This window comes from Moschus berezovskii, chromosome 9, assembly GCF_049115385.1.
Source record: "Moschus berezovskii isolate FMDL1 chromosome 9, NW_MosBer_1.0, whole genome shotgun sequence".
Classification (NCBI taxonomy): Eukaryota; Metazoa; Chordata; class Mammalia; order Artiodactyla; family Moschidae; genus Moschus; species Moschus berezovskii.
In genome coordinates, this window is record NC_142468.1 from 63,249,959 (window position 1) to 63,394,137 (window position 144,179).

The following is a 144,179-nucleotide window of genomic DNA, read 5'->3' on the forward strand; positions in this document are numbered from 1 at the left end:
ATTAGAAATATTGTTTTCCACAAAAATTAGTTTCCTTAAAAATATTATAACAGGAAATTTTCCTGATGTACTTATCTTTGCCTTGAGTGCCCACATAATATATTGGCAGAGATATATAGCTGAATAAATGTCTGAAATTCACTTTCCACTGACAGCTAGTATTGAGGGTTGGCACAATGTGGGGTGTTTAATGCTCTTTTCCCTCTTTTTTAGTTCCATATATGTATAGTTTAATATTGTCTTCAGCTATAATTTTCAAAAGACTTAACATATCTCTCATACAAATGGATTCATATTATAATTTATTTAACTAATTAATGAGAAATAATGTTAGGTAGGCCATTTAAAAAATAAATTAACTTTTAGTATATGATTTCTCCATTAGATACAAAGCTGGTTAAAGTCCAACAAGGCCACAATATAACACCATTAGGATTAGCTGTTTCACCTGATAGAAATTAATTGCTTCTTTACTGCAAAAAACTTCATAAGTTGGCATGTAGCATTACTAAGTGTAAAACTGTAAATCAGTAGTAACAATGTCATATCTTGTTAAGTCATTCTACAAGATAGTCCCTGAGTTGCCTCAATATAAAGCATTCCTTTTCTGTCTTATTTAGGTTTCAGGTTTCTTTTTCTCTCTCTCTCTTTTTAAAACTTTGGTATCACTTTGTGATCATAAATAATCTCCAAAGATTATGCTTGTTCCCCAGAGGTTGATGGATTTAGATTTGGGCTGATTATTTACACAGGTGTTACAATACTGTTTATTAACAACACAAGGTTTCTTGAGTTTTCTCTGTAAATCTAGAGCCATTCACACTGAGCACATACAATGCCAGAAAGTGAACTTCTGCCTGAGAATATGGATGCCAAATCTCAGAATGGGTTTGGAAAGGGCTTTGTTGTTTGCTCTTCTATACCAAAGCTAGAAACCAATTGCAAAAAACTTTCACTATCAGATTTTATGTGCAGTACTCATACATTTAGATAAATATCCCTTTTCTTGAGGTTCCCCACGTATGCTAATATTCCTTGCCAGGAAATAATTTCTTTTACCATGTGTGAAAGTGGGACTCAGCAAACCAGGTGTCAAGTCAGAGCTATTTGAGCCAATATGGTGATATTTCTACAGGCCACATGACACACATTTCACAAAATCCTTGGTGGGCATGGGCTGAAAGCACCAACTTTACACACGAGGTCAGCCCTTGTATCTTAATAGTGGGCTTGCCTTGCCTGACTAAGCGAGACTCGTTTTCAAATGCAATGTTTCAATATGGCCTTGGCTACACGATCAGTTTGTCCAACTACATACTGGAAGACAGGTTTTTATTGAATGGATGCCAATTACTACACTACCTTAAACTATAAGGAGGCTCCAAAAAGGTGTTTGTTTTGAATTCTGGATAAGAGCAAGAGGAGGGAGGAAGTCAGTGATATCCTGAGTCTATAAAAAATATTTCACTTCAGCTTAAAAAACATTAAATTGTGTTTAATGCTACAGTGCTAGAGATAGTGACTTCATAGACCCATAAAATTAATTTTTTAAAAATATTATCAACAGCTTTCCACACAAATAACCAGAGTTAAATTCCACTCATCAGTTGTTGCTTTGGGTAATCAATTCTCATCCTGCTGGATTGTAGGTCGTGGACCTTTTTTTCCATACTATAACAGAACCTGGGTATAGTGACTCCTCAACTATTATGGTCTGAAAGTTGCCTGAGTGATGTCAGCTTAGAAACCAGCACATAGCAGTCCTATTCTTTGAAGTATCAAGTAGTTTAAAGTATTTGACACAGTTCTTTCCATGAAGCACTGGGATGATCCTTTTACAGTTTCATACACAAATTCCAGATGTTGCCTGTAGCAGAGCCTTCAGGCAACCATCAGAGGGAAGCAAAAACATATTTGATAATGATACTAAATGACTAGTCAATTCATTATCGTCACCAATAATATCAGAAGAGTACTGTTGTTTATTGGGGTACAGTGCAAGGCATAAGAATTCAACCAGTATTTCTCATGAAAGGAAGAACAATGGAAAACACAGTTGTCTACAAATCTCCCAGGTATGTATGTAGATTATATAATCTCTGAAGTATTTCTCTCAATAATATTTTAGCTCTACAATCTTAAGCATCCTTTCTGACTTAGTTCTCATGCAGGTCTTACAACTGTATTGAGATAATTTTAAAAAGTACGGAACATAAACATTTCTACTGTCTCTCTTTATAAAGTGAAAGAACAGATTTATGTGAATTTCGAGGTGCTTTCTGAGAAACAAAAAAGATAATTTCAGGTGTAAACATGTTTCTTATAATTTATAATTTTTTGAAATATATAAAGGGCCTGATCTTGAAACAGTAAAATCAAAAGATTTATCATAAGACATTTGGCCACTAGATTAATATAGAAACATGGGTGCCTGGGCAGCACAATTTTAAGGAAATTTAGCTCTTTCATATGTGAGTCAATTTTGTTCTATTTTTAATAATGAAGGGCATGATAAAGTCATTTCAAAGAAAATAAATCAGTTTGGTGGGCCATGGAATCTCTGTTATCTGAGCAGACTGCACAGAAGGTAAAAGATGATCATTTATCATTTAACAGTGAGGAAGCCATATTCCAGTTTGGCATTAATACTTGGCAGTTAATGCTTCATATCATTTTTAAAATAAACACCTCAAACTAAGCCAAATTTGGCAAAAATATTTACACAACCCTTTGTGCCTTTACAGATCCAGAATTTACAGATATTATAAATCAAGACAAGTAGAATTGCCCTTTCTGCATTCATTGCAAACACTGTTATACTCATTCAGGTTCTGCTTTTCTCTATTGTCTTTCAAATTATGAAATAAGTAGATACTTTAAGACTACTCTTTTATAAGTTAACCAAAAAAACCCCCACAAACTTCATTATTTTATCTACACATTTATGCTTCTCAGTAACCATTTTCCCCAGGATAATCTCTGTTCATATCAATTATACCATTTAACCAAAAGAAGTAACATCAATTTAAAATAAAATGCCTGGTGATAGTTCATTAAGAAAAATCTGACATTCAAGCATGTTACCAGATGATCAATACCCATGAAGACATATAACACAATTTTCTGTTATATGTATTTTTGATATCTTTTTAAGATGGAAAAATGAGCATTTTATCAATATGATCCAAAGGTATAGTCTCTTGACACATATAAAAATAAAAAATCACATGTGTTGTTTAAAACCATGGTCAGTAATCAATGTGTTAGCATTCATTAGTATGAGAAAAATAAACTATCCAAATAATATTAATTTATTAACTTTAATATTTAATCAATTTTAGGTTATTTACGATCTTAGACATAATGTTTGAACTGATGCACAACAAATTACCCCATAAAAGTATTTTTTAAATGTTTATAAGAATTGTTATTCAAATTTATTGAACAGATTCACATTTTTTAATTCTTTGATATTACATTAATGAGTAATGTTAGCTCATTTGATAAGTAAACCTATACAAGACATTTAGAAAACTCAGATTAAAGACCATACTTCATGATGACAAACTTAAATCTTATGAAAATAAGATGCATTCTTGTACAATACTTAATAATGATAAAACAGAGAAAATGCATAATGCTGTTTGTTTTGTTACACCAAAATTATTAAACCATTTCAATTTTCTCCAAAGATACATCTTAATTATATTAATCTGATTCATTCAATGTTTCTGAGAAAACAGTTTCAGTAAGAAGGACTTTGTTTCAAGTCAAACATTTCATAATATTAAAAATCCTGTTTCCTTAATTGATGCAAATTTTGGAAATACTCTTTATATATTAGTATGAATAGTACTCATTTAATTTAAAAGATGTAATAAATGCTGGGCTGGATGAAGCACAAGCTAGAATCAAGATTACTGGGAGAAATATCAATAACCTCAGATACGAATATGACACCACCCTTATGGCAAAAAGTGAAGAAGAACTAAAGAGCCTCTTGATGAAAGTGAAAGAGGAGAGTGAAAAAGTTGGCTTAAAGCTCAACATTCAGAAAATTAAGATCATGGCATCCAATTCAATCACTTCATGGCAAGTAGATGGGGAAACAGTGGCTGACTTTATTTTTTGGGGCTCCAAAATCATTGCAGATGGTGACTGCAGCCATGACATTAAGACGCTTACTCCTTGGAAGGAAAGTTATGACCAATCTGTGTGTGTGTGTTAGTCGCTCAGTCGTGTCCAACTCTTTGCGACCCCACGCACTATAGCCCACCAGGGCTTCTCTGTCCATGGAATTCTCCAGGCAACAATACTGGAGTGGATTGCCATTCTCTTCTCCAGAGGAACTTCCCATGACCAACCTAGACAGCATATTAAAAAGCAGAGACATTACTTTGCTAACAAAGGTCCGTCTAGTCAAGGCTATGGTTTTTCCAGTGGTCATGTATGGATGTGAGAGTTGGACTGTAAATAAAGCTGAGTGCTGAAAAATTGATGCTTTTGAACTGTGGTGTTGGAGAAGACTCTTGAAAGTCCCTTGGACTGCAAGGAGATCCAACCAGTCCATCCTAAAGGAGATCAGTCCTGGGTGTTTATTGGAAGGACTTATGTTGAAGTTGAAACTCTAATACTTTGGCTACCTGATGCGAAGAGCTGACTCATTTGAAAAGACCCTGATGCTGGGAAAGATTGAGGGCAGGAGGAGAAGGGGACGACAGAGGATGAGATGGTTGGATGGCATCAGCGACTCAAGGGATATATGTTTGGTTAAGCTCTGGGAGTTGGTGATGGACAGGGAGGCCTGGCATGCTGCGGTCCATGGGGTTGCAAAGAGTTGGATACGACTGAGTGACTGAACTGAACTGAACTGAATAAACTTATTTATTAATATACTCCAGATATAGCAAAATATTTCACACTTGTCCAAAAAAGGTAAAGACTTTCCTCAGTGACAGACCTGAGACATGGAAAAAGCTTATGGCTTTAAAATTGCAACTTCAGCCACAGATAAAAAATATCTTGTCATGACCTTAAAGAATTGCTCTCCTGACTTCCTTCACTCTTTATGACAGACTTTGGCAGGGTAGGAACAGAGATGCAGATGTAATTGATACGGTGTAGGGGAATGAACTGTGAAATTGGTATTGACATATATACACTACCAAGTATAAAACTGATAGCAAATGGGAACTTTCTGTATAGCACAGGGAGCTCAGCTTGGTGCTCTATGATGAGCTAGAAGGGTGGGGTTGAGGGGTAGGAGGTTGCCCACAAGAGAAGGGATATGTGTAAACATACATCTGATTCACTTCACTGTACAGCAGAAACAAATACAACATTGTAAAGCAACTATGTGTGCATGCTAAGTTGCTTCAGTTGTGTCTGACTCTTTGTACCCCTATGGACTGTAGCCTGCCAGGCCCCTCTGTCCATAAGACTCTCCAGGCAAGAATACTGGAGTGGGTTGCCGTGTCCTCCTCCAGTGGATCTTCCTGACCCAGGGATCAAACCTACATCTCTTATGTCTCCTACATCGACAGGTAGGCTCTTTACTGCTAATGTCACCTAGGAATCCCTATACCCTAATTTAAAAATAAATAAATAAAATGATACAATTTAAAGAAAAAAAAGAAAGAAGGAAAAGACCTACTCTCCTTGCCAGTGGGCACAAAATTCTTAATTCTTTGAACTCATAAATAGACAAAAAAAATACATAAAGAAAAATAAATACAGACTTACATGTCATCTTTCATTGATAAAATATTGCTCTCCAATATCTGACAGAGTCACTGATGGTCAACCACAATACTAAGCTTCCACCCATAGTTCCCACAGTGGAAAATAACTTTCTGAACTGCAAGGATCAGAAACAAACAGAAACCCAAACCCCCATAATATTAATTAAAAAACAAACAAACAAATTTAGAGATGCCCAGAGATAGCAAAATTACCATAAGCCAAAAAAAAAAAAAAAGAAAAAGCTCAAGCTTAAAAGGCCTTTAAGTGCATACACTTCTCCAGCAAGACAGTTTACTTGCCCCCAACAGGTGGGGCCACTTATATATTTCAATGGATGACCTACAGACGTGCTAAACTCTAATTTTCACAAAACTCAATAACAAGACTTCTATGTAAATATAAAATGAGAGTGTTTTATATATTTTAACATGTTAATGATGGAACCAGAGATATTAAAACTGGAGAGTCATATATAGATAGGTTGTTGGAAAGTAAGCTAAGAAATAGAGATAGTAGAAGTACAGATACACACTTTAATAAAGAAATGTTGGATAAAATAGCTGGATTAAATGTAACTGTTATGGCAAATAGAACCAAAAAGTGTAACTTTTGTTATTATTTGTTCTACTGGATAGAATTTATGTGCATCTCTACCTGACAGACTTCTACTTGTTGAGCTGTAATTTCACTAAGTCTTCAATCTTTAATGAGCTGATAAACCAATACTTAGGTCATGAGTACAGCTAAAGAATACATCTTTAACATAATATTTTAATGCTAAATTCTAATTTCTAAACTGTATGTTATTAGTATTCTATCAAGGCATAACAAATTACTTAGTGACTGAAAACAACATTTTTTTATTATCTAAAAATTTCCATGGGTCAAGTGCCTAGGAAAAGTTAGTATAATCCTCTGTTCAGGATCTCCTACAGCTGTAGTCAAGGCATCAGCAGGCCATATTCTAATCTGATGGTTTCATTCTTATCTGATTGAACTCATTTCCATGCTCTTTCGGATTGTTGGCAGAATACATTTCCTCATGGCTGTATATATAAAGGCCTCCAATTCTTACAGGTTATTTACTGGAAGTCAGATCCTAGAAGTCATCCATAATTCCATGCCATGTGGCTTTCTCCATATGTAGTTCATAAAATGGCTCTTTGTGTCCTCAAAAGGAATTCTCTAACTCTTAAGGTATTTTATATAATGTAATATAACCATGGTCATGACATCCCATCACCTTTGATACTTAATAAAATCTAATCAAAGGAGTGGTATCACATCACCTTTCCCTTTTTGGTTAAGAAATAATTTAAGGATTCTGCTCACATTCAAGGGAAGGAAATTTTAAAAGAGTGTTATTCACTGATGTGTCACTTTAGAGTGTGCCACACAAATGCATAGTTCTTTTGAAATCACATAACTCTGATAATTTTTAAGGAACTTTTATGACTCGATGCTATCACACAAAGATTAGAAGACACAGAAAGAATCACTGACACTATATAGACAGGAAAGTAATATGGCTATTAACCATCCTCATCAGCATGGCAGGAAAGTAGATTTAATTCTCTATTATTATGTTTCGGTTATCAATTTAGTCATCTATCCAAATGATACTATTGAGTACTTAATATATGCCAATTATATGTCAAGTGCTAAAATACAAACATGAATGCAACTAAAATCACTGACCTCAAAAACTCACAGTCTGCTAAAATATTCAAATATGGAAGGAAGCAATTATAATGCAGTATAGTGAATCACTGGAAAAGACTCTGATGCTGGGAGGGATTGCGGGCAGGAGGAGAAGGGGACAACAGAGAATGAGATGGCTGGATGGCATCACCGACTCGATGGACATGAGTTTGAGTGAACTCCGGGAATTGGTGATGGACAGGGAGGCCTGGCGTGCTGTGATTCATGGGGTCGCAGAGAGTCGGACACGACTGAGTGACTGAACTGAACTGAACTGATAGTGAATCTTATGGATTCACTTATAGTGAATCTTAATGGAGATGTTTATGTGCTGGCACAAAGGAGTGGAGTAGTGAGCCTTCCTGGTATTAGGAAAAGCCTCATTTGGGGCTGGGTTCTTAAGGATAAATCAACATTCCCAGGAAGGTAGGGAGAAAGTTGCATTGCAGTGATGAATCTTCAAGTTTAGCAGAGAGACTAGTACACCAAAAGCATGGGACCAAGTCATACACTGATATCCTCAAGGAACAGATTGACATAAGGAATTTTGAGGAGGTATATTACTTAGAAAGTGGCCCAACATGCAGAAGCAAGATGCTGGAATGAGAGAGATGATATTAGAATGCAGCAATTAAATACTTTCTGTGAGAAATAGAAGTTTAGTTCTGTTAGGACCTTCTTAGAAAAGAATTGATGGCTCCCAGTGACTCCAGTGATTGAGAGTTCTTCAGAAATGTTTAGTCCCCCTCACTCAGTAGGTCACTTGTATCTGGGTTAAAGATGGTACCCATGGACTAGAAAAAGTCCTAAACATAAAGAAAAGCCTCTTATGGCTGACATATTGATAGTTCATCTGTAGTGACAAACGAATTCTCACAAAACTGTCTATGGCATCTATGCTGCTACTGCTGCTGCTAAGTCGCTTCAGTCGTGTCCGACTCTGTGCAACCCCATCAACGGCAGTCAACCAGGCTCTGCCGTCCCTGGGATTCTCCAGGCAAGAACACTGGAGTGGGTTGCCATTTCTTTCTCCAATGTGTGAAAGTGAAAACTGAAAGTGAAGTCGCTCAGTCGTGTCTGACTAGTAGTGACCCCATGGACTGCAGCCCACCAGGCTCCTCTGTCCATGCAATTTTCTAGTCAAGAGTACTGGAGTGGTTTGCCATTGCCTTTTCCGAGCAAGTGAATAGGATTTACTAAATAGGAGGAAAGTACAAGACTCTCAGCATAGACACTGAGAGGGGGTATCTATAGGTGAAATTAATAGTGGGCACCGAAGATCTCTGCTACTGAGATTAAGCTAGTAAGTTGCATTCAAAAATCTAGTAGAAATGAATTAATGAGTATGGGGTGGAAATAGTGTAGGAAGAGTTCTGAATGACTGTCTAGTAAGATATGAAGGGACAGATAACTTGGCCCCCAAATAAGATGGAACTAAGAGTTGGGGGAAAAAATGGTAAAGACCTAATAGAAGCAGAAGAGATCAGGAAGAGATGGATATTATATGCAGATGAACTGTAAAAGGTCTTAATGACCTGGATAACCACAGTGGTGTAGTCACTCACCTAGAGCCGGACACCTGGAGTGTGAAGTCAAGTGGGCCTTAAGAAGCACTTAAGCTTTTCTCCAATAAAGCTAGTGGAGGTGATGCAATTCCAGCAGAGCTATTTAAAATCCTAAAAGATGATGCTATTAAAGTGCTATACTCAATATGCCAGCAAATTTGGAAAACCCAGAAATGGCCACAGGACTGGAAAATGTCAATCTTCTTCCCAATTACCAAGAAGGGAAGTAGTAAAGAATCTTCAAACTACCTAACAGTTGCATTCACTTCCCATGCTAGTAAGGTTATGCTCAAAATTCTTCAAGATAGGCTTCATGAGTACTTGAATCAAGAACTTCCAGATACACAAGCTGGGTATAGAAAAGGCAGAGAAACCAGAGATCAAATTGCCAACATTCACTGGATCATAGAGAAAGCAAAGAATTCCAGAAAACCATCTACTTACATTAAATTGACTACACTAAAGCTTTTGACTCTTTATGAGTCAAGAGAGATGGAATACCAGACCATCTTACCTGTCTCCTGAGAAACCTGTATGTGGGTTAGGAAACATCAATGAGAACCTTATATGGAACAACTGACTGGTTCAAAATTGAGAAAGAAGTACAAGAAGGATATTTATTGTCACCTTGTTTTTTTAACTTATATGCAGAGCACACCATGCGAAAAGCTGGGCTGAATGAATTAAACATGGGAATCAAGATTGCTGGGAGAAATATCAGCAACCTCAGATATGCAGATGATACTACTCTAATGGCAGAAAGCAAAGAGGAACTAAAGAGCCTCTTGATGAAGGTGAAAGAGGAGAGAGAAAAAGCCGACTTAAAAGTCAATATTAAAAAATCTAAGATTATGGTATCAGGTCCCATCACTTCATGGCAAATAGAAGGGGAAAAGGTGGAAGCAATGACAGATTTCCTCTTCTCAGGCTCTAAAATCACTATGGATTGTGACTGCAGTCATGAAATTAGAAGATGACTGCTTCTTGGAAGGAAAGCTATAACAAATTTAGACAGTGTATTAAAAAGAAAAGACATCACTTTGCCGACAAAGGTCTATATAGCCAAGGCAATGATCTTTCCAGTAGTCACGTATGGATGTGAGAGTAGGACAATAAAGAAGGCAGAGCACTGAAGAAGCGATGCTTTCAAACTGTGGTACTGGCGAAAACTCTTGAGAATCCCTTGGACAGCAAGGAGATCAAGCCAGTCAATCCTAAAGGAAATCAGTGCTGAATACTCATTGGAAGGACTGGTTGATGCTGAAGCACCAATACTTTGGTCATCTGATGCTAATAGCCAACTCATTGGAAAAGACCCTGATGCTGGGAAAGATCGAAGGTAGAAGGAGAAGATGGCAACAGAAAATGAGATGGTTATATGGCATCACCAATTCAATGGACGTGATCTTGGGCAAACTCCAAGATATGGTGGTGGACTGGGAGGCCTGGTGTGCTGCAGTCCACAATATTGCAAAGAGTTGGACATGATTGGTGACTGAACAACAACAAAAAGAGTTGGAAATTCTACTAAGTAACTTACCAATACTGTATATTGATTATTTTTTTCCAGTATGCCTCAATGTTTGTTTCTTTATTGGTTCTAAATGTATATATAGTGTACATATAATACTAAGCATATACTATTTAAAACACCCAGTAAAATATCATTTCTAACTGTTTGGTAACATTTTTCTTTGGTAAATGTCTTAATTTAACTTCAGAAAGAAATTATTTTTCATTCTTTCAGATTATTCCCTTCGAATAGGTCTCACAATTAGGATTTTTGGCTGAAAGTTATTGATAGTTTAAGAGTGCTAACATTTTCTCTTACATTTTTCTCAAAAAAATAAAACAAGCTATAGTTAAATCAAGAATAGATGAAGACAGTGAGGACCATATTGATGATAGTAACAGTGATTGTACAGATAATCAAGTTGTACCTCTACTTCTAAGATTACCAACACCTCATGAATCTCACCTCCTAGTTTTCACACTTTTGCATAATTTCCTCCCCTTGGATCTAGGATGGTTCTATGACTCATTTGTATCAGAGAACGTGATCCATATCATGCTGTATATCCTGAATAGCTGGTTTAAAATATTATAGCTTACTCTGGCCTCAAGCTTCTTATTCCAAGGGAAACCAGCCTCCACCTGAGAAGTCCATGTACCTGAGACTGTCACATTGCAAAAAGATCAAGCTGCCAAGTGGAAAAGTCAAGTGTAGTGAGAGATGCCTGGTTACTACAGGCTATTCTTGATTCTGTGTATGAAGTATAACATGTGTAAATCTAGGGGAAATCATATTAGATGTCCCTACCAGGCTGACATTCAGATAATTCCAGCCCAGCTGCCGACTAATTGGAAGGACATGAAGGACTCTATGTGGGAACTGCCCCCAGTGAGCTCAGTCAACACACAGAACCATGAGAAATAAAAATGAGTCATTGCTTTGAGCCATCAAGTTTTGTGGTGTTTTGGCAATTGATAATAAAAAAATAATAATAGTGAAACAATGAAAACCAAAATGTATTGAGGATTTACTATGTTTTTTTCCAGTGGTCATGTATGGATGTGAGAGTTGGATGTGAAGGAAGCTGAGTGCTGAAGAATTGATGCTTTTGAACTGTGGTGCTGGAGAAGACTCTTGAAAGTCCCTTGGACTGCAAGGAGATCCAACCAGTCCATTCTAAAGATCAATCCTGGGTGTTCATTGGAAGGACTGATGCTAAAGCTGAAACTCCAATACTTTGGCCACCTCATGCAACGAGTTGACTCACTGGAAAAGACTCTGATACTGGGAGGGATTGGGGACAGGAGGAGAAGGGGATGACAGAGAATGAGATGGCTGGATGGCATCACCGACTTGATGAACATGAGTTTGAGTGAACTCCGGGAGTTAGTGATGGACAGGGAGGCCTGGTGTGCTGTGATTCATGGGATCGCAAAGAGTCGGACATGACTGAGCGACTGAACTGAACTGAGGCATGACACAAGTAAATTATTACAAACATTAATTTACTTAATTCTTTAGTAATCCTAGTACATGTACATCATAATTTTATCTTTAATAAGTAAGGAAATGTAGGTTCAGAAAATTTTTATAACTTGCTAAAGGTCACACAGAAAATGAGACGCAAGAATGGGCCTTTAACTCACTTCAATCTGAAATTAACTGCTTTTAATCATCTCAGTTAAAATGTCTTAGTAATGTTTCTTATCAGCATTTACATTTGCAAAGTTTTATTGGTAGAAAATGAATCTGCATTTTGATTTTAGGTATTATATCTTTACCTTTTAAGTGATGCATTTTTTGGTCTAGAAAAACAAAATGGATCTGTGAACTAATAGTAATATCAATAAAGCAATAATACTAAGTACTTACATAAGCCACTTTTCTAAATGCTTTTTGATAACTTAATTCTCCCAGTACTCCTATGATAGGAACCGTTACCAGCCACATTTACAGGTAGACATTTGAGACATAGAAAGAGTCAGTATCTTGCTCAACTCTAAGTGGCAGAATCAGGCTCTGAACATATGCAGCCTGCCTCTAAAGTGTAGTGAAAGTGTTAGTCGCTCAGTGGTGTCTGACTCTTCGCAACCGCATGGACTGTAGGCTCCTCTGTCCATGGAATTCTCCAGGCAAGAGTACTGGAGTGCCTAGAGCAGTCTACATATTAATATTTAAGTGAGCAGTGCATACTGTGCCATGTAAATATACTATACTTTTAATATTTTAAACAAAATTATTGCTCTCTCAAAACTGATTAAAACCATTACAAAGTACTAAGTCTTAATTTTTGAGAAATCAGTAAGTCACAATAGCCACGATATGGAAGCAGTCTAAAAGTCTGATACTCATTACTACATGAGAACATAAAGAAAATGTGATCCTGCCTCATGCAACAATATGGATGAAACTTGAGGACATTATGCTAAGTGAAATATGCCAGTCACCGAAGAACAGATACTATATATGAGATATAAAACATTTAGACTCATAGAGATAGAGAGTAAAATGGTGATTGCCAAGGACTGGGGGAAAAGGAAATGAGGAAAGTTTTAGTGATGCAAGATGAATAAATTCTAGGGATCTACTGCACAACCCCGAGTTTATAATTTACAATACCATGTTCTGCATCTAAAGTTTGTTAAGAAGGCAGACCTGCTGTTAAGTATTCTTACCACACACAAAAAAAAAAAAAATGAAAGAATACATTTCATGTGTTACTGGAGACTATATGCTTGGTGGTTAAAATTAATAACCACATAATTTAGATGATGCATACAAATGATGTCATGGTTACAAAGCATATCAATGTCAGTTAACTTTTAATCACTATCTTCAGTAGTCTTGAAGAGAAGGCTATTTTTATTTTGTTATTGCCCTTTGCTGTTAGTTGAATCTAGAGAGTAAATGAGATCCTGATAAATTTGGAGGATATGTAATATGTACCTAAGGAACTACAAAAATGAAGTCCTATCAGCCTAACTTAATTTCTAATTAGTACATGATTAATATTATATAGTGCTTCATTGATAATCTGCTGTGCAGGCAGCAAAGGCTCCATGTTTAGTGAATGCAGATTGGAGATGAGGAGTGAACCAAGAGACTGAGTGATCCTGAACAGCATTATTGTTTGGCTCTCCTGTGTCCTTGGTGTCAGAAAGAATAGTACTATTTCTCCAAGACTGTTATTGATAAAGCTTAACATAGTAAATGGAATAGCAGACACAATGTCAGGCTGAAGGATGATACTGAATCCCATTTAGAAGATTTCATGTATAAAGACATCTGCCTGCCTAAATACTGCTTTTTCTGGAGGTCTCTGTTTTTTTTTTTTTTTTTCCTATTTTACACCTAGGTTTGCCAACTGTATTCTTATTGTGTGTGATTACACCAGTTTATTTGAACTGCAAAGTACCTTTCTAAAAAAAGAGTAATTTTACTTGTACAATTTAGCTCCAAAAGGCTATTGTTTACTAGGCTTTCCCTAACAAAGCACCACAGATAAAGTGGAAAAACACAAGTTCCCTTTGGCTTATAGATGGCTATCTTCTCCCTGTGTCTTTGTATGGTGTTCCCCCTATGTCTTAATCTCCCCTTTTCTCCCATTGCAATGACTTTATTGAACATTAATTATTTCTTTAAATATCCATCTCCAAATACTTTGATTTCAACATATAAAATAGCGGGGGCAGGGTTCAAAATTCAGCCCATAAGCCCACCCTCAACTGTAGCTCAATTCTATTCTCTATAGATGCTTCCCTGGTGGCTCAGATGGTAAAGCGTCTGCCTACAATGCGGGAGACCCGGGTTCAATCCCTGGGTCAGGAAGATCTCCTGGAGAAGGAAATGGCAACCTACTCCAGTATTCTTGCCTGGAAAATCCCATGGACGGGAGAGCCTGGTAGGCTACAGTCCATGGGGTTGCAAAGAATCGGACACGACTGAGCGACTTTCTTTCTTTAACATTCATGTATCCTATAAATTAAAGAACCCACTACTTAGGAAGCTGATCCTGTGGCAAATCCTTCTTTTCTCTTAAATCAGTGAATACAGAGATGTCAAAAACGGGCAGAGAGGAAAAATTAAGTGAACACATCAAATAAGAAGTAAAAATAAGAAGCCAAACTGAAAATTTTGGCTTTAAAATAATGCTATAAAGGATTTGATTTATAAAGTGACAATGGTCTTTCCTATTCTAGGAAGATGTTATTAGGTTACTTATGGTTTCTTTGGGAGGTAAAAATCTGGGTCTTTTAAAATCATTTTATTCCCCCCTCCTAATCAAATAAATTGTAAAGCTTCCTAATTTGCTTTTTGAGCACAGTTCTGAATGGAGATTCATTTAATAGCAAAGGCTTCTGTCACAGCAACTTCTAATGGAAGCAACAGGGATGCAATGAAGAATTTAGGAACAGAACACTAAAACTTTCTTTTGTAACATTTAAGTACTTTTCTTGAAATATTGGAGCAATTATTTTGGTTTACCCACGTAAAGCCTTTGGTGTCCTGCCTCTCCTTGCTGCAATCATTTTGCTGCCAAAACGAAATTTTTGAACTTCCATGAAACATTGAACATCAGAAACTGAAAGGCAACAGCATGAGTACAAAGCATTTTTGAACATCAAATTGGAATAATCAAGAATTTGTGAAGGATGTATTTACTGATTTTTAGAGGAAATGAGTTGCCTCGACATTTTTGTCACTCTTTGATTTTTTTTTTTTTATCTTTTGATTTGTCACTCTATCTTTGATTTTTTAAGGCTTCTCTTATGTTTACCCTTATTATTCTTAGGTGGAGTCTAATGTGTTTGATTCTTTTTCATATTTGTTTTCTGCTGTGGTTTTAAGTGAATAGATTAACTAAATTCTTGGACTCATGAATGACAATTGATTATCTTCTAATGAATTCTTATACTTCACATATTTTTGCACTTACAAAAATAATTGGGGGCAAGTGAACAAACTATCTTACTTTAAATTTTAGTTAGAGATATGACCCAATAAGTATTGCAAGATTTTCTGAGAATTTCATGAGAAATTCTCATGAAATTTTATAAAACTTATAATGGCAGAAGACAGACATTAAGGCCCAAAATTGCATCTTAGCCTGAGGATGACCTTTATGAATCCTAGTAATGAAAAAAGATATTTCTGAAAATACGATGCCTTGGGTGACAAATAAAATTTTCTTTTCTACAGGATACAAGAAAACTTATTTTCACTGTTTATGATGTAAGAATCCAAAATATATACAGTGTAATATTGCATGCATTGGTGCCATACTGAAGAAAGAATTTCTGCTTTGAGAAACATAGTGTTGCCCAAAATGTAGAAATGAATTAACAGAAAATAACATTTAAAGTTCATTTCAACAATACAGCTATTATTATGTCTAACTTTGAATTTTTATATATAAAAATACTGCTGACAAGTGCTCAGTCATATTCAACTCTTTGCAACCCCATGAACTGTAGCCCACCAGGCTTCTCTGTCCATGGGATTTTTCCAGGCAAGAATACTGAATTGGGTTGCCATTTCCTTCTCCAGGTAATCTTCCCAACCCAGGGACTGAACCCACATCTCTGGCATCTGCTGCATTGGCAGGTAGATTCTTTACTGCTAGTCCACCCAGGAAGCCCCAAATGTTATTTAAAAAGGCAAATAATATCTCCTTAAAATTCATTTCTGTGATTTGTTAAATGAAGGTAAAATATATTATTGATACACGGACTTGAACCATCAAAAAGTGCATTGATCATGCTAAAATCCTTGTATGAATTTGTAATACTCTAGTTAAAAAAACTCATTATAGAGAAATATTTAAGCCCATATTTTAAAATATTGCATTTAAAACTCCAGATACAATTTTATTGCCGTATTATTTATAAAATTTATTTTACTATATTTTTTTTACAGAATCATAACCTCAAAGTTTTAATATATCTGGATATTCATTGCTCACCCACTGTATTTTTCATAGCTATTGCTCAACTTAGAATGAGAAACATTACCCTTAGGGTAGATTCTTTTACCTTTGGACAAAAATAAAAATTCTTTAAGCTAGAATCAGCTTATCAGTATTAATAGCCATTGCTTTTAGATCTTCCCCATATAAATGCATTAGGTGTTAAAAAATCTCTTAAAATGTCATATAACTTTGTTAATTTTTTCATTCCATCACATTTACTGCACATATGAACCAAACTCTAAGCTTAGATTTTAAAGTCAAAGTAGGCACTTAACTTCATCTCTAGAAATTTTAAATTATTATAGCCAATTAATAGTTAACTCTACATATTTTCCTTCTCAGTTTCTCATTAACTATCTTGGTCAACTCTTTTTGAGTGAGGAAATAGCAGCCCACTCCAGTATTCCTGCCTGGAAAATTCCATGGACAGAGTAGCTTCACGGGCTGCAGTCCATGGAGTTGCAAATAGGTGGACAAAACTGAGCACACATGCATGCACAATAAACAGTTATAATCCTGTCCCCAGTTAGCTTATTAATGCTTAGTTACATTTCCCTCTCTAGTTTCATCGGATCTTTTTTCTTGTTTCCTTCTTTCCTTCCTCCCTCCCTCCCTTCCTTCCTTTCTTCTTCAGTCCTACTTTTTTTTCCCTACCTTCTTCTGCCTAGTGATTACTGTTCATCAGTATGAATTAATTCATTTTGTCATTTCATTTTCTTCATGGCTTGTGCAATGGTGCTGATTTTCCAATTATTTTCAATCAAGATGTGGCTGTTCTTTTATTTTTTAAAAATCCTCTGAACTTACCCAGTTAAAAACATTTTGTACATTAAAAATATAGAAAAACTCTACTATGAGGGGATATAAGGGAGATCAACCCTGAATATTCACCCCAAGGACTGATGCTGAAGCTGAAGCTCTAGTATTTTGCTCAAGAGATGACTGTTGAACAAATGACTCATTGAAAAAGCCCCTGAAACTGAGAAAGATTGAGGGCAGAAGGAGAAGAGGGCATCCGAGGATGAGATGGCTGGATGGTATCACCGATTCAATGAAAATAAACTTGGGCAAACTCCAGAAGATGGTGAGGGATAGGGGCGGAGGGCCTGACATACTGCACTGTCCACGGGGTTGCAAAGAGTCGGACATGATGGGGCAACTGAACAATAATAGTCCCATTTGTATCAACATAATTACATTTTCATCCTTCAAATTAAGGGATATGAATGAATTAAACTCCATTCCTGCATATTTACAATAATATATAAGAAATTAATCTGATGACAATAGTAACCTTGTAATTTGAGCTCCATTTTCAATTGATTGTTTATGGTGGTCAAGAAAACCCATTATAAAAAGAATTGGATGTTTAAAAAGCAATGAACATTATGTATATTCAAATAATTGACTGATGAAATGTAATTCTCTTTTTTTGCTTAATACATTTGGCATTTTCTTAGTAAGTTTGTGCAAAACCACATTTCTGACTGCAATTGTCAGTGAAAGTTCGAAACTTCAGTATTGACTAAAGAGAGAATTGAGGGAAAAAATATATGGAAATAGAAAAGTGCCCATGCCCTTGAACTGTGGCAATGGACTGAGGAAGAGTCAAAATGTGCTAATATTGGAATATGCTAATCCTTTGAATACCACTTAGATAGGATTTTCCATTGCGGCTGATCAGCACAATGGCTTCAGAAGACCATCCTGATGAGACTGCTATTTGACTGTATGCTCCAAATTGCATCCTACATAAAATTCTTTCTGTATTCTTAGGTTCAGATCAATTTGATTTGATAATGTACTGCACATAACTTTGTACATTTCTGCTAATCCTGCTGCAGAAAGTAGGGGAAACTGGAATATCTCAATAAGTAACTGGCCTTTTCAGTGGGAAAAAAAAATAAGAATTTGCAGTTTAAGATGTCTTAAATTTTAGAAAAAATAAGTCTATATTAAAATAAATGAACAATTTACAGTGTGTAAAATAAATTACTTTGGAGAATAGCAAAATTTGTTTGCTCTTTTTTTCTTAGAGGACACAGAGGAATGAATAAGTGTCATCCTCAAGGGAAGGCACTCAGTTGAGGTCTCCTGTGAAGTAAAACTTTTCCTTTGGGATTTGGGAAAGATAAGTAAAGAAACAATAACTTGACATTTGGGGAAATTGTTTATCAGTCTGGCATAAAGGGAGCTTTACCTTTCACTTAGTAAATAGCTGTATTTTGACGTTTGATAGAAGAGAGAAAAATTACTAGTCTTGCAGGGTTGTGAACTTGCTTCTGAGTGTCCCTGCTCTGTCCAACGATATACCCTCCTCTGGAGTCACTAGCCCAAGCGAAGTCAAACACAATAAAAAGCATAACGTTTGATCTTACAAGGAGACTTGATATATTTGATATACTTTCTCCCCTCTCTGTTACACCTCATACTTCTATGACTCTAAATGTATTTTTAATGCATTACATATAAACTAGCATCCTAATATAGAGTGCCTGACATCTTCCTCTTTACTAAGGACAAAAATATCATTTTCATTGCATAATCTTCAGGGAATAAAATCTCAAAGGAATATATTTGGCTGGTAGAAAAATGTAAAGTTCAGTAGCATTGCTCCTTAGACAGTAAGTGACCAATCATTTTTTATTATATCATTTTGGAATTACTAATACATAAACATGTGTCTGATTCCAAAATTAAGTACATGGCAAACTTTCCTCTGATTAGCAGTAAAGTCACTGATCTTTAAATATGTGTATAGTAATACCAAAACTCCTTGGAAAATCATGCTATTTCTGGTCTTTGAGAAATAATGGGATAATTTTATTAGGATTTTTAGAATAGGAATATTCTAGCGTGGTACTCCTTGAAGTAAAAATATCTCACTCCTTCTGTACCTTGCTCTTTCCCCTGCAAGGCCCACATTTGACTGATTATTTGGCATTCTACTAAGAAGTCTGACTACCACTTAATTGTTAACACTTAAGAATCAAAGTAGCTTTGTGAAACATCTGTTTTTGTGTTTTGTTAACAGTCATTGTGGAACTCAAGATTTCAATAGAGAATGCTTCACTCTCACATTAGAGACAGGCTTTAATGATTGCTGTCTTAGAGATTTTCTTTAAGAATGTTTTGCATAATTTTGTGATAGTTAGATAGCTGCCTTTACAGAGTCTATTTTCAAGTTATTGTTCTATTGTTTTCAACTAGCTTTCCCTCAGCTAATCTGTGTTAACAGTTGGATTTTTTTAATTTATTTATTTTTTATTGAAAGATAATTGCTTTACAGAATTTGGCTGTTTTCTGTCAAACCTCAACATGAATCAACCATACGTATACATATATTCCCTCCCTTTTGAACCTCCTTCCCATCTCCTCCCCTTCCCATCCCTCTGGGTAGCAGTTGGATTTGATAGGCCCTTTCCGTCAACCTCAGCTTCTCTTTCTGTGTTTAGGCTCCTCAAGGCAGCCTTCTAATTGGTCTCTCTTGCTTGTAGCTATTCCACATTGACAGTGTTTTGCAACTTTTATATTCCGATGATAAAATAGATCCTTTGTGTCCCCGTTTCTTGGTGACATTTTGATGCTAATGTGAGGCTAGGTGATAAATACGAATTGAATAATGCCACATACTGCATACTTCCCAGATAATAAGCTGTATTTAACAAGGGCTTTCTGAGGGCAGCACCTTAAGTTGTGGCTGATGACTTATGGCTGGTCAATATAGGAGATATTTGTGTTCAGGTAAGAAACATTTATATTCTGCTTAAGTCACAACATGTTGGCAGCTTCCTACTCTGCCCATTCCATTGCTTCATTCCCTCTGAATGCCTAAAGCACTTGGAAGCCGTTTCCACTAATTATAGAAATTAAACACACACACACATATCTTAGTGGTTCCATTTATATTTAGAAAAATATGTTCCCCCTTTTAAAAAAGGAAATTTTCATGTCAAGTATTGCAGCAAAACTTTTCTGAGTTTCCACTGAAATAGACTGACAGTATGGCCTAAAACCCAAGAGGATTCTTGGCCACAACAGAAATAGTCCACATGACAATATGACATATATTAAGTATAATTATTTAAATATACTTAAATATTTTTCAAGTTTATAAAAAAGGATAAATGCTTTACCACAGAATACAGAGACCTGTATTCTAGTCCCAATTTCATAAACTAACATGACCTTCAATAATCAATTGCTGGACACGCGCTTCCTCTTCTCATTTTTAAACTAAATTGACTTTACCAACTGGTTTCTAAGATTCTTTTTACAATGAAAATTCTATGTCTTTTATGTGAATTGGTGAAGACTCAGAAAACTAGACTGATAGTTTTGAAAGCTGAAGAGTCAGTTATGACTCCTGCCTTTTGATTGTCAGAATTTAAAAGTTGGCATTCATTAATGTAAGAAGATGTAAAGGTAGTCAAATGCAAAAATATTCCATATTACCAGCTTCTGGCTATTCCTACTAAAGAAATTAATAAAGAAAAGGTGGAAAATTCACTTTTGTCCTTTTCTTTTTTACTTATGAGTACTAACTAACGTCATATGTGGGTTCAAAGAATACAGAGAATATTTAGGAGAACATCAAACATTTAGTTAAAATCAAGAGACAGCCTTACTGTGGCAGGCTCTAATGCCAGCTGTGTGGTTCTACTGCAAAGCCAGGAACAGGGACAGATCTGGGAAACAATCATAATCACAGAAGGGGACTAAGGGAACCCAGCCAAAATCAAATCACTGAAAGGGCAATTGGGCCCCTAAAAAATAATTTACAATGAGGTGGTAGAAAACAGGGTGAGGACTGGACTCTGAAATAAGGTCTCAAAGGAGCATCACTGCCAGTCCTGCACCTGCCTACCCCTAGTCATCCTGTAAGCACACCAATTCCGCAATGAGAGGATCTGTGAGCAAGTCCAAGACTCATCACCCTACACTGCAGTTGCAAGCCAGCCATTCCTAGCAAGGGGGATCTTAGGTGATGAAACAGGAGAAGGAAAGAGCGTCTTCCCTGACACTTCAAAGAAATACTTCCTGACGACAGCTCTCAGGAAAAAAAATATCAGAGCTGGTGTCATACATATACTAACTGTTGGGCTGGGCTGTCCATTATGGTTGTTTCTGAGACTCTGGTTTTAACAGCTAAAGCAACAATACTGTCAGCATAAGTAAATACAATAAAATTTTATAGTGCTGTGTATCAGGATTCGGGACCTGGTTAGGGATAGTGTTGACAGCAAGAATTATTACGCTACAGGGATGACACATATCAGAGGCTCACTCCAAGGAAATTAATTTGGAATCTCAGTTTGCTACTTTCATCACCTTGCACTCCCTAGTGCCAAACCACATCCCTGAAAACTCCTCACCTAACATCAAGCAAATATGACACAGAAGGGCATGTGATTCACCTCTCTACTAATGCTCTGGGCTTCCCTGGTGGCTCAGAGGTAAAGAATCCACCTGCCAAGGCAGGAGACACAGATTTTCTCCCTGGGTTGGGAAGATCCACTGGAGAAAGAAATTGCAACCCATTGCAGTATTCTTGCCTGGGAAATCTCATGGACAGAAGAGCCTGGTGGCCATAGTCCAAGTGGTTGCAAGGAGTCAGACACAACTTAGTGACTAAACAAATACAAAAGTACTATTACTGCCCTCCCTCTCTATCAACCGTTTGGCCAGTGGCAAAGAATACAGTGCCTTCTTTGGGAAGAAATGAGATTTGCTCTCTTAGCTCATGGGGTAGATGACCAGAACTGACTCCAGACATCTAGTGGTGAATCTCAAGCAGGTTTTACATGCCTTCACTTTTATGACAATTTGGATAAATGTAGAATTATAGGCTTGAAAGCTTTTTCCCTCAGAATTAAAGTATTTTTCCTCCACTATTTTCTTATACCCAGTGCTATAGTTGAAATCATGAAAACTAAGAAAATGTGAAGGAACTGTGATTACGGAGACGACAATATACACTAGCATCATTGATGCTGCTACATTCTCATTATGCATGAAGAGTCTATAGTTATCCAGTTACTCAGACATACAAAAATCAACATAATATCATCATAGTGTGTAAGCTGCAACATGGTTTAAACAGATGATTTGTTACCTGGAGTGAGACATATTTCAGGTATGTCTGGAGTTAAGGCTGATTTAGGATAGGCTGTAGATTGAGGCTGAACACAGAGACTTGGGTACATGGGAGAGCCCACAGGAAAAGGAAAACTAAGAAAGTATGTGACTGTCATGAAAAATAGAACAACTACTTTCTATCACTCTTGATAAAGTTCACTGACCTGATTGCCTCCAGTTTCAACAAAATATCTCATAATTACAAGGACCTAAACTGGCCTCAATACCAAGTAAGGTTTTCATAAAGAACCTATGCCACCTGGTCATGCAAGATATGTGTGTCTGGGGTATTTCATCTTCTTTAGAGCTTCTGCTAAATTACATGCCTATAGAAGCCATAGTGAAGAAGGAAATGGCAACCCACTCCAATATTCTTGCCTGGAGAATCCTGTGGACAGAGGAGACTAGTGGACTGCCATCTATGGGGTCGCACAGAGTTGGAGACGACTGAAGCGACTTAGCAGCAGCAGCAGAAGCCATACAGGATAATAAGTATCTCTGTAAACAGTTTCTCTCCATCCATATGCATGAAAGTATTAAGGGCCAGGATTTGGAACAGCTGACATATAAAGTTAAAATACCAGAATCTCAGCCTCCTCTTGGCATCATCTTTTGAGTCCATTGGCATCCTCCACCCTTCAAAATACCCAATAGCTCCTTCATAATAACTTGGTCTGATATATGGCATTAACCTATTCAATTTGAATTGAATCCATTTGGATCATTTATTTTCAAGGAAATTTGTATATTTATACTTTTAATTCATAGTTATAAAATAAGCGAAATGTCAACATTAATAGTTGCATTTTAGGAAGGTAGATGAGCTTTCTTCTTGACCTGAAAAATTCAAGATGTGACAGTGAAGATTTGTCACTTTAACAAATACTGTGTTGAAGTTGAGAATGAGAAGAAACCAGCATTATGTATCTGTGTCCCAATACCCACCTCAATCATTCACCTGTAGTTGAAAGTTCTTGAGAACAGTTAATAGAGGTTAATTATTTTAGGAGTTGCTGAGGTATAGAACAATGTACTGGACACGTCATTTATAAGAATGGAGAATGTAAATGATCACACTTATACAGAGTTTAGATACAGTGAAAGTCCAGGTGAAGATATGGGATAGAATATATGGAAAGAAGTATAGATTCAAGAGAAAATTGTATAGTAATCCATGGAAAAGTAATAACTGGATGATGAAAATAAATAATGTCCCTTAGGGAAGGAGTCTGGAGAAAAAAAGAAAAAGAAAGTAAAGACCTAGCGAGCAGCAGCTGTACAAGAAAGACAATCTTCTGGACAACAGCAAGACATTGGGTGAGTCTGGCTTCACCAGCCAGACAGCACAGTCTCAGGCCCCAGGCACTGTGTGGTTAGCGTTCAGGGCAGATGAATCATTTGAGGCCCTGCGCATCGAACCTTTCTCCGTTCCAGATGTGATGAAGCCATAGGACTCAGGAAGCAGTGTCAATGAACAAGCTGTGCAGTGAAAGCCCCTCCCCCTCTCCCACTACTACCCTTCCCCCACAACTGCCACCGCCCCCATAAGAGAGATTTGGGTGTCAAAAAAAAAAAAAAAAAAGCCATGTAGAATGTCCACAATGATGACGTGAAAGGAGATAAAGGAGCCAATCAAGCAGGCAGAACAATCACAGGGGCAGGAGGACAGGCGTGGAGGCCAGAGGAGCCAAAAGAGCACGGTTCATCAAGAATGAAGCAGCAGAAGGGGGAACAAAGGGAGAGGGAGGGGACATTTCTGACAGTGAAGAAAGTGGAATGATAAAGCAAAAGAAATGGAAGATAATTCATACGCCAATTTACATGAATCGTTTTCTTTTTAAATGGTTAGTTTGGGCCTGGTATGTTACAGGCACACACTCTGAATGTCAGATGGACTACTTTAATTAATGAATAATATAATGAATGGAACTGAGTTGTCAAACAATTAATTAACGAAAAGTCCCATTAGAGGTTGGATGACAAAGTTTTCAGAGAACCTACGTGCCACTGTGTCGTGACATTCACCAGCAACACTCAACAGCTTAAAATCAATCAAAAAGAACTCTATGAGCTCTACAAGACCCGAAAAGAAGAAATAATAATTTCTAGGCATAATAATTTTCTAGGCATCAGACAGACCAATGACCGGGCTGACCATAAACCACAGGCCAGAGAAGAAAATGCATAAGACCCCTCCCCCCAGAAAAAAGGGAAGATAATGAGCAATCATAAGATAAACGGACTATTCTCTGATAATACTCAAAAGTTCTGTACACATTCATTGAGGACTTGATGTACTCACCTTCCTCTCCTCTTAACATTAGCTACCCACAGCCAGTGACTCAGCTTGTCAGGTCTTGTCCCTCATTCACCCTGCTCTCATGCCAACAGCAACCAGCCACACAGAAGGCTGACATCTCACTGAGTTGAGGAAAACTGAAAGTCTGCAGTCCTAGAAGACAGAAAGCTTGGCTCACTGATTTACTCATTATAGATTTTATTTCTGTCCTTCCCATCTACCTCTTTTGTCAAGGGAACTCAAGGAGCAACGTCGTTAAAGATTCAGCTAGATACAATTCTCCCCATATTAACTGGCTCCTATGCAGGATCATTATAGTCACACTCAAACAGCTGCATGAAACAGCAAGCCCAGTAGTGAATTCCAGCCCCAGGAGTTGGTGACCAAGTCACACTTCAGAGATGTGGAGTAGCCAGATTGAGATTGTTCAGCATGGGGAATTATTGTCTATGGTTATTTTGGTTTTCTGAAGATAGCCAAGCAGAGAAGCTGTTAATGAGAAGAAATAAGGGGTATCTAATTTTCTTAAGAGGCTTTCTGCGATTTTCTAGAGCTACTTTAAATTTAGTTTTTATTTTATAATGGTGAAAGGTGAACTCCAGAGCAGTATTATAAAGCTGTCCCTTTAAATTGTAATAATTTAATCACTTCTGTGTTGATTACTATAGTAATATTCAACTTGAAAAGAAGTGAAAATGAAAGTCATTCATTCATGTCCAGTTCTTTGCAACCCCATGGACTATACAGTCCATGGAATTCTCCAGGCCAGAATACTGGAGTGGGTAGCCTTTCCCTTCTCCAGGGGATCTTCCCAACCCAGGGACTGAACCCAGGTCCTGCATTGCAGGCAGATTCTTTACCAGCTGAGCCACAAGGGAAGCCCAATATTCAACTTAAACATAGAATATTTTTTTTTAAAGTGTATAGAAAAATATATGGGGATAAAGCTATACAATATTCTAGGAATAAAAGAAGAGATCCTATAGTAAATTAGATGCAAAGTTACTTTGAAAATAACACTCTACATACAGATTCAAGGCATAATCCCAATCATTTAAGAAAGGTATAAACAGAAAAAGAAACTTGCATATCATGACCTCTAGTGTTATATGAGCAGCACATTACATTAGTGGCTGAGAACCCATTTAGAAGCTACAAAAATTACATTCACTGGTTAATTCAACACATGTTATATACTTTGTGGAAAGCACTCTGCTAGATATTGGAATTTAATAAAAAAAAAAGATATGAATTATTTAAAATCCTATACTCTTTCATTGATTACATTACACATATCCTTTCATTTTTATAAAAGCATTACTATGATTTTAATAATTTTTTAAACTGTTAGTTAAATGTTAATTTTTTAGACATAAATATATATGCATGCCATATGGATATGTGTGCAATATATGAAATGTGAAAACACGTATTCAACAGAGACGTCACCCTCATTTTGGCACATAAAGCTTGTTTCCTACATTGCTTTTTGTTTATAATAAAGATCCTGGAAACTAAATTTTTGCTTACTTCAGCAGTAATCCATTAGGTTAATTTTCAGGAGAATTGATGTGTGGAGCCATTTCAAAGGTTTTGCTGTTTATTATCAAAGTGTGTCATAGAAAGCTTACGTCACTTTATTTGCCAGTCAGCAATACAAGTGATTTTTCATTTTTTTCTACCATTGCTAACAATGAGTGTTATCATTTATAAAATTCTTGAAGATCTTATCATTAAAGAGTGGTGGCTCATTAACATTTTAATTTTTGTTTCTTGCTTTACTAGTGAGCTTCAAAATGTCTACATATATTTGTTAGCTATTTACATTTATTCTTTTAGGTACTGCCCACACATAACCTTTTAAATTTCCTTCTCTAGCGGATCTTCCTGACCCAGGGATCAAACCTGCATATCCTGCATAGCAGGCAGATTCTTTATCTCTGAGCCACTAGGGAACCCTACTTGAGTAGAAAAGCTAGCAGATTACTTCCATTTGCTTTTTTGCTTATCAACGGTGAGGGTAAAAGAATTTTCAACACATGTCCCCAGAGGAAGAATAAACTGTACAAATATTACTTCTTTGTTCTAATAGAGACAGACACTGTTCTCAAGTGTTGGTAGCACATTTTGATAGTTCTCACTTTTCTCTACTTGAACATGCACTTTATCAATGAAATATCAGAAATAAATACAAAACCAACATGAGAGGAATATACTCTGTTTAGACAGGACAGATGTGCATAAAAGAAATACTTGTAGAGTATTGCTGTGTTCTCTAATTCTACTCAAAATATACCAAAAGAACAATGTTTTATTGTCTCAGAACCTTCTCCTATGGAGATATTACTAGGAACAGCTTGCAGTGAACATTAAAGATTAGAAGAGATCTATAAATGTAAAGGATCCATTCTAACTCCCTATTTTGTTCTTCAACATTGGTTTCTATGTGCTGCAATTCCATAGGAGTTTTTTCAATCATGTTCTCTATATTTTGATTTAGTTGCAGATTTAGTTGAACACTTAGAGATCATGTAGTTCAACCTCCTCATTTTACACATGAGAAAACAGAGACCTTTGAGGTTAAGTGATTTGCCCAAGGTCACAGAGCTAGTTAGTGACATGGTAGGAAGTAAAATATAGGACTCCTGTTTCCCAATCAACCTTTCCACTTTACTATGATGACTTTCTGAAATAGTACAAGACCTTAAATTAACCTTCTAAATAGTTAACTTTCTTAAGGCTAGTGGGAATTCCTGCCAAGCAAGTGGAAAATTATATTGATTTAACTTGTTTCATGCTTTGAGGTTACCTGTAGGTTTTTTTTTTTTCTTTATAAAAACAAAAAACCATAATCATCATCAAGTCAAACCTGTGGCCTAGAAAAAATATGCAAATTTCTTCACAATACTCAACAACTGCTTTATAAATTCATAGGTTTTAAAAATTTATTTTTACATTATTTTGAATGGAACTGCACATTACACCATGTGGGTAGTTCATGATCGTTAAATGAAGCTAAGGCTGTGTCAGAGTTTTAAGGCCTTTCCTTGGCCTCTCCAGTCTCTTCTACCACACACTTTAATAACTGTCATCTGCCTGCCACCTCCTTCAGGTCCTGAGATGACTTACAGTAGACCAAAATTAATTTGGCATAGAAAATTAAAAGCCTTTATTGACCTCAAGTTGCCTGCAGCATTGTGTGAGCCTGCTGCAAAACCTCAGGCCTAGCTCAGAGGTTCCAACATTTCCAGAAGTTACTCCCCTGACAATATTACAATATATTTTCTAATCCTTTTCTAATTAACCTTTGTCGCACCATCAAAGGATTTAAAATAATTAGCAAGTGGAATCATTGTCAAGAGAGGCTTATGAAGGAACATTCAGAGTTTCTCTACAGTATCCCAGCCCATGTTCATGTCATCTTCATAAAAGCTTCTAAATATACATTTCGATATACACTGCTTGATAACTAGTTCTCAGGAAGACTTCCTATGATATAATCTTTTAGACACAGGTCTCAATTGCAGCCATAGTTGTTCTGCTCAATATTCAGGATTGAAAGCATTGATGTGAATTAGTCCACAGTATACAAAAGAAATTAAAGGTTTCTTTCCTTAATTTTCTCGCTATACACTAAATAATTTTTTCAGCTATTTTTGTCTTTCAGTTTTGTAGATATAATTGACATCCAGCACTGTATAAGTTTAAAGTATACAGCATAATGATTTGACTTACACACATCATAAAATGATTACCACAATAAGTCTATTAAGCCATTCATTCCTCATATAGATACAAAATTAAAGAAAAAGGAAAAAAACATTGTATTGTCCAGGCAAAGAGGCGCAGCTGAGAGGAGCTACCCCGCCCCTGAGGCCAGGCCCAGCGGCCGAGAGGAGCTGCCCCACGTCCAACAGGGGGCGGTTGCACGGGTGCAGGAGGGCCGAGAGGATCTACTCCACGTTCAAGGTCAGGAGGGGCGGCCTTGAGGAGATACCCCTCATACAAGGTAAGGTACAGCGGCTGCACTTTGCTGGAGCGACTGTGAAGAGATTTTCCACGACCAAGGTAAGAGAAATCCAAATAAGACGGTAGGTATTGCGAGGGGGCATCAGAGGGCAGACACACTGAAATCATAATCACAGGAAACTAGTTGATCTGATCACATGGACCACAGACGAATGTGGTCCACTGGAGAAGGGAATGGCAAACCACTTCAGTATACTTGCCTTGAGAACCCCATGAACAATATCAAAGGGCAAAATGATAGGATACTGAATGAGGAATTCCCCAGGTCGGTAGGTGCCCAGTATGCTACTGGAGATCAGTGGAGAAGTAACTCTAGAAGGAATAAAGGGATGGAGCAAAGGCAAAACCAATACCCAGTTGTGGATGTGACCGATGATAGAAGCAAGGTCCGGTGCTGTAAAAAGCAGTATTGCATAGGAACCTGGAATGTTAGGTCCATGAATCAAGGCAAATTGGAAGAGGTCAAAAAGGAGATAGCAAGAGTGAACGTAAACATTCTAGGAAGCAGTGAATTAAAATGGACTGGAATGGGTGAATTTAACTCAGATGACCATTATATCTACTACTGTGGGCAGGAATCCCTTAGAAGAAATGGAGTAGCCATCATGGTCAACAAAAGAGTCCGAAATGCAGTACTTGGATGCAATCTTAAAAACGACAGAATGATTTCTGTTCGTTTCCAAGGCAAACTATTCAATATTACAGTAATCCAGGCCTATGCCCCAACCAGTAATGCTGAAGAAGCCGAAGTTGAACGGTTCTATGAAGATCTACAAGACCTTTTAGAACTAACACCCAAAAAAGATGTCCTTTTCATTATAGGGGACTGGAATGCAAAAGTAGGAAGTTAAGAAACACCTGGAGTAACAGGCAAATTTGGCCTTGGAGCACGGAATGAAGCAGGGCAAAGGCTAATAGAGTTTTGTCAAGAGAACGCACTGGTCATAGCAAACACCCTCTTCCAACAACACAAGAGAAGACTCTACACGTGGACATCACCAGATGGTCAACACCGAAATCAGATTGATTATATTCTTTGCAGCCAGAGACGGAGAAGCTGTATACAGTTAGCAAAAACAAGACCAGGAGCTGACTGTGGCTCAGATCATGAACTCCTTATTGCCAAATTCAGACTTAAATTGAAGAAAGTATGGAAAACCACTAGACCATTCAGGTATGACCTCAATCAAATCCCTTATGATTATACAGTGGAAGTGAGGAATAGATTTAAGGGACTAGATCTGATAGATAGAGTGCCTGATGAACTCTGGACGGAGGTTCGTGACATTGTACAGGAGACAGGGACCAAGACCATCCCCATGGAAAAGAAATGCAAAAAAGCAAAATGGCTGTCTGAGGAGGCCTTACAAATAGCTGTGAAAAGAAGAGAAGCGAAAAACAAAGGAGAAAAGGAAAGATATAAGCATCTGAATGCAGAGTTCCAAAGAATAGCAAGGAGAGATAAGAAAGCCTTCCTCAGTGATCAATGCAAAGAAATAGAGGAAAACAACAGAATAGGAAAAACAAGAGATCTCTTCAAGAAAATTAGAGATTCCAAGGGAACATTTCATGCAAAGATGGGCTCGATAAAGGACAGAAATGGTAGGGACCTAACAGAAGCAGAAGATATTAAGAAGAGGTGGCAAGAATACACAGAAGAACTGTACAAAAAAGATCTTCACGAGCAAGATAGTCACAATAACGTGATCACTGACCTAGAGCCAGACATCTTGGAATGTGAGGTCAAGTGGGCCTTAGAAAGCATCATTAGGAACAAAGCTAGTGGTGGTGATGGAATTCCAGTTGAGCTATTTCAAATCTTGAAAGATGATGCTGTGAAAGTGCTGCACTCAATATGCCAGCAAATGTGGAAAACTCAGCAGTGGCCACAGGACTGGAAAAGGTCAGTCTTCATTCCAATCCCAAAGAAAGGCAATGCCAAAGAATGCTCAAACTACCGGACAGTTGCACTCATCTCACACGCTAGTAAAGTCATGCTCAAAATTCTCCAAGCCAGGCTTCAGCATATGTGAACCGTGAACTCCCAGATGTTCAAGCAGGTTTTAGAAAAGGCAGAGGCACCAGAGATCAACTTGCCAACATCTGCTGGATCATGGAGAAAGCAAGAGAATTCCAGAAAAACATCTATTTCTGCTTCATTGACTATGCCAAGGCCTTTGACTGTATGGATCACAATAAACTGTGGAACGTTCTGAAAGAGATGCGAATACCAGACCACCTGACCTGCCTCTTGAGAAACCTGTATGCAGGTCAGGAAGCAACAGTCAGAACTGTACATGGAACAACAGACTGGTTCCAAATAGAAAAAGGAGTGCTTCAAGGCTATATATTGTCACCTTGATTATTTAACTTATATGCAGAGTACATCATGAGGAACGCTGGGCTGGAAGAAGCACAAGCTGGAATCAAGATTGCTGGGAGAAATATCAATAATCTCAGATATGCAGATGATACTACCCTTATGGCAGAAAGTGAAGAGGAACTCAAAAGTCTCTTGATGAAAGTGAAAGAGGAAAGTGAAAAGGTTGGCTTGAAGCTCAACATTCAGAAAACTAAGATCATGGCATCTGGTCCCATCACTTCATGGGAAATAGATGGAAAAACAGTGGAAACAGTGTCAGACTTTATTTTTTTGGGCTCCAAAATCACTGCAGATTCTGATTTCAGCCATGAAATTAAAAGACGCTTACTCCTTGGAAGGAAAGTTATGACCAACCTTGATAATATATTAAAAAGCAGAGACATTACTTTGCCAACAAAGGTCTGTCTAGTCAAGGCTATGGTTTTTCCCGTGGTCATGTACGGATGTGAGAGTTGGACTGTGAAGAAAGCTGATCACCGAAGAATTGATGCTTTTGAACTGTGGTGTTGGAGAAGACTCTTGAGAGTCCCTTGTACCGCAAGGAGATTCAACCAGTCCATTCTAAGGGAGATCGATCCTGGGTGTTCATTGGAAGGAATGATGCTAAAGCTGAAACTCCAATACTTTGGCCACCTCATGCGACGAGTTGACTCACTGGAAAAGACTCTGATGCTGGGAAAGGTTGGGGGCGGGAGGAGAAGGGGACGACAGAGAATGAGATGGCTGGATGGCATCACCGACTCTGTGGACATGAATTTGAGTGAACTCCGGGAGTTGGTGATGGACAGGGAGGCCTAGCGTGCTGTGATTCATGGGGTCGCGGAGAGTCGGACACGACTGAGCGACTGAACTGAACTGAACTGAACTGATTGTCATGAAAACTCTTAGGAGTTCTCTTAATCTTTATTCTCTTAATCATTAACATATATAAAATACAGCAGCATTAATTATATTTATCATGTTGTACATTATATGACTGAAAGTTTGTACTTTTGACCACCTTCATCAAATTCCTCCTCTCCCCACCCCATCTCTGGTAACCACAAATCTCTTTCCCTATGAGTGAATTTGTTGAAGCATAATTAATCTATAACACTATGTTAGTTCCTGGTACACAACATAGTGATTCAATATTTCTATACATTATAAAATATCCCCACCATAAATCTAGTTAGTATTTGTCACCATACAAAGACATTAGATTATTATTGATTATATTCCCCATATAGTACAGTTCACTGTACTCATGACTCATTTATTTTGTAACTGGAATTTTGCACTAATTTAAAACTGAGACTTAAAAATTTTAAATCAGCAGAAAGAAATGAAGAGTGGCCCCTGAAGCAAGAAAGAAATTAAGCATGTTAGAATAGAAAAAAGAGAGTGTAAACTGAACTAGTGAGGTGGGTTAGGGTATTCAAGGTACTAAAGGAACTCAATGCTAGAGATTTTCCAGAACTAGAAATGAGGACTATTCTGTTTTGTCTTTTGCCTTAGTCGTTCAGGGTGATTCACCCCACGTTCTTATGGAATATGCCACTCATTTTAGATCACGTTCACTTGGTACAGTTTCTGAAATGGAGAACAGATGGTTTGTTGTAGAGTGCTCTTTGCAGGTACAGCTGTGAAAAAAAATGAACTCACAGGAGTGGGCAACAAGAAAAACTGACCTGTAGTGTAATTGGGCCTGAGACTTTACCAAATTGTATGTAGAGCTTTGGAACTGGGATGACAGAGTAGCCTCAAATTGAGGCAAAGAAAATCTGCCTTCATAGTCTTTAGTCAGCCACTCATTAACCTTGAGCCACCCCAGGAAACAGTGGAAACTTGGGTGAGCTAATTCTTTTGTGGACTGGGCAATTCCAACAGATGACAACACAAATCCATCTGAATCTAATATGATCAGTGTTGTAGAGTGGATGCTTAAGACCAAAAGGGTGTCAAGGTCCAGAAACTGAAAGGGAATATGAAATTTTTTGAGGTGGCTGCCCTCCTGATTATTCACACTTGATTTATTTTTACTGAAAAATTAGGTACTGTAGGTCTTGCTACCCTCTCTGATAATTCCTGCCTTTCTTCCTTCATTACAGGTCATCTCCTAAAAGTATTCACAGGTAAAATTACACACAATTATTTTTATCTATAATCTATTACACGTAACCAAATTTAAGAGAGCTGGCACCAGGACTGGAGCTTTAAAACAGATTCTCAGTTGGGATTTTGAACATTGATCATGTATCAGCTGCCTGTCAATGAGGAACTGAACACTCTTAATAGCGCCTGAATAGCTAACACATTGGTGTGATTGTTAAAACTCCCGCTGCTAGTAAAATGACATGTGACGGGGTGGAAGGGGATATACTAGCTTGTGTAACATCTTCTATGACTGAGAAAGGGAAATGATAACTAAAAGGGTAATAGAATTCACTGACCATTGTAGTGTGTGAGTGGTTCACTGAAAAGAATAACAAACATATTAATCACCTTATATTAAAAGTTCAATGTTAAATCCAAACAATTTCCTTGACAGCATTTGTGGAAATCCTAATCTTCTCTAGCTCATCCAGAGGGTGGGCAGAGTTTGAACAAGGCTTAGAACCTAACCATAAAAACTGACAGTTTTATCATTTAGAGACTTCAGCAGATAAACTACATAAAGTATACTTCTACAAGAAGGAAAAAAATCCTGGAAGGACAGCATAGGAATCCAATATGGACAGTAATCATTATACCTAGTAAATATTTTGGTGTTAGTGTTTCATTACAAAATTGTTTGTTGTTTAAAATTTCAACAGTAAGAAATCAGTTGTTCACATATTTTAGCAATAGATAATCAAATATATATATTTTAAAATGTATATAAACTATGTATAAACTGTAAGGACTGAACCTAATCATATCCAACCTCTGCTTTAAACCCTTCAGTGCTTTTCTATTCTATTCAGAGTAAAATCCAAAGTCCATAAAATAGTTTCCAGGTCCATCACTAACCTCTTACATTATCACTTCCTAACAGTCTTCTCTTTTACTAATTCCACAGAGCTACTATGATATCCTTGTGGTTGTAAATATATTTCTGTACTTTGAGGGTTTTCAGAACAAATTTGCCTGAACCTTAGGACCTGAGCTTATGACCAGCCTGGCAGTAAAAATACAACTGATTAAACTAGAATATACCAATAACAAGTAAAGAAATTGAATTATCAACTAAACATTTTCCCAGGAGGTAAAGTACAGGTCTAGATGCATTCACTCATGCATTCATTTAAACTTTAAAAGTTAAATAATGACAATGTCTTACAAACTCTTCGACAAAATAGAGAAGGGGAGAAACTTCATACCTATTCTACCAGGCCAGTTTCATTCTAATATTAGAGCCACCAGAAAAGATATAACACTACCATATGAATTAAACAACAGAGCTATGTACCTCATGACTGCAGATGCAAAACTCCTCTAGAAAATGTTGTAAAGTGAATCTAACACACAAAAAGAATTACATACCATAAGGCCAAGTGAGATTTTCCCCCAAGAATGAAAGTTTAACTTTCAAAAAACAACAAATACAATAAATCATTTTATTGGAACAAAGAAAAACAATAACATAATTTTCAAAATGGACATAAAGTCTTGGACAAAATCCAACATCCACTGATGATTTTAAAAACCCTCAGTGAAAATGAAAGTTGCTCAGTTGTGTCCAACTCTTTGTGACCCCATGGATGTCCATGGAATTCTCTAGGCCAGAATACTGGAGTGGGTAGCCTTTCCTTTCTCCAAGGATCTTTCCAACCCAGGGATCAAACCCAGGTCGCCTGCATTGCAGGCAGATTCTTTACCAGCTAAGCCACAAGGAAAGCCCAAGAATACTTGAGTGTGTAGTCTATCCCTTCTACAGGGGAGCTTCCTGTCCCAGGAATAGAACTGGGATCTCTTACATTGCAGGAAGATTCTTTACCAACTGAGCTATCATGGAAGACCAACAAACTAGGATAGATGGAAACTTCTGACCCTCATAAAGACATCTATGGAAAACCCTAGGAAAACATCACACTTGATAAAAGACTGAAGGCCTTTCCTCTAAAATTGAGAATAAGGCAAAGTTGCCTGCTTGCCATTATTTTCAACATTGTACTGAAGAACAGCCAGTGTAATCTCACAAGGAAAAAATAATAAAAGGTATCATACTGATTGAAAAGAAAGAAGCAAAATTGCCTTTTTTTGTAGATTATATGATAGTCTTCTCAGAATAGAGAAGAGCCTAAAAAATTCACAAAAGACAGTTATGTTAATCAGTTACAATAAGGTCACCTAAGATCAATATACAAAAATCAGTTGTTTGCTACATATGACGAATGATTCACAAATGAAATGGAAAATATAATTTCTTTCACAATAGTATCAGAAAGAATAAAACACTTAATAATAAATTTTACTAAAGAAGCATAAGACATAAACAGATAATTAAAGACTAATGAGAGAATTAAGATCTAAGCAAATGAGATTTTCCATTCTTATGGATCTGATAATTCAATATTGTTAGGATGGTACTTCTACCAAAATTGACTTATAGATTAATCTTTATCAAAAATCCAGCAGCCTTTTTTTGTCTAGAAATTGAAAAGTTAATCCTAAAATTTACATAGAAAGGCATAAGACCCTAACATAGTTAAATCAGTTCTGAAAAGCAGTCACAAAAGTTGGAGGACTTTCACTTCTCAGGTTCAAAACTTACTACAAATATATGGTTAGAAGACAATGTGTTACTGCTTAAGATAAACACAGAATAATGAAACAATTAAGTCCATAAATGAATCTTAATATTTGTGGTCAATCAGTTGCCAAAAAGTTTGCAAGGAAATTCGTTGGGGGAAAGTAGAGCCTTTTAAATAAATGATAGTGTAACAATTGTAAATTCATATGGGAAAATGTGAACTTAGACCCTTAGCTCACAGCATGTAAAAAGATTAACTCAAAATTGATCATAGACTTAAATATAAGAGTTAAGGCAGTAACATTTTTAAAGATAACAGATTTGGGGTTAGGCAAAAACCCAAAGGTTTTTTACATATAGGAGGTTATGTAAAATTTTATCTTTTCTTCTTCAGTAAAACTTTCTTATATTCTGAATTTTTGAGTAACTATTCAAAAAGAGATTGACTAGTAAAAATATTAACATGAATGTTGATGTTCTTTCACATAACCATCTTAAATGTTGGGAGATTATATTTGACTGGAATCACCATGGAATATTAATTTTCACAAACCTAAAGTCAAAAGGCATTTAGATTACTGCTATGAACTTGCAAAGCAGTTGAGTAAATACTAGTTGCATCACATACAAATCTTAAATCTCACTAGCTTTACACAAAAGAAGTCTGTTATGCACTCATACACAATTTAATATGGGCTGACAGGAGGAAATGGGGCAAATTCTCCACAATCTGGTGATGCTGGAACCTAAGCTTCCTCCATCTTTTGTTCTTGCCATTTCAAAACACGGCCTCCAAGTTCACAGTGTCAGGAGAGCAGCCAGATAGGACAAAGGACTTGCTGCCTTGTATGGAAATGATACACTACACTTCCACTCTCAGTGTTTTACTTAAAATAGTTATGATAGCCTTCTGTTTTCAAGGGAGGCTAGGAAATTTTGTCTTCCAAAATGACCAAGAAAAAAGGGAACTGTGAAATAAGTAAACTGTATGATAAAAAATATGGCAGCATCAGGGAATTTGTAAAAAAAGTAAATGCTTTCTGTTCACTATTCAATTATTCCAATAATATTCCAAATAAAATTTAGCATTTTTTCTCCAAAATCATGATTTTTTTTTTTTAAATCTTACCATTAAAATGATCTTGCCTACTAGTCGCTATATCCCTCAACAACAATGGGAGGCTTTCTGCAAACACAGAGTGTAAATTCTACATTTTTCTTTCTCCTTTCCAGTCTCACTATCTTTCCTGAAACACTTCTATTTCTCAGATTTTTAAAGCAACGGTAAACACAAATTTTTAAGAATTTCTTATTCAAAGTCACAAACCAAAACTCTCTATAAAGTGAAATATCAATGATTCTACAGATACCTGTTTACTGCCACATTTGTTGAGGTGGGGAATGTGGGTGAACTAAGAAACAGGCTACAATTTTACTGAAAGCAAAGCCTACCATTTGTAGTGATTCATAAATCACAGGAGACACAGCCAGCATATAATTAAGTTCTGAATTTTTAGAGAAGAGAAAGGTAAATGAAGTTCACGAGTAAAGAGAGCTTTGTAAAGGAGTGGTCTGTTTACCAGAGCCTTAAACAATACGGATACTTGGACTCAAGGTTTGGGTAATTAATAGACATGGATTTGTTCTTAAGAAAAGAAAAACAGAACAAATCATTTCACAGTGGTTAAATCTGCATTATAATTCAAATAAAGAATTAACCAAATGAATCAGATCATCACAGATCAAAATAAATCCAGAATGCCATTTTGACTGTGTATGGTTAATTTCAAGAGTAGAGACTTCAACCTTATTTACAAACTAATACCATTTTCTACTCTAAATAGAGATAGCCAAGGTGAGAGAATTTATTCCAATCCATGGTCAGATGCTATGATATTTAGAATCTGAAACATATGCTAAAATGAAAACAAAGATCATTTCCTACTTGGGTTTCCAAGACAGTCATGTAGTTATAATTAATGGAAAGAAAAAAAAAATAGTTATTTATGCTGATTCCATAGACTATTTCTCAGGGTAAATGATTATGGGTATTTGTTATCCAGAAATTGAAATCATTTCCCGAAAACAAAAATGCTCAATTTTAATTGAAAGTATGTTAGTGTTATTCAGAAATAACTATCTTGTTATTTCTGTTCAACTATTCAACTGTTCAACTATTTCAAGGCAGAAAAATAAAATAAGGGTCTCAAGTAATTTAATAAGCTTAATGTTTAATTCAGTTGGTTACTTGAATTGCTTTTCCTAGTGTATCTAGCCTTTTAGTAAGGAAACAACTTCTATACATAGATACAAATTATTTCTAGACAAGAAAATATATCAAAATCTCTGTACCTCTTCCAAAATATGTTAGGTCAAATAGAATTGAGCATTTCCTACATTCTGTATTAAATCTCTCCTTTCAGCTTTTTTCCATGTACTAATTAAATGATTTCACTAAAATTCATATGCTTATTCATTTAAAGACTTTTACATCACTACATAGATTCATCATTGCTTATTCAAATATTCCGTTCCGTTCCGTTCCGTTCCGTCGCTCAGTCGCGTCTGACTCTTTGCGACCCCGTGGACTGTAGCCTAGCAGGCTTCTCCATCCATAGATTTGTAGGGTGGTGTTTTATAATTGGCTCAAGTAAAAAGTTCAAAACTCTCACTGAAAGAGAAGGAAAAAAATAAGTTCTTATAAATCAGCAATCCACTGTATTCCAGAGTAAGGTCCTACACAGCACATATTACAGAATCACTGGTCTTATTCCAAGAACCCTCTGTTCATCAAGATCTGTTCTGGAGACTTTTTTTTTTTTTTAATAAGAATAGAGCTTCAGAAATAATAACTATTCCTTGAAATGATTCAAGATAGCCCTAGGCTAAGTCTTTGACATTCATTTCTAGCTCACAGTAAAGGTTCTGATGACCACATAAAACAGGCTGTTCAAGCTCATAACTGATCTCAGAAATGAGAGTATGAAGGCCCTATAAATTGAATCCAATGACATGATTTTTAAAAAATTAAATGGCTCTTGACATCTTTATAAAAAGAGAAACTAGGAGGTACTGATACTAATATCCACTCTCTTAACAGACAACTCTATCAAGGACCTAAGATGTGATCCACTCTGATTACAACCAATAGCAGTGCAATACTACCATTGTATATCCTACTACCCATCAATGCACAAAAGTGAAAAGTATGTCTGTGCTTTGTGGGCAGTGCCACATAATCTGCATTTTTCACCCTTGAAATAAGGAAAATAGAATCTGTATGTGTAAAGTAGTCCATTTTGAGAAGTGAGTTTATAAATTGACAGGATTTTTTCAAATGTTCCCTCATCAGTGTATCTCTCTACAACAAGAGCATTGAAATTGAAGCACTGAGTATGTTTCTTCTGTCTACCTCAACAAAGAAAGAATTAATTTCTAATGTATATTTACTATACTGGAGTTATCTTTAAAAAATAACTTCAAAGACAGCATTTTTGTTAGGTTTATTCCATTTAAAAGTTTTATTTTGACAATTAGCTTTTTCGTACTTTTTTTTTTTTTTCTTATCTCTAAGGAGATAGTGGTGGTAAAAAGTGCTTAGCATGATACACGGAAAAGTGGAACTGGGCAACTGGGCAAGTGAGAGGTGAAGACCAGAAGTAAAAGAGGAGAGATGATTAGAGGCCTGCCTTAAACCTCACACCATAAAATTATTCCCATACTTCAGTAACTACTGCCTGAAAGGATCTAGAGATGCTGCTGAATGCAAACATCAGCCAAGTCCTGAGGAGGGGGGTGATTTTTTTTTTTTTTTTTTCTGGTGAGAGTCACCTTTCTCTGTGCATTGGCATCATTCTAAAACTTATACTTAGTATGGATATAAGGCTACTGCATGAAGCAAATATGCATATTTACTATACTGGAATGGGTGAATTTAACTCAGATGACCATTATATCTACTACTGTGGGCAAGAAACCTTAGAAGAAATGGAGTAGCCATCATCGTCAACAAAAGAGTCCAAAATGCAGTACTTGGGTGCAATCTCAAAAACGACAGAATGATCTCTGTTCATTCCCAAGGCAAACCATTCAATATCACAGTAATCAAAGTCAATGCCCCAACCAGTAATGCTGAAGAAGCTGAACCTGAAGGGTTCTATGAAGACCTACAAGACCTTCCAGAACTAACACACAAAAAAGATGTCCGCTTCATTCTAGGGGACTGGAATGCAAAAGTAGGAAGTCAGGAGATACCTGGAATAACAGGCAAATTTGGCCTTGGAGTACAAAACAAAGTAGGGCAAAGGCTGACAGAGTTTTGCCAAGAAAACGCACTGGTCATAGCAAATACCCTCTTCCAACAACACAGACAAAGACTCTACACATGGACATCACCAGATGGTTAATATAAAAATCAGATTGATAATATTCTTTGCAGCTAAAGATGGAGAAACTCTACACAGTCAGCAAAAACAAGACCAGGAACAGACTGTGGCTCAGATCATGAAATCATTTTTGGCAAATTCAAACTTAAATTGAAGAAAGTAGGAAAAAACACTAGACCATTCAAGTATGACCTAAATCAAATCCCTTACGTTTATACAGTGGAAGTGACAAATAGATTCAAGGGATTAGATCTGATAGAGTGTTTGAAGAACTACGGGCAGAGGTTCATGACATTTTACAGGAGGCCGTGATCAAGACCATCCCCAAGAAAAAGAAATGCAAAAAGGCAAAATGGTTGCCTGAGGAGGCCTTACAAATAGCTGTGAAAGACAAGAAGCAAAAGACAAAGGAGAAAAGGAAAGATATACCCATTTGAATGCAGCGTTCCAAAGAATAGCAAGGAGAGATAAGAAAGCCTTTCTCGATGATCAATGCAAAGAAATTGAGGAAAACAATAGAATGGGGAAGACTAGAGATCTCTTCAAGAAAATGTTACCAAGGGAACATTTCATGCAAAGATGGGCTTGATAAAGGACAGAAATGGTATGGACATAACAGAAGCAGAAGATACTAAGAAGAGGTGGCAAGAATACACAGAAACTATACAAAAATGATCTTCATGACCCAGATAACCACGATGGTGTGATCATTCACCTAGAGCCAGACATCCTTGAACATGAAGTAAAGTAGGCCTTAGGAAGCATCACTACGAACAAAGCTCGTGGAGGTGATGGAATTCCAGTTGAGCTATTTCAAATCCTAAAAGATGATGCTGTGAAAATGCTGAATCTATATGCCAGCAAATTTGGAAAACTCAGCAGGGGCCTCAGAACTGGAAAATGTCAGTTTTCATTCCAATCCCAAAGAAAGGCAATGCCAAAGAAAGCTCAAACTTCTGCACAATTGCACTCATCTCACACACCAGCAAAGCAGTGCTCAAAATTCTCCAAGCCATGCTTCAACAGTACTTGAAACATGAATTTCCAGACCTTCAAGCTGGATTTAGAAAAGGCAGAGGAACCAGAGGTCACACTGCCAACATCCATTGGATCATCAAAAAAGCAAGAGAGTTCCAAAAAAGGAAATCTACCTTTGCTTTATTGACTATGCCAAAGCCTTTGACTGTGTGGATTACAACAAACTGGAAAATTCTTCAAGAGATGGGAACACCAGATCACCTTACCTGCATCCTGAGAAACCTGTATACAGGTCAAGAAGCAACAGTTAGAACTGGACATGAAACAACAGACTGGTTCCAGATTGGGAAAGGAGTGTGTCAAGGCTGCATATTGTCACCCTGCTTATTTAACTTATATCCTGAGTGCATCATGCAAAATGCCAGGCTGGATGAGGCACAAGCTGGAATCAAGATTGCTGGCAGAAATTTCAATAGCCTCAGATACGCAGATGACATCACCCTTATGGTAGAAAGCAAAGAAGAACTAAAGTTTCTCTTGATGAAATTGAAAGACAAATAGTGAAAAAGTTGGCTTAAAACTCAACAATCAGAAAACTAAGATTATGACATCTGGTCCCATCACTTCATGGCAAATGGATGGGGAAACAATGGAAACAGTAACTTTATTTTTGGGGGCCCCCAAATCACTGCAGATGGTGACTGAAGCCATGAAATTAAAAGATTGCTCCGTGGATAAAAGCTATGATCAACCTAGACAGCATGTTATAAAGCAAAGACATTACTTTGCCAACAAAGGTCCATCCAGTCAAAGCTATGGTTTTTCCAGTAGTCATGTATGGATGAGAGTATTGGACTATAAAGAAAGCTGAGAACCATAGAATTGGTGCTTTTGAACTGTGGTGCAGGAGAAGACCCTTGAGAGTCCCTTGAACTACAAGGAGATCCAGCCAGTCCATTCTAAAGGAAATCAGTCCTGAATATTCATTGGATGGACTGATGCTGAAGCCAAAACCCTAATACTTTGGCCACCTGATGCAAAGAACTGACTCATGGTAAAGGCCCTCATTCTGGAAACGATTGAAGGCAGGAGGAGTAGGGGATGACAGAGGATGAGATAGTTGGATGACATCACCAACAGGATGGACATGAGTTTGAGTTGGCTTTGGGAGTTGGTGATGGACAGGGAATTTGGCGTGCTGCAGTCCATGGTGTTGCAAAGAGTTGGACACAGCTGAGTGACTGAACTGAACAACAACAACAAAAAGGCCCTATTGAATAAAAATGTGGAGCATCATTCAGACAGACCAATTAAGACATGTGCTCAACAACCAGGTAAAAGAATGAAGATGCACTCATTGATTAAGAAGCAAATAGTATCTTCTTGTGAATTGTCCCTCCTGGAGACTGAGAGGAATCCTACACAAGTAAAATGAGAGATGAGTGAAAGAGATGCAGGAGGGAGATGAATAGGGAGATAACTACCAAAATTCATTTACAACTCAGAGTGAGCAATGAGGAGTAACTGCAATGTTATGAAGAGTAGAAGAGTATGATGCAATTGGGTTTTAGAATCATCATTTGCCATCACTATATAGAATCTGTGGAGAAAAACAGGACTTACTTTGGGGGCTTTCTAATAGCTGCTTCTTATTTCATTTTTATTCCTATATTGCCAATACATTATTGTATCTATCCTGTGAGAAAAATCAAAAATGTATAGTAAGTACTTGAGATGTGGTAGACGCTCTTCTGGGATGCACAGTTACAGGAATGAACAAAGCAGGCACAGACTTGTTCACACATAATTTGAATTTATTGATATTGGGGAGTCTCTTCTACTCCATAAGCTTCAATTACCGAGAATATTCTGACAACTCTTAAATACCTCTGCTTGCCACCCCTCCTAAGTGCCATATGTAAATAATCAACTGGTGACTTGGGAACTCCCCTTGACTTTTCTTAATGTATTGGCCAGATTTGAAATGTGGACATTGAATAAAACGTTTGGAGTAGAATAATTGTAAAGTTCACTGGAAATAAAGAGATTAATAAACTGAACTTTTGAGTTTTATTCTAGTTCCTTATTAATAATAAAAAAATTAATTCTGGAACATTCTCTTTTCAAAGCCAGATATACATATTCTCCTAATATTATTAATTTAGTCCACACCAGTTACAAATTCTTTTGCTGGCCAAATTTGGCTTACTGCCTGATTTTGTAGCCTGTAAGTTCAGACTGATTTTTACATTTTAAATATTTGAAAATTTTAAAGAAATATATTATTTTGTACAACCCAATAATTATATAAAATTCACACTTCAGTGCCCACATATAGTGATTAACTGGAACACAGTGGCATTCTTTATTTTTCATATTGCCTATGGCAGTTTTTTTGCCACAATAGTTAAGTAGAATAGTTGCCACATTGACCGCAAGGGTAGCTCTCATTTGCTATCTGATTTCTTACAGAAAGATGTGAGAGGCCTGCAGACCTCTGGACTACACCTAAGTTAGCAAAATCTAAAGATTTTCACACTAGATACTGGTTATTATTATCACAGATGTTTCATATGTATTACATATGTAAAGCCTACTTATAATTTTGTCATTGATTACACTCTCCCTTTTATATTTTTTCCAGACTCATAGTGAATGTTAGTATGTTGCTTCCTACTAACTTTACACTTGAAAACTCTGAAGAATATATTTGGTTTTTATTTTATAATAATGAAACAAAGGTTGAGAGCACCTAAATAAATTGACCCAATAACATAAGTAAATACATAAAATAAATAAATAAATATTGACCCAAGGTCAATATCTAGAAAGCTGAATAGACTGAAAACAAAGACAAGATTTGCCAACCCCAGAGTCTTATGTTCCTTATTAATATGCTACTTTGCATCCTATGAATTTCACTAATGTTATTCTGGAACTGCTCTGTTCAAGGAATAATGGTGCTCTCATGTCCAGCATGTGACTGAGCCAATCATTTTGCCCAATTCATGATCAGCAGTAATCATCACAGACAAATCAGCTCTAGCCTGTATATCATTTGTTAAAGCATCCACAGTAATCAAAACGGTTCTGCTAACGCTCAATACTTTTAGAGACAGATTTTCTCAGGGTAGATAACTCCTGTTTATTTTTTTTAAATCTTTGCTTATTTACTTCTGACTGATTAACACTGAATTTAGAAGTATTTATTATACAATTATGTTAGGAAAATGTTTTAAGATGTATAAATTGTTATTTTAGTGGAATATTTTATTGGTAATTTCATCATATTCAGAAATTGCAAGTCACTTTGGAGAAACTCTGTATTTTAAGCTAATTTACATAAGGATATAGATCTAATTTCTCTGAATTTCTGAATGCAGTGTTCCTATTATAATATTTATGAAATTTTACTTCCCCAAATTTTCAATAATTTCTAAGAGGCACAGTTTTACTGGTCTCAAGAATTCTTAAGAAAATTAAATAGTTTTCCCCAGAAATTAATGGTTTCAGGAAGGATATCAAGATGGCAGAGTAAGGGATATGGAGATATGAAAAATACATCTACATGTGGGACAGTTCTCACAGAATATCCACTGAAAACTTTCATAAGATCTTATTCAACCAAAGCTGTAAGAAAGATTCCCATATAACCAAGCAGGACAAAGGGAACAAGAAGATGAGGAATGACGAGGGACCTACGTCCCTGGGGGGGAACTGTGAAAGAAGAAATTTTCCCTCACCCTGGCAAGCTACATCATGCGCTGGGAGGTCCAATGGGAGACTGGAGCCTCAGAGGCTGGAGAGGAGGGTGTGGGAGCTGGTCTACAGCTGTACAGGGTAGAGAAACCCACACAACTACCTGGTCATGCTACTGCACTTTCCAACCCAATACCCAGGCTGCTGGTGTGAGCTGCAGCTAGGTGCTGGAACTTAGGCTTCAGCCCACCCAGGGAGACTCAGTTTGGCTGCACAGAGACAGCTCAAACGGCCTGGAATGTGGCCTGGGTAGCAAGTGGGGGCACACGCAAGACAGAGCACAAGTGCACCACAGGAGTCCCATTGTCGACATGGGAAAGGAGGAGCATGGGTCTGCCAAAGCAGCCCCACTGTCAGATCTTAGCAGCATGTGGCTCTGGATTCAAAGATTCTTTGAAGTTTGTGGGTAAGCACACACAGAGATCGGGTGAAATCTGAGCTGATTATCAGCAATCCCAATATGGGCACAGGGAGGCCACTCCAGGAGATTCTTGCTCTGGCAGATTCATGGACCAGGACCATGCCTGCACATTTGAGGGCATGAACTGGTTATCTGCAGGCTCAGGATTCATCTCTGGTGGTTTCTCATGCAGGTGGATTTGTGAGCTCACAAATCTAATGGACCTCTGAATGAATTACTGGAACTCCCAAGTAGAGGTGGCCACTGAGGACTGACAGCAACAATAAACTTTGTGGGCATGCACCTGGGGTGGCAGGCAGCATCAAAGACTCACACATCTCACAGACAGCTCCTGCAAAAGAATACAGAACAGCGCCTTTCCCAGAAGGAAAGTTCCAATCCTGCCTAGCTCAAACCATGGCTTAGAATGGGATCTGGGGGCTTCTAACTTCAAAAAAAGGAAGACAGACCCTGCCCATAGGAATGTGAAAACCACAGAGCAAGTCAGACAGAGAAAGACAAATATCACTTATTCAGTTCAGTTGCTCAGTCATGTCTGACTCTTTGTGACCCCATGGACTGCAGCACCAACTCCAGAGTTTACTCAAACTATGTCCATCCTGTCGGTGATGCCATCCAACCATCTCATCCTCTGTTGTCCCCTTCTCCTCCTGCCTTCAAACTTTCCCAGCATCAGGGTCTTCTCTAATGAGTTAGTTCTTTGCATCAGGTGGCCAAAGTATTGGAGTTTCAGTTTCAACATCAGTCCTTCCAATGAACACACAGGACTAATCTCCTTTAGGATGGACTGGTTGGATCTCCTTGCAGTCCAAGGGACTCTCAAGTCTTCTCCAACACCACACTTCTTAGGCGGTCAGTTTTCTTTATAGTCCAACTCTCACATCCATACCCGACTACTGGGAAAACCATAGCCTTGACTAGATGGACCTTTGTTGGCAAGATAATGTCTCTGCTTTTCAAAATGCTGTCTAGGTCAGTCATAGCTTTTCTTCCAAAGAGCAGCATCTTTTAATTTCATGGTTGCAGTCACCACCTGAAAAGATTTTGGAGCCCAAGAAATTAAAGTCTGCCATTGTTTCCACTGTTTCCCCATCTATTTGCCATGAAGTGATGGGACCAGATGCCATGATCTTAGTTTTCTAAATGTTGAACTATAAACCAACTTTTTCACTCTCCTCTTTCACTTTCATCAAGAGGCTCTTTAGTTCTTCTCTGCTTCCTGCCATAAGAGTAGGGTCATCTGCATATCTGAGGTTATTGATATTTCTCTCGGCAATCTTGATTCCAGCTTGTGCTTCATCCAGCCCGGTGTTTCACATGATGTACTCTGCATATAAGTTAAATAAGCAAGGTGACAATATACAGCCTTGACATACTCCTTTTCCTATTTGAAACCAGTCTGTAGTTACAGTCCAGTACTAACTGTCGCTTCCTGGCCTGCATACAGATTTCTCATGAGGTAGGTCAGTGGGCCTGCTATTCCCATCTCTTGAAGAATTTTCCACAGTTTGTTGTGATCCACACAGTCAAAGGTTTTGGCATAGTCAATAAGTAGATGTTTTTCTGGAACTCTCTTGCTTTTTTGATGATCCAGCAGATGTTGGCAATTTGATCTCTGGCTCCTCTGCCTTTTCTAAAACCAGCTTGAACATCTGGAAGTCCATTGGTCATGTATTGCTGAAGCCTGGCTTGGAGAATTTTGAGCATGACTTTACTAGCATGTGAGATGAGTGTAATTGTGTGGTAGTTTGACCATTCCTTGGCATTGCCTTTCTTTGGGATTGGAATGAAAACTGACCTTTTTCAGTTCTGTGGCCACTGCTGAGTTTTCCAAATTTGCTGGCATATTGAGTGCAGCACTTTCACACCATCATCTTTCAGGATTTGAAATAGCTCAACTGGAATTCCATCACCTCCACGAGTTTTGTTCATAGTGATGCTTCCTAAGGCCCACTTGACTTCACATTCCAGGATGTCTGGCTCTAGGTGAGTGATCACATCATTGTGATGATCTGGGTCATGAACATCTTTTTGTACAGTGCTTCTGTGTATTCTTGCCACCTCTTCTTAGTATCTTCTGCTTCTGTTATGTCCATACCACTTCTGTCCTTTATTGTGCCCATCTTTGCATGAAATGTTCCCTTGGTATCTCTAATTTTCTTGAAGAGGTCTCTAGTCTTTCCCATTCTATTGTTTTCCTCTATTTCTTTGCATTGATCATTGAGAAAGGCTTTCTTATCTCTCCTTGCTATTCTTTGGAACGCTGCATTCAAATGGGTATATCTTTTTTTTCTCCTTCGCTTTTCACTTCTCTTCTTTTCACAGCTATTGTAAGGCCTCCTCAGAGAGCCATTTTGCTTTTTTGCATTTGTTTTTCTTGGGGTGCTCTTGCTCCCTGTCTCCAGTACAATGTCATGAACCTCCGTCCATAGTTCACCAGGCACTCTTTCAGATCTAGTCCCTTAAATATATTTGTCACTTGCACTGTATAATTCTAAGGGATATGATTTAGGTCATACCTAAATTGTCTAGTGTTTTTTCCTACTTTCTTCAATTTAAGTCTGAATTTGCCAATAAGGAGTTCATGATCTGAGCCACAGTCAGCCTCTGGTTTTGTTTTTGCTGACTGTATAGAGCTTCTCCATCTTTGGCTGCAAAGAATATAATCAACCTGATTTTGGTGTTGACCATCTGGTAATGTCCATGTGTAGAGCCTTCTCTTGTGTTTGGAAGAGGGAGTTTGCTGTGACAGTGCATTCTCTTGGCAAAACTCTATTAGCTTTTGGCCTCTTTCATTTTTTACTCCAAGGCCATATTTGCCTATTACTCCAGGTGTTTCCTGAGTTCCTACTTTTGCAATTCCAGTCCCCTATAATTAAAAGGACATCTCTTTTGGATGTTAGTTCTAGGAGGTCTTTGTAGGTCTTTATAGAACTGTTCAACTTTAGCTTCTTCAGCATTATTGGTTGGGACATAGATTTGGATTACTGTGATATTGAATGGTTTGCATTGGAAATGAACAGAGATCATTCTGTCTTTTCTGAGATTGCATCCAAGTATTGCATTTTGGACTCTCTTGTTGACTATGATGGCTACTCCATTTCTTCTAAGAGATTCTTGCCCACAGTAGTAGATATAATGTCATCTGAGTTAAATTCACCCATTCCAGTCAATTTTAATTTGTTGATTTCTAAAATGTTGACATTCACTCTTGCCATTTCCTGTTTGACTTCTTCGTTCTTTGCCTTGATTCATGGACATAACATTCCAGGTTCCTATGCAATATTGGTCTTACAGCATCAGACCTTGCTTCCATCACCAGTCACATCCAAAACTGGGTGTTGTTTTTGCTCTGGCTCTATCTGTTCATTCTTTTTGGAGTTAGGTCTCCAAGGATCTCCAGTAGCTTATCGGAAATCTAACAACCTGGGGAGTTCATCATTCAGTGTCCTATCTTTTTGCTTTATCATACCATTCATGGGGTTCTCAAGGAAGAATACTGAAGTGGTTTGCCATTCCCTTCTCCAGTGGACCTCATTTTATCAGAACTTGCACCATGACCCACCTATCTTGGGCAGCCCTACATGGCATGACTCATAGTTTCATTGAGTTAGACAAGGCTGTGGTCCATATGATTGGTTACTTTACTGTGATTGTGATTTTAGTCTGTCTGCCCTCTGATGCCCTCTCCCAGTCCTTACTGTCTTACTGGGGTTTCTCTGACCTTGGATGTGGAGTATTTCCTCTTGGCAGCTCACTGCTCCAGTGCTGTGAAGCCGCCACTCCCTGCTCCAGCACTGCACAGCTGCATGTGTATATATGTTTATATGTACATATGTAAACATATATATATATATGTTTACACACACACATTCTTTTTTACTTCCATTATAGTTTATTATAAGATATGAGTATAGTTCTATGTGCCATATGTTAGGTTCTTGTTGGTCATCTATTTTATATATAGTAATATATGTATTTTAATCCCAAACTCCTAATTTATCCTTCTTCCCCCCCTCTGCTTTGGTAACCACAAGTTTGTTTCTATGTCTGCTTCACAAATATTTTATAAATTAGATCTCAAATAAGTCAGAGTTGTTTAAATTAAATATTTCTTGATGATTATTTCAGAACTTAATTTGGAAATCCAATGTTATTCTGTTACTTCTCTAATGAAAGTGTAGATAAAAAAGTAGTGATATATTTAAACTTAGATATGACTTGATAACTTGGCTAAAGTCTTTAGAAATTTTGAATTTATACATGAAAAAAGCTAAGATTATTTTAATAACTTTTTAAACTTCTCAAAATACTATGACATATTTATAAATAATTTCTGTCCAATATTTAACCCTTAAGATTGTTTATTAAACCCAATCATTGTCTCATAGTAATTGAATACTCACTAAGCTATAAAAACAATTATTAAATAGTGTTGTTCGTTCAGCCTTAACATAAAAATATCATAGTATTCAGTTTTGAAACTTCAGATCGGTTTATCAGAAGAGTATCCAGATAAAGTGCAGAGAGATAACTTCTATTTATAAGCACTTATTTGTGTAAAGACTCTCTTGCTATTTTGCAACTGCAAAAAAACACTGCAATAAATTAGACAATAAAGCAGACAGTAATGCTACTCTCATGTGAAATCACCATTAAAATCTGGTGTTAATCAAAATTGCCTCCTAGTTCTTTCCTCTTAGTTAATAAATATCAAAATTTAAGCTCATTAAAGTCAGAGTATTTTTTCCAGTTCATACTTTGTGGTGGTGTGGTTTAGTCACTAAATCGTGTCTGACTCTTGCTACTCCATGGACTGTGGCCAGCCAGGCTCCTCTGTCCATGGGATTCTCCTTGCAAGAATACTGGAGTGGACTGCCATTTCCTTCTCCAGGGGATCTTTCCCACTGAGGAATCAAACTCGGGTCTCCTGCACTTCAGGCAGATTCTTTAGCGACTAAGCTATCAGGGCTATGAAGGATATAATGTATGAGTTCATACATTAAGGTTGCTTATATTCTTTTATATGCAAATGAAATTTAAACAATAAAACTAAAAACAAGCAATTAGTTGATAATAATGCAATAGTTGATCTCCAGTTCAATTCAGTAGTAACAGTACACTAACATCCTGGCACTGTGGAAATAAACAAGAATAAGAGGAAAAAGAAAAGAAACTATTATTTGTGCTTCTATAAACTGATTTTTATTAAGAACCAGATATGACTTACATGTAAGTTTAAAGACTTTAAACATTAATACACCAATGCTAATAAAAAGTTTGGTGTTAAAAGTAATAGGAGCAGGGAATGTGGCTCTATCAATCCTCATTACCTGCAAATTTGGTCATGGCTTTTCCCAGTAGCATAAGGGAATAATACCTCCATGAAAAAACCATAAGGCTTTGGTCTGAAACAGATATAAGACTGGGAAAATAGTATCTCTAACTTATGCAGTCAAAATATAGCTCTTTTGAATGTGTATTAACTCTTTTTTATCTTTTCCTGTGTAGCTAAGACTTCTAGCATGCTGAAAAAAGATTATGACACGGCCATCTAACAAAGCTAAGACACATATTTCTCCTCTACTAATGGATACTTTTTCATTATATAATTTTTAATAAATTTTGTGAAGGTATATTTTCAATAAGAATGTAAACAAGAGAGACACTGTCTCTTATTTGTAATTTGTCACTTTCTTTACTTTTGACATGCAAATTTTTAAGTATTCTATATTAAATAATTCTCCAAATTATCCTTAAATGTTCAGAAAAAAAGTGAAACTATGAGAGTTTCACAACGGCAGTATTAAGGGCAATCAGAATATCAGTCATCAATCAAAGGTGCTGTGTGACCGAACCACCCAAATATCTTTCAGTCACATCTATCATTTCTCCACTAGAAAGTTATTATTTTGATAAAGCATTTGGCTTCTCTGGTGGCTCAGACAGTAAAGAATCTGCTTGCAAAGCGGGAGACTCAGGTTTGATCCTTGGGTCAGTAAGATGCCCTGGAGAAGGAAATGGCAACCCACTCCAGTATTCTTGTCTGGAGAATCCCATGGACAGAGAGGCCTGGCAAGATCCATGGGGTCACAAAGAGTCACAAATGAGCAAATATAGATAGATACCCTGCTGTGTTTTGGTTTTAAAATATATGAACTCCTGGGGTGATGATATATTATTTATAATAATAAATTTATTATTATTAATATATTATCTCTTTATTGGCATAGCTGAACCAAGCAGTATGAGAGGCCCCTGAAATGAGGAGTAAGAGCTGAAGGTAAAGTGGGAACAATATCCCAGCTGGTGATCACATGTTTTGCCTACATTACATTTTGCTTAGTGCTTGCCTGAATGCCTCAAGAGATGTTCCATATAGAGAAATGCTATTAAATTTTTAACATTAACACTTTCAGTGAGAATAGAGATCATGTGAGGAATACAATTGTGGCAATTGTTCAAATAGTAGTTTACAGTCTGCACTGCACAGGGTGCCGAAAATGTGAATCAAGACTCCCCAGTCTTTGGCTTAAAGACCAGAGGACCCAGTTTGGGTCAACAAGAATCACTGAGATAATCTGAGAAAGGAAAGAGAATATTTTCACTGAGGCACTATATTTAAATTGCTGGCTCCTCAGATCATAGATACTGGTGTGAAGAGTGAATTACAAGATTATCACTTTCATATGAAAGTTTCTGAGCTGGACTGAAGTTACTTTTTGGCACAAATATTTTGCTATTAATCTTTAAGATTTCACTATGGCTTTTGTTTGGAACATACTGAATTTTCTCTAAGTTGCATAAGAAATTAAATAAGTTTGAATAAGGAGTCCAAATTGTTCTAATTAATAGGAAAATATCTGTTTACTACCAAGTAAGTTATGCCAATATTCTAGAAAGTTGAGGTTATAGACTAAAATATAGAATAATTATAACACAACTTTTTGACCATGTCTATAAAATATAACTGGAGAAGGCAATGGCACCCTATTCCAGTACTCTTGCCTGGAGAATCCCATGGACGGAGGAGCCTGATAGGCTGCAGTTCATGGGGTCGCTAAGAGTCCGACGTGACTGAGCGACTTCACTTTCACTTTTCACTTTCTTGCATTGGAGAAGGAAATGGTGAAAGGAAAGAATCATTTCATGGTGATTTTTATTATTTATCATCTATGTAATTGCCAGTTATTTAAAAATCATTAAACAGTTGATTTGGTTTTGACCCTGTTATATTCATAATGACAAAATTCCTTATAAGCAAAGATGGTGATTTTGAAGAATGCAACAACATATTTATATCAGTTAGGGATATTCTCCCACTGTAAAGAAAGCCATTATTAGTTGTTTATGTAAACATTATCACATGCCTTTATATTGCAAATTTCAGAATAATCTCTAGCTAGCTTTTTAAAACTTCCTAAAGAAAAGGTTTGTGGTCATGTATGGATGTGAGAGTTGGACTGTGAAGAAAGCTGATTGACGAAGAATAGATGCTTTTGAACTGTGGTGTTGGAGAAGACTCTTGAGAGTCCCTTGTACTGCAAGGAGATCCAACCAGTCCATTCTAAAGGAGATCAATCCTGGGTGTTCATTGGAAGGACTGATGCTAAAGCTGAAACTCCAATACTTTGGCCACCTCATGCAACGAGTTGACTCACTGGAAAAGACTCTGATGCTGGGAAAGGTTGGGGGCAGGAGGAGAAGGGGATGACAGAGAATGAGATGGCTGGATGGCATCACCTACTCGATGGATATGAGTTTGAGTGAACTCCAGGAGTTGGTGATGGACAGGGAGGCCTGGCGTTCTGTGATTCGTGGGGTCGCAGAGAATCGGATGCGACTGAGCGACTGAACTGAACTGAAAGCAAGAATTTAGACAATGAAGTTGATTGTACTTAAATAGCTACAACACAAGTAATACAATAGAGGCTTCTTCTTGAGGCACAAATAAGAAGGTATTTTTAATAATTTTAATATTTTCAAATATTTTGTCATTGTGAATGTACTTTAATCAACAAAATAAGCAATATCCAATGTTTCATTTTTTTGTAGTCTCTTGAAGTCCAGAAAAAATGTTTATGATGCATTTTATTCCTTATGCTAACAGCTAAAATAAAAGATTTTAGAAGTACCTGGAGGTATAGAGATCCTAAATTATATGCAAGTCATTACTGGAGAACCTGGAAATAAAAAGGATTTATTCTCTCCAGGCTCTTTGAATGCTACCTTCTCACAAATAAATGTTAAAATGTCCTAACATACATTGCTTTCACTATTTCAATCTTGGTTGCAAAATAACTTTATAATAAATATTAATAATTGACAACATTTTTCTTTAACTGACAAATCTCCTAAAAATCAACAAACAGTGAATGAAATAGTAGCCCAATAAAAGTTCTTAAGTAGGAAACTAGTCCATTTCAGCCTAAAAGATTGCTTTATAGCTAGATTATCATTGTTTTGGTTTTCAGTTTCTCTAACTTGAATACACACACCCATATAATGCAACTATTTTCTTTGAAGACAACTAAAGTATAAAAATTATTTTGCAGAAAAGGTTAACTATCCAGGTATCTTTTAAAACAAAGCACATATTTTTTTTTCTTTATTAGTATTATTTCAGAATGAGGAAAAGCTTCAAGATGTAGAGTTTACTCTTCTTTATGGTAAAGTAAAATCTCTGTTTTTACAGAATTCCTGTATTTTTCCAGAGTATTCTTTAACCTGAAAGGAGAATTATTGCATATTTTTCACTATGTTCAATTTATTTTCTATCTTCTACACTGAACATGACTACATAAAAAAGTAACTGGTTTTCTTCTGTTTTCTTCTTTTTTCTATCATTCTTCAGGTACAATCTATGCATTAAATATAATCATATATACATATAATATAATATATAACATATATTATAATTCAGTTCAGTTCAGTTCAATCGCTCAGTCGTGTCCGACTCTTTGCGACCCCATGAATCACAGCATGCCAGGCCTCCCTGTGCATCAACAACTCCCGGAGTTCAATCAGACTCATGTCCATCGATTTATATAATTATAAAACTAATAATAAATAATTGAATTTAATATCAGATTATATGTAATCTTATATAATATTATAAATATATAGATTATAACTCAAAACTATTTTAGGAACAATCTTAAGAAATAAATAACAAAATGCTGCTTTGTAAGTGATCATTTTATTATTTATATAAATCCAGATTCTCCTTTTTTATCTTGTTTAGGGAACAAGACACCCTCAGAAATCAATTGAAATGATTGTTTGGAGTTACCATTTGATAACCTTAAAATATCATTGAACTGACCATGTTTTAACTGTTCACTTACTCTAATACTTATTATAACTTTAGCAAATTTTATATAGTAAGCATATCAAAATAAATACACTTACTGTAAATATACTTATTATAAATGTTCAGTATAGAAGAAAGAAATTTAATATAGTGAAAATTATGAAATAATTCTTTTTCAGGTTAAATAATAGTCTGGAAAAATACAGGAATTCTGTAAGGAAAGAGATGGTAGTACACTCCACATCTTGAATGTTAGGTCCATGAATCAAGATAAATTGAAAATGGTCAAACAGGAGATGGTAAGAGTGAACACTGACACTTTAGGAATCAGTGAACTAAAATGGATGGGAATGGGTGAATTTATTTTAATTTTGATGACCATTACTACTGTGACAAGAATCCCTTAGAAGAAATGGAGTAGCCCTCATAGTCAACAAGAGAGTCCAAAATGCAGTACTTGGGGGCAATTTCAAAAACGACACAATGATCTTGGTTCATTTATAAGGCAAATCATTCAGTATCATAGAAATACAAGTCTATGCCTCAAACACTAATGCCAAAGAAGCTGAAGTTGAATGATTCTATGAAGACCTACAAGGCATTCTAGAACTAACACACACACACACACACACACACACACACAAACCCATCCATTTCATCATAGGGGACTGGAATGCAAAAGTAGAAAGTCAAAAGATCTCTAGAGTAACAGGCAAATCTGGCATTGGAGTACAAAATGAAGCAGGGCAAAAGCTCACAGAGTTTTGCCAAATGAATGCACTGTTTATAGCAAACACTGTCTTCCAACAACACAAGAGAAGATACTACACACAGACATCACCAGATGGTCAGGACCAAAATAAGACTGACTATATTCTTTTCAGTCAAAGATGGAGAAGCTCTATACAACCAGCAAAAACAAAAAAAGACGCTGACTGTGGCTCAGATCATGAACTCTTTTTTGCAAAACTCAGACTTAAATTGAAGAAAGTAGGGAAAACCATTAGGTCATTCAGATATGAACTAAATAAAATCTCTTATGATTATACAGTAGAAGTGACAAACATTCAAGGGGTTAGATCTGATGGACAAAGTGCCTGAAGAACTATGGATGAAGGTTCATGACACTGAACAGGAGCCAATGATCAAAACCATCCCTAAGAAAGAGAAAGGTAAAAGGCAAAATGATTGTCTGAGGAGAATTTACAAATAGCTGAGAAAAGAGAAACTAAAGAAAGGAGAAAAGGAACAACCAAGAGAGATAAGAAAGCTTTCCTAAGTGAACAATTCAAAGAAATTGAGGAAAACAATAGAATGGGAAAGACTAGAGATCTCTTCAAGGAAATTAGAGATAACAAGGGAACATTTCATGCAAAAATGTGAATGATAAAGGACAGAAGCAATATGAACTTAACAGAAGCAGAAGAGATTAAGAGGTGGCAAAAATACACAGAAGAACTATACAAAAAAGATCTCAATGACTCAGATAAGCGTGATGGTGTGGTCACTCACCTAGAACCAGACATCCTGGAATGAGAAGTCAAGTGGGCCTTAGGAAATATCACTACAAAAAAGCTAGCGAAGGTAACAGAATTTCAGCTGAGCTGCTCCAAATCCTAAAAGATGATGCTGTGAAAGTGCTGACTCAATATGCCAGAAAATTTGGAAGACTCAGCAGTGGCCACAGGATTCAAAAGGTCCAATCCCAAAGAAGGAAAATGACAAATAATGTTCAAACTACCACACATTTTCACTTATTTCACATTCTAGCAAGGTCATGCTCAAAATCCTTCAAGCTAGGCTTCAACAGTATGTGAACCAAGAACCTCCAGATACACAAGCTAGTTTTAGAAAAAGCAGAGGAACCAGAGATCAAATCGCCAACATCCGTTGGATCATAGAAAAAGCAAGAGAATTGCAGAAAAACATCTATTTCTGCTTCATTGACTATGCTAAAGTCTTTGACTATGTTGATCACAACAAACTGTGAAAAATTCTTTAAGAGATGGGAATACCATACCACCTTACCTGCTTCCTGAGAAACCTGTATGCAGGACAAGAATCAACAGTTAGAAACAGACATGGAAAAACAGACTAGTTCCAAATTGGGAAAGGAGGATGTCAAGGCTGTATATTGTCACCTTTCTTATTTAACTTATATGCAGAGTACATCATGGGAAATGCTGGGCTGGATGAAGTACAAGCTGGAACCAATACTGTTGGGAGAAATATCAATAACCTCAGATATGCAGATGACACCACCCTTATGGTAGAAAGTGAAAAGGAACTAAAGAGCCTCTTGATGAAAGTGAAAGAGGAGAGTGAAAAAGCTGGCTTAATACTCAACATTCCAAAAACAGAGACCAAGGCATCCAGTCCCTCACTTCATGGTAAATAGATGGGGAAACAATGGAAACAATGACAGACTTTATATTCTTGGGTTCCAAAATCACTGTGGACTGTAACTAGCCATTAAATTAAAAAACTCTTGCTCTTGAAAGAAAAGCTATGACAAACCTAGACAGCATATTAGAAACCTGAGACATTACTTTGCTGACAAAAGTGAATATAGTCAAAGCTATAGATTTTCCAGTAGTCATGTATGGATATGAGAGTTGGAACAAAAGAAGGCTGTGTGCAAAAGAATTGATGCTTTTCAACTTTGGTGTTGGAGAAGTCTCTTGAGAGTTTCTTGGACTACAAGACCAAATAAATCAATCCTAAAGAAAATCAACCCTGAATATCCAACACTCTGGCCACCTCAGGTGAAGAGCCGACTTGTTGGAAGACCCTGATTTGGGGAAAGATGAAGGCAGGAGGAGAAGGGGACAAACGAGGATGAAATAGTTGGACGGCATTGTTGACTCAATGGACATGAGTTTGAGCAAATTCCAGGCAATAGTGAAGGGCAGAGAAGCCTGCCATGTTGCAGTTCATGGAGTCACAAAGATTTGGACAAGACTGAGCAACTGAACAACGACAATATTTTTCTTTAATAAATATCCCAGTCCATAGCAGAAATGATTAAAATATAGCACTATGAATATTCAGTTCAGTTCAGTTGCTTAGTCGTGTCCGACTCTTTGCGACCTCATGAATCACAGCACGCCAGGCCTCCCTGTCCATCACCAACTCCCGGAGTTCACTCTAACTCATGTCCATCGAGTCGGTGATGCCATCCAGCCATCTCATTCTCTGTCATCCCCGTCTCCTCCTACCCCCAATCCCTCCAAGCATCAGACTCTTCCAGTGAGTCAACTCCTCGCATGAGGTGGCCAAAGTATTGGAGTTTCAGCTTTAGCATCAGTCCTTCCAATGAACACCCAAGATTGATCTCCTTTAAAATGGACTGGTTGGATTTCCTTGCAGTCCAAGGGGCTCTCAAGAGTCTCCTCCAGCACCACAGTTCAAAAGCATCAATTCTTCGGTGATCAGCTTTCTTCACAGTCCAACTCTCACATCCATACATGACCACTGGAAAAACCATATCCTTGACTAGACGGACCTTGGTTGGCAAAATAATGTCTCTGCTTTTTAATATGCTATCTAGGCTAGTCATAACTTTCCTTCCAAGGAGTAAGCGTCTTTTAATTTCCTGGCTGCAATCAGCATCTGCAGTGATCTTGGAGCCCCAAAAAATAAAGTCTGACACTGTTTCCACTGTTTCCCCATCTACTTCCCATGAAGTGATGGGACCAGATGCCATGATCTTCATTTTCTGAATGTTGAGCTTCAAGCCAACCTTTTCACTCTCCTCTTTCACTTTCATCAACAGGCCTTTGAGTTTCTCTTCACTTTCTGCCATAAGGGTGGTGTCATCTGCATATCTGAGGATATTGATATTTCTCCTGGCAATCTTGATTCCAGCTTGTGCTTCTTCATGATCCAGCATTCCTCATGATGTACTCTGCATATAAGTTAAATAAACAGGGTGACAATATACAACCTTGACGTACTCCTTTTCCTATTTGGAACCAGTCTGTTGTTCCAAGTCCAGTTCTAACTCTTGCTTCCTGACCTGCATACAGGTTTCTCAAGAGGCAGATCAGGTGGTCTGGTATTCTCATCTCTTTAAGAATAATCCACAGTTTATTGTGATCCACACAGTCAAAAGCTTTGGCATAGTCAATGAAGCAGAAATAGATGTTTTTCTGGAACTCTCTTGCTTTCTCCATGATCCAGTGGATGTTGGCAATTTGATCTCTGGTGCCTCTTCCTTTTCTAAAACCTGCTTGAACATCTGGAAGTTCAAGATTCACATATTGCTGAAGCCTAGCTTGGAGAATTTTGAGCATAACTTTACTAGCGTGTGAGATGAGTGCAATTGTGCGGTAGTTTGAGCATTCTTTGGCATTGCCTTTCTTTGGGATTGGAATGAAGACTGACCTTTTCCAGTCCTGTGGCCATTGCTGAGTTTTCCAAATTTGCTGGCATATTGAGTGCAGCACTTTCACAGCATCATCTTTCAGGATTTGAAATAGCTCAATTGGAATTCCATCACCTCCACTAGCTTTGTTTGTAGTGATGCTCTCTAAGGCCCACTTGACTTTACGTTCCAAGATGTCTGGTTCCAGGTGAGTGATCACGCCATCGTGATTATCTTCGTTGTGAAGATCTTTTTTGTACAGTTCTTCTGTGTATTCTTGCCACTTCTTCTTAATATCTTCTGCTTCTGTTAGGTCTATAACATATTAGCAGATCAATTATTCACAATGTACAAATACTTTTTCAGGAGACACAAGTTAATGATAAAGTTAGTAAAATATTCTGTTTTAACAGATACTATTAATCTGTTAATAATAGTTTGATTGTATAGAACTTAGTTTGTTGTTCAATGGACAGTGAGGCAGCAGAAAAGTAGAAGGACAATGCTAAGGTTTTGAAAATATGTAATATGAAACAATTGTTAGTAATGATATTAGCTTTCTGATATTATTTTGTGAATTAAGTTTCATTTTATTTTAATGATATACAATTTACATTATTAATTGCTTCAGGTTTCCTTACTGGTTATTTTAATAAAATGGAAATTACACATAAATGATAAGCTTGCATAATGAAAGGAAGCTATATTATAAAGTTCCCATGTAATACAACATCAAATAAATTTTCTTAGCATTTAATTTTAAACTCAATGATTAAAATTTGTTTTTTCTTCATTCATATCTGACATCTTTTATATCATTTTCTTACATAAATTGTCCAAATGTCTATTATTTTTAGAATAGGAAAATGGCTTAATTTCTATGTGAATTAAATTCTGAGGCAATAAAATTCTAAAGAAATGTCATGATACATGAATTACTGGTGATCACTTCCTTACTCAAATTCACTTTATTTCAAACCCTTCATCTACTCTCTTCCATCATCATTTCTTTTCATATTACATAATAGAGAATTCACACCATTTTAAAAATTGAACTTGCAATGCAGAGAATTAATAATAAAATAACATTGTACACCAGACATTGTAGTAACAGCACAAGTAAAAAAAAATCTACAGGGCAACTCAATAGTTTATCATATTTTATTTATTTTTCAATAAGATATTGTTTATCTTTCCAGGTCCTCTAACTGAAAGTTTCTTTCATGTCAATGTTGTAACAGTATCTTTTTTTCAGTAAAATGAATAGACTAAAAACTAATGAGATATATAAAATGACTATATAGAGAAAAATGAACTCCAACAATACCCAGATAGAGAACAGACTTGCAAAATTCTGTCCCAGAAGACAAATATCTTTTTAAATAAAATGAAATCATCCTTTCTTTGATAAATTACTAAATTGAAAAAAAATGAATTTAATTCACTGTAGAAAGAGTCAATGCTATACTACTTTATCATAAAATGAGTAGCAAAATTTGCTAAACTGAAAGATTGCATTCTCAATCTTCTAAATACATGAAATCCTAAAATTTCCTCATTTTTAACTCTGTCCTCAAGCTGTCCACTATAAATCAGTGGATGCTATATAAAGGTGGGAAATCAAAACGTATAAATATATATGATCTCCACATTTGAAGCTAGTGAATTACTATTAAAATTATTATGATTGATTACATAGGTGTGCATTTTGTTGATTTGAGACTAGTAATTTAAAATACGAAGTTTAGGAACCTAAATTACCTGTCAAATCCTTTTAACTGATTGAATTTTATCCTCTATTTTTTCATCTTGTCCCTGCTTCAACATTGTCACAGCAAAAGAAAAATAACGGTAAGGAAAATGGAATCTGGAAAACTGCTATCAGAATCTCATAGCCTTGGTTTGAAAAAGACTTCACAAAGCACTAAATACATAATTTGGCAATTACTTAATTTTTGTGATAGATTTTTGCTTTGTTTATTCTGACTTAGTCTGAAACTTATTAAATTAATACAACTGTACCTTAAGTTTTAGCATACTTAAAAATAATGCACATAAAATAAATATTATAGAGAGTATATTGGGTACTACTTTCAATATTTATTATTAATAAAATTATTTTAAAATATATTACTGCCTTGTACTATATTTTTTTCTATCAGTTCAGTTCAATCACGTCTTTTCCAGTGAGTCAACTCTTCGCATGAGGTGGCCAAAGTATCAGAGTTTCAGCTTTAGCATCAGCCCTTCCAATGAACACCCAGGACAAATCTCCTTTAGAATGGACTAGCTGGATCTCCTTGCAGTCCAAGGGACTCTCAAGAGTCTTCTCCAACACCACAGTTCAAAAGCATCAATTCTTCAGCGATCAGCTTTCTTCACAGTCCAACTCTCACGTCCATACATGACCACTGGAAAAACCATATCCTTGACTAGACAGACCTTTGTTGGCAAAGTAATGTCTCTGCTTTTTAATATGATATCTAGGTTGGACATAACTATCCTTCCAAGGAGTAAGCATCTTTTAATTTCATGGCTGCAATCACCAACTGCAGTGATTTTGGAGCCCAAAAAAATAAAGTCTGACAGTTTCCACTGTTTCCCCATCTACTTCCCATGAAGTAATGGGACCAGATGCCATGATCTTCGTTTTCTGAATGCTGAGCTTTAAGCCAACTTTTTCACTCTCCTCTTTCACTTTCATGAAGAGGCTCCTTAGTTCCTCTTCACTTTCTGCCATAAGGGTGGTGTCATCTGCATATCTGAGGTTATTGATATTTCTCCCAGCAATCTTGATTCCAGCTTGTGCTTCTTCCAGCCCAGCATTTCTCATGATGTATTCTGCATATGTTAAATAAGCAGGATGACAATATACAGCCTTGATGTACTCCTTTTCCTATTTGGAACCAGTCTGTTGTTCCATGTCCAGTTCTAACTGTTGCTTCCTGACCTGCATATAGGTTTCTCAAGAGTCAGGTCAGGTGGTCTGGTATTCCCATCTCTTTCAGAATTTTCCACAGTTTATTGTGATCCACACAGTCAAAGGCTTTGGCATAGTCAATAAAGCAAAAATAGATGTTTTTCTGGAACTCTCTTGTTTTCTCGGTGATCCACTGGATGTTGGCAATTTGATCACTGGTACCTCTGCCTTTTCTAAAACCTGCTTGAACTGGAAGTTCACAGTTCACATATTGCTGAAGCCTGGCTTGGAGAATTTTGACTTTACTAACGTGTGAGATGAGTGAAATTGTGAGGTAGTTTGAGCATTTTTTGGCATTGCCTTTCTTTCGCATTGGAATGAAGACTGACCTTTTCCAGTCCTGTGGCCACTGCTGAGTTTTCCACATTTGCTGGCATATTGAGTGCAGCACTTTCACACCATCATATTTCAGGATTTGAAATAGCTCAACTGGAATTCCATCACCTCCACTAGCTTTGTTTCTAGTGATGCTTTCTAAGGCCCACTTGACTTTACATTCCAAGATGTCTGGCTCTAGGTGAGTGATCACACCATCGTGATTATCTTGGTCGTGAAGATCTTTTTTGTACAGTTCTTCTGTGTATTCTTGCCACTTCTTCTTAATATCTTCTGCTTCTGTTATGTCCATACCATTTCTGTCCTTTATCGAGCCCATCTTAGCATGAAATTTTCCCTTGGTATCTCTAATTTTCCTGAAGAGATCTCTCGTGTTTCCTATTCTTTTGTTTTCCTCTATTTCTTTGCATTGATTGCTGAGGAAGGCTTTCTGGTGTCTCCTTGCTATTCTCTGGAACTCTGCATTCAGATGCTTATATATTTCCTTTTCTCCTTTCCTTTTCATTTCTCTTCTTTTCACAGCTATTTGTAAAGCCTCCCCAGACAGTCATTTTGCTTTTTTGCCTTTCTTTTCCATGGGGATGGTCTTGATCCCTGTCTCCTTTACAAAGTCACAAACCTCCGTCCATAGTTCATCAGGCACTCTATATATCAGATCTAGTCATGGTGGAGAGGTCTGACAGAATGTGGTCCACTGGAGAAGGGAATGGCAAACCACTTTAGTATTCTTGCCTTGAGAACCCCATGAACACTATGAAAAGGCAAAATGATAGGATACTGAATGAGGAACTCCAAAGGTTGGTAGGTGGCAATATGCTACTGGAGATCAGTGGAGAAATAACTCCAGAAAGAATGAAGGGATGGAGCCAAAGCAAAAACAATACCCAGTTGTGGATGTGACTGGTGATAGAAGCAAGGTCCAATACTGTAAAGAGCAATATTGCATCGGAACCTGGAATGTTAGGTCCATGAATCAAAGCAAATTGGAAGAGGTCAAACAGGAGATGGCAAGAATGAACATCAACATTGTAGGAATCAGTGAACTTAAATGGACTGGAATGGGTGAAGTTAACTCAGATGACCATTTTATCTACTACTGTGGGCAGGAATCCCTTCGAAAAAATGGAGTAGCCATCATGGTCAACAAAAGAGTCCGAAACGCAGTACTTGGATGCAATCTTAAAAATGACAGAATGATTTCTGTTTGTTTCCAAGGCAAACCATTCAATATTACAGTAATCCAAGCCTATGCCCCAACCAGTAACGCTGAAGAAGCCAAAGTTGAACGGTTCTATGAAGACCTACAAGACCTTTTAGAACTAACACCCAAAAAAGATGTCCTTTTCATTATAGGGGACTGGAATGTAAAGTAGGAAGTCAAGAAACACTTGGAATAACAGGCAAATTTGGCCTTGGAATATGGAATGAAGCAGGGCAAAGGCTAATAGAGTTTTGCCAAGAGAACGCACTGGTCATAGCAAACACTCTCTTGCAACAACACAAAAGAAGACTCTACACATGGACATCACCAGATGGTCAACACCGAAATCAGATTGATTATATTCTTTGCAGCCAAAGAAGGAGAAGCTCTATACAGTCAGCAAAAACAAGACCGGGAGCTGACTGTGGCTCAGATCATGAACTCCTTATTGCCAAATTCAGACTTAAATTGAAGAAAGAAGGGAAAACCACTAGACCGTTCAAATATGATTTTTTTCTATAGTTATTCGTTATAATTATGATAAAAATCATAAATTAAATGTTTGTTGCCAGGGAGATATTAAGAACATAGATGAAGCAATATGAATAACAAGGCTTAAAAGTACATTATTTTTTGTAGAACTATGGTATGTATAGTGTAGATCTCTTTCTTCCCTTGTGGCTCAGATGGTAAAGAACCTAACTGTAATGCAGGAAACCTGGGTTCAATCCCTGAGTTGGAAAGAAGCCCTGGAAAACAGCATGGCAACCCACTCCAGTATTCTTGCCTGAAGAATCCCCATGGACTATGGTCCATGGGATCACAAAGAGTCAGGTATGAATGAGCAACTAAGCACAGCACAGGTGCCAATAAAGTGAACTTACAATGAACAGAGGGATCTTACAATTAAGTAGCTTTTATCAGTAATGCAGAAAGCAAAGCTACTTGTAAAATAAACTAAAAATTGTGCAGATTGTGTATTACAGCTTCCACCAACACCTGAATTCTTAACATCATTCCTATTCCTTTAAAAGACCTCTTTGGCCTGCTCTGAAACTCTTCTCACAATATAGATCAAATCTTAAATTATGGAAATGTAAAAAGTTGGCAGCAAAATTTTAAAACATGCTCAAAACAATAGATGTTAGAAAAATTTCTCTCAAATGTAGACTTAGACAATGCGAATGACAGAAATAAGATGTATTTCATTTTCTTGATCTTATGATGTCTAGTCTATTTTATGTTCTGAACAACCTTCAGTTTCCTAAAAATTGTCACTCCCTATAGAGTTCTGTGTCTGCCATGGCCAGATAATCTCCCATTGGACCAACATTCCTACAGATAACAATTTTGACCCCTGTGCAAACAAACGATTTCCTTAAGGCACTGGAAAGGGACAGAAGCAAACAGATAGTTGACAAATGGAAAAAGGGAATGACATTTGGGAAAATTCTGAGAGTAGCCTCAAGCATTCAGTAGTCACTGTGGATCAAATTTAACAAAAACTCTGAAGTCCCACTGGCATGAGGGATCATGGGATAGGATTTAGGGTAACTACAGCCACTTAACATAAATCTCTGGCTAATCTATGACTACTCATACACAGGAAAAACTCCAAATATTCTTGTTGTGGCTATTTGGGAAATTGAGTTTCATAGCTTAAATTCAGCCAAGTTATATTTCATAGAAAATAAAATTCAAAAAATAATTTTCAGAGAGTCATAAAATCATCTATCATTTCTAGGAAATACTAGTTGCAATGTCCAAGACAAGAGAATAAACAGCATAGTACCAGTCTGAGCGCCAGCAGGTTTGCACTCACTTTCACAATCAGAAAGAGCTGATTCTTCCATTTGAGTCTAAGGGCAAAAGTCCAAAGTCCCAGTTTAGGGTGTTTTATGCAGAAGGAGCTCCTCCTTACTCATAGGAGTAATTTTGTGTTAATATTACTAAGGCCCTGGACTGACTACATGAGACCCACCCAAATGAAGGAGGGCAATCCATTCTTTCTCAGCTTACAGATTCATATATTAGTCTCAACTAGAAATATCCTCAAAGACAACCCTAGAATAATGCATGACCAAATGTCTGGGCACCCATGGCTCAGTCAAGTTGAAACATAAAATTAACCACCATAAATCCATCCCTAACATGTTGCTAACATGATTCCATCCTGTGTGCATGCATGCTTAGTCACTTCGTTGTGTCCAACTCTAACAGAACTGTTGTCCACTAAGCTCCTCTATCCGTGGGGTTCTCTAGGCAAGAATGCTGGAGTAGGTTGTCGCTTCCTCCTCCAGGGCATCTTCCTTATCCAGAGATCAAACTCGCCTCTCCTGCATTGGCAGGTAGATTATTTACCACTGTGTCACCTGGGGAGCCTTGATACACGCATGCACACACACACAAACACATTCATAACAAAATAGGAGTCACAGAATTCATGACAATTACAGTCTCTATTTCTGTTACTTGTTACTTGATCATAGCTGTTAACTACCTACTACAATTTTCCACTACCCATTCTGATTTGCCTTGGCCTTCAGCAAGCGTCTCCGAGTGTGATTTTTTTAGCTGCTAGGTGACCTAAACTTTCATTCGTCAAGAGTTTGGGCCACTACTAGTCCTGCCAGGAGTAGATTTTGTAGTTTTTCATTGACTTTTACCACCGGGCATGGTTAAATGGTAATACTAAAAGACTCCCTAAGAGATCTCCTGTGTCCGAGATATACTCTTCCTTTTCTCCATTGTGCAGTAAGAGTCCAACTTCTCCTTGGTAGTCAGGAACAATCATCTAAGACAATATAGTAATTTGCTTATTTGCCTGTTGATTCAGAGGCCTAGGAGTTCAAAGTGACCATGTGGAAGTCTTCACTTGCAGTTCAAGAGAATCTAAACTGGTGGACACATTCACCACTTTAGTACCTAGTCTTCTAGGCCAGTAGAGCATAGGTTGTGGAAAGAAATGAAAACTTTGCTATAAATCACTGGGGGTAAAAATGAGTTTTGCCACTTGTATTTCGATCCCTTGATTCCTAGATCTGTGAATCCTAGCTATGAGAGAAACAGAACCATATATTAAATGCTTATTTCTGGGTGGGATGATTACGATAAGGTGTGCTGGTGATGTTTTATGCATTGATCCTGGTTTGATTACATGAGTCTTTTTTGTTTTTTTTTTTTCAGCTTTACTGAGATATTACTTGAGTGTTTTTGGACTGTAATCATTCTTCAAGCTATAAAGTTTTAATTATGTCCACTCATGTTTAACTTCTTAAAAACATTTTGTAATCAACTACAAAATCAAAAATAGTCAAGTAAGCAGAAATATATTCAAAATAGAAGTATGTGGAGAAAAGTCTTGTCAGTTATTAAAATGTTCTATAAACATACAATGATTTAATAGGGTTGTACTGGTATGATACTGTTAAGAAAAAGAACATAGGTAAAGAATAGAAATTGTAAGAGTATTATTAGATAAGATAGAAAGGTAAAATATATGTCATGGGAACATAGAAAAAGCCTCTATAAGAGAAATACAAACTCAGAAGCAAATGATATAATGACTACATTTGAAAATGTCAGAATAAACAGGTTTTTAAAGACTATGATATATATCATGGGAAAATAGAAAAGGCTAAGAAAAACATATACCCAGAAGCAAATGATATAATGACTACATTTGACAATGTCTGAATAAACAGATTTTAAACACTATAGACAAATTAGAATATTTGCAAAATATGTGATAAATATCTAAAATATTACCACTCAACAAGTTATTAACTGCCTAATGGAAAAATATTTCATAATACAAATTTTAAAGTAAAATACAAACATTTTTTGAATATAAATGCTCAATTTGATTCATGATCAGATTTTCTAACTCTGCTTTTTAACTTTACAGTAAGCATGCATTTTCCTCACAAGAAAAAATAAAGCTATCTATAAAAGCAATTTTTATTTTTAGAATTATAACTTAAATCTTCCTATGCACGGAAAAATTTTTCACCAAAATTTGCTATTAGGTTGGTACAAACATAATTACAGTTTTGAACTGTGAATTTTAGATCATTATAATAATCTTAAGCAGCAAGTTCCAGTGAGTCAACTCGTCACATGAGGTGGCCAAAGTATTGGAGTTTCAGCTTTAGCATCAGTCCTTCCAATGAACACCCAGGATTGATCTCCTTTAGAATGGACTGGTTGGATCTCCTTGCAGTCAAAGGGACTCTCAAGAGTCTCCTCCAGCACCACAGTTCAAAAGCATCAATTCTTCGGCGATCAGCTTTCTTCACAGTCCAACTCTCACATCCATACATGACCACTGGAAACTAATGCTAAAGCTGAAACTCCAATACTTTGGCCACCTCAAGCGACGAGTTGACTCACTGGAAAAGACTCTGATGCTGGGAAGGATTGGGGGTGGGAGGAGAAGGGGACGACAGAGAATGAGATGGCTGGATGGCATCAGCGACTCGATGGACGTGAGTTTGAGTGTACTCCGGGAGTTGGTGATGGACAGGGAGGCCTGGCGTGCTGTGATTCATGGGGTTGCAAAGAGTCGGACACGACTGAGTGACTGAACTGAACTGAACTGAATAAGTCATTAGCAAAAAAAAATAAAGTGAGAAATGTACATTAAAATGATATGTAGTATAACCAAATTTATTTAGAATATATTCCAATATTAATGAAAAAGTTGAACAATGCAAAAACTACAATAATTTTTGCACCAATCTAAGATTATGTTTAACAATTTCTAAAAATGGCAGCCTCTATTTAACCCTATGAAAATGCAAGCAACAATCATTGCCTTCAACTTTTTAAGATGCAACAAGACATTTTATATTTCTATACTGCACAGATAAATACACATCTTCATTTGCTAAACAACATTTATGCCTACTACTTGTTATGCATGTAGAATTATTCTGGTCTGTCCTATTCTATCCTACTTTATTAAAATTAATGCTAGTCTCAGGGACAAAGTCGATGCTATTGGACTGTGACCCAGAAATTTTAAAGCACTCTAGCAGGTGCCAAATGAGCTTACATGTAATCTAAATAGATTAACAAAAATTTTGCAGTACAGTAAGTATATTATTATTTATGGCCATCCAATTTGAAAGCTTAATATAGCAAAATGCAGTTGCGATCAAAAGATTAAACAAAAGTAGCATCAGTTTAGCATCCAACCTTTTGTTCCAATCAGTATGTAACTGTCAAACTTTGATTACAATTCTGTGATATAATGAGTATTTTCTACAAATTATGTGTATTACTTACTTTCTGAAAGAAACAACATTTTAAAGAATTATGTCACTACAAAGAGAAGAAAAAATTGCAGTTTCAGGTTTGTAGGAAAAGATATTTTACCATGTTAATAATTCAAATAACTGAACATATAAAACTTCTTCAGAATCCTATCAGGGATTTTCATAGTGTGAAAAAAAATCTCTCAATTATAAGTAAAAAGGCCTTATATAGTCTTAATTGTAAGTAAAAGGATAGTGTTAAAGAGCTTTTCTGTTCCCAAAGTGTAAACTTTTCCACTCTTCTTTCTGCCTTCAAAATAATACAAGTAATGACTTCTTGTACATTTCAACATTTTCCTTTTACCTTTAACTGTATTTTGCCATTTTCAAGGCTGTCATGGTTCAAAGTTTCAGCCATTTCTTTTTGTCATTTTCTAATTTCTGTTACTCCAAGAAACAGTGTGTTATTCTGAATATAGATTGGGAACTATCACCCTTCATTCTTTGCTAAAATCTAATTTCAGGCTTATATTATCAAAACTACTATGAAAACATCAATCTGTTATCAAATAACTGTGTGTGTTTCATAACACTAGAAAAATAGTGGCAATCACTCCTGAATTTACCTTAAAAGTTAAATGGAATTATTCATGAAGCCATAATGTTTTCATATTAGGATGAGTCAGGGAAAAGTAAACTGTAAAGGCCATTATGAGGAGAGGGGATATTACATTTTTAAGTGATGATTCTTATTTCATGATGTGAAAATAAGACTTAAAATGTCTTGTGAACCTTTCTAATTACAATAAATGTCTTTACTTGTATTACAGCCCTCATGCAAGATAAGGCAACTCCTAGGAATATTTATATTCACCTTTTTTTTTTTAACTTTGAAAAATGTCAAGCCTACAGAAAAGTTGTATGAAAAGTCTTATTTTAATGACACACACTCCTCAGTAGGATTCAACAACTGTTAATTTTAGCACATGTGTCTTCTCTTTCTCTTTCACTAAGTATTTAAAAGTAAATCACTGACATGGTACTCATTTCTAAACATTTTGTTATCTTCCTTATAAAATCAAGACCACCACCTACATAACTAGAGTCTCATTTTCAACACAAGAAACATCTTTGATACTGTAATTTATATAAAATACAATCCAGAGAGGAGGAGATCAAGATGGTAGAGTAGGACTCTGATCTCACCTCCCCCCATGAACACATCAAAAATACATGTACATCCTGAAAACTAAATGGAGAATGGCAGTGTCAATTATGAATTGACACTTGCCAGGGAAATTTGCCATCACAGAGTCAGGTAGGAAAGGAAGAGAAGTGATCAGATCAGGACCTGTGCCCCCAGGAGGGGAAATGGAAGAGGTAGGTGATTATACAAGTGGAGATCCTCCCTGGGGAGTGAGTGGTTAAAACTGCATATTGGGTAGTCCAGCCCTGGGGTCTGATCCTGGGAGGACAAGTCACTTTATTTGGTTTGAAAACCGATGGGACTGACAGCAGGGCTATAAGATGTGTAGATTCCTCTCATAAGGAACATGCACTTACTTGTTTACTCCTGCATCAAGGCAGAATAAATAGATTGAAATGCCAGTGAACTTGACCAGTTTTCTGTGACTCTCCTTGCACACATTCCAGCCAAGTCATCTTTCCAGGCCCTCTTGATCCACAGAGCAGCCCCACACTAGAGTGATGGCTGACATGGCCAAGGAGAGGGAGCAGCTGAAAGAGCCAGCTCTGATCCAGCACATCATCTGAATGGGGTCATGACAACCACTACTAGTGTTCACTGGGGCAGTAGAAATGGTATGAAAAGCCTTGACTAGTGCAGGAACCACCACAACATGTGCCCTGATCCACCCCAGGCACACACTTCAACCTCTATTTTCCAGCACTGCTCCCCTCTCGGGATAAGGTGCCAATGCTGGGAGCAGGTATAGCACACACACAGAAGAAAAAGAACCAAGGTGGACCTGAATCTTAGGGCTTCTGCTCCAGCAACATGGGACTTGACCTGCCCCCAGTAGGGTGGTATGAGCCACTGATCACAGGAGAACCCTGGCTCACAACGACCCTGGCTCTCTTCCTCCTACCCATAGCTGTCAGCACATTGTGGGGAGACATGATTTGTACTTACATCAGATCTAATTCTCCCACCAAAACTGCTGGGCACATGCAGACTCTATAGGGAGGCTCCCACACAAGGCCACCATTTCAAGACTGGGATAGGTAACTTTCACCTAATTTCACAGAGACACCTAAAGTTAAGCAAAAAGAGAAAACAGAGGAATTAGTTTCAAGTGAAAGAATAAAAATACCTGAGGGAAAAAAACTAACGAAAGAGATAAATAATTGACTAGATTAACAGTTCAAAACATTAGTTAAAAGAATGCTAACTAAACTGAGGTAAAGAATAGATGAACATGGTGAGAATTTTAACAAAAAACTAGAAAATATAAAAATAACCAATCAGAACTGAAGAACAGAATAATGGAAATGAAACACAGTCTAGAAGGAATTAACAGCAGGCTGCTGCTGCTGCTGAGTCACTTCAGTCGTGTCCGACTCTGTGTGACCCCATAGACGGAAGCCCACCAGGCTCCCCCTTCCCTGGGATTCTCCAGGCAAGAACCCTGGAGTGGGTTGCCATTTCCTTCTCCAATGTATGAAAGTGAAAAGTGAAAGTGAAGTCTCTCAGTCGTGTCCGACCCTTAGCAACCCCACGGACTGCAGCCTACCAGGCTCCTCCATCCATGGGATTTTCTAGGCAAGAGTACTGGAGTACTGCCTTCTCCTAACAGCAGGCTAGGTGATACAAAATAACACACATTGACCTGGTAAACAGAGTTTAAAAAATCTCCCAATCAGAGAAACAAAAACAAATTTGAAAAATGAGAACAATTTAAGAAGCCTCAAAGACAACAAGCATCAAGCATAACAACAGTCACATTTTACGAGTCCCAGAAGGTGAAAAGAGAAATGTAAGGGTTACAAATATATTTGATTAAATTCTGATTGAAAACTTTCTGAACCTGAGGAAGGAAATATATATCCAGATACAGGAATCAAAGAGAGTCCCAAACAAAACGAATACAAAGAGACCCACACCAAGACATATAATAGCTAAAATACCAAAAGTTAAAGATAAAGAGAGAATTTTAAAGGGAGCAGGAAAACAACAAAGGGCCACATACAAGCAAATCTAAATAAGGCTAACAGCTGATTTTTCTGCAAAAACTTGTAGGCCAGAAGGGAGAGTCATGATATATATAAAATTATTAAAGGAAATTATGAAAAGGAAAATCCTACAATCTAAGGCAGTCAGCTAAGCAAGATTATCATTCAAACTTGAAGGAGAGACAAAGAACTTCTCAAACAAAAACTAAGAGTTATCAGTGCTAGTTCAGTTCAGTTCAGTCGTTCAGTCATATCCAACTCTTTGCAATCCCATGGAGTGCAGCACGCCAGACTTCCATGTCCATCACCAACTCACGAAGTTTACTCAAACTCATGTCCATCCTGTCAGTGATGCCATCCATCCATCTCATCCTCTGTTGTCCCCTTCTCCTACGACCTTCAATCTTTCCCAGTATCAGGGTCTTTTCAAGTGACTCAGGTCTTCACTGCAGGAGGTCAAAGTATTGGAGATTCAGCTTCAACATCAGTCCTTCCAATGAATATTCAGACTAATTCCCTTTAGGATGGACTGGTTGGATTTCCCTACTATCCAAGGGACTCTCAAAAATCTTCTCCAACATCACAGTTCAAGAGCATCAATTCTTCAAACTAAGCTTTCTTTATAGTCCAACTCTCACACCATACATGAGTACTGGAAAAAACACATCTTTGACTAGATGCACTTTTGTCAGAAAAGTAATGTCTCTTTTTAATATGCTGTCAAGGTTGGTCATAACTTTCCTTCCAAGGAGCAAGTATCTTTTAATTTCATGGCTGCAGTCACCATCACCATCTGCAGTGATTTTTACCCCAAAAATAATAGTCTCTCACTGTTTCCATTGTTTCCTCATCTATTTGCCATGAAGTGATGGGACCAGATGCCATGATCTTAGTTTTCTGAATGTTGAGCTTTAAGTCAACTTTTTCACTCTCCTTTATCAATTTCATCAAGAGTCTCTTTAGTTCTTCTTCACTTTCTACCATAAGTATTGTGCCATCTGCATATCTGAGGTTATTGATATTTCTCCCAGCAACCTTGATTCTAGCTTGTGCTTCATCCAGTCCAGCATTTCTCATGATGTACTCTGCATATAAGTTAAAAAAGCAGGGTGACAATATGCAGCCTTGACATACTCCTTTCCTGATTTGGAACCAGTCTGTTGTTACATGTCCGGTTCTCATTGCTTTTTCCTAACCTGCATACAGACTTCTCAGAAGGCAGGTCAGGTGGTTATTCCCATTTCTCTAAGAATTTTCCACAGTTTGTTGTGATCCACATAGTCAAAGGCTTTGGCACAGTCAATAAAGCAGAAATAGATGTTTTTCTGGAAATCTCTCACTTTTTTTATGATCCAACGGATGTTGGCAATTTGATCTTTGGTTCCTGTGCCGTTTCTAAATCCATTGTGAACATCTGGAAGTTCATGGTTCACTTATTGCTGAAGTCTGGCTTGGAGAATTTTGAGCATTACTTTGCTGGCGTGTGAAATGGGTGCAATTGTGCAGTAGTTTTAACATTCTTTGGCATTGCCCTCCTTTGGGATTGGAATGAAAACTGACCTTTTCCAGTCCTAGGGCCACTGCTGAGTTTTCCAAATTTGCTGGTATATTGAGTGGAGCACTTTCACTACATCATCTTTTAGGATTTGAAATAGCTTAACTGGAATTCCATCACCTCCATTAGCTTTGTTCATAGTGATGCTTCCTAAGGTCCACTTGACTTCACATTCCAGGATGTCTGGCTCTAGGTGAGAGATCACACCATTGTGATGATCTGGGTCATGAACATCTTTTTGTACAGTGCTTTTGTGTATTCTTGCCACCTCTTCTTAATATCTTCTGCTTCTATTATTTCTATACCATTCTGCCCTTTATTACACCCATCTTTACATGAAAAGTTCCCTTGGTATCTCTAATTTTCTTGAAGAGATCTCTAGTCTTTCCTATTCTATTGTTTCCCTCTATTTCTTTGCATTGTTCACTGAGGAAGGCTTTCTTATCTCTCCTTGCTATTCTTTGGAACTCTGCATTCAAATGGTTATATATTTCCTTTTCTCCTCTGCCTTTTGCTCTCTTCTTTTCACAGCTATTTGTAAGGCCCCCTCAGGAAATCATTTTGCCTTTTTGCATTTGTTTTTCTTTCGGATGGTCTTGATCACTGGTTCATGTACAATGTCATGAACCTCTGCCCATAGTTCTTCAGGCAGTCATGTCTATCAGATCTAATCCCTTGAATCTATTTGTCACTTTCACTGTATAATCATAAGGTATTTGATTCAGGTCATACCATGAATGATCTAGTGGTTTTCCCTACTTTCCTCAATTTAAGTCTGAATTTGGCACTAAGGAGTTCATGAATGAGCCATAGTCACTTCCCAGTATTGTTTTTGCTGACTGTTCAGAGCTTCTCCATCTTTGGCTGCAAAGAATATAGTCAATCTGATTTCATTATTGACCATCTAGTGATGTCCATGTGTAGAATCTTCTCTTGTGTTGTTAGAAGAGGGTGTTTGCTATGAACAGTGTGCTCTCTTGGCAAAAATCTGTTAGCCATTGATCTTCTTTGTTTTGTATGCCAAGCTCAAATTTGCCTGTTACACCAGTTATTTCTTGACTTCCTACTTTTGCATTCCAGTCCCTACTAATGAAAAGGACATCTTTTTGGGGGTTAGTTCTAGAAGGTCTTGTAGGTCTTCATAGAACCATTCAACTTCAGCTTCTTCAGCATTACTGGTCAGGGCATAGACTTGGATTTATGTATATTGAATGGTTTGCTTTGGAAATGAACAGAGATCATTCTGTCATTTTGGAGATTGCATCCAAGTACTATATTTTGGACTCTTTTGTTGACTATGATGGTTCTTTCACTTCTTCTAAGGGATTCTTGCCCACAGTTGTAGATAAAAAGGTCATCTAAATTAAAGTCACCCATTCCAGTCCATTTTAGTTCACTGTTTCCTAAAATGTTGACGTTCACTCTTGCCACGTCCTGTTTGATCACTTTCAATTTGCCTTGATTCATGGACCTAACATTCCAGGCTCCTATCAATGCTAAAATGACCCTAAAAGAAATGTTAAAGGATCTTCTGTAAATGGAAAACAAAAGGCTTCATCAAAATTAAAACTGTATGGGAAAGGAAAAATCCCACAAGTAAAGATAAACATATTGTAAAGACTGTGGATCAACCAACCACATAAATAAATTAGTATTGTCGGGAGAGTTTGTAATTTTCTTGTTCTTTCTCACTGCAACTAAATTTGATGGAATTGATGGGCCAATATTACAGCTCAGTTTTATTTGGCAAGTAAAGGAAAATACATCCTTGAGGTGTGAGAGTGGGTTGCCCAAAAGATGCAAAGAGAAGAGAGGCTGGAGGCTCAATTTTGTCTCCTCTTTTTACATGTTTTTTTCTCCTCCCCATGAGCCTGCCCTATGTAAATTGGGCTAGCCAGGAGGGCTGTTTTGTTTCACCTGAGGTTCTCTCTTGGGTCCTCTGACCTTCCTTTGTTCTATTTTCATGGGCTTCTCCCATCTTTGTCTTCTAGCCACTGCCATTTTGGACTCCTTTTTCCTATTCTAACTACCTCACAGTATAAATATTAAAAGGGAAAAATTATAAAAATCAGCTGTAACTATAATAAACAGTTTATAAACATGAAGGTATAAAATATGACATCAAAAACCAAAAAAATGTAGGAGAAAGGAGTAAAAATTTATAGATCTTCAGAATGTGTTTGAAATTAATTATCAGTTTAAAACAAGTAGATATACTTATAGGTCAACATATATGAACCCATGGTAACAACAACTCAAAAACTTACAATAAATACAGAAAAACAAGAGAAATAGGAACACCAGTAAACCACTAAGGAAAATTACCAAAACCACAAGGGAAGAAACAAAAAGAACTACAAAGAAAGCAGCAAATGGCAATAAGTACACATCAATAAATAATCACTTTAAATGTCAATGGACTTAATACTCCAATGAAAAGAAATAGGGATTAGATTTAAAAATGTACAATGTCCATCTATATGTTACTTATAAGAAACTTACTTCAGAGTCAAAGATACACAGAGATTGAACATGAGGGAATGAAAAATATTTTTCATGCCAAGTAGAAATGAAAAGAAAGCTAGGGTAGCGATACACATATCAGCTGAAATATAAACTTTAAACCAAAATCTATAACAAAATGCAAATAAGACCATTATGTAATGATAAAGGCTTCCCTTGTAGCTCAGCTGGTAAAGAATCTGCCTGCAATGTGGGAAACCTGGGTTTGGTCCCTGGTTTGGGAAGATTCCCTGGAGAAGAGAAAGGCTACCCACTTCAGTATTCTGGCCTGGAGAATTCCATGGACTGCATAGTCCATGGGGTCGCAAAGAGTCTTACATGACTGAGCAACTTTCACTTTCACTTTAAAAGGAATCAATGCAAGAAGAGGATATCATGTTCACTAACATATATGTGCCTAATGTAGGAGCAGGTGAATATATAAAGCAAATATTAATAGACAAAAAGGGGAAATTGACAATATTACAATAATAGCAAAGGACTTTAATACTTCACTTACATCAATGGACAGATCATCCAGGCATAAAATCAAAAAGGAAACAGTAGTTTTAAATGACACATTAGACCACTTGGACCTAACAAGACAATCCATACCAAAACAGCAGAATATACATTCCTTTCAAGTGCACATGGAACATTCTCCAGGATAGATCACATGATAGGTCACAAAAGTTAAGTTTTAATCACTCAGTCGTATCTGACTCTTTGTGACCCCATGTACTGTAGTGCTCTTGGTTCCTCTGTCTATGGGATTATCCAGGCAAAAATATTGGATTGGGTCGCCATTTTCTTCTCCAGGGGATCTTCCTGACCCAGGGACTGAACCCAGGTCTCCAGCAAAGCAGGAAAATTCTTTACTGATTGAGCCAGCAGGGAAGGTGATAAAACAAGTCTTAATAAATTTAACAGGATGGAAATTATATCAACTTTATTTTCTGACTACAGTGGCATGAAAATGGAAATCAATTATGCAAAGCAAATGGGAAAAATACAAACAAGTGGAGAATAAACTATATCTACTAAAATATCAAAAGGTCAATGAGGAGATAAAAGTAAAATTAGAAAATATCTCAAGACAAATTAAAAAGCTTTCTAAAATTTATGGGATGCAAAGCAAAATGGAAGTTTATAGCAATATGGGCCTAACTTAAGAAAATGAAAAATCTTAAACAACCTAATCTAACATCTTAAGAAATTAGGGGGAAAAAAAAAAACAACAACCAAAACCCAAAGTCAGTGAAGGATGGAAAATAATAAAGATCAGAGAGGAAATGAACAATATAGAGACCTGAAAAGGAACAGAAAATACCAATGAAACTAAAGTTTTGTTTTTTGAAAAGTTCAAGTTAATAAGCCTTGAGTCAAACTCATCAAGAAAAAATAAATGACTCAAATAAACAAAGAAACAGAAGAAGTAACAACCAATATCTCAGAGATACAGAAAATTATGAGAATACTATGAACAGTTACATGTGAACAAATTGGACAACCTAATAAGTTTCTAGAAGCTACAATCTTCCAGGACTGAATCAGGAAGAACTAGACAGTCTGAACACAGTAATCATTAGTAGTGAAGCTGAATTTGTAATTATACAAATTTAATTATAATGAAAGAAAGTCATAGACCAATATCTCTGTTGAATATAGATGCACTGGATTCAACCATATGCAAGAAGTATAATACACCAGGATTTATTCCAGGGATGAAAGATATTTCACTATCTGCAATTCAATCAGTGAGCTACACCACATGAAAAAAAGTAAGGATAACATCAACATTGATCATCTCAATAGATGTAGAAAAAGCAAGTGACAAAATTTAACATCCATTCATGATAAAAGCTATCATCTAAATTGGGGCTTCCCTGATAGTTCAGTTGGTAAAGAATCTGCCTGCAACGTAGGAGACTCCTGTTCGATTCCTAGATCTGGAAGATCCGCTGGAAAATGGATAGGTTATCCACTTCGGTATTCTTGGGCTTCCCTTGTGGCTTAGCTGGCAAAGAATCTGCCTGCAATGTGGGAGACCTGGCTTCTATACCTGGGTTGGGAAGATCCCCTTAAAGGGAAAGGCTACCCACCCCAGTATTCTGGCCTAAAGAATAGTCCATGGGGTCGCAAAGAGTCGGACACAACTGAACGACTTTCACTTTTCACTTCAAAGTTGGTATAGAGGGAACATATCTCAACATAATAAAGGTTATGTATGACAAACTCACAGCTAACATCACACTTGAGAGTGAAAAACTAAAATCTTTTCCTCAAGATCAGGAACAAGAGAAGGATATTCACTCTGACCACTTCTATTTAACATAGTATTGGAAGATTCTGAATTGCCAAAGAAATTTTGAGAAAAATTAACAAAGTTGGAGTTATCATGCTCCCTTACTTCAAACTATACTAAAAACTATAGGAATCAAAGCAATATGATGTGGGCACAAAAATAGACATAGAGATCAATGAAAAAGAATACAGAACCCAGAAAAAATCCCATGGTACACTAACCCCACTTATGGTACACTAATCAATGACTAAGGAGGCAACAATAAATAAATGGGAAAGAAACAGTCTTTTCAATCAGTGGTGTTGGGAAAATTGGAGTGCTACATTAAAAAATGAATTTAGAATATTTTTCCACACTGTATATAAAAATAAACTCAAAATGGACTAAAGACCTAACTATAAGTTCAGAAACCAGAAAACCCCTAGAAGAAAGCATAGGCAGTACACTCTCCGACACAAATTTTAGCAATATATTTTTGGATCTCTCCTTTCAGGCAAAGGAAGTAAAAGCAAATATAAACAAATGAGACCTAATTAAATTTTAAAACTTTTGCACAACAAAGGAAATCACGTATGAAATGAAAAGAGAATCTACTTAACAGGAGGTATATTTGCAAATGATATGACCAATAAGGAGTTAATATCCAAAACATATAATCAGCTCATACAACTCCAAATCAATAAAACAAACAACCCAATTAAAAAATGAGTAGAAGACTTGGAAAGATGTTAATCACTGGAGAAATACAAGTCAAATCCACAAGATATCACCTCATACCTATCAGAATGGCTATCATCAAAAAGTCTACAAATAAGAAATATTGGCAAGGACAGAGAAAATAAAACCCTAATACACTGCTGGCAGGAATTTAAATTGGTGCCACCACTATAGAAAATAGTATGGAGTTAAATGAAAAAACTAAAAATAGAACTATCATATGATATAGCAATTCCACTACTAGGTATATATCCAAAGAAAATAAAAACACTAATTTGAAAAGATATATGTACCCCAATGTTGATAGCAGCATTACTTTGCCAAGATATGGAAGCAACATGTGTCTATCAATAGATAAAGAAGATATGGTATATGTATGTGCATATATATTTTATACACATATATACCATATATATTATATATATAGATACACTCACACAAGCACACATACATACACACTAGAAAGGCACTGGGACGCTGGAAATGTTTCAGGGTTTATTACATTTCCCACCTTCTGGATCCTGGAAAGGTTCACAAGTAATTATAGAATTATATTGGGAGTCTTCAATGGATACCAGTCTTTAAGTGACTCACAAAGCCTCAAGGTAAGTCCACAGCCCAAACCACTGGGGGACTTGGGGAAATAAATTAGGAAAAGAAATTTTGACTGTTTTGACCAATAGCACATCAAAATCTAGGTAGCATAAGTCGAACTATTAACAGCTGCCAGGCCATCCACCACCATAAAGAAATCTTGTGAAAGGAATTGATAGCTCTATTACTAATGAGAATCTAAAAGCCGAAGATGCAAAGTTGGTAGGCATAACTTAGCACTTAAAAGTTGTCTGAGCGCTCATCACCTAACTCTAAGACTCTTGTGCTAGGTTAAGTTGGTCAAAAAACAGGTTAAATTGACAGTAGCTCACTGACCTCAAGAAATTTTTTTGCAATGAGGTAAATTGTGTTTGTGTGCTCAATCAAATCCAACTCTTTGTGACCTATGGACTGTAGCCCACCAGGCTCCTCTGTCCATGGAATTTTCCAGGCAAGAATACTAGAGTGGGTTGCCATTTCTATAAAACACCACAAAATCCTCAACCCGGCTTTGTAGCCCTCTTTGTTATTAATTTAGCTCCGAGAGATTCAAGCTTTATCAATACAAATGAATCCTCACGTTTCAAAGAATTGAGTGCATTGCCTTCTGGCACATCTGCTTATTTTACATCTAACAACTGTGGTATCAGAAGCTGTAGATACATTCAAAAATGGTTAAAAAAAAAAAAAGTCTTACTTAGAAAATCTAGAAACACGATAGCCTTTATGGACACAGTAATTAGACAAGATTATTTGAAGAGTACATTTAAAAGCAAGGGTTCACAAATCCAACAACTGAATGTGATATCTATTTCCATTTTTATGGAGAAAGCTCCAAAAAACTTCAAGGTTACAAAATAACTTCATTGAAAGATTCATTGCAAAAGGCTAATGAAAAAGTAAAGACACGAGATGGACCCAAAGCAAAACTGAAACTGATGTGATTCCTGCTGCTCTCCTCTATCCTCCTTTACCTGAGTATTCACAGTCTACCAATCTTTCTGAATCACCTTTTCGCTCTGAAGATACAAGACCATAAACAAAAGTCCAAGTTAGTGATCCTACAACTGCAACAAGTCCAGAAACCTAAAACAATCCTTGGTCCTCCCCAATGTCATCCTCCTAGGAGTCCAACATCAAAATACTGACCCAGAAATTGCTATATCACTTGCAATAAACTTGCACATGGACATCGGAATAAAAGGTACTCTAAGGTGGTGCAAATTATTCCACACCAACTTGAACACCCTATCTACCCTCAAAGGAGGACCACCATTTAGGGCCCCTCCTAGGGTTGATTACATTCTCAGGGATTCTGTAGTAAATTGCTATGAGTTATTACCTGAAACGGCTCAGAGGAAGCTAAAATTAAAATTGATAGAAAACAGGAAATTCTGGTAGTTATCGGGGCTTCATCAGTTCATTTCAGTTCAGTTCAGTCACTCAGTCGTGTCCGACTCTTTGCAACCCCATGAATCACAGCACGCCAGGACTCCCTGTCCATCACCAACTCCTGGAGTTCACTCAAACTCATGTCCATCGAGTCGGTGATGCCATCCAGCCATCTCATTCTCTGTTGTCCCCTTCTCCTCCTGCCCCCAATCCTTCCCAGCATCAGAGTCTTTTCCAGTGAGTCAACTCATTGTGTGAGGTGGCCAAAGTATTGGAGTTCCAGCTTTAGCATCAGTCCTTCCAATGAACACCCAGGATTGATCTCCTTTAGAATGGACTGATTGGATCTCCTTACAGTCCAAGGGACTCGCAAGAGTCTTCTCCAGCACCACAGTTCAAAAGCATCAATTCTTTGGTGATCAGCTTTCTTCACAGTCCAACTCTCACATCCATATATGACCATGGGAAAAACCATAGCCTTGACTAAACAGACCTTGGTTGACAAAGTAATGTCTCTGCTTTTTAATATGCTATCTAGGTTGGTCATAACTTTCCTTCCAAGGAGTAAGCATCTTTTGATCTCATAGCTGCAATCACCATCTGCAGTGATTTTGGAGCCCCAAAAATTTAAGTCTGACACTATTTCCACTGTTTCCCCATCTATTTCCCATGAAGTGATGGGACCAGATGCCATGATCTTTGTTTTCTGAATGTTGAGCTTCAAGTCAACCTGTTCACTCTCCTCTTTCACTTTCATCGGGGCTTTTGAGTTCCTCTTCACTTTCTGCTATAAGGGTAGTGTCATCTGCATATCTGAGGTTATTGATATTTCTCCCAGCAATCTTGATTCCAGCTGGTGCTTCTTCCAGCCCAGCGTTCCTCATGATGTACTCTGCATAGAAGTTAAATAAGCAAGGTGACAAGATATAGCCTTGACGTACTCCTTTTCCTATTTGGACCAGTCTGTTGTTCCATGTACAGTTCTGACTGTTGCTTCCTGACCTGTATACAGGTTTCTCAAGAGGCAGGTCAGGTGGTCTGGTATTCCCATCTCTTTCAGAATGTTCCACAGTTTATTGTGATACACACAGTCAAAGACTTCGGCATAGTCAATGAAGCAAAAATAGATGTACATGTACAGATGTAGATGTACACGTGTAGATGTTCCATGTACAGTTCTAACTCTTGCTTCCAGACCTGCATACCGGTTTCTCAAATGTCAGGTCTTACAGTAATCCAAGCCTATGCCCCAACCAGTAACGCTGAAGAAGCCGAAGTTGAACGGTTCTATGAAGACCTCCAAGACCTTTTATAACTAACACCCAAAAAAGATGTCCTTTTCATTACAGGGGACTGGAATGCAAAAGTAGGAAGTCAAGAAACACCTGGAGTAACAGGCAAATTTGGCCTTGGAGCACAGAATGAAGCAGGGCAAAGGCTAATAGAGTTTTGCCAAGAGAATGCACTGGTCATAGCAAACACCCTCTTGCAACAACACAAGAGAAGACTCTACACGTGGACATCACCAGATGGTCAACACTGAAATCAGACTGATTATATTCTTTGCAGCCAAAGATGGAGAAGCTCTATACAGTTAGCAAAAACAAGACTGGGAGCTGACTGTGGCTCAGATCATGAACTCCTTATTGCCAAATTCAGACTTAAATTGAAGAAAGTAGGGAAAGCCACTAGACCATTCAGATATGACCTAAATCAAATCCTCTCTGAAGTACCTAGATAATAATGGTATCTTGGGCACATTTCCTGAGTTTTTCAGATGCTAAAACCACCATCCAATGGAAGAATTATCTACTTGATGATCATGAGCAGATAGCTCCCAGACCTCTGGTGCCTAAGGACTGATAATGTTAACCACCTTCTTACTTCAATGTCAACCAATCAGAACATTGTGACCAAGCTCATCACATACCCTGTGATCTTCCCCTCCCTCACCTTTAAAGTGGTTTGCTAAAGCCCATCATGGAGTTTGGGGCTTTCTGAGCCCTAACCTACCAGGAATCAGTATCTGGCACTATACAATACAATAAACACTGTACTTTCCTTCACCATAACCTGGTGTTAGTAGACTGGCTTTACTGCATGGGCTAGTGGACACAGCACCACAGTTTGTTTCAGCACCACTACTTGGTTTCAGTTCTCTCTTTTCTTTGCTTTTTCTCAATCTTGAAGGGAACAAGTATTAGACAAGAAAAGGAATATAGTAACATTTTGGATAAGACGTTAATCATAAACTTGGCAGAGGAACTCAGTTTCATTTACATTGAGATAGGTTAAATGATAGATATTCATTGAATATCTAGATCATTATGAAATAAGACAAAATCCTCATTCATTACTGACCATAACGTCTAACCACTTTTGGTTTCATTTTACAGAGGAATAAAAGATATGTAGATTTATTAGTAAATATATCTTGTGCCACATTGAAAAATTTACTGTAAGGAAGGATATACACTTCAAGAAACTATAAAATGAATTTATACATTTGTGAATCCACAGAGAGTTAGTGTCAAAAACAGTCTACAACTGTTTACTTTTTAGTTTTAATTAGTAATTAAGAATTTTAAGGGTTAAAATTCTAATCAAAGGAAACTACTTAGAAATAATCAGGGTAAAAGTAAACAGTTTTGTATGAAAACTAGTTAAGGAAAGTAGAATGTGTTTTTTAGATAAGGAAAGTTACAGAGGACATGTTTGGATTTTTAAATAATTTTTTAATCCCACTTATTTATGTCCTAATATGCATTTCTGTCACAATATTTTCCCTTAATTGACCTTTCCTATTTATTTTTCTGTGAATTGCTTAGGAATGTACTTCAGAGCTTATTTTTTCCTAGCAATTTGTTGTAATATCTGTTACTATGTTGTCGGAGCTCTTGATCAGTCCCCTTAAACAGAAATAATTTACAATAGATGAAAAATGATTTAAGTTTTTAATGTGACCATTAATTTGACAATAATCATTATACAGAAAAGTAAATACAAATAGTTTTAAGTACACCTATACTGAGTTCACTCAATCTAACATTCAAATTTCATTTTAATTGAACTAATTTTGACATGTACACTATAAAGAGTCAATAAATATTTGATATGTTCCTGTTGATTTAAACTGGCAAATTTGCTTCCCTAGTGATTCAGACAGTAAAGAATCTGCCTGCAATTCAAGAGACCCAGGTTCAATCCATGAGTCTGGAAGATGCCCTAGAGAAGGGAATGGCTACCCACTTCCAGTATTACAGCCTGGAAAATTCCAAGGACAGGGAAACCTGGTAGGTTACAATCCATGGGGCTGCAAAGAGTCAGACATGACTGAGTGACAAACAAAACTACAGCTTTGAAAAAAAAGTCTGTTAATTATGCCCAATTTATAACTATCATTAAAGAACAAAGTATTCACTTTACCCAGTTTTTTCTCCTTGTATTATATATATATATTTTTCTCCATGAAGAAAAATAAAACTCTGGCCAATATTTCTCTGACAAATTCTGTACTAAACCATAAACCAATCTTTAAAAGCACTTTCCACTCTTTTTTTTTTTTACCACCCACTGAATATGTGTGTGTGTGTGTGTGTAAAATAAAGGTTCAAAATGTTAAAGACTGCTCCATAGCTGATTCAACGTGTGTGACTACTTTGATACAGTCTGCTATTTCCCTCAATTTCATCTGCTACCAATTTGATTCCGTTATATCTGTATACTTTTTCCAGGAGATGGCATATTTGAAACTACCTATATTTCTCAAAAGGTCTTTACTACATATTTTGCCATCAAGCACAGATTAACCATCTCATTAAAATGCCTCCCCCCACTGACTTCATCCCTCTTTCTGATAATGACAGTGCTTAATCATTCTAGAAACTCAGAATGTATTTTGATGATATTAAAATCTTTGTTGCTCTTAATTACCATTTGATTTTCACATTGGCCATCTTGTTTACTGAGTCAGTCAAAAATATATCTAGGTTAGCACTATAAGTTTTCACTGATTTAATTTGTGATATTTTAAGTCACTACAGTACATATATATATATTATTTTTAAAATACTTTATGTATTGTGATGAGTATCTTGATATGAAAAAATCTCTAATGATAGCAAAAAATGTGTCCTATTTTTGTTATGAATATTTAGTCCATATCTCTATAGTACTAATGGATGATTCTCTGGGAGACCAATTATTAATACAGTCGTATACAAGAGAAATGGTTACCTCATTGTGGGGATGTTGAAATGATAAAAGGAGATAATGAAGAATCTTTATACAGCAAATTCCCACTGGCTATATACTTTACAGGTGGTAATGTATATGTTTCAATACTACTTTCTCAGGTCATGATGCAGGTAACCCAAAGTTGGTGCTCTGTGATGACCTAGAGGGGTGGGATGGTGAGGGTAATGGGAGGGCAGTTTAGGAGTGGGAGTGGGTGGTACTTACGTATACCTATGGATGCTTCATGTTGATGTATGCTGGAAGCCATCACAATATTGTAATTATCCTCCAAACAAAAGTAAAATAAAAAATTTTTTAAAAAAGAATCTTTAGTAAGGGCATTCTAAAAGATAAGGGAAGAGACTAAATCCATCTATGAAAACATTAAGAAATTTTATATCAACTCTCTTTCAAAGTCCAAGATATATGAAAAATGAAAATCTGGTGTACAAAGAGCTTTTAAACTACTATCTGATAGTGAGGCAATAATTTAGTTTTGAAATGGTCTTTTTCCCCACTCATTCCTGAGAATGGAAGAATGATAAGGATTGATTGCAGTGCCTAATGTCAGAAAGTTGACATCTTCTTTTCAAAAAAATATTTAAGAGCTGTAATTTTACTTCTCATCTTTGATCTTCATAGTGACTCAAACTGGCAGCAGCAGGAGTCCCATTCTCAAAATAATAGGTAGTTCCTTAAGAAGCCAAATAGTGTTTGAAAATACACATTTTAAGGGTTCTTTCACACCAACCAATGCAACAAGAAAAAAAAAATTGATATGGATCTCAAAGCAAAAATACCAGACCCAAATGAGATATGCATGGTGGTGTGTTTGTGTATATGTAGTGGGGGAGGGGGATGATATTTCACTTGAATGCATTTTCTCATTTGACAGAGACCATTGATCAAGACGAAAAAAGTACAACTTCATTAAATTCTTTGTGTCTCATTCCTACATAGCTAAAATTTCAACAAAAAACTCTAAACACTATCTAAATCATACATCAAAATATGCAGTTGACATTTTATTGGAAAAATAAAGTTGGTTTCTGAAATTGCATTTTTGTCCTTTATCTGATTACTAAAGTAGTGTATTGTAAGTCATTTGTAAAATATAAGAAAATAGAAAGAAAAAATAATTCTAGAGTTACTTGTATAATTCAATAATTCTACAAAATATTAATATCCCAGAATGGGATGTCAAACAGTAACCTGATATTTCTTCTTAAAATAAAATGAGAATTGTTTCCATGTTGTTAGATCACCAGGAAGCTATTATTCTAGTATGCTTCTCTGTAATATCTATAAATTTTCCACTATTATTGAACTTCAATTTTTCCCCTAATATATGCTATTATCAACAAAGTTCCTATGGATGATTAAAACAATTTTTAAGGATAAATTTTCTTATAAATATTTTAAACTATGAATAACAATGCTATAGTTTAAATCTTCATATCACTTTTTTCATTCAGTTCAGTTCAGTTCAGTCGCTCAGTCGTGTCCGACTCTTTGAGACCCCATGAATCACAGCACGCCAGACCTCCCTGTCCATCACCAACTCCTGGAGTTCAATCAAACTCATGTCCACCGAGTCGGTGATGCCATACAGCCATCTCATCCTCGGTCGTCCCCTTCTCCTCCCGCCCCCAACCTTTCCCAGCATCAGAGTCTTTTCCAGTGAGTCAACTCGTCGCATGAGGTGGCCAAAGTATTGCAGTTTCAGCTTTAGCATCAGTCCTTCCAATGAACACCCAGGATTGATCTCCTTTAGAATGGACTGGTTGGATCTTCTTACAGTCCAAGGGACTCTCAAGAGTCTTCTCCAACACCACAGTTCAAAAGCATCAATTCTTTGGTGATCAACTTTCTTCACAGTCCAACTCTCACATCTGTACATTACCAAGGGAAAAACCATAGCCTTGACTAGATGGATCTTGGTTGCAAAGTAATGTCTCTGCTTTTTAATATACTATCAAGGTTGGTCATAACTTTCCTTCCAAGGAGTAAGTGTCTCTTAATTTCATGGCTGCAATCAGCATCTGCAGTGATTTTGGAGCCCAAAAAAATAAAGTCTGACACTGTTTCCACTGTTATTCCATCTATTTCCCATGAAGTGATGGGACCAGATGCCATGATCTTTGTTTTCTGAATGTTGAGCTTCAAGTCAACCTGTTCACTCTCCTCTTTCACTTTCATCAAGAGGCTTTTGAGTTCCTCTTCACTTTCTGCTATAAGGGTAGTGTCATCTGCATATCTGAGGTTATTGATATTTCTCCCAGCAATCTTGATTCCAGCTGGTGCTTCTTCCAGCCCAGCGTTCCTCATGATGTACTCTGCATAGAAGTTAAATAAGCAAGGTGACAAGATATAGCCTTGACGTACTCCTTTTCCTATTTGGACCAGTCTGTTGTTCCATGTATAGTTCTGACTGTTGCTTCCTGACCTGCATACAGGTTTCTCAAGAGGCAGGTCAGGTGGTCTGGTATTCCCATCTCTTTCAGAATGTTCCACAGTTTATTGTGATCCACACAGTCAAAGACTTTGGCATAGTCAATGAAACAAAAATAGATGTTTTTCTGGAACTCTCTTGCTTTCTCCATGATCCAGTGGATGTTGGGAATTTGATCTCTGGCTCCTCTGCCTTTTCTAAAACCTGCTTGAACATCTGGCAGTTCACAATTCACATATGCTGAAGCCTGGCTTGGAGAATTTTGAGCATGACTTTACTAGCATGTGAGATGAGTGAAATCGTGTGGTAGTTTGAGCATTCTTTGGCATTGCCTTTCTTTGGGATTGGAATGAAGACTGACCTTTTCCAGTCCTGTGGCCACTGCTGAGTTTTCCAAATTTGCTGGCATATTGAGTGCAGCACTTTCACAGCATCATCTTTCAGGATTTGAAATAGCTCAACTGGACTTCCATCACCTCCACTAGCTTTGTTCGTAGTGATGCTTTCTAAGGCCCACTTGACTTCACATTCCAAGATGTCTGGCTCTAGGTCAGTGATCACACCATCATGATTATCTTGGTTGTGAAGATCTTTTTTGTACAGTTCTTCTGTGCATTCTTGCCACCTCTTCTTAATATCTTCTGCTTCTGTTAGGTCCATACCATTTCTGTCCTTTATTGAGCCCATCTTTGCATAAAATGTTCCCTTGGAATCTCTAATCTTCTTGAAGAGATCTCTTGTTTTTCCTATTCTGTTGTTTTCCTCTATTTCTTTGCATTGATCGCTGAGGAAGGCTTTCTTATCTCTCCTTGCTATTCTTTGGAACTCTGGATTCAGATGCTTATATCTTTCCCTTTCTCCTTTGCTTTTCGCTTCTCTTCTTTTCACAGCTATTTGTAAGGCCTCCTCAGAGAGCCATTTTTCTCTCTTGCATTTCTTTTCCATGGGGATTTTCTTGGTCCCTGTCTCCTGTACAATGTCACGAACCTCCGTCCAGAGTTCATCCGGCACTCTATCAGATCTAGTCCCTTAAATCTATTTCTCACTTCCACTTGCTTAAAATGTTGTATTAAAAGCTCTAACATACACACAGATCAATGGAATAGAACAGAGAGTCCAGAAATAAACCCACACTTGAATGGCCAATTAGTCTGTGACAAAGAAGGCAGGACTATGCATGAGGGAAAAGACAATCTCTACAGTAAATGGTGCTGGGAAAACTAAAGAGCTACATGCAAAGGAATCAGACTGGACTACTTAATCATAGCATACACAGAAGTTAACTCAAATGCATTAAAGACTTAAGTGTAAGACCTGAAGCCATAAAACTTTGAGAAGTATAGGCAGTATCCTCTTTGACACAGGTCTTAGCAGTTTTTTTTTTTTTAAAACTTGTCTCTTCAGGTAAGAGAAACAAAAGCAAAAAATAAACAAATAGGACTACATCAGACTAGAAAGTTTGCACAGAAATGGATATTATTAACAAAAGGAAAATGCTGCTTACTGAATGGAAGATAGTTGCAAAAGATAAATCTGACAATGGGTTAATACCCAAATATCCAAAATATCAAGCAATTCTACATCAAGAAATAAAACAGAAACAAAAACAACCTGATTAGAAAAATGGGAAGAGGACTTTAAAAGATATTTTCCCAAAGAAACATACAGATGGCCCACAGATACATGAGAAGATGCTCAACATTGTTAATCATCAGGGACATGCAGGTCAAAACCACAGTGAGATGTCTGTCATATCACACCTGTCAGAGTGGCCATTATCAACAAAGAACAAATAACAAGTGTTGGGGAGAATGGGGAAAAAAAGGAATATTCATACACCATTGGTGGTAATATAAACTGGTGTAGCCACTATGGAAAATGTATGGAGTTTCCTCAAGATAGTTAAAAACAGAAATATATGATCCAACAAATCCACTCCTGGGTATTTATCTGAAGAGAATGAAAATATCAATTAAAAAAGCATATCCATTCCTATGTTCATTACAACATTATTTATGACAGCCAGGATTTGAAAACAATGTAAGTGGCTCATCTATACATGAATGGATAAAAAAGATATTGTTTACATATGTGTATATTCACATGCAATAGGATATTATTCAGTCATAGAAAAGAATGAAATCTTGCCAATTACAATCACATGGATGAATCTACAGGGTATTACGGTGAAATAAGTGATACAGAGAAAGACAAATACTGTATGATTTTATTTATATATGAAATCTAAAATACAAAACAAATGAACAGACATAAAATGTCTTATTAAGAGATATAGAGAACAAACAGTTAGTTGCCAGTAAGGAGTGGGATGAGTGGATGAAATAGGTGAGGGAGATTAAGAGTTACAAACTTCCAGGTACAAAATAAATGAGTCACAGGGAGGAAATGTGCAATGTGGGGAATATAGTCAATAAAAATATAATATCTTTGTATGGTGACAGGTGGTAACTAGACTTACCTTGGTGATCATTTTGTAATGTATAGAAATACTGAATTACTATGTTGTATACCAGGAACACCCTGGAGAAAGGAATGGCAACCCGCTCCAGTATTCTTGCCTGGATAATCCCATGGACAGAGAAGCCTGGTGGGCCACAGTCAATGGGTCGCAAAGAGTTTGACATGACTGAGTGACTAACACACGTTACCAGGAACTAACACAGTGTTGTAAGTCAATTATACTTCAATACCAAACTCACAGTATAGAGGTCAAATTTGTGGTTAACAGAGGCAGGGGGTAACAGGATGAAGATAGTTCCCCTTCCGGTTACCCCCTGCCTCTGTTAACCACAAATACCCAGAAAAATAGTGTGTTTTAGTCACTCATTCGTGTCCTACTGTTTGCAACCCCATGGACTGAGGTCTGCCAGGCTTCTCTGTCCATGAAATTCTCCAGGCAAGAATGCTGGGAGTGGGTTACCATTTCATTCTCCAGGGAAATCTTCCCAACCCAGGAATTGAACCCGCGTCTCCTGCATTGCAAGCAGATTTTTCACCACTGAGCCACCAGAGAAGCCAACTACATAAACTGTAAATAGGATGTAACAGAAAACATGATAAATGTTATTACTACTGTTGGATGTTATATATGCAAGTGGTTAAGAGAATAAGTCCTGAGAATTCTTACCACAAGGAAAAAGATATTTTTCTTTATATTTTGAGTATGTAGGAGATGACTGATGTTCACTAAGCTTACTGTGGAAATAATTTCATGGTGTATATAAGTCAAATCATTGTGCCATATACCTTAAACTTATACAATGCTGTATGTCAATTATATCTTTAAAACTGAAGGAGAGATTTAATATTAAAATCTGATTAATAAACTTTAATCAGTATATTCACATATTGTCCCTAGATATTTTTAATGTATTTCAAACCCTATTATTTGATATGTAAAAGTTTATGAATGTTCTCTTTGTGGATTTATCCTTCAGTTCAGTTCAGTCGCTCAGTCGTGTCCGACTCTTTGAGACCCCATGAATCACAGCATGTCAGGCCTCCCTGTCCATCACCAACTCCCGGAGTTCACTCAAACTCATGTCCACCGAGTCGGTGATGCCATCCAGCCATCTCATTCTCTGTCGTCCCCTTCTCCTCCCGCCCCCAATCCCTCCCAGCATCAGAGTCTTTTCCAGTAAGTCAACTCTTTGTGTGAGGTGGTCAAAGTATTGGAGTTTCAGCTTTAGCATCAGTCCATCCAATGAATACCCAGGACTGATCTCCTTCAGAATGGACTGGTTGGATCTCCTTGCAGTCATAAAATAACTTGTTTTCCCATGCTTTAAGACTCTCAGTTTTTTTTAATATAACAGTATAACATCACAGCTTTCATTTTGCTTTTGCCATTATATATATTTCATCCTTCTTTATCGCTAGTCCTTTATTTCATTTAATGAGTATCTTTTAAATAATTCAGCCCATTTTTATTACATTAATGAATCTACTTGATATATGATTGGCTTTCCTGTGGCTCAGACAGTAAAGATTCTGCTTGCAAGGCAGGAGACCCAGGTTCGATCCATGGGTCAGGAAGATCCCCTGGAGAAGGGAATGCAACCCACTCCAGTATTCTTGCCTGGAGAATCCCATGGAAAGAGAAGCCTGGCGGGCTACAGTCCATGCAGTCAGCAAAGAGCCGGATACACCTGAGTGACTGATGCTCTCATTTTTCTTTCTCTTTAAGTTGCTGCTTCTTTCTTCATCACTTTCTCCTGTCTTTTCATTTCTCTCTTTCTTACTGATAGTCTATGGTAAGTTGCTGCTTCTTTCTTGGTCACTTTCTCCTGTCTTTTCATTTCTCTCTTTCTTACTGATAGTCTATTGTAAGTTGCTGCTTCTTTCTTGGTCACTTTCTCCTGTCTTTTCATTTCTCTCTTTCTTACTGATAGTCTATTGTAAGTTGCTGCTTCTTTCTTGGTCACTTTCTCCTGTCTTTTCATTTCTCTCTTTCTTACTGATAGTCTATGGTAAGTTGCTGCTTCTTTCTTGGTCACTTTCTCCTGTCTTTTCATTTCTCTCTTTCTTACTGATAGTCTATGGTAAGTGGCTGCTTCTTTCTTTGTCACTTTCTCCTGTCTTTTCATTTCTCTCTTTCTTACTGATAGTCTATGGTAAGTTGCTGCTTCTTTCTTCGTCACTTTCTCCTGTCTTTTCATTTCTCTCTTTCTTACTGATAGTCTGCTGTAAGTTGCTGCTTCTTTCTTCATCACTTTCTCCTGTCTTTTCATTTCTCTCTTTCTTACTGATAGTCTATGGTAAGTGGCTGCTTCTTTCTTCATCACTTTCTCCTGTCTTTTCATTTCTCTCTTTCTTACTGATAGTCTGTTGTAAGTTGCTGCTTCTTTCTTCATCACTTTCTCCTGTCTTTTCATTTCTCTTTTTCACTTCTCCCGTAGTCTTCTCTTCCTCCTCCTCCTCTCTCTTAGTCTGCTTCTCCTTTTGTATTTCTCTGCTACTACCTTTTGTTCTCTATTTTCTTAGTGTCTTCCCTATCTGCCACAAGACATTATTGGCACATTAGCAATATTTTCTAGATCCCAATTTTCTTATCTCGAAAAGATACTAAATGCATTACATGTCTTTTTGGATTTCTCTATGTATCAAATGACACATTGTGTGTAAATATTTAGAAAAATATCTGGAACTTAATCATAATATTACACAATGAATATTACTACTATTTTTGCTAATATTAAGATAATAATAATAGCATCATCAAGAGAATTTAGATTGAATTAGGGAAATTCTGATACATAATCATGCCACTTTTGCATCATTTGCTGTTCTGAGTTCGGAAATTTCCATAGTCTTCTGCTCTCATATCTTCTAATTATATTTTACCTTTGTTTTTTTGTCACATGTAATTCAGATAGGGGAATCTTTCCCCCAATAGGTTTAATGTGTCCTGCAACTTGAAGATTTTGCTGAGGCTTTGATATGCAGGTAGTATAGATGTTTCTTTTTCATAAAAAAAATGGCAGTATATTTATCTTATTTTTATATTATTAAATCAAAAGATATTATTTTGGGGGAGGAGAGAAATATTAAAAGTTTAGGCTCAGTCTACCATTTTTTAGTTATAAATTCAAATAAACTTTATTTCAAACAGAAGAATAATACAATCAACAGGGAAAAGAAGAGTGTCAAATTCATGCTCACAGATGCACACAAATATTGATCATTGTTACTGTGTTCAGAAAAAATTTTTGTTATAAATAAAAGTAAGAGAAAAAAAAGGAAATCTTTTACAACTGCCTCACTAAATGTATGTGATTTCCAAGTGTGTGAATAGCCAGCTCTGAAGATCTCTATTCTGATTTTTGTTCTCTCTATATATGATTTGGAGAAGGCAATGGCACACCACTCCAGTACTCTTGCCTGGAAAATCCCATGGGCGGAGGAGCCTGGTGGGCTGCAGGCCATGGGGTCGCGAAGAGTCAGACACAACTGAGCAACTTCACTTTCACTTTTTACTTTCATGCATTGGAGAAGGAAATGGCAACCCACTCTAGTGTTCTTGCCTGGAGAATCCCAGGAACGGGGGAGCCTGGTGGGCTGCTGTCTATGGGGTCGCACAGAGTCGGACACGACTGAAGTGACTTAGCAGCATTTATATGATTAAATCCAGCCATGTCATCTAGAATGGGGACACATAGTACTAAGGAAAGTCTGTGGCTTGTTTCTAGGATTCATACTATCTCAGAAACTGTACATCTATATATTACCACTTTCCAAACTACCATAACTACTCACAGATAATAGCGATATGTATCTCTTCTCAAGCCAGTAAGAGTATATCGCTTTCAAAGTAAACTTGTTTGGAGAATCTGGAATGCTGGCAGAAGATGTTTCCATTAATGAAAAAGCAGAGGGTATTCAGGAATAGCCTATAACTAGTTACAGGGTGAAATTAGGTACTGATAACCATTGAAAGTGAAAGTGAAACCACTCAGTCCTGTCCTACTCTTTGCAACCTCATGGACTATACAGTCCATTGAATTCTCCAGGCTAGAACTGGAGTGGGAAACTGTTGCCTTCTCCAAGAGATCTTCCCAAGTCAGGGATCAAACCCAGTTCTCCCCAATTGCAGATGGACCCTACCAGCTGAGCTACCAGGGAAGCCCCATTACGTGGTCACTTCTCTAGTATGTTCCTTACTTTCTCATTTGTTCTGTAAAGGGATATGCTTGAAACCCTTCATATAAAAGAAAAGCTGTGCAATTGACTTTATTCAGAACAGCTTTTTTTCTTGACTTATTAGTGCTGTATCTATGTATTTGGAAATACATTCAGAAACTTCTAAGTATCAATCAGTAGATCCTCTAGACTTCAGTAAGAAGAGTGAGTGATTTAATACATTTTGTTCTCTGCTTTTTTTACCTCTGCTCATCTGAAAACTGTAGTCATGCTTTCTGAAATCCAGTGTGCTAACCAATCAGGCTTAAGTTTGTTTTGACTTCAAAAATACAGAAAAGAGTGAATATTTTCTCACTAGAAAAAATGTATCAAGTCCTAACACTACCTGAAAAATTGTATAGTTAAAGAAACTAACATTTAAATTAAGGCTAGAAAATTATAATAAGGACCGTTGATGTTCAGTTGCTAAGGTGTGTCCGATTCCTTGTGACCTCATTAATTGAAGCACATCAGGCTTCCCTGTCCTTCACTGTCTCCTGGAATTTGCTCAATTTATGTCCACTGAGTAGGTGATACCATCCAGCCATCTCATCCTCTGTCGTCCCTGTCTCCTTCTGCCTTCAATCTTTCACAGCATCAGGGTATCTTCCCATTAGGTGGCCAAAGTATTGGAGCTTCAGCTTCAGCATCAATTTTTCCAATGAATACTCAGGATTGATTTCCTTTAGGACTGATTGGTTTGATCTCTGTGCTGTGTAAGGGACTCTCAAGAGTCTTTTTTCTAGCACCATAGTGTGGGAGCATGAGTTCTTCAGTGCCCAGCCTTCTATATAACTCTCACATTAATACATGACTACTGGAAAAACCATAGCTTTGACTATATGGATATTTGTCATCAAAGGAATATCGCTTCTCTGCATTTTAATATGTGATCTAGGTTTTCTTCCATAATGATCTAGGTTTTCTTCCAAATCACATATCTTTAATATGTGATCATAGCTTTTCTTCCAAGGAGCAAGTCTTTTAATTTCACGGCTACAGTCACTGTCAGCAGTGATTTTGGAGCCCATGAAAATAAAATCTGCCACTGTTTCCACTTTTTCCCCTTTTATTTGCCATGAAATAATGGGACCAGATGCCGTGATTTTAGTTTTAGAATGTTGAGTTTTAAGCCAGCTTTTTTTTCTTTCCTGTTTCACCCTCATCAAGAGGCTCTTTAGTTCCTCTTCACTTTCTGCCACTAGGGTGGTATCATCTCCATATCTGAGATTGTTGACATTTCTCCCCACAATCTTGATTCCAACTTGTGATTTATTCAGCCCAGCATTTCGCATGATGTACTGTCATGTAAGTTAAATAAGCAGAATGGCAATATACAGCCTTGACATACTCCTTTCCCAATTTTGAACCAGTCTGTTGTTCCATATGAAGTTCTAATTCTTGCTTCTTGACCTGCATACTGGTTTCTCAGGAGGCAGGTAAGGTGGTCTCATATTCCCATTTCTTTAAGAATCTTCCACAGTTTAATGTGATTCACACACTATTATTGACTCACAAAAGATTACAATGTATTAATAATATATTTGTTTTATAAAGCACCTTGTTGAGTAAAGATCAAAAAATGAAGCCTAAGATTAATGACATCAAAAAAGACAAAATATGAAGCTTATTTCATTAATATATATTGTTCAGAGTATGTAATTTAAATACTCTAAATTAGAAATTTAACTTTCTAATTTATATTAACATATCAGCTCCAACACTTTTAGCTGTGTGACACTGAACAATTTTCCATTTTTCCTCACCTATAAGAAGATATGTGATGACATAATTTTAATGATAATGGTCCTATTAAGTGAAATAATGTAGATTGCCTGGCATATAGTAAATGCTTAATGACTGTATATCATGCATAAAAGTATATTTGCTTTCACACACACACACAAAAAAAACAAGATTAGATTTCTTGAAATAGCTCCTCTGGTGAAATTTAAACATATTTTAATTCTCAATAATGTTTGTATATGATGCATTTTAGAATAAGTTTATTTTCATTATATTCACACTAACTCAATAAATTAGATATAATCATTTATGTAGTTAAATATCTCATGGCATATATCTTTTTAAAGAAATAAATGAGAAATGATGGTTGTCATGTTTAAAACAAGATATGAGCATTTAACTGTGAGGCATCTTATTTCTCAAAAATCTTTTACCTTTTGTTTTTAAAGTATCTTAAGTTTGCTGCTGCTGCTGCTAAGTCACTTCAGTCGTCTCCGACTCTGTGTGACCCCATAGACTGAAGCCCACCAGGCTCCCCCGTCCCTGGGATTCTCCAGGCAAGAACACTAGAGTGGGTTGCCATTTCCTTCTCCAATGTGTAAAAGTGAAACGTGAAAGGAGTCGCTCAGTCGTGTCCGACCCTTAGCAACTCCACGGACTGCAGCCTACAAGGCTCCTCCATCCATGGGATTTTCTAGGCAAGAGTACTGGAGTGGCTTGCCATTGCCTTCTCCGATCTTCAGTTTACCCTTCTACTATAAAATGTACTTTGTTACTTGCTGTTGTTGTTTAGTTGCTAAATCGTGTCAGACTCTTTTGCAACTCCATGGACTGTAGCCCATGAGGCTCCTTGGTCCATGGGATTTTCCAGGCAAGAATACTGGAATGGGTTGTCATTTCCTTCTCCAGTTACTTGCTGTACCACATAGCTAATTTTATTTACTTTTGGCACCATATTGCACTTTAATTAAGAACATTTCCAGAAAACCACAAGGCCAAAGTTGTACTTTTCTAATTAAAAGAAAAAGCATAGTAAGCAGTTTTATTAGTAATGTGAATTATCCTATTAAGAACACATAGTGATTTAGGGAAGTAAACTTAGAATAATGTGAACTTTAATGCAGCATACACAAAACAAAAACTACATGCACATTAATCGATTATTTCATGGTTGCCAAAAATATTTACATAGATATGTAACATAAAGTTTTGCTTTTGTTCCATATTCTAAAGTCCCATGTCTCATAATTAGAGATTATATGCTTTTAAAAAAACTTATAGAAATGTAATTGTATGTTTGCATGCATGAATGTACATGAAGAAAGATAAAAGGATGCATATGTAAATATAGCATTCATAATATTTATAGCATAGTAGAGAAATCATCACATTAATTTTTAAAGCAATGGAATGGAAAAAACTGAAATTGGCAACATAATCAGCTGGTTAAATAATTCACAATGTATTTATAGAAAAATTATCATAGAGTCAATAAAAAGATCCAAGCTATATTATTTAAGAAGGAGGGAAACAAGATGTAGAATAGTTTGTATTATATATTGCTATTTGAAATAGCCACATAAAATTTCAGAATCTGAGAAAGCAGTTTTGAGGGTCACTTGGTAAGCTAGGCATGCACATTCTCGGCAAGAATAAGAGTTTTTATTCCAGACTGCAGCAATTATTACAGTAAAGGCATATAGAAATAGTTGACTTCTTTTAGGAATGTAGGATAAGAATAAGAAACTATTAATAGTAGAAAGTTGGAAGTATGATTTCAATGTGTATTGTTAATAATATATGAATTTTTTAAAAATGTCAAACTATCAATAGGCAATTTGGTTTTTAAAATTAAAGCTTTTATACAAACTATTTTATTTAATTTGCATGTTTTAGTCATTCCTAAACAGATTTTTAAATACAAACTTGAATGTATCCCCCCCTTTATTAAAAAAAAAAGGCTAATATCAATAAAGAAATGTTTTTCTCTCATCAGTTTTAAAATACACAATATAGTTCTATTGACTATAATCACCATTCTGTACATTTTTCATATGTATACATATATTGAAATTATATTGTACATCTGCAACTAATTTGTTATATGTCAATTATATCTCAATAAAAATAATTCAAGGAAATAATTGCTATACTTTTTCTGAATTATATTTTGTTAGATAAACACGTTAATTTTTGCTATTACCATTGTTTTATCATGAAGAAGAGGAATATGATGAAAATATGTAGTTCTGTAAATCAGCAGGTAAACTTTTTTATAAAAGACACTAATGCCTAATATAGAATTATCTCTATCATAGAAAAAGTCCATAACCAGATTTAAAGACTCCTTGATCATATTCTGATACGATTCCAAACTACTCTCTAGGATTAAAATAATTCTGAAATAAATGTGAAAATATACTAACACAAAAGTATTCATTTCTAACCTGCAGCTGTGAAAATCAGTCTCATGTTGACTTGCTTTGATGTCTTAAAGCCCAGCTAATAGATTCACATCAGTCTTTGGTGAGATTTTTTGAAAGTGGTTTTCATTTCTACTGAAAAGAAAGCAAAAAATTATTGATGATACACATATATATTGTTTAGGACTAAACTCAAATTACTTTAAATAATGGAAATAATTGTGCTGATCGGGAATTTTTTATATTAAACAGATATTTAATATATGTTTACACGACTCCTAGGAATTCATTGAAATGCATATAGATGCATGTTTACAGAAACATGCATGCTATAGAAACACATGCATGTTTACAAAAACAATCATGAGAACTTAAAGTCAGGAGACTCATTGGGTGAGTTTATATATTCTCCCTTTAAGCACATGTTGTATGCAGGCCACCAGGTGAAGCTGTGGGCATTGGGTAGGTGCTGTGTAAGGAAGGGCAGGTCAGCTTGAAGCCATTGCCAACTGACTGAGAAGATAGTTTACTATCATATTAAACTTATAAACTAATGGGTGTGTAATAGGAAATGTGTAAATAAATATCACGGATCAAAGTGAGAAGTCCATCTCCACACTCACAGAGTTGGATTTTGCCCAGATGTTGGCAGGTGTCACAAAATTCCTGGTCAGAAATAAAGGACTTTATTGCTGATGGCATAGCATGTGATTTGAGCATCGTGTGTGTGTTGGTTTTCCTTGCCTCTAGGTCTCAGGAAGGCTCAGGTAGATGCTGCACATACAGTGGGTTTGCGCTAGAGCTGAGGAACCTCAAGCTTAGGAAGTGCCACTATTTTAAAGAGAGCTGCAAGCAAATCTGCTCAAACTTTGCCTCAGAGGAAGACATTATCTTTATTATCTAGAGCAACAAAAAATCTTGAACTTTGCCCCAGAAGAGGTACTATCTCTATCTTCCAGTGCTGTGTGCTATACAAATATCTATGAAAAGCTGGTCCAGAACAAGCAGTCTTAATGCCTCTGTTTGAAAAACATGCAGAAGTGTGAGGGATTCTTGGAGAAGTACCTCCCAACATGTCGTTCCTGGATAATCTGACTATAATAGGAATACTAATCTTTTGATAGAAGTTTTAAATTATTTCATAATTATAATGATCCAACCTAAAGTTTCTCAATATTAGATTTTTCTAATATTCAATGACCTGGATGATTCTCAATTATCTATACATAAAGGACTTGGTTTGATTTGCTTTTAAAACTTCAGTAAATGAAATTTCTCAAGAATCTACTGAATTTATGATCTACTACATAGAACAGAATCAGCCTCCACCCAATAAAGACCCAATTGTCAAATTGACTGTAATATGTTTATTTAGAGACTGGGTTTTTTTTTTGTAAAGACACATATAACCTATACAAGCATTTTGCTTTTTGCTTCAATTACAGTTGTAGTGCTCAGCCATGTCAGGCTCTTTCAAACCCAAACTATAGCTCACCAGGCTCTGTCCATGGGACTTTTTCAGGCAAGAATACTACAGCGGGTTGCCATTTACAGTATGGAGTTACAGTAAGTAATAATCTGAAATTAGATTGTTATTGAAAGCAATTCAATATTTATTCTGTCAAAGAGAACATTAGAAAGTAGAAACATATTCTAAATATATAAAAATATTTTTAAAATTTTCTTTCTCTTTTAATCTCTGCCACTCCCTATGTAGCAATATATTTAAGTATATTTAATACCCAGACTATAAAGTATCTACTTTTATATGTAAAAATCTACCTTCAAATATAAAATATGCAGTTTTAAATATAATTTTTTTCATGTTACAAATGTGATGTGATGAGGTTTTACAATATTTCTACAAAAGAGGGAAATTGTCTAATAAATACTAGATTTAAAAGGGTTAGAAAGAGTTTGATATTTCTTATTTTCTCTTTGAAACCTTGTTGAATCTCTCTCCAGGAAGTCAACATGATAACCTATGGAAATTAATAGCAAGTATTTGGCTCTCTATAGATCTTATATCCGTTCTTTTTCCATTCCTCAATCTCTCATGATAATTGTTCAGATTTACATAAATTTGTTGTCAGAATATTCTTTTTCCACCTAATTAAACTTCATACTTCCCTAGGAAAATTGATAGAATATAGCACTATTGCTTTAGTAGGAAGTTTGAAGCAGCCAGCTAAGTCTGAATATGAAATACTTGCTTTTGAATAAAGGTAATCATATGTGGCCTGGTGGTCAACAAATTAAATTCCAAAGGCATATTCCAGAGAATAAGCAAGGAGAGATATAGGCTACCCTTTAGTGAGTATCTTCTGGTTGAATTTAGATTAATTAACAACTATCTGTTTTTCTTAAAAAAGTTACATAAGGACAATATTTAAATTACTGTTTTCCTTTTTATATAGTTAAAAAAGCATGCTTTGTCCCTTTCTGAGTATTACGCAGATTAGTGATGGCAATCACTCTCTGCAAAGGAATGAGGCTATAGTAAACTGAGTGTAGTCATAGACTTTTCCTGAAATAACCTGTCATCCATATGTACTTCACTTTTTCTGTGACCTTCTTGTGTCTAACTATTTTACACAATTCAAGTGCTTTCCTCCTGTATTCTTTAGTCCTGAAAATTACCTGTTGGGCTCTCTGGGTTCTCATTTATGCCTGCTGTAATTTCTGGACTTCCCAGTGGCTCAGTGGTAAAGAATCTGTCTGAAATGCAGGAACCTCAAGAGACACAGATTCGATTCCTGGGTTGGGAGAATCCGGTAAAGGAGGGTATGGATTCCTGTATTTCAATATTCCTGCCTGGAAAATCCCATGGACAGAGAAGCAAGGCCTGCTACAGTCCATAGTGTTGCAAACAGTTGGACACAACTGAAGTGGCTTAGCAGGCACACATGCACTCATTTAAACATTTAAAAATGTCTCAACAACTTGCTTGAATTTTAATAATGACCTCTGCTGCTGCTGCTAAGTCACTTCAGTCGTGTCCGATTCTGTGTGACCCCATAGACGGAAGCCCACCAGGCTCCCCCATCCCTGGGATTCTCCAGGCAAGAACACTGGAATGGGTTGCCATTTCCTTCTCCAATGTGTGAAAGTGAAAAGTGAAAGTGAAGTCGCTCAGTCGTGCCCAACCCTTAGCGACCCCATGGACTGCAGCCTACCAGGCTCCTCCATCCTTGGGATTTTCTAGGCAATAGTACTGGAGTGGCTTGCCATTGCCTTCTCCGAATAATGACCTCAGGAATGTCTAAATCCTTGAGATTTCCTTAAAAGAAACAAAAGAGCTTCCAAGTTCTGCTACGTGGCTGAGAGATATTGATACCATTTCAAGACCACATAGCCACAAAATGTGATAACCTTGAAGTTTAACTGCTCCTTATCTATAAGAAGAAATGAAATGGAATAAGTTGAATACAGGTTTTGTAAAAGAGGATGGTTTACTATTATCAGGCTTTTAAATCAATGAGTGTGCAAATTTTACATTATCTCTGAAACAGAGAGAAGTCATAGATCATAACCTAGGAGGCAAAAGACTTCAGTTTTTATAGTTAAAAGAAATTCTCTTTGTTTTGTTTAATGTTTATAAGGTTATCAGAGACATAGGTTTGAAATGTAGTATATTCTGGTAGCAGAAGAGAGCAAAGGCAGATAGATTAACTTTCAAGGTTAAAGCAGTCATATTTTGTATCTTAGCCTTCGTATTTGAATGGCAGAACCATTAATACTCATAGATATCAATGCAAATTATTTTTATTTATTTTTATAATAACCCTGAACAAGTCTGTTAAAGGTTAGGAGCACAGCATATTAGAGTTTTTCTTGAAGCACTTGAATCTGATGGTGGGAAAGCTCCATACAAGGTTTCTGTACTTTATTGCATTCAAATTCAATCTACCTAAAACAATATTACAATATTCATTTTTAACTTTCAAGTTGCTTATTCATTTTCCTTGAGTATCTCAAGGTGAGGTTTATAGTTCTTTTCCTGGGTTTTAATACAATAAAATAGAAATAAATATGTTAGAAAATAAACCATTCAGAACATAGAAGAATAGATAAAAAGAATAATGTAAAAATACATAATGAACAGGAAACATTTCCTTTACATATTTTTCCATCACAGTAGTCTGAATTCTCTTTAGCTTTCTGTATATTATGATCATACCATTAAATTCATTTAATATATATTTATTGACCATTGATAGTTTACTCACTGGGTGTGATAGAAAAATGAACAAGACAGAGATTCTAACCACAAGAACCTTGAGATTCAGTAGAAGCAAATAAAATATTTGCTTCCTGGGTAGCTCAGATGGTAAAGAATCTGCCTGCAATGCAGGAAACCTGGGTTTGATCCTTGGGTCGGGAAGATCCCCCGGAGAAGGGAATGGCAACCCACTCCAGTATTCTTGCCTGGAGAATCCCAGGGGCGGGGGAGCCTGATGGGCTGCCGTCTATGGGGTCGCACCAAGTTGGACATGACTGACATGCCTTAGCAGCAGCAGCAGCAGCAGCAGCAGCAGGCAACTTGAAACAGTTGACCAAATATATAATTCTATAAGATGAATGACTGTAACAGTGTAACTCCAGATATGGGAAGAAGCAATAACACAGAAGCATTTCATATATGGTAACAGACTAGCAAAACAGGGGTCCAAAGGTTTTGGGTACTGTTAACTGTGGTACTAGAGAAGACTCTTGAGAGTCCCTTATACTGCCAGGAGATCCAACCAGTCCATTCTAAAAGAGATCAATCCTGGATGTTCATTGGAGGGACTGATGCTAAAGCTGAAACTGCAATACTTTGGCCACCTCATGCGACAAGTTGACTCACTGGAAAAGACTCTGATGCTGGGAAGGGTTGGGGGCGGGAGGAGAAGGGGACGACTGAGAATGAGATGGCTGGATGGCGTCACCGATTCTGTGGACATGAGTTTGAGTGTACTCCGGGAGTTGGTGATGGACAGGGAGGCCTGGCGTGCTGTGATTCATGGGGTCGCGGAGAGTCGGACATGACTGAGCGACTGAACTGAATTGACTGAACAGGGCCTAATCTGGCAATAGCACATTAAATAGCCTATCAAAAAAATCCTTGCCTGACCTGGGAATGAACATTCTTAGAACCTCCAGACAAATTGTTCATAAAATGCCTCCCAAATCTAGGTTGAAGATAAGACGAAAAGGGAGAGCATTGTAAAGTAAAGAATGCTGCCTACCATTTAGTTGTATAGAAATCAAGTAAATAGCCACTGCAGTTGCTAACCTACAATACACTTGGAAAAGATATTGGGGCAGTACTTTCCTGGTGGTGAAGTGGATAAGAATCTGCCTACCAATGCAGAGGACATTGGTTTGATCCCTGGACCAAGAAGATTCCACATGCTGCTGAGCTACGAAATCTGTGAGCCACAACTACTGAGCATGGCTCAAGGGCCTGTGAGCCCAAGTACTGAGCCCATGTACCTAGAGTTCCACAGCAAGGAAAGTTACCACAATGAGAAGCCTGCACAACACAATGAAGAGTAGTCGCTGCTCACCGCAACTAGAGAAAGCCCATGCAAAGCAAAGAAGACCCAATGTGGCCCAAAATAAATAAATAAAATTAAAAAATAAAAGAACATTGGAGCAAAGATCAGGATGAGATACTCTATACTATGGGAAAATTGGCAGAACTACCCTTCAGATAGCTAAATATTTTTATTAGAAAATTTTATGAACCCAGTTTCTTGCATCTTCCCATACTTAGAAAAGCACTAACACCATTAACTAAGATATCTCTTCTTTGAGAATAGCAGTAGCCTCCTACCAAGATAGGCCTTTAATTGCACACATCCCTTCTCCAAAATCACATATGTATGGGCCTTTCTCCTTACCTTTTTCTTTTTTTTTCCTCAGAATTTCCATCCTATTTACAGCTGAATGATATTCCTTTGCATGTATGTAATCACACATATAAAATACCATATATGTACATGTATATCACATTATCTTTTTTGGTTGTTGGTTTCTGCCATATATCAACATGAAACAGCTATAGGTATACCCAAGCCCCCTTCCTCCTGAACCTGCCTTCTCCCTCCCACCCCCATCCCATCCCATCAAGACAGTATGGTACTGGCATAAAAACAGAAATATAAACCAATGGAACAAGATAGAAAGCCCAGAGATAAACCATGCACTTATGGGCACCTTATCTTTAACAAAGGAGGCAAGAATATAGAATAGAGAAAAGATAACCTCTTCAATAAGTGGTGCTGGACAGCTACATGCAAAAAGAATGAAACTAGAATATTTCCCCTTATCTTTTCAGAACAGCTTTCAGAGCTCTCTGAGAAGACTGTCTTCTGGGTTATAATCCTCAGGTTGGCTTGAATAAAAATTTCCTTCTTAGATTGACTATTGATTAATTTTTGTTATCAGTAGTGAACAAACAGGTAAAAAAAATCTTGGTTCTTTCCCAGCCTTATTTTTTCTCATGATTTTACATTTCTTAATTGCCTATTCTTTCAGCAGGCTTCCTAAGATTAATGAACAACATTTTTAAAATAAATATTGTAGATTGAGGGATTTCTTGTGGCTTGGTGGAAAAAATAAATTCCATTTTTGGCTATAATATCTCTCAAGTACAAATATATAAACTGTTGTAATTTAACTTTTTCTATATCTGCATCTATAGCCATACTGTATCTTTCTGTTTCTTTGTGTCATTTGAGGACTTATCAATTCAGAATCAGTATCTTTCTCTACTACACTGCATGGGAGAAATCTTGCAAATACACTTGCCAGAATCTCTTGTCAGCAGGATTCTGTGTTAGATTCGGTTAAAAGCATTCACATAAGATTTGGAAGTCTAAAGACCTCCCCTGGCAGTGGCGGGCAGATACAAAAGATTAATATAAACTCTCAAGCACATTGGGAGTGACTTACGGGCCTTGATGCAGAAAGGGGAGCTCATCAGAACCAGTCTTGTGTGATTTCTGTAAACTTCTAATCTCTGCGATGACATTTTTCTCTGACTCTTGCTCTCCAAGCCCTTCTAAGAGTTTTCTAAGCACACCTAATTCTCTGTGCTATAATTCTTTCTGTTATACTTAGCATATTTTGAAATGGAATTGTTTTCTCTAATAATTTGACTATGACTAAACCATGATCGATAACAATTTATGTCCACACCATTAACTGTATCTCTTTATATCTATCCATAATTGTATCTATACATAGTCATCTGTTGATGAGAAGTTATTCAGAAACATAAAAATGAATTCTAGAATTGCTTTTGAATAATGATTTCCATGAAACCAAAGCACTGACTTCATGTATGACTAAAGATTTTTCTAAAACATCTTGGCAAACAGTTATAGCTTACAATAACATAGAGTTATCAGTGGCATGCAAAGAGGTCTTTAAAGATACATTTTAAACAATATCTAGAATGTTAAATTAAAAATAAAGCATTGACTTTATTATATATACTTTTGATTTGTTCATAACTAAAGAAAGAAGCAGAATTATTGGTAAAAGCAATATTTCAATATTCATGCCTCTTTCTTGGAAATCATATGGCAAACTTTAAATTTGTCATTATCTTCATATTTTTTAAATTACAGAATCCTGAATTGTATTCGCTGCTTATGAAGCTAATATCTATGGCTATAATTTAAAACATTATATTGGTAGTTAAATCTGTTCCCCAGGACTTTTGATTGGAATTTAATGTAGTCCTAGAGAAATGACAGTTCATTGACTAAAGCAATAATTACTTTGAGTAAAAATCACAAATCTCTAAAACCTCTAATAGGCTTCAGTTCAGTTCAGTTCAGTCGCTTAGTCATGTCCGACTCTGCGACCCCATGAACCACAGCATGCCAGGCGTCCCTGTCCATCACCAACTCCCGGAGTTCACTCAAACTCATGTCCATTGAGTCGGTGATGCCATCCAGCCAATCTCATTCTCTGCCGTCTCCGTCTCCTCCTACCCCCAATCCCTCCTAGCATCAGACTCTTTTCCAGTGAAACTATTAAGTATGGAGGTTGATATCAAATCTGTAATAAAAGTACAAAATAAGTTAAAAGCTCTTAAAGGGGATAATTCAGTTCAGTTCAGTCACTCAGTTGTGTCCAACTCTAAAAGGGGATAATTATGTTCACTTAATTATTATTAATGTTTTATGTGATTCCAGACAACTAATATTTACAATCACTCAGAACAGATTATATGCCTAGAGGTTAAATTACCTTAATCTTGGGTTCTATAGGGAACTGGCTGGCCCTTTTTACTCCTTTTATTCATATCTATGCTTTCCCCTGATTCACAGTTCTTGAAATGACCCTTTGTTCTCCCATAGCAAATTGTATCACTCATTACCACAATCTCTTAAAGGGCTTTACTACATTCAGAGTATCTTTGTAGGGCACAAATATGATCATTCCATTTCCCTACTTGAACTATTCAAAATCTTACCCTTTCATCTCAAGAAACGTTCAAAACCTTAATATGAATCATAGACCCTTTTCTGCTCAGGTCCCCTGTTAGCCTTCAGATCATAAATAATGATAGCTGGCTCTTCATTCTCTCTGTTCTAGAGATAAACAACTCTGCTCTCGAGTTAATTTCCTGACTAGGTGAGGTTATCTCCAGAAGTCCAGAATTTTACTGAGTAGAGTGAAGGAAAAGGGATTGGAATTGAAATAAATGTGGCTCTGGAAGATATTGAGGAGTCTGTTGCCACTTATATCTCCTCAATTTGGCAGCCAACTCCATTTCCAATACCTTGGAAGAAATAGACAATAGTTTCCCAGAGAAGTAATATGAGGTTGCATCTGCAGAAATGATCATTGACCACTGAGAGAAAATATAGCTCTTCCCTCCACAAGAAATATACCTGTAATATTATTTCTTATTCCTCAGGCCACAACATACATGTCACTTCTGGAATAACTTGAAGACTGGAGTGCACGCTCTTGCTTTTGCTTTTCCATGATACTTTGTATCTTTACCCATTTGATAAATTTATCACACTGTATTATAATGAATTTTTCAAAATTTATTTTTACTACCAAAATTATATGTGAGTTTTTTTGCTACATTGAAATAATGACTTTACTACACTAACATTTTTATCATTTAGAAGTAATCTATCAATTTCCTCTCACTTATAGATAACACTGTTAACAGGATATTTATATATATCTATATATATGAGTATAAAGTTTTAGTTACTTGTCAACTCAATCTGTTTTTGTGTAATTTAAGTATATGTTTTCTCAATAATAAATTTTTGAAAATAATTTTCTTCTATAAAAGTTTAAAGACTAATGAATAAAGTATAGGATTATATTTCACTACATGCCTGAAGTTCTAGTAAAGAACTAATAAAGTCATTCAGAGTATAGATAGAATTTAAGAAATGTATTATAGCTTCTGTTGAACTGAAAGTCCTCCTATACTATACTTCTTAAATACTTTATCTTCTACTAAATCATCACTACATGTATATATTTTTAGGCCAATAATCACTGTTTTTAACAGTGACATTGTTGACTCTGGAATTACTCAGTTCTCCCTCCTCTCCACAGAATCTCAATTTTATATCCTCGCTTCACCCAACTATCTCAGTGAACCTGTCAACTTTTAATGTCTCTGTTCTTGCCACTATGGTCTCTGAAATGAACTTGGAAGGCTTTCTCTACAAGCAGTACAGGGCCTGGTCTCCCTCAAGGACTGGCTTGGATCTTGCAGAAGAGGGCTTCCTGGTCTCCATAGGTCTCAGGATACAAGGATCATGATTTATCTTTTAGTTCATTTAAGTAAAATGAACTAAGTCAACAATGGTTCGATACATTTTTTCTGCTTGTAAATTAGAAGAAATTATGCAATTGAGATTAAACCCCCTTTGAGAAGCAGGGCCAAAGCAAAGCTGACTCTATTTTTACTATTTTTAAAATAAATTTATATTTTTAGAAGAGCTGCAAAGAGTTAATGTGGAAGCAGGGAGACAAGCTATGAATGAATGTTGGGATGACATATCGGTGGCCTTGGGAGGGAATGGGGGCTGGAGGAGAAGGGGACAACAGAGGATGAGATGGCTGGATGGCATCACCGACTCGATGGACATGAGTTTGAGTGAACTCCGGGAGTTGGTGATGGAGAGGGAGGCCTGGTGTGCTGCAGTCCATGGGGTCGCAAAAAGTTGGATACAACTGAGCGACTGAACTGAACTGACCAAAATATGAGTGGTGGAAATAGTAATGTGGAGCTCAGCATCTGGATATTATGCCAAAAAATTGGATGTAATTTACAAGATAAAAAGTTGAGTATCTAAGGATTTTGGCTGAAACAGCTAGAAGGCCAGTATTTCACTTAACTGAGTGAAATGGGTGGAACAGAATTGAAGTAGCAAGAAAAATCAGGAGTCTCATACTATATGTGATCACCAAGAGAATGTGCAGACAGAGACAAGAAGCCCCAAAACTGAGCCCTGGGCACACCAACATCCAGAGACTAGAAGCAGAAGAGGGACCGATGGAGACTCTGTGTGTGTGTGTGTGTGTGCATTAAGTCACTTCAGTTGTGTCCGACTCTTTGCGACCCCATGGACTTTATCCCACCAGTCTCCACTGGGATTCTCCAGGCAAGAATATTGGAGTGGGTTGCCATGCCCTTCTCCAGGGGATCTTCCCAACCCAGGGATTGAACCCATGTCTCATGTCTCCTGCATTGACAGGTAGGTTCTTTACCACGAGCACTACCTAGGAAGCCCATGTTGTTGACTATCAGAAGGCAAAGACTGGGTTAGGAAGCTAGCTAGATGGAGGAGATCTGGACAGCACTCCGCCACCACCTCCTGTATTCATGTCCAGCCTGCAGTCAGCCTGGTTTACAGCAGATGCTCTTGGTCACGTTCAACCTGTCTGCCTCTGCTTTCACTCTGTGGTGACAGAGCGTGGGTATGAAATGGGAAGAACATGGCTTGCCCTCAGTAGGTGGGACAGAGCTGCAATATTGTTGGTGGGGGGTGACATTCAGGGCACAGGGCAGAGTTTCCAGAGTGGGTGCCTTTGCTGCTAATACTCCTTCCTGGTAGGTGTACTGCCCATGGGGCTACCAGATAGATACTGGGAGTTGGGCATAATGGTGACTAAGTAGAAATAACTATTCAGGTAAAAGAAAATTAATAATGTCCTGGAAATTAATGGTTGGAAAGATCAACTTTGTTGTTACTAATGGGTCAAATATCGATAATATGAGATATTTAATGAATATTTAATATTAACAGAGTATTACGGAGGCACTGGTAAATTCAACAAAGCATGTGACACACACCCGCGTCACCCCTACCCCAACACATAGACACAAACACACACACACATCTCTTCCAACATGCATCATTCACTTTCTCTTCTGTCATACTACAATTACTGCTGGTATGGTTCATATGTACTTCTTTCCCTCCCTTATAAAATGGCATTGGATTGATCATGTCAAGCTTTCATTCATTTGAGCGCTGGCCAATGAAGTTTCAGAACATGGCTGCAAGTTACTGATATCTGATTTGAAACATTATTCGTCCAGATATACACTTGATTAGAGAATGAGATGGCTGGATGGCATCACCGACTCGATGGACATGAGTTTGAGTGAACTCCAGGAGTTGGTGATGGACAGCATGGTGTGCTGTGATTCATGGGGTTGCAAAGAGTTGGACACGACTGAGCAACTGAACTGAACTGAATGACACATTTGCGTGTCATTAACCAGAGCTTCTCTGGGCTTCAGTGTCTTTTTACACAAAATAAAGGGAATAGATTAAATATTTAGAAACTGCTACTCCTTCTAAGCCTGAAAGGAAATCCCTGGACATCAAGTGCCCTGTGGCTCAAGTATTGATGTGAGAATGGATTATGCAGAAAGGAGCCAAGAATCCAAAAAGCACATAAAGATGCATCAGAAAAATTTTGCCTTTAGTCAGCCATGGGCACCAGTCCCCATTTATTTCAACTGTCTCAGGAAGTTTACAACTCAATATAAACACCGGAGCTTAATTTCACTATGAGAGCTCACAAATTTTATGATCGTGCATATTGTCACTACTAAAATCTCATTAAGATCTGCAGTTTCCTAATTGAAGTATGGAATAATGTGCAATGTTAATGAAGTGACAATCACATTCACATATCATTGTGAAGATGTAGAGCAACAACGTTTAAAAGAGTCTAAAATTTCATTCCACGATATATGGTGGGCCACTTATTTGATCAATAAATGTTTATTATCTCAATAAAATCAACTTAAATTATTTTGAGAGATAGAAAGGTATTATAGGTAACAGATGATAGATTATTTTCATGTATTATCTTGAGAATAATGGCTATATCAATTAAATTAATATTTTATATTTATGTAATTTATTTAAAATATTGATTTCAATTATTTATATATGCTCCCAAATTTTCAATAATCTTAGACATACTGAAGGAAGTATTTCCAGGAATTTAATCTTTATAAAGAAGATGAAAACCCACCGAGTTAAGAATTATTCTAATAATATTCACTGTACTTTGGGTTGGCCAAATATTCATTTGAGTTTTTCTATTACTGTCTTGAGGAAAAACCTGAAGGACCAGGTGACCAACCCAATATTTTATACTTTCTGGTGAATTCTGTAATCCTACTCTCAGTTCAGTTCAATTCAGTAGCTAAGCCCTGTTTCACCCTTTGCAACCCCATGGACTGCAGCATGACAGGCCTCCTGTCCATAACCAACTCCCGGAGTTTACTCAAACCCACATCCATCCCGTTGCTGATGCCATTCAACCATTTCATCCTCTGTCGTCCCCTTCTCCCCCTGCCTTCAATCTTTCCCAGAATCAGAGTCTTTTCAAATGAGTATGTTCTTTGCATCATATGGCCAAAGTCTCAGAGTTTCACCTTATTCATCAGTCCTTCCAATGAACACCCAGGACTGATCTCCTTTAGGATGGACTGGTTGGATCTCCTTGCAGTCCAAGGGACTCTCAAGAGTCTTCTCCAACACCACAGTTCAAAAGCATCAATTCTTCAGTACTCAGCTTTCTTTATGGTTCAAATCTCACATCCGTACATGACTACTGGAAAAATCATCGCTTTGACTAGATGAACATTTGTTGGCAAAGTAATGTCTCTGCTTTTCAATATGCTGTCTAGGTTGGTCATAGCTTTTCTTCCAAAGAGCAAGTGTCTTTTAATTTCATGGCTGCAGTCACCCTCTGCAGTGATTTTAGAGCCCCCCCAAAAAAGTCTTTCACTGTTTCCACTGTTTCCCCATCTATTCGTCATGAAGTGTTGGGACCAGATGCCATGATCTTTGTTTTCTGAATGTTGAATTTTAACCCAACTTTTTCACTCTCCTTTTTCACTTTATCAAGAGGCTTTTTAGTTCTTCTTTGCTTTCTACCATAAGGGTGGTGTCATCTGCATAGCTGAGGTTATTGATATTTCTCCCAGCAATATTGATTCCAGCTTGTGCTTTATCCAGCCCAGTGATTCTCATGATGTACTCTGCATGTAAGTTAAATAAGCAGGGTGACAATATACAACCTTGACGTACTGCTTTTCCTATTTAAAACCAGTCTGTTGTTCCATGTCGAGTTCTAACTGTTGCTTCCTGACCTGCATACAGATTTCTCAAGAAGCAGGTCAGATAGTTTGCCATTCCCATCTCTCATGGAGAGACCTGACAAAATGTGGTCTACTGGATAAGGGAATGACAAACAACTTCAGTATTCTTGCCTTGAGAACCCCATGAACAGTATGAAGAGGCAAAAAGATAGGACACTGAAAGATGAACTCCCCAGGTCAGTAGGTACCCAATATGCTACTGGAGATGAGTGGAGAAATAACTCCAGAGTGAATAAAGAGACGAGGCTAAAGCAAAAACAACACCCCTTGTGGATATGACTGCTGACAGAAACAAGGTCTGATCCTGTAAAGAGCCACACTGCATAGGAACCTGGAATGTTAGGTCCATGAATCAAGGCAAATTGGAAGTGATCAAACAGGTGATGGCGAGAGTAAATACTGACATTTTAGAACTCAGTGAATTAAAATGTACTGAACTGGATGAATTTAACTCAGATGACCATTAAGGGCAAAGGCCAAGAGAACACACTGGTCATAGCAAACACCCTCTTCCAACAACACGAGAGAAGATTCGACACATGGCATCACCAGATGGTCAACACCAAAATCAGATTGATTATATTCTTTGCAGCCAAAGATGGAAAAGTTCTATACAGTTAGCAAAAACAAGACCGGGAGTTGACTGTGGCTCAGACAAGAACTCCTTAATGCCAAATTCAGACTTAAACTGAAGAAAGTAGGGAAAACCACTAGACCATTCAGGTATGACCTAAATCAAATCCCTTAAGATTATATAGTGGAAGTGAGAAATAGATTTAAGGGACTAGATCTGATAGATAGAGTGCCTGAAGAACTATGGACGGAGGTTTGTGACATTGTACAGGAGACAGGGACCAAGAACATCCCCATGGAAAAGAAATGCAAAAAAGCAAAATGGCTCTCTGAGGAGGCCTTACAAATAGCTGTGAAAAGAAGAGAAGTGAAAAGCAAAGGAGAAAAGGAAAAATATAAGCATCTGAATGCAGAGTTCCAAAGAATAGCAAGGAGAGATAAGAAAGCCTTCCCCAGCGATCAATGCAAAGAAATAGAGGAAAACAACAGAATAGGAAAAACAAGAGATCTCTTCAAGAAAATTAGAGATTCCAAGGGAACATTTCATGCAAAGATGGGCACAATAAAGGACAGAAATGGTATGGACTTAACAGAAGCAGAAGATATTAAGAAGAGGTGGCAAGAATACACAGAAGAACTGTACAGAAAAGATCTTCACAACCAAGATAATCATGATGGTGTGATCACTCACCTAGAGCCAGACATCTTGGAATGTGAAGTCAAGTGGGCCTTAGAAAGCATCACTACGAACAATCTCGTGGAGGTGATGGAATTCCAACTGAGCTATTTCAAATCCTGAAAGATGATGGTGTGAAAGTGCTGCAATCAATATGCCAGCAAATGTGGAAAACTCAGCAGTGGCCACAGGACTGGAGGTCAGTTTTCATTCCAATCCCAAAGAAAGGCAATGCCAAGGAATGCTCAAACTACCGCACAGTTGCACTCATCTCACACGCTAGTTAAGTCATGCTCAAAATTCTCCAAGCCAGGCTTCAGCAATATGTGAACTGTGAACTTCCAGATGTTCAAGCTGGTTTTAGAAAAGGCAGAGAAACCAGAGATCTAATTGCCAACAACCACTGGATCATGGAAAAAGCAAGAGTTCCACAAAAACATCTATTTCTGCTTCATTGACTATGCCAAAGGCTTTGACTGTGTGGATCACAATAAACTGTGGAAAATTCTGAAAGAGATGGGAATACCAGACCACCTGACCTGCCTCTTGAGAAACCTGTATGCAGGTCAGGAAGCAACAGTTAGAACTGGACATGGAACAACAGACTGTTTCTGAATAGGAAAAGCGGTATACAAAGCTGTGTATTGTCACTTTGCTTATTTAACTTATATGCAGATTACCTGGAAGAAGCACAAGCTGGAATCAAGATTGCAGGGAGAAATATCAATAACCTCAGATACGCAGATGACACAACCCTTATGGCAGAAAGTGAAGAGGAACTCAAAAGCCTCTTGATGAAAGTGAAAGAGGAGAGTGAAAAAGTTGGCTTGAAGCTCATCATTCAGAAAACTAAGATCATGGCATCTGGACCCATCACTTCATAGGAAACAGATGGGGAAACAGTGGAAACAGTGTCAGACTTTATTTTTGGGGGTTCCAAAATCACTGCGGATGCTGATTGCAGCCAAGAAATTAAAGGCTGCTTTCTCCTTGGAAGGAAAGTTATGACCAAACTAGATAGCATATTAAAAAGCAGAGACATTACTTTGCCAACCAAGGTCCGTCTAGTCAAGGCTATGGTTTTTCCAGTGGTCATGTATGGATGTGAGAGTTGGACTGTGAAGAAAGCTGATCGCCAAAGAATTGATGCTTTTGAACTGTGGTGTTGGAGAAGACTCTTGCAAGTCCCTTGGACTGCAAGGAGATCCAACCAGTCCATTCTAAAGGAGATCAGTCCTGGGTGTTCACTGGGAGGACTGATGCTAAAGCTGAAACTCCAATACTTTGGCCACCTCATGCAAAGAGTTGACTTACTGGAAAAGACTCTGATGCTGGGAGGGACTGGGGGCAGGAGGAGAAGGGGACAACAGAGAATGAGATGGCTGAATGGCATCACCAACTCGATGGTGGTGGGTTTGAGTGAACTCTGGGAGTTGGTGATGAACAGGGAGGCCTGGCGAGCTGTGATTCATGGGGTCGCAAAGAGTTGGACATGACTGAGCAACTGAACTGAACTGAACTGTGGGCAAGAATACTTTAGAAGAAATGGAGTAGCCATCATTGTCTACTAAAAGGGTCTGAAATGCAGTTCTTGGATGCAATCTCAAAAACGACAGAATGATCTCTGTCCATTTCCAAGGCAAACCATTCAGTATCACAGTAATCCAAGTCTATACACTGACCTGTAATGCCTAAGAAGCTGAAGTTGAATGGTTCTATGAAGACCTACAAAAGCTTCTAGAACTAACATCAAAAGAGATGTCCTTTTCATTATAGGGGACTGGAATGCAAAAGTAGGAAATCAAGAAACACCTGAAGTAATTGGCAAATTTGGCCTTGCAGTACAGAATGAAGCAGGGCAAAGGCTAATACAGTTTTGCCAAGAGAACACACTGGCCATAGCAAACACCCTCTTCCAACAACACAAGGGAAGACTCACACATGGACATCACCAGATAGTCAACACCGATTTCAGGTCTATTATATTCTTTGCAGCCAAAGATGGAGAATCTCTATACAGTCAGCAAAAACAACACTAGGAGCTGACTGTGGCTCAGATCATGAATTCTTTATTGCAAAATTCATACTTAAATTGTAGAAAGTAGGAAAAAACACTAGACCATTCAGGTATGACCTAAATCATATCCCTTATGATTATGCAGTGCAATTGACAAATAGATTTAAGGGACTAGATCTGATAGAATGCCCGATAAACTATGGACAGAGATTCATGCCATTGTACAGGAGACAATGACCATCTTGTATAGAGATCAAGACCATCCCCAAGAAAAATAAATGCATAAAGGCCAAATGGTTGTCTGAGGAGTCCTTACAAAGAGCTGTGAAAAGAAGAGAAGCGAAAAGCAAAGGAGAAAAGGAAAGATATACCCATCTGAATGCAGAGTTCCAAAGAATAGCAAGGAGACATTAGAAAGCCTTGTTCTGTGATGAATGCAAAGAAATAGAGGAAAACAATAAAATGGGAAAGACTAGAGATCTCTTCAAGAAAATTAGAGATTCCAAGGGAACATTTCATGCAAAGATGGGCTCAATAAAGGACAAAAATGTTATGGACCTAACAGAAGCAGAAGACATTAAGAAGAGGTGGCAAGAATACACAAAAGAACTCTACAAAAATGATCTTCATGTCCCAGATAACCATGATGGTGTGGTCACTCACCTAGAGCCAGACATCCTGGAATGTGAAGTCACGTAGGCCTTAGGAAGCATTACTACAAAAAAAAGTTAGAGGAGATGATGGAATTCCAGTTGAGCTATTTCAAATCCTGAAAGATGATGCTGTGAAAGTGCTGAACTCAATATGCTAGCAAATTTGGAAAACTCAGCAGTGGCCACAGGACTGGAAAATGTCATTTTTCATTCTAATCCCAAAGAAAGGCAATACCAAAGAATGCTCAAACTACCACACAATTGCACTCATCTCACACGCTAGTAAAGTTATGCTCAAAATTCTCCAACCAGGCTTCAACAATACATGAATCCTAGTCTAGTATTAAGTAAATGGGCCCTAAAAATACAGAAATCTGAAAAAGAAATGACCTGCTTATTCAGTTGTATAGCCCATAATGTAATGCCCTTGTTCATGTGCCTGCTCTGTTGAGCCTAATTCTTTGTGACCCTACTGACTGCAGTCCACCAGGCACCTGTCCACAGGGGGTTTTTCTTGGCATGAAAACCAAAACCAGAGTGGGTTGCCATCTATTTTTCTTAGGGATCTAACCCAAGTCTCCTGTATGTCCTGCAAACTTTACCACTGAGCCACCTGGAAATGCTGAAGTTCCGATACTTTGGCCACCTGATGTGAAGAACTGACTCATTGGAAAAGACCCTGATGCTGGGAAAGATTGAAGGAGGACAAAGGGAGAATAGAGTATGAGATGGTTGGACTGCATCACCGACTCAATGGACATGAATTTGAGCAAGCTCCAGGAGTTGGTGATGAACAGGGAAGTCTGGTGTTTTGCAGTCCATGGCATTGTAAGAGTCAGACATGACTGAATAACTGAACTGAACACCCAGGAAGCCTGCCTTAGTCCACAAGAGGTCTCAAATATCTGTTAATTCATATATAAAACTACAGCATTCAATCCTCAGTTCAAAAAACTCTTTGCATTTGTTTTTATTAATTAATTAAATTAAAAATAATTTATTTCATTAATTTAATACGTATTTTAATGGGTGAAATCAGTGACTAGAAGTGATGTGGGAGAATATAGGGAAAATCCTGTCATTGCACAGAGCAATAGATGTGATGAGATAGTACATGCAGGCCTTAAAGATGGATATCCATTTTGATTTATAAAGAATATAAATAAATGTCAACTATAATGTATTCATTAAAGTTAATTTTTTGGAAAAAGCCATATCTTTTAACCTAACATATATAATTGGATATCATCTTATCTGAACTTATTGGTTCTTACTACATATTAATTGACAGAAACTTCATGGTGCTCTTCATAAAAATCACTACATTTCCCTAAAGTCATACCAATGAGGTTATGAATATTGTGTTGGACTATTTCATACTTCAAAGAGGAGTGTCCACTGCTCACAGAGACAGCAGGAAATAAAATTCCCTTCCTCTAATATTACAATGGGTTAGATGTGAACAGTCAGTCACTGACCTTTCAAGTTTTTATTTTTCTCATCTCTAAAATGCTAGCTTTTAATTTATGCAACAGATATTATTTTGGGTCCTATTACATGACATTCATTATTCAGACTGTTACAGAGTTGTAAAGTGACAATTGTAACCAGGACAGATAAAGTTTCTGATCTCCTAAAATCTCATTCTTATGGTAGGTGAGATACAATAAACATACATAAGAAAATATCACCTACTAAGAACTCCTAAGGGAAAAAGAACTTTAGATGCAGTGGAGATTAATGGTCTATTTGAAGGCATATGAATGAAGAAAAGGCATGAAGATTTATGATAAAAATATTACTCAAAGGGATAGCAATTTTAAAAGTCCGAAATTGAAAATTATTTATTATGTTTAAACATAGAGAGGAATGTTTGGCATAAGTGAAAGGTGGTAGAAGATGAAGAAAGGGAAGCAGGAAGCAGAGAGTGTAGGGACTTGAAACAAAAGGGAAGAGTTTGGATTATTTCAAAGCGGTTAAAAGCCATCAGTAACTCTTAAAAATAATAATGTATTTTTAGGTAAGTTTTAAGTATATAGAAAAATTTAGTGGCAAGTACAGAGTTCCCACATATTCCATCAGCTCCCCAGTTACTCACATAGTTTGCCCTATTACTAACATCTGGTATTAATGTGGTATATTTGTTACTCTTAAGGAACCGGAATTGTTTCTTTATTACTTACTATATACTAGTATTTATATTGCTTCACACTTTGTGTTGTGTATTCTATGAGTTTTGATAAATACGTAATATGTATCCAAAATTACAGTATCATATAGAATAGTTTCACCCGTCTAAACATTCGTGCTCCCCACCTATTATCATTTCCCCCCTCTGAGATTCCTCTAATCACCGATAATTTTACTGTCTCCATAGTTTTGCCTTTTCCAGAATATAGGCAGACTCATACGTTATGTCTTTTTTAGGTTGGCTTCTTTCACTTAGCAATATACATTTAAGGTCCCTCCGTGTCTTTCCTTGGCATGATAATTTATTTCTTTTATCACTAAATAATGTTTTATTGTATGGATGTACTATACTTTCTAATTCATTTATTTAGGGAAGACCATTTTGATTACCTCCAAATTATGACAATTATAAATAAAGCTGTTATAAACATGTGCAGATTTATCTGTGAACATAAATTTTCAATTCATTTAGCTAAATAGTAAGGCAGAATGACAAGTGGATGACAGAGGATGAGATGGCTGGATTGCATCATCAATTCAATGGACATAAAATTGAGAAAATTCAGGGAAATGGTGAGGGACAGAGAGTCCATGTTGCGGTGCATGGGGTCACAAAGAGTCGGACATGACTTGGCGACTGAACAACAACTAATAGCAAGGCTCACAATTACTAAACTGCATGCTAAGAGTGTATTCAGTTTCATAAGAATCTGTCAAACTGCATTTCAAAGTGGCTGTTTCATTTTGCATTCTTAACAACAATATGAAAATTCCTGTTGGTCCACATCCTTGCTAGCATTTGTTTTGGTCAGTGTTTTGGATTTTAGCCATTCTAATAGATGTGTAATGGTATCTCCTTTTTTATTTTAATTTGTAATTTTTATGACATATGATTTTGAGCATCTTTATTGCCTATTTTGAGACGCTTTAATGCCTATTTGATGAAGTATCTGTTCAGATATAGTGTCTTCTTTTAACTGGGTTCTTTGATTTCTTATTGTTCAGTTGTAAGAACAATTACATTTACAAATATTTCCATATTTGGTAAACTAGTCTTTTATCAGATATACACCTTGCAAAGATTTTATCTCAGACACTGGTTTGCTTTTCAATTCCTCATTTCTCTGTCATTTTTTAGACGTTTTTAATGTTAATGGAGTCTAACACATAAATTTGTTCTTTCATGAATCATGCTTTTGGAATTATATCTAAAGGGTCATCACCAAACCCAAAGCCATTTAGACTTTCTCCTATATTTTCTTCTAGGAATTTTCGCATTTAGCATTTTACATTTAGGCCTATGAGCCATTTTGAGTCAAATTTTCCTAGAAAGTGTAAGTTCTGTACCAATATTATTTTTGCATGTGGATGTTTTAACATCAATTGTTGAAAAGATTATCCTTTTTCCACTGAATTGCCTATACTTCTTTATCAAAGATTGGATCAGTATCAGGAAGTTATAAAATGGGATAACTGAGTTGTATGAGCTATTTACACATGTGGGATATTTATTAATGCTTTATTAGTCACATCATTTGCAAATATTTTCCCTCATTCTGTAGGTTGTCTTTTCATTTTGTTTATGGTTTTCTTTGTCATGCAAAAGCTTTCAAGTTTAACTAGGTCTCATTAAACTTTTGAATTTAAATTTATTTGCTTTTGCTTTTATTTTCTTCATTTGGGAGATGGATCCAAAAATATTACATTGATCAATGTCAAAGAGTGTTTTCCTCTAATATTTTGTGGTATCTGTTCTTAAATTTAAATCTTAAAAACTTATTTTTATATATAGTATTAGGAATGTTTTAATTTCATTCTTTTACATGGAGTTGTCCAGTTTTTCCAGACCACTTATTGAAGAGACTGCCTTTTCTCCATTGTATATTCTTACCTGCTTTGCTTTAGATTAATTGACTATAAGTGTGTGGGTTTAATTCTGTGCTCTCTACCTTGCTTCTTTGATCTATATGTCTGTTTTGTGATATCACCATGTTAATTCGATTATTGTAGCTTTTGTTGTAGTTTAAAGTCAGTGATTCCTGCAGCCACTATGAAAATTAGACAGGGGTTTCTCAAAACACTAAAAATGGAACTACCATCAGTTCAGTTAGGTTCAGTTCAGTCACTCAGTTCTGTACAACTCTTCGTGACCCTATGGACTGCAGCACGCCATCTGCAGTGATTTTGGAGCCCAAAAAAGTAAAACCTCTCACTGTTTCCACTGTTTCCCCATCTATTTGCCATGAAGTGATGGGACCAGATGCTATGATCTTTGTTTTTTGAATGTTGAGTTTTAAGCCATCTTTTTCACTCTCCTATTTCCCTTTCATCAAGAGGCTCTTTAGTGCCTCTTCTCTTTCTACCATAATGATGGCGTCACCTGCATGTCTGATGTTATTGATATTTCTCCTGGCAATCTTGATTCCAGCTTGTGCTTCATGCAGCCCAGCATTCTGTATCATGTACTCTGCATAGAAGTTAAATAAGCAGGGTGACTATATACAGCTTTGACTTATTCCTTTCCCAATTTGGAACCAGTCCATTGTCCCATGTCCGGTTCTAACTATTGCTCTTGACATGCATACAAGTTTTTGAGGAGGCAGGTAAGGTGGTCTGGGATTCCTATGTCTTTAGGAATTTTCCAGGGTTTGTTGTGATCCACACAGCCCAAGGCTTTGAAGTAGTCAATAAGTAGAAGTAGATGTTTATGTGGAATTCTCTCACTTTTTTCATGATCCAACAGATGTTGTCAATTTGATCTCTGGTCCTCTGCCTTTTATATATCGAGCTTGAACATCTGGAGCTTGAATATCTTGTTTCATGTACTGTTGAAGCCTAGTTTGGAAAATTTTGAGCATTATTTTGCTAGCGTGTGAGATGAGTGCAACTGCACAGTTGTTTGAACATTCTTTAGCATTGCCTTTCTTTGGAATTGGAATGAAACTGATCTTTTCCAGTCCTGTGGCCATTGCTGGGTTTTCCTAATTTGCTGGCATATTGATTGCAGCACTTTCACAGTATCATCTTTCAGGATTGAAATAGCTCAACTGGAATTCCATCACCTCCTCTAGCTTTGTTTGTCGTGTTGCTTCCTAAGGCCCACTTGACTTTGCATTTCAGGATGTCTGGTTCTAGGTGAGTGATCACACCATCATGGATATGTGGGCCATTAACCTCTTTTTTGTAGAGTTCTTCTGTGTATTCTTGCCACTTCTTCTTAATATCTCATACTTCTGTTAGGTTCATATCGTTTCTGTCCTTTATTGTGCCCATCTTTGCATGAAATGTTCCCTTGGTACCTCTAATTTTCTTGAAGAGATCTCTAGTCTTTTCCCTTCTATTATTTTCCTCCACTTCTTAGCACTGACCACTGAGGAAGGCCTTCTTATCTCTCCTTACTATTCTTTGGAACTCTGCATTCAGATGGGTATATCTTTCTTTTTCTCCTTTGCCTTCAGTTTATCTTCTTAGAACTACCATATGACCCAGCAATTCCAACCCTGGGTATGTATTTGAATAAAAGAACAACACCAATTCAAAAAAGTAATGCACCCTAATGCTCATAGCGGCATTATTTACAATTGCCAAGATATGGAAGCAACCTACATGTCCATCAACAGATGGATGGGTGAAAAAGATGTGGAGTGTGTGGGTGTGTGTGTGCTACTCAGCATATGTCCTCTGAGTCCATCCATGTTGTCACAAAGAATGGGACATGACTGAAGTGACTTGGCATGCTTGAAATGAAGTATAACCTTAGGCTGTGATTCATTCTTTTATAGTGTTAGTTGCTCAGTCACATCTGACTCTTTGCAACCACATGGACTGTAGCCCACCAGACTCTTCTCTCCATGGAATTCTCTAGGCAAGAATACTGGAGTGGGGAGTAATTCCCTTCTCAGGGTATCTTCCCAACTCAGGATTTGAACCCAGCTCTCCTGCATTACAAATGGATTCTTTACCACTGAGCCACGGAGAAGCCACTTCTATTGTATACTTAATGTTACACATCAGCTATATGGGAAGCCTTTTATATTGCAGTCCTTGGTGTTGCAGTGAGTCAGACACTACTGAGCAACTGAAAAACAACAACAAAACTTCAATAACAATAAGAAGAGAAAACAAGGAACACTTGATTGTATGAATTCTTATCTTCCAAATGTTAGTCTGCATATCAATTTGGAATGTAATTGTAGTAGAAAGAAGATAGATTAGGAGAGATTCTAGAGAATTAGTCAAAATAACTTGTTGGTGTTTGGTGAAGTGAGGATGAAAGAGAGAAAGTGATCAGGACACAATAATGCTCTAGCAATATGAATACAGAGAATGAAGACAGCCTCTTAAAGTTACATTTAGCTTAAGAGTCTTTGTGACCCTGTGGATTATAGCCTGCTAGGCTCCTCTGTCCACGGGATTTTCCAGGCAAGAATACAGAGTGGGTTGCCATGAATTGTGAATTTATGGGTTGTTAAAACCATAAATGACACTTGTTTATTTCTGTTACTATTTTCATTTTTACTTTAATACCACTGACCTTATAATTTAAATTTTTATTTTGTTTAAGCATTATATTATTTTAAAGATTATGAATTTGTTCTACTAACGTACCATGACCTAAGATAGTTAGAGGACATAATAAGGACCTGGTGAAGATATGTCCTCAAGATATCAGCAGAACTACCACAACCTTCTTTTCAGAATGACGGTGGCGAGGATGGTGAGTAATATTTTGTCTTTGACATTGGATTCAATTATTCCTTATAATGTAGATCAAAATATGTTGGTTTCTTGTTAAAACTGAATTAAATTATTTCTGGTAATTTTTCAAATGTTAAAGAAAATAGTAATCCAAGTAATCGGAGAACCAATCAAGAACACCCACAATGGACTATACTGTTGAAATTAATTCAGAGTGTGCTTATTTCACTGCTCAATAATGAGCAACATTATGAATTTAAGACAGGCAGAAGCGAGAACTATAATCCCACAGCCTCCAGAATAAAAACCACAATCCAGATAGCTAACCAAAATGATCACATGGATCACAGCCTTGTGTAACCCAGTGAAGCTATGAGCCATGCTGTGCAGGGCCACCCAAGACCAATGGGTCCTGGTGGAGAGTTCGGACAAAACTTAGTACACTAGAGAAGGGAATGGCAAATGACTCCAGTATGGCAAAGGATTTTTTCCTTGAGAACCCCATGAATAGTATGAAAGGCAGAAAGATATGACACCAGAAGATGAACACCCCAGGTCCCTAGGTGTCCAATATACCACTGGGGAAGAGTGGAGAAATAGCTCCAGAAAGAATGAAGAGGCTGGGCCAAGGTGGAAACAACCCTCAGTTACAATTGTGTCTGCTGGTGAAAGTAAAGTGCGAGGCTGTAAAGAACAATATTGCAGCAAAAGAGACATAGGTGTATAGAACAGTCTTTGGGACTCTGTGGGAGAGGGTGAAGGTGGGATGATTTGGGAGAACGGCACTGAAGCATGTATATTATCATATGTGAAACGGATCACCAGTCCAGGTTCGACGCATGATACAGGATGCTCAGGGCTGGTGCACAGGGATGACCCAGAGGGAGGATAAGGGGAGGAGGGAAGTGGGAGGGGGGTTCAAGAAGGGGAACACATGTACACCCGGGGCGGATTCATGTCAATGTATGGCAAAACCAACCAATATATTATTGTAAAGTAATTAGCCTCCAATAAAAAAAAAATGGTTCAGAAAAAAAAAATAAAAACATTCTTATCTCAAAAAAAAAAGAACAATATTGCATAACCTGGAATGTTAGGTCTTTGAATCAAGGTACATCGGACATGGTCAAACAGGAGATGGCAAGAGTGAACATCTACATTCTAGGAATCAGTGAACTAAAATGGGCAGGATTGAGAAAATTTAATTCAGATAATCATTTTATCTATTGCTGTGGGCAAGAATCCCTTAAAAGAAATGTTGGCAAAGTGATGTCTCTGCTTTTTAACATGCGGTCTAGGTTTGTCATAGCTTTCCTTCCAAGGGCAAGTGTCTTTTAACTGGATGACAGAAGTGAAAAATGGGTTGTGTGTGTGTGTCTGTGTCTGTGTGTGTGTATGCATGTGAGTGTCTGTAGAAGTTATTGGTCTGATGATGTAAAACTTATTTTTCTTACTTTTAAATTCTCTTTTAAGATACCACACCTCCATTGCTGTGGAGGCATAAGAGCATCTGTCTTTGAAGTCAGATAGGATGTGAATAATATATAAAGTTCATTTACAGTGTGACATTGGGCTTGTTGTTTTACTCATTTTCTTCACTTTAAAATGGTTTAATGAGAAAATAAACTCTCAAACTGTTGTGAGTTTTCAATAAAATAATGAATATTAATAGCTAATTAAATTTCTGAAACATAAAAAAGTGGCTAATAGATAGCTCTTCTTGACTGTTGATTGTATTTCTATTAATGAAAATAGGAAAACCAAAGAGATAAGGCTAAGTAACAGATAAATAAGATATTTAGTAGGAGAGGCAAAGAGGGATTGGTGAGGAAAAGCATCCTGAAAAAATACACAAAAAATGCTCAATGAATGTCTGAAAAATGCAAGCTTGAAAAAAGTGGATGATTGGTTGAAGAGACATTACTTAGTGTCTATAATTCCTGAATATTCATTGGAAGGACAGATGCTGAAGCTGAAACTCCAATACTTTGGCCACCTGATGCAAAGAACTGACTTGGAAAAGACCCTGATGCTGGGAAAGATTGAAGGCTGGAGGAGAAGGGGATGACAGAGGATGAGCTGGTTGGATGGCATCACTGACTCGATGGACATGAGTTTGAACAAGCTTCAAGAGCTGGTGATGGACAGGAAAGCCTGGCATGCTGCAGTCCATGGAGTCACAAAGAGTTGAACATGACTGAGTGACTGAACTGACTGATGATGATAAAAAATATTTCAAAGATATAACTGTGTTTATTGTTTCTCTTTTCCATATCTCAGTTCTTTCCCATGTAAATATCTTTCATTCTCTGGCAATACTAATGCTCTTTACAATTTAATAAATGATTAATGTAGCCAAAGTATGCTTTACAATGTACAATTAGAAGAGGTATCTAAATATAAAAGGTCAGGGTAGCTTTATCTTATCTCTGTTGCCAACTGAATATATTATACTAATTTTCCCTAAAATATCTTCCAGTAGGTTTGATGTGTATCATTTATTATAAAATTATATAACTCATTAAAACATGTGGTCTACACACTACCTTGCTATGTTTGGTTTTCTGTACAACAATTTAAAACTAAATAGTTAAATATTCTTCATGTAGATGACTGTTTATGGCTTCATACATAACCACAGGTTCAATCCCTGGTTTGGGAAGGTCCCTTGTAGATTGGCAACCCACTCCAGTATTCTTGCCTGGGAAATATGATGGGCAGGGGAGCCTGGTGGGCTACAGTCCATGAGATCAGAAAAGAGTCAGACACATCTTAAGGGACTGAACAACATCTGTTAAACTGCTTGAGGCTAAAATGCATACTCTATGTACACTGCTTTTAAAGAGCAGCCATTTAATTTGAGAGAATAAAGATACAATATAGAATGAAAAGGGTCATTTCAAAATATATACTTGAAGTCCCAGATCTTCAGAGGACGCTTATTCATCCCTGCTTTGTTTAACTCATGTGTGGGAAAAATAACATGCTTTAACTAATGAAATATGAGCAGAGGTGATATGTTACTCCTTGTCTTATTTTAAGAACCAAAATGTAACTTGCTATTAATCTCTTTCTCTTGGCTTAGAAAACTGTGTATTCTCTAGCTCCATGCCATTCTATCATCCTGGATGATATGCTACAGACAAATGGCAAGGGAAAATGACATACTTTTGGATCTGAAGGCCACTGAGATTTGCAGCAGAGATTTTAGGATATTTTGTTTCTACAGAATATACAGAGCATCAAGACTAATACAATTAATGGGAAATGCATAAATAGTCATGAAGAGTTCTTCCTAGTTTTTAAACTGAACTTTTTTTGGCATCGGTGGCTCAGCTGGGAAAGAATCTGCCTGCAATGTGGGAGACCTGGGTTCGATCCCTGGGTTGGGAAGATCCCCTGGACAAGGGAACAGCTACCCACTCCAGTATTTTGGCCTGGAGAATTCCATGGACTGTATAGCCCATGGAGTTCCAAACAGTCAAACACGACTGAGTGACTTTAACTTCACTTTCACTTTTGTTGATTTACAGCATAGCTTCATTTTTCTTAAATTTCAGAAGAAACATGTTTATGACAAGAGATTTAAGCAACACTGGTAGGCCTATGGTAAGGTAAATGTGATTGATTTTTATTTTTTAGCCCAAGTTTATTCAAAACAATTCAAAATTTATCCTTCCAAACACATGCCATATTTATACAAATATATATGTAGGTGTTTATTTACCCAACATTGTATTACATTCTTTACAATGACCTGCAACTTCCCCTTTTCATGTGTGGTTTTGTTTTTTTTTGGAATGTGTATGAGTCTCCGCATGAGGTATTCACTGTTACAGGTCTTGGCATTGGGTTTTCTTATCAATTAAATATATAGAAACATTGGCAAAATTCCCACTAAAATTGCACATATTTTACGATCTCCAAGGATCAGAATGTCATCGTATATTTAATAAAATGACAGCATGATTTTCTTTCAGTCTTTGAGGGGCATTTTTTCCTCAAATTTTAACTTAATATTTTCTGTAAAATTATGAGTAAAACTATGAAGAAAATATGAAGAACTCTTATTCCTTACCATTGTGTAGCAAAAGATGTACCAAAGTATTAAAATTTAAAATAGGTTGGATTTTGAGAGCAGAGGGTGGAGGAGCACAAAACAAAAAGTAATTTTTACACTGACTGTAAATTATACCCTTAATATAGCAAACATTTCAACTGAGACCTTCATGCAGAAAAAAAATAAATAAATTACCAGCAAGGCAAATAAAAGTAGAAAGATTTGGATTAAAAATAGTTTCTATTCATTTATCTTAGAGAAAGTAAGAGTACTGAAATAATGAAGAAACTTGGGTCAAAGTGCAGAAACTGTATTGCACATTGAGCTGGCATGGAAAGCCTTTAAAAATGTATAAGAACCATGAAAATGAAAATGAATTTCTAAAATTACATGAGTCAAGCACTTTAAAACATGATATAATCAAGAATCAACAGATTGTTTACACTTGGATGTATAGATGCCCAGAATTAATACAATGAAACCTATTTGCAAGTCAATATTTCAGTTATTTTAGGGAAAAGTCAATGAACATGAACTTGGGCAAACTCCAGGAAACAGTGAGGGACAGAGAGGCCTGGCGTGCTGCAGTCCATTGGGTCGAAAAGAGTCAGACACGACTGGGTGACTGAACAACGAAGGAAAAACTCAACTGAAATAGGAAAATGAATATTCGTACATATTTACTTAATTACTATTAATTTTGTTTGAAGCAACATCATTCATTCATTTTAACAGTAGGAATGGTAACTGCAAGGATTGAGGTGTACTTGCTCATAACTGAGGGATGCCATTGTTCCTTTGTAAAAGTTCAAAATTAATGTCCATAGGGGAGATAATAAGTCAACTGTATTTTTATTTTCCTTTGAGCAAATATTGAGGTTCATTTTGTGAAATCTTCAAGAATTACTCTGAATAGTAAAAATTCTGGTTTAGAGATAATATCAAATGACATGAGCAAACATATGTAAATGATTTAATAAACTATGTATCACATAATAGATACAAAATAAGTGATATTTTTTATAACTACTTAAATTACTAAATATTTAAGAGTCATGCATAGGTATAAATAAGAAAGAACATTGGAAAAGGAAGAGCAAATAACTTTTCATGGATTTACTAACTAAAAGGTTGCTTTTCATTACCACTGTAATAGACTCATTAGCTCAAAACCCTACCCTAACAACCATCCTAAATGTGTTGGACTGGAAATAGTATAGCTTCAAGTACACTCAAGAACTAATGCACTGTAGATGCTGGCATCTTGTAATGCCAGCACGGCCAACATACCACCATAGCATGATAAAAAAAAAACTGGCAGACATTCTAGAATCTAATTAGTTCATTCTACGGAAATGAAAAAGATATGTTGCATCTAGTTTTATATTTTCAATGTGAAAGCCTTAATTATCTTTTACCTGTGCTGCTTGATGTTAGAATTTGTACAGAACACAGTCCTCTGGATTTTCACTGAGGAGTTCAAGGTCACCCTTCTTAATTAGTGGTGTGACTTTCACAGGAACATCATGTTGTCATCACAAATATTCCTCCTCTAAATCCAAGTTCTGAGGTTGAAGTGACTTTAAAACAGTTTGATTCCAAATGGACTGTATGTAGAAAGAAAAAAAACTTCTAAAAAAAACTTTGTCTCACATACTTGAAATGGTTGACAGAGTTTTTCAACTTTTGCCAAGCATGCCCTATAGCTTTTCTCTGATGTACTTTTTCATTCCTTTTCTTGGATAGTGCTTTTCCAAAATAATCATTATTAGATGTCTATTTATACTTCAAGACTGTAATTATCCTGATTTTGTTAATTGCTTTATTTCATACTTTTTTCTAATTCTAATATTTTTTCATTCCATCAACATTCGTTTTGACTAATCATTAATATTTTGGGTCCTGCACATATCAATTAAGTCTGAAATTTTTAATGCAAAGGCTATCTCATGATTTTTATATTTTCCCATATAATTATTTAATGCTAGAAAATCACATTGCCACTGAGTAACTACTCAGTAAACATTTTCCTGAAAGGGAATGAAAAAACTACTTTATTTCTTATAGAATAAATATTTATTAATTTAGAGTACTTTTCCACTTATTTATCTTTTTAATTCTGTGCCAGGCTTGAATACTGCGTTGACTACCTTGAATCCTGACTTTTGGCCTCTGTGGCATGGTACAAGCCACCATCCCAGACTCCAACCTGACCTTGACTAACACCTAAAGCAACTGTCCACATGGCTTATATCTGGCCTGCCTTTGATCAACTCCCAGTTGCTTACATATCATGCCTCACAATAGCTTCTTCCTATACCTGTCATCCTCCCTGGCTGTGCCAAGAATCTGTGACAAGATTCATCAACCAGTTTTCAAAATCTGTGATAAAGTTATGACCTCAGGTATTAGTCCACTTGCCTTTGATTAAATTACCTCACTTACTTTAGCATTCTGCTGTTCTCCAAAATTCACAATTTTTAATTATGAACAAAATTTCCTGTCATTTCCCTATGTTTGTTTCTAAAAGATCTTATATATTGACGGCTATGTATGCACTAACTAGTCAACTTAAGTGAGATCCGGGATCATATGATGTTCAGCAACTAGAATGCTTTTATATTTAACATTCTTATATTTTCCAAATCATTAATCTGGTCTAAAATTAGGTGCTTTATTCTTCCCACCTGCCTCACACAGCTTAAATATCCAATCTAATCACACTCTGCCAAGTATGTATATATTTATATAACAGTTCCTCCATTAGAGTGTATTGATTTGACTATCTTTTTGTAGATCTATTCACAGTAATGATTAAGAGTTCATGCTCTGCATGTAAATTACTTTGGCCACTTATTTGCTTTTAAATTCTGTATTTTAGTTTATTTGTTAACTAGGAAATCCCTAATAATACCATATTGTTATACATATTAAAAATGAATTTTATATGTGCATCCACTGGGAATCAGTTCAGTTCAGTTCAGTCGCTCAGTCGTGTCCGACTCTCCGCGACCCCATGAATCACAGCACGCCAGGCCTCCCTGTCCATCACCAACTCCCGGAGTACACTCAAACTCATGTCCACAGAGTCGGTGATGCCATCCAGCCATCTCATTCTCCGTCGTCCCCTTCTCCTCCCGCCCCCAACCTTTCCCAGCATCAGAGTCTTTTCCAGTGAGTCAACTCGTCGCATGAGGTGGCCAAAGTATTGCAGTTTCAGCTTTAGCATCAGTCCCTCCAATGAACATCCAGGATTGATCTCCTTTAGAATGGACTGGTTGGATCTCCTTGCAGTATAAGGGACTCTCAAGAGTCTTCTCCAACACCACAGTTCAAAAGCATCGATTCTTCGGCGATCAGCTTTCTTCACAGTCCAACTCTCACATCCATACATGACCACGGGAAAAACCATTGCCTTGACTAGACGGACCTTGGTCGGCAAAGTAATGTCTCTGCTTTTTAATATACTATCAAGGTTGGTCATAACTTTCCTTCCAAGGAGCAAGCGTCTTTTAATTTCATGGCTGCAATCAGCATCTGCAGTGATTTTGGAGCCCAAAAAAACAAAGTCTGACACTGTTTCCACTGTTTTTCCATCTATTTCCCATGAAGTGATGGGACCAGATGCCATGATCTTTGTTTTCTGAATGTTGAGCTTCAAGCCAACCTTTTCACTCTCCTCTTTCACTTTCATCAAGAGGCTTTTGAGTTCCTCTTCACTTTCTGCCATAAGGGTAGTGTCATCTGCATATCTGAGGTTATTGATATTTCTCCCAGCAATCTTGATTCCAGCTTGTGCTTCTTCCAGCCCAGCGTTCCTCATGATGTACTCTGCATATAAGTTAAATAAGCAAGGTGACAATATACAACCTTGACGCACTCCTTTTCCTATTTGGAACCAGTCTGTTGTTCCATGACCGGTTCTAACTGTTGCTTCCTGACCTGCATACAGGTTTCTCAAGAGGCAGGTCAGGTGGTCTGGGATTCCCATCTCTTTCAGAATGTTCCACAGTTTATTGTGATCCACACAGTCAAAGGCTTTGGCATAGTCAATGAAGCAGAAATAGATGTTTTTCTGAAACTCTCTTGCTTTCTCCATGATCCAGCGGATGTTGGCAATTTGATCTCTGGTGCCTCTGCCTTTTCTAAAACCTGCTTGAACATCTGGGAGTTCACGGTTTACATACTGCTGAAGCCTGGCTTGGAGAATTTTGAGCATGACTTTACTAGCGTGTGAGATGAGTGCAATTGTGCGGTAGTTTGAGCATTCTTTGGCATTGCCTTTCTTTGGGATTGGAATGAAGACTGACCTCTTCCAGTCCTGTGGCCACTGCTGAGTTTTCCAAATCTGCTGGCATATTGAGTGCAGCACTTTCACAGCATCATCTTTCAAGACTTGAAATAGCTCAACTGGAATTCCATCACCACCACTAGCTTTGTTCGTAGTGATGCTTTCTAAGGCCCACTTGACTTCACATTCCAAGATGTCTGGCTCTAGGTCAGTGATCACATTATCGTGACTATCTTGGTCGTGAAGATCTTTTTTGTACAGTTCTTCTGTGTATTCCTGCCACCTCTTCTTAATATCTTCTGCTTCTGTTAGGTCCATACCATTTCTGTCCTTTATCGAGCCCATCTTTGCATGAAAAGTTCCCTTGGAATCTCTAATTTTCTTGAAGAGGTCTCTTGTTTTTCCTATTCTGTTGTTTTCCTCTATTTCTTTGCATTGATCACTGAGGAAGGCTTTCTTATCTCTCCTTGCTATTCTTTGGAACTCTGCATTCAGATGCTTATATCTTTCCTTTTCTCCTTTGCTTTTCGCCTCCACTGGGAATGGAGGAGGTCAAAATGATAAACTGAGAGAGTAGTTACAGTAGATTACCATAATCTAGACTAGATAGGTGTCGATTATAAGTGGGAATACTAATGATAGGTATGGTGAAAAGCAGTTGAAAACAGGTTATATATTGAATTTAGAACCAAGAAGATTTTCTAAGGGATCAGATAAGAAGATATGATAAAAATATAAAACTAAGGATGATACCCAGGTTTTGACCTGAGTATTTGGAGAATAGAAATTTTAGGTACACAATTTTACTAATTGTGAATAATTTTAAAAATGGATTTAGTATCTTGACCAGAAACAAAAATTGCGTTATATAGATAGGAATGATGGGAAGATGTTATCTTTATTTAGGTTTCATAGATCTTAAATCTAACTGGTAGAGAAAAATTTGAAAAAAGAAAATGACACAGAAAGTCATAATTTAAGTAATGAGAAAGCATAAATATCAAGTTTATAGTGACAATTTTCATCAAAATATTTTGTGTTGCCTCTGACAATTTAGGAGCTCACTCTGCTAGAAATCATGAAGCATATGTAGAATTCTGCAGCCAAGAGAATTTAAAGAGACAGTTATGTACTTATGAAGATACATAACAAAAAAAGAGAAAACAAATAAACAGACTGAGTGTGATCTGACCAAAAGTGAGAAGAAGGGAATAAATAGAATCGCTGAATTCTAGAACCAGAGGAATTCCATCTCTCTTATTCATTTCCACCATTTGACAGGGAGATATTCTCACCATGGTTAAGTGACCTGCCCAAAGTCAGTTAGCTAGTGAATAGTATAAGAAGATACTTAAATATTATGTCAACACCCATATCTAGGCATTTTATGCAATGAACTGAGTTAATATGTATAACTAAAATTAAGGAAGAGGAGGCATGGTAGTGTGGAACAAGTCTTTTGGAAATATATCAATGGATTAAATTTTATCTGATTAATAGGCCCAAATTTCTAAAAAAAAATAAGCCCTATTAGATTAAAAAATTTAAGCCACATGACTAGGGAACAGAGGAGAAGCTTGTTATATGTAAACCTAACAATTCCATAGTTTTTTATGGAAACAATAAAGTAATCAGTTAAATAAATATTTGTAAGATTCATGTACAATTTACTGTACAATTTACATATCTTATACTCGGATAAACTGAAAACTTTGAGGTAGAATTTATAGTTTGTACTAAACCATATATTTTTTATTCTTGATTACTATAGTTATTAATCTGCTACCTGTATGTGCATGTGTGTAATATTATTTATAAATAGCCAGGATTATCAAATAACTTCCAAGCCAGACTGCACTAGGTGTTTATTATCTCTTTGAATCCTTGTGATAACTCAATTCTCAATTAACATTCCACCAACTTTTACAGATACATAAGTTAAAATAATTTAAGAAGGTAAATTAAATGATTTGCCTAAGGGTACATAATTTACCTAATTTACATAATTAGAAACTCCACATAATTCTCTCTCCCCCTCCTCATGTGTAAACATATATGAAAGTAAAAGTGAAAGTCGTTTAGTTGTATCCAACTCTGTGACCCCATGGACCCTGCCAGGCTACTCTGTCCGTGGAATTCTCCAGGCCAGAATACTGGAGTGGGTAGCTGGTATTCTCCAGGGGATCTTCTCAACCCAGGCATCGAAAACAGGTGTCCCACATTGCAGGCAGATTCTTTACCAACTGAGCCACTAGGGAAGTGTACATATATACATGCATTCATAGTCACTGGAAAAAGAAATGGCAACCGACTCCAGTATTCTTGCCTGGAAAATCCCATGGTCGGAGGAACCTGGAGTGCTACAGTCTATGGGGTCGCAAAGAATCAGATATGACTGAGTGACCAACACTTTGACATAGACACATATACTGTTCATCTAGATAGGTAGATAAATAATTTTCCATCTAAAGAATTTGATTTAATTTTCATTAATTAAAAAAAAGACCAAACTGTATGCCTTTGTCTTATAGTTCACATTAGTTAAGTGATTCTCAATTTCAGCTGTATATTAGCATCACCTTTTCTTAGCTCATTCTGGATACTATAGCATGGCACTGTAGACTGCTTGGCTTATAAATAACAGAAATTTATTTCTCACATTTTTGGAGGCAGGGAAGTCCAAGATCAAGGAGCCAGTAGATTCAGTGTCTGGTGATGGCCTGTCTCCTGATTCACAGATGGCTGTCTTCTCGCTGTGTTCTCAAATGGTGGAAAGTGCAAGGGAATTTTCTGAGAATCTCTTTATAAAGGCACAATGTCCATTCATGAAGCTTTACCCTCATGATCTAAGTATCTTTCAAAGTCTGCACCTCTGAATACGATCACATTGGGAATTAGATTTCAGCATATCAATTTTGTGGGGTCACCAAAATACTGTCTGCAACATATCAGATTAATTTTTAAAAACTGGATGCCTGGAGAATACCTTAGGCTAATTAAAATCTTTTTATAGAGTAGGACTTCAACATAATTAATTTTTAAATCTCTCCAGTTAATTTCAATATTTACCCAATGTTGAGAACCACTCTTACAGATTAAGTGCATAGATTAGTTTACCAATTCACAAAATAACTTTTGAAATACAGCTTTAGAAGTTCTTTAAGGGGAAAGGGGAAAAAAAAAAAGAAGATCCTATAAGTGTAAATAGTAAATGTATTGAAAATCAAACAAGTAAGTTTGTTGTGTAGTTTCTTCATTTTGGCAAATACAATGTTGAAGGACCTGGGTACTGAGGGAGCAACATGGGAGCATGATTCAACAGTTGTCATTTTTAAGAGATATGAAAGAAGGAAGGACCATAAAACAGAGGCTTGGTAAAGGAGGCAAGATGCAAATAGATGTATGAGGTGTCAACCAGAAATTGGGTTTGGGTTAATTGTGGGTGTAGTGGTGGACATATATTCATATGAAACAGTATACTTCCTTATTGGTGGTGACTTTATAAAAATTAAAAGACTGCTACTTACTAGTTATGTGATAGGATAGAAAATCTAATAATATATCACCTACATGGGCTTCCCTGATAGCTCAGTGGTAAAGAATCTGCCTATAGTGCAACAGACACAGGAGAGATGGGTTTGATCCCTAGGTCAGGAAGATGCCCTGGAGAAGGAAATGGCAGCTCATTCCAGTATTCTTGCCTGGAAAATCCCATGGACAGAAGAGCCTGGCAGGCTACAGTCCATGGGGCCACAGAGAGTCGGACATGACTAAGCACACATGGATTCATTATTCATTCATCACCTATACAGATACACTTTCCAACTTACTCCTGGATTATAAGTGAATTTAAATCATCTGTGAAATAAAAGTATAAGCAGCATCTGAAAAGGGGACATTGTTCATACCGATGACAGATCATTGTTACACTGCTGGTGTCATTCCAACACAAGAGCTAAACTATTCCATGACAAGTACCTAAAACATCTCAAATGTGTGAAGAACTTTTCTTCCATACATAATTTATTGCAGTCCTTGCTAGAATAAATGGCCTAAAAGAGTACATGTTGATACATAGTTAATGGAAGTAATCCTGTTCAATTTCATTTAACAAAATATCCAGCTGACTCAGTAATTCAAATGCAAACTCCCCAACTCAGGAAAGCCTTGGTCATTCACTATACTCCCTGATGAACTTTAAGTTAAATACCATTGAATAAAAAACATGGAATACAGAAGTTTATGTACAGTCATTTGTTCTGCTGAGAGATAAAATGTGAGTAATCTTGCCACAATAATAATATAAGAATGTACACTGAAAATTATTAATAATTTTTTTCTGAAATGACTTTAAAAATCAATGTAGAAACTGCTAAACTGGAAAAAGTAGGAAAATACTGAGAAAAATATTAAGAAGTTTCTTTGAGTTTTCAGATGTTTTTGTAGTCATACCAAACTGTTTTTTGAAAATAATTACATCAGTGTCTTCATTAATTTTAACATTTCAAGATTGAAATATTCAATTTTCACTCATTTTTCAAATTGAAACATACCTTTTAAAACCAGAATCAAAAAATATTTTATATGTGTCAATATATAATAACGTGTATACTGGAACTGAATAATTATATAGATGATTGGTAGGTGGTAGGAGCCAGGTTTCTCAAAGTTGAGCTTGGAAATTATTATTTTAGGCAACCAGGGTGAGGTAGCTAGAGTAATCCATCTACTTGAGTTAGAAACATCAGTATACACCTATGTATATACTATAAATTTTTATTGTTACTATAGATATAGTATATACATAGATTAATATAAACATACATCATTAACTGAAAGGGCCTGAAAAGAAAAACACTTCAGCAGTTACTACATGCAGTTTTCAGATTTTTGTTTCTAACATCATTCTCTAGAAAAAGGGGTAGGGAATACGCAAGATTAGTCCAAAGTCTTATATATATATAAGACTAATTCCAACGATGGGATCTCTTTTGACCTGAATACGGCAATTAACTTAATCTAACTTCCCATCACTTCATGGGAAATAGATGGGGAAACAGTGGAAACAGTGTCAGTAAAAAATGCTTAATCCTTGGAAAGAAAGTTATGACCAACCTATAGTATATTAAAAAGCAGAGACATTACTTTGCCAACAAAAGTCCGTCTAGTCAAGGCTATGGTTTTTCCCGTGGTCATGTATGGATGTGAGAGTTGGACTGTGAAGAAAGCTGATTGCCGAAGAATTGGTGCTTTTGAACTCTGGTATTGGAGAAGACTCTTGAGAGTCCCTTGGACTGCAAGGAGATCCAACCAGTCCATTCTAAAGGAGATCAATCCTGGGTGTTCATTGGAAGGACTGATGCTAAAGCTGAAACTCCAATACTTTGGCCACCTCATGCGACGAGTTGACTCACTCTAAAAGACTCTGATGCTGGGAGGGATTGGGGGAGGGAGGAGAAGGGGATGACAGAGAATGAGATGACTGGATGGCATCACTGATTCGATGGACATGAGTCTGAGTGAATTCCGGGAGTTGGTGATGGACAGGGAGGCCAGGCGTGCTGTGATTCATGGGGTCGCAAAGAGTCGGACACTACTGAGCGACTGAACTGAACTGAACTAACATGTATGGGCTTCCCTGATAGCTCAGTTGGTAAAGAATCGGCCTAAAATACGGGAGACCTGGGTTCGATCCCTGGGTTGTGAAGATCCCCTGGAGAAGGTAAAAGCTACCCACTCCAGTATTCTGGCCTAGAGAATTCCATGGACTGTATTGTCCATGGGGTCGCAAAGAGTCTGACAGAACTGAGCAGCTTTCACGTTCACTAACTAATATGTATAGGCTATTCCACTAACAGCAGAATAAACATTCTTCTCAAGTTTACATAGTACATTTATCAAGATAGAACACATTCTGGGATATAAACACATATTTTAAAAAATCGAAATCGAAATTTAAAATCGAAATTTAAAATGTATGTTCTCAGACATCAAGTAAATTAACCTGGGGATTAATTACAGATAGTTTGCATATCCCCAAATATCTGTAGATTAAACAGCATACTTTAACACACACGTAAAGGGAAAAATTCTCAAAATATATTTAAAAAATATTCTGATTTGAATAAAAATTAAAATAGAGTTAACCATAATTTCTGGGATGCAGTTTAAAGCAGTGCTTAAAGACATTTATAAATGCATATATAGAAAAGAAGAAAGTTCTAAAATCAATAACCTAAGATTCTAATGCAGAAAATGGAAAAAGAAAAGCAAATTAATCCTAAAAGAAGCAGATAAAAAGAAACAATAAAAACTGTTGCAGAAAGCTGTGGAATTGAAAACATGAAATGATAGCAAAAATCAATTAAATAAAAAACTGGTGGGATTTCTCTAATGGCCCAGTTATTAAGAGTCTGTCTGCCAATGCAGAGACACAGATTTGATCCCTAGTCCAGGAATGTGCCACAGATCAACTAACCCCGTGCACCAAAACTGCTGAAGACCACACACTCTAGACTCATACTCCACAAGAGAAGTCAGCTTAATGAGAAGCCTGAACACCACAACTAGAGAGTAGCTCTCATTTGCCCCAACTAGAGAAAGCCCCGTGCAACAATGAAGACCCAGTACAGTCAAAACTAAATAAATAAATAATAAAAAAAGTATTTTAAGAAGCAAAACTGGTTCTTTGAAAAATCAATATAACTGATAATTTTCTAGCCAGGTTGTGATATTGTCATAGTAGTAAGATATCTATTTCATCTTTTCTGTTTCTGGCAAAAGCTCCCAAAACTGCTGAAAATGATAAAGATGTGCTTTCTTATGTTAATGTGGTGTCTTTTGTATAGCATCTGAGGGTGCGGTTCATTGCCAGGGGAACCAAACACAGCAGGAGAGGGTTGTAGCCTTCAGTCCCACCTTTCAACTTCTGGGTAGGGGAGAGGAGAGAGAGGTTGGATGTTGAAAGGATTGCCAGTGGTCGATGGTTTAATCAATTATGCCTGTATTTTGAAGCCTCCATGAAACCCCAAAGGGTGGGGTTTGAAGAGCTTCCCTGTTGATGAACATGTGAAGATGTGGGGAGAGTGGTGCTAGCAGAGAGCATGGAATTCTGGCACTATCTCCGCGTACTGTGTCCTATGTGACTCTTCCACCTGGCTGTTCCTGAGTTATATCTTTTAATGGTAAGTCAGTATTCTAGTAAGTAAAATGTTGTGAGTTCTCCGAGTTCTAGTAATAGCAAATTAACTGAACTCAAGCAGAAGGTCATGGGAACCTCTCATTTATAGACATTTCTTCAGAAGCACTGGTAACAACATAGACTTGCCACTGGCATTTGAAATCCAAGGAGGGGGGGGGTGTTGGTACTTCCAGTAGCAACAGCCAGTTGATCAGAAACACAGATGATAATATAAGCTTGTTACTAGCTTCTGAACTACGTTGGGGGAGGAAGGAGTGGAATGGGGTGCTGGTGGAAAAAGCCTTGTAGGACTGATCCCTCAACCTGTGAATGTAATTCCATCTCTGATTAGGTACCATGAGAATTGAGCTGAATTGTCAGACACCCAGCTAGTGTCACAAGCATTGTGTGTTGGTGTGGAAAAGCACTCCTACTTTATACACACATTGAATTTGAGTTCAGAAACCAAAATAGAGGCTAATACAGAAAGAAAGAAAGAAGACATAAATTACTAATATAAAAACATGAAAGAATCATCATTACTAATGACCCCATGGACATTAAGAAGATCTTTAAAAAAAAATACTATGAACAACTCTATCCCTACAAACATAGCTAAATGGAACAATTCTTTGAAGTATGTATCACTGTGGAAGAAATATGGATGATAAATAAGTGTTTTGAGACTGAGCCAGGCAATATTAATCTGGATATTATTGCTTAATCCAGGTAAGAAATGATGTGGTTTTTTGTGGAAGGATAAATAAAAATTAATAAACACACACACACAAAAAGAAATTAATAAACAAAAGAAGTGGATGTGGAGATTTGAAGAAGAGGGAATCATCTATTCCAATGATGTTACACATTCACATTTCTGGTCTCTTCATTCTCTTTATCATACCATTTACTCCATAATCTTTGTTGTTGTTCACTTACTCAGTCGTGTCCGACTCTTTGCGACCCCATGTACTGAAGCATGCCAGGGTTCCCTGTCCTTCACTATCTTTTGAGTTTGCTTAAACTCATGTCCACTGAGTCAATGATGCCATCCATCTCATCCTCTGTTGCCTCCTTCTACTCTTGCCCTCGATCTTTCCCAGCATCAGAGTCTTTTCCAGTGAGTCAGCTCTTCACATCAGGTGGCCAAAGGATTAGAGCTATAGCTTCAGGATCAGTCCTTCCAATGAATATTCAAAACTAACTTCCTTTGGCATTGACAGGTTTGATCTCCTTGCAGTCCAAGTGACTCTCAAGAGGGAGTCTTCTCCAAGAAGACTTTACCACAGTTCAAAAGCATTAATTCTTCAGCACTCAGCTCTCTTTATAGTCCAACTCTCACATCCATACATGACTACTGGAAAACCATAGCTTTGACTCTATGGACCTTATTGACAAAGTGATGTCTCTGCTTTTCAAGATGCTGTCTAGGTTTGTTATATCTTTTCTTCCAAGGAGCATGTATCTTTTAATTTCATGGCTGTAGTCACCATCCTTAGTGATTTTGGAGCCCAAGAAAATAAAGTCTGTCACTGTTTCCATTGTTTCCACATCTATTTGCCATAAAGTGATGGGACCAGATGCCATGATCTTCTTCTTTTTTTGATCTTCATTTTTTAAATGTTTAGTTTTAACCCAGCTTTTTCACTCTCTTCTTACCTTTCATCAAGAGTCTCTTTAGTTCCTCTTCGCTTTCTGCCGTAAAGGTTGTGTCATCTGCACATCTGAGGTTATTGTTATTTCTCCCTGCAATCTTGATTCTAGCTTGAGCTTCATCCAGCCCAGCATTTCGCATGATATATTATGCATATAAGTTAAATAACCAAGGTGACAATATACAACCTTGACGTTCTCCTTTCTCAATTTGGAACCAGTGCATTGTCCCATGTCCAATTCTAACTGTTGCTTTGTAATCCTTTGGTGATTCAAGATTCAATGAATATAATATGATTCTTTCTAAAGAAATACGACTAGCTCCTGCATAGTTGCCTTGCAGTTGACAATTCAAAAATATTCTAACATTTTAGTGTTGGTTAATGTAATCAAATCTATGATTTTTGTGTCATCATGGTACTAAAAAGTGATGATTCTCTTTTTGTTTTTTGGTGTATTCCTTTTAAATGTTAAAGTGTACTATTATCTGAATGCCTGCTAGGTGGTTTGCTGTTACTATTCAAATCTGTTATGCTTTATGATCTCATTTATTGTTAGTGGCAACATAAACTTCTGAAATTGCAGTTTTACTCATTCCTTGTCTTCAGTTCAGTTCAGTTCAGTTCAGTCGCTCAGTCGTGTCCGACTCTTCGCGAACCCATGAACCACAGCACGCCAGGCCTCCCTGTCCAACACCAACTCCTAGAGTTCACTCAAACATATGTCCATCGAGTCGGTGATGCCATCCAGCCATCTCATTCTCTGTCGTTCCCATCTCCTCCCACCCCCAATCCTTCCTAGCATCAGACTCTTCCAGTGAGTCAACTCGTCGCATGAGGTGGCCAACGTATTGGAGTTTCAGCTTTAGCATCAGTCCTTCCAATGAACACCCAGGATTGATCTCCTTTAGAGTGGACTGGTTGGATCTCCTTGCAGTCCAAGGGACTCTCAAGAGTCTTCTCCAGCACCACAGTTCAAAAGCGTCAATTCTTCAGCGATCAGCTTTCTTCACAGTCCAACTCTCACATCCATACATGACCACTGGAAAAACCAGAGCCTTGACTAGACGGACCTTTGTTGGCAAAGTAATGTCTCTGCTTTTTAATATGCTATCTAGGTTGGTCATAACTTTCCTTCCAAGGAGTAAGCGTCTTTTAATTTTATGGCTGCAATCACACACTATGTTAAATCAATCACTAAGTATAGATTCTGGTTCCAAAGAATCATAGTAATTGCTACCTTCTGAAATTTTCTGTAACTTCCTTTCCTTATCCCAAGTCTTATTTGTATTGTTGACTAAAAATCTCTTTCTGGATATATTGATTCTCTAACCACAGTGGAAGTCACTGCATCCTGAACTTATTCAATATTGACTCTAAGGTGAAGGAAGAAGCCATATGCAAAGGAAAGTGGTGAACTGAAGAAGCTGAAAAAGGCAAGAACATGGAATCTCCCTTAGAACTTCCGTAAAGGAACACAGTTCTTACAGCGCTTTGAATTTCACCCTGGTAGACCTCTGTCAACCTTTTGACCTACAGAACTGTAGGATGACAAATTTGTATCATCAGGGTATTTATTTTCATAGTGTTCTTTGAAGATATTAAGGATGTGACACACAGATCCCCTTAGTTAAATTAAAGAGAATGTCAAAAATTTAAGGACATTTTCCTTCAGCAAAGGGAAAATTTTCCTAGCAAAAGGCCAAAATAGAGATGAGCTAATCTAGGAAATATTTGTGAAGGAGCTTCTTGTCTCAGTAAACACACTGGGACATACACAGGAGCACTGTGGAAAAGTCTAGAAAGTTTTATTCTTCGAAATCTCTTAGTTATTTTCATGGTAATTCGTTTCATATTTATGTTTCAAGTTTCAGGGATAAGCCTATTTAAAGTTTCCTAAATGTTTGGTCCAAGTATCATCTGTCTAAAATTAAGCAGAAAATTAATATTTATGATAAAGGTGAATATGCATTCACTATATTGTACATAAAATTATAAAAATATATGTTGATGAGTTGTAAGGTCTAAATGTCATTTGCACTCATCAAATAAAAATCTTAGCTTCTGCTGGCTCAAATGACAGAATAAAGCAAAAATAACTGTGATGGATATAAATGAGAAACAGATCCACAATTTTTGGTCACTAAAATCTTAGTCCTCCTGAAGACAGGTGACTTTGAACAATCTGGATAAACCTTTTTAGGTCGATAACATTTTGCTCCTTGTCTACTTTCCAAGAAAATAAAGGTGTGTAATCACAAGAAAAACAGAGAGTCAGATTTTTGTCAGAGCCTCTGGTTCTCCAGCAGGTAATGCAGTCAGCAGTAATGATGTCAGCATCTTGACCTGGAGCAAAAGACAATGTTCATCCACGTGTGTTAGTGTGAAGCACAACCTCGTGATCTGAAAGATTTTCCCCATGAAAGTTGTCCTGAAATGGCTCCGGATTATGTATAGACCCTGGGAAAAATTCCCTTGGGCTAACTGATGTTTTAATCTGTTGACAGCATTTTCATTTTCTCTTTCTAAAGAACCTCTGAAGGAGGTCCCATGGAGAGAGAAAACAGGTCAAGAGGAAATTAAAAGTGAAAATCTTGCTTTCTCACAACTAGGATTAATCTGTTAATTAAGGCAACCCAGAAAAATGTAAGCAAATTTTAATTTGCAATCTGCTAAAAGCTTGCTATCAAATAAATTGATTAGTAGTAATCATAATCAAAAGCTCTGGATTAGTAATTAATTTGTGGAATCAATTAATAGGAACATTTATCAAATAATTTTGTCTCCAAAGAATAACAGATTCATTGACCTGTGTTCCTGCAGATAAGAGATTCAGAACTGTGGGATATGCAATGATTCCTGGGGATATGGCCTTGATGTGAGTTTGTTTTTTCTTGATTTGTTTCAAAAAATGTACTCTTGAATACTCTGATTTAATTTTTCCTTTTAATAAGCATAATATTAATGGATACTATGTAAAATTATCAGCCAGAATTATTTCATATTAATTTATTAATGTGTTTTGTCAAACTGTCGTCCTGGATATTTGTAACTTTTTCACTTAAGACTGGATATGTATTTTTCCAAATTAATAAAATTAGAAGTGGCTCAAGGGTCAATTATCTGTAGTTAATCTCCAAATGAACCCTCTTTCTAATTTAGAATTCAGTGTTTGCTTGAAGTTCCCCTCCCTCCCCAGAATATAAGTTTCATTGCTGTTGTTCGGTTGCCAAGTTGTGTCCAAATCTTTGTGACCCTGTGGATGACAGCACAGCAGGCTCCTGTTTTTGGCTGTCTCAGGGAGTTTGCTCACATTCGTGTCCATTGAGTCAGTGATGCTAACAATCTTAATTTACAGGACTTAAAATAAATATTGGGTGTGTTACTGAAGGACTGCTTTTCAAAGGAAGTTCCTTAAGGCAAAATTTTTAAATTATTTTTAAAATACATTTTGTAAATCAGTCATTTCCTTAAGTCAATTATCATCCAAACATATATCATGGATATGATCATATATTAAGAGAGAAGATAGAGCCCTATTACTCGATCTATGAGAAAAATATAACCAAATAAATAATTATCTTTTAGTTTTAAACTTCAGAATAATTTGTTTATGCTCTTTTCCAAAAAGAAAATATATCATCTCAGCATATTT